The sequence below is a fragment of the Falco rusticolus genome, chromosome 4 (assembly GCF_015220075.1).
Source record: "Falco rusticolus isolate bFalRus1 chromosome 4, bFalRus1.pri, whole genome shotgun sequence".
Lineage (NCBI taxonomy): Eukaryota > Metazoa > Chordata > Aves > Falconiformes > Falconidae > Falco > Falco rusticolus.
This window is the reverse complement of record NC_051190.1, coordinates 106,748,482-106,892,660: the sequence shown is the minus strand read 5'-3', so window position 1 is coordinate 106,892,660 and position 144,179 is coordinate 106,748,482. Positions and strand designations below refer to the sequence as shown.

The window sequence follows — 144,179 nt, the reverse complement described above, 5'->3', positions numbered from 1 at the left end:
GGAATGCTCAATCCATTAGCTTTAATATTTGGAAAGACTAAAATGCTGTGGAGGTGGGATCGAGATAAGATCTTATCTGGCAATTATACTTCTGTGTTTTAGAGGATTAGAGAGGGTAACTAGCATGCCGGTGGGTCAAAACCAAGTGAATAGGAAGAAAGCAGGGTAGCATGCTATCTTCAACTATGTCTCTTAGAAATGCCTCTTTTTTAGGCCTTACATAAGTTATTGTTATGTAAGTGACCTGCACTCGGTGTTCCTTGGTTTGACCTCCTGTCCATTGCAGGCAGCTGGGAAGAAGGTAGAGGTGAGAATAAAGCAGGCTAAAAAAAAGGGAAAGAAGAGAGATTAACTATTTCCTGGACCCAAAGCAGACCTGAGAAGAGCTCCGAAGGTGAGGGCACCGTGCCAGCAGGGAGATTTCAGGAGAGGATTGACATGCCCAGAAGTGGCTGGTTGGGAGACAGTTTTCTGTGAGAGGCAGCGGGGAGCCTCCGCTGTAGGCACAGGGCGGTGTGTGTGCACCCTGCCTCCCCTGGCCTGCAGGACACCCCTTTGGCAAGGACCTCCTTGCCAGAGCTGGACAGCAGTGGGATTTAGGTTGTGTGTCAGTGCCCACTTAATTTACTTTTTCCTGTGATGACTGAGAGGTGGGAAAGGGAGGCAGAGTCATTGACCATCAGAGGTGAAGGCCAAATATTTCCAAAGTAGTTTTAAAGTGATGCATGCCACTGATAAGCAGGGTGTAACCCCTCTCCTCCAAAACACCCACACCAAAACCAAGATACAAGATATTTTATGGAAAGTGTTGACACACTAGAAACTACTCCATTGCTTTAATATAGAATTTCAGCCTTTCTGTTTCCAGGGATATTTTCATAAAGACGTGGTCTTTATTGCTTGAGAGATCATCTGCTCCTGCTGCTTATTCATCACTTGCAGCTATATAACACACAGTCCTCTGTGACATCATAATCATCTCCAGAGCAACTAATTATGATGCCACAATCACAGGAGTGACTTCAAGTGAGGAATAAGCAGCAGGAGCAAATGAACTTGCTAAGTAACAAATAGTCTGTTTTCAGGCAATTGTCCCTAGTAATAAAATAGGAGGAGGGGGGAAACCTACAGAAAACATGACACATGGCCAGAAATGTTCGTAAATAGAACATTTAACAAAGTTTTTCACATATGCCTCTTTGATGTCACATGCTGTATCTAGCTTCTCTGGGTCGAATTCTGCGAAACTGGAATAACTCCAAGGATCTGAGTCACTTGTATTGGCAAGGAAAGAAAATGCACCAGATTACTTCATATTTGCCCCAGCGCAACTGAACCTACTGAGGAAATAGAATTAAAGCAACATCACAAGGGGCTTCTACGTTCAGTTTTGGCAAGACAACAAAGTTGATCAGAATTGATAATTCTCAAACAGTGACTTGCAACTGATTTAGTTAGAATTTGACTTTGTAGAGTCAATGGTTATGTGTGCATAAACATGAAAGAGAAACCATCCTTTCACCTGTTTTACAAGGCTACCATAATCTTAAAAAGATGACCCTGAATAAGAAGGTTAAAATGGTAATGGTGACTGTGGCAAGAAAATACCATTACATATCTCAGGTTTCTTGTGGATCTGCTTGGTTTCAAATAAAGTGCAAAAAGAAAAGGGTAAGATTTTTTGGAAACTGAAGACTGGGTGAAGAAGTAGTGCAGCTCTTTTTTTTTTTTTTTTTTTTAATTTACAGAAAGTATACTCTATATTGAACAACAACAGATGTCCTAGGAGTGAATGCAGGGCCGTAATTCACTCTCAAGGCTCTGCTGCTGTTCATAAACTGCTCAGGCGCTGTCTGACATCGGCAGAGTCCTGCAAGTGAATTACAGTCCCCTACCCACACTGGGGCCATACATTATTGGATGCAACGGGCAGCCAAGACACACTTGGCTCATGTCACTAACTGGTTTGCAGGCAGACTGGTAGTGAAGGAAAAATTTTTATTAATCAGAGATATTTTTTCTAAACACCTTTGTTACTTAACGGGATACGTTCTGACGCTAGTGTTGGTATTGCAGGGTTGGCTGCATTAACTTTGGGATTAGCTGCTAGAGTAGAAGCAAGGAGCCCTGAGGAGCATGTTAAACCTCCAGGAGAACATGCTGTCTGACTTTCATTCATTTCTGCCTGTGCAACACCATGAGAATAGGAAAGGACATTAGTGCCCACAAAATGGTCTGGGGAACAGGTGTTACAGCCGATGGCAGGTTAAAATAGACCTGGAGGCTCCAAGAAATAGCCATTTCCCAACTACTAGAGAATAGCCCAGATGGTAGATACTCTGATATCAGTGAATCTTTAATACTATCTCATAAAGATTTAAAATGCAGTTCAATTTCAGCACAGTTATAAACTCACATCTTACAGTCATACCAAAAGCTCCCTTAATACAATATGGCTGCTTGCACTAAAAGCAACTTACACTAAGGATCACTAGTAAATCATTTGTTTTATGCTCAGTTTCTCCGAAAAAGTATTTCCCAGATGTAGTAACTTTGTTCTCAGCATTTTTATTTTGGGATTTAAGTAACCCACAATCCCTTCTCATTTTACTAGACACCTAAAATGCTACACATTGCAAGAAAATCGGGCCAGAATTCTTCACTTGAAAAGAATATTCGGTTTATTTTAGAATCCTCTAATAACTGCAGAAAACCTCCCCCACCCCCAGAAAAAGCCTTTACTACCATACTAGTCCTGTCCCCAAGTCCTGTTGCCACATCTCCCACAATTGCCAACCCCCAGAGGCTGATTTTGAAGCCATCTATCGGGAACAGGCACAGCTGAAAGGAGTGGGAGGACAGCAGTGACTCAGCACTACAGACTATAGTGCAATTTACTTTCTTTTTATTTCCACTTCAGCATTAAGAATTTATCCAGAAAGGTTAAAATGAGTAACACGGTAAAAGTGGGGGCAAAAGTCAGAGCTGTAAAGAAAATTAATGATTTTTTTTCATTTACTTATTTTGCTAGGGGTTTTCTTTTGCAAAGCATTGGAGAAGGACCGGACTACAGTAGCCTACCTTTTAGGTGAACCATTAACATTGCCCAGGTAGTTGCTAGGAATAAATTAGGGAAATCCTGTGATAGCTTTATCAATGTGTTGAAGAGTTATATTTTAACTACTTCTTTGTTTTCAACACAAAGGAGCTGGTGTTAGGCACCAAATTGGAAGAGGAAAGAAATAGTATGCTAATGTAATTCATGGTCAGATGATACAAAGTCAAAAGAAGTTGCAAATCTGAGTGAAGATAGAAAAATTACAATAGGCTATAGAGAGGCTAGAAGCATCGGCAAAAACAGCATAAAGGGATTCAGTGTGGGGAAAAACAGTAGCTCGGACAGAACAATAGAGACAAGTGATCCAGAACATTGAAATTCAATGGAAAGCAAAAATATGGAAAGCAATTGCTTTGTAAAAAAGGAAATGTTGTTACTGGGCAGTAATTAGATATGGGTTTGAATTGCAAATAAATCAGCCAAACAAAACAAAACAAAAAAAAAAAAAGGAGGACAAGTGCAATATCAGGCTGTGTATGTCAAAGTGCAATATGAGCAGAGACAGTGGTTCTTAAGAAACTGTGTCTGGGTTGACTTTTCCTTTCTGAATGTCACAGTAGCAAAGGAAAAAAAAAATCTAGCAAGTCATTAACTTCCTTGAGTCTTTTGTGAAGAACTTCAGATTTGTTTTATCTTTTAGCCTCCAATGACTTACATTCAGTGAGGGACTATTTCACTCTGATTTGAAAAATACTTTTGCCCAAATTGAGTCTAATAGAGGCAAATTTGTTGGACTGCCCCAAGGCTTGACTCTCCCCATCCACTGTGCAAGATCCAAGTGTTCTTCCAGGTATCTCTGTATTAAATACTCTCTCTGCTGACATCCCCATACAACCATAACTGCAGGGTTTTTTTCTGTCTTGAAGAATACACTAGTATCAAACCAGTCATCTGCATGTTAAGCTGTATTTAGAACAAATCATTTTAAAGCAAAACAACAACAAAAACAACAAAAGAGCCATGCTGATTTTTTTCTAGATTTTTGACAAAATGTTTGATGTTGTAGAGATTTCCAAACAATTAATGTGAAATTGGGGATTGTTGTTCCCATGATTTATTTACCATCTATAGAGAACTCAGCTGTGGTGCTGCTGCTATTGCTACTTTTCCCTCTGCATTTATAGTTGAAAACTGGTAAGCTCTTTATTGGGGCATGTTTCCATCAAATTAAAGTGTGCTGGAACTGCAAGGTTCAAGCTATAGCAGTGTGAGGCAGTTGTTTCAACAAAGCACATGCAGAGGAGGCTGGCTTGGGGGTCCTTTTTGCTTCTTTCTCTCCCTAAATGCATTGTGTAACCTTGGGAAGGCCTGAAGAGTCATGTTTCTAAACATGAGTTGCTTTTGCGGTAAGGACGGTAGTGCTGTTCCCACGTCAGGAACAGGCAGATCACCTGTATCCAAGGGCTGTTGCTTGGGGCCACTGTTCTCGCTGCCTGTTCAACACTTCCCACGTGCAGGTAAACTCATCCTCAAAGGTCATTTGCTTTCGTAGGCTTCATGCCCCACCCCCCCACCCCCCACCCCGAAAACTGCAAGTGTAAACTTGTGACATGCTCCATTTGTGTCTAAAAAGTGCAACACAAACAAAGCAACCAAATACTTGATTTTCTTCGGAGCACTGTGGGCTTGCTGTCAGAAATGGTGCCTTTCCACAGAGGAAGAAAATGTCCAAGTTGCAGCAGACACAAGGAATAACTTGCAGGGTGCCTTGGAATTTTCTTCCGTGTAGCTTAACAGAAAAAGAGTTGTGCCATCAATGATGCATTTAAAGTGAGCTTTAGTAGTGGGGAATATTTTCATGTCTCGCCTTAGCCGGATGGCTGTAATTTTGCTCCACCAAACCTGTCTCGGCATTGGAGGGTGGGAGGGAAGAAGGGTGGTTGCAAGATCCATTGCCGACCCTCCACCTTCACCTCCAGCAGATCCCTCTGGATCACTCCAGGCAGTAAATCTTTGTCCCAGCTTGAAAGACTTCTTTGGTTACTAGCTTCCTTACGACATGATTCATATGGAATGAGTAGTTCCCGTTGGGCTTTCTTTTTGAAAAGGCAGATCTCAGAGGGAAGAGGTAGCCACTGGGCCCCAGCTGCTTTCTGCTTGCTCCAGACGGAGTCAGGCCTTCCTTGTCCACATGCTTGATAAGCACCTAAATTACCAGATTTAGTTCCCCCTACACTTTGCCTGTCCCCAAGGGGAATCAGTTGACCGAATGGTATCTATCTATATATAGACAGAGGGAAGCAAAGCAGAGCAGAACTCAGGGAAAAGTATGATACTTTGTCTGTTCTTTCCTCAGCTAGAAAAATATTTTTATATTTTTTTGAACCACTGCTACCAAGAATCCTGTTTCCCTTGTCCCTTTTTTTAATACTGTAGGGCCGCCTTTAATGGTGGCGATGTAGCCAGAATTAGATCTAATACTAGCCATTGTATGGAGAATCCTAGATGCAGCACCACATAAATAAACCAGAGTGGGTATTCTACAAAATTGTAAAAATGAAATAAGGAAGGTGTGAAGTTAGGGGGTTGATTTATATGTGCAAAACTAGTGCCAAGAATATTGTTATGGGCCTGACTCCTAGAGGCAAGATTTGTTAGCAGAAACTGTCTCTAAATATTTATGCTGAGCTAAATAATTGCTAAATAATTCCGGTTCTCAGCTGGAAATTCAGGATCAGGCCTAGCCCGAATGGGTGGCTGAGTAGGATGGTATATTGGTATTTTATACAGCAGTCCTCTTACTCAATGACACTTGTAACTTTCAGGATATAATTAATCTCCTTTTATAAAGTGCTCTTCATGGTCTGTCATTGGAACACTTCTTTGAGAAGTATTTCTTTAAAATAAATGAAGCACTTAAAAGCAATATATTTGGTGTTATTTATTTGGGAATTAGTGGAGAAAGTTGTGCTTTTCTGCTCTGATTGTGTACTCTGCTTTACATGAACTCTTATTTTTGTCAGTTAACAACTTTGTGTGTGAGAGTGAGATTATGCTATTACTGTCATTATTTAGGCTTCCACAGCTTAGGGACAAGATTTTTTTTAATGTTCTTTTTACCATGTTGGCTAATACTTACTGTGCTCAAGATTAATGGTGGGCTCCCTGTAAGGAGTTTTTTATGGAGAGACTCTAGAAGAAATTACCTCTTATGAACATACAGGGAAGAGAGAGCCTCATCACTCAATGCAGCTGGGAGACAGACATCTACAGTACAATATTCTTGTATTTTCCTCATCTCAGAGCACTGTTACAGTGATGTGGCAAAGGGGACTATTTTGAGTTTATGATCATGAAACAAAGAAACATTTTAAAGGGACCTTGTCAAGATTGGGAATTCTGATATGGATACAGACCCACCAGTGGACTGGCTTTTGGTTACCTCTGTCCTCTCCCCCAGACCATCCTTACCTCCCCACAAGACCCTTTCTGTAAATCTGTTGAAGTAACCCACTGCTGGGATTTAGAAAAAAATACATGATTGCAGCAAAAGGGAGAAGAATTGCTTCTGGGCTGTTAGCATAGGACCAGCAGGGCCTGGGAAGGAGCAGCGGGCACCGCGGGCCATTCTACACATGCTGTGGGTTCTCAGAGCTAGGCATACCAAACAGTGTGCTCTTGAAATCAATGAGTCAATGGCTTAACGTTTCAAAAACTGAACTCCTATCCTAAGTGGTGAAATGTTGTTGATCTCTCTTGAAAATCAGATGCTAGGAAGAAGATATATTTTTCCCAAGCAGAGGCTTGTCCAGGCTTCCACGGGCTTTGATCTATACACCAGACTTTTGGACAAACCTGCCATGGGTTTGCCACAGTAGAACCAAAATCTTTCCTTGTGTTCCCTTCTCTCAAAACCCTTCTCTAAAGTGCTGGACTGCCAGGAGCTCTCCCTCTCCAAATGAGGGAGAGACAGTTCTGCAGTGTTAACAAAAGACTGGTCGAAAAATCCACCCTAAAAATTTAAGACTCTTAATCTTCTGGACTCTAAAACATTATTGGATTTATGGAAGATAAGATATCTTGTATCACTTAGTTGTACAAAGCAGCACCTATCTTCTAAACCAGATATATTTTGAATATTTATGCAGAAACTGCTCCTTTATGCATTTTCAAATGTTCCTGATCTAGTTTAATCAATTAGAACAACATTAAATGCATTTGAATATCTCAGCGCTTTCTCTTATCAATATAATTCTCAAATGTTTTCTTTTCAGAGCCCAAGGTGATGAAAAATAGATTCATTTACTCTATTACTTCTTATAATTGTGGCTCCAAGAGTTTTTTCCCCTAATTTTGAAGCCACAAGAAGACTTTATGTGGCTCTAAAACTGCTGTTGGTTTTCATACCACAATACTCAAGGGCATATCTCTCCTTCAGGCTGCTATTGTTTGCAATCTGGAGATAAAGGCACACTTGATAAAACTCTTTTAATGATGTTAATATTAATACTTTGGTGGGATACTTTATCCTCTAGTAATAGCTTTAAAGAGTTTGTTGAGATTTTGTCATCTCATACATTTTAATAGAAAATTAGGTTTGTGATTAACAAGAAAAATATATCTACCTGTTACTTTATTTTACTTACAGTGTCATGTAACTGCTGCCAGTGGAATAATGTATACCTTGCACCATATGTAGCTCAGCACTCATGGTGAATACTTGATGCTTCAGACAGAAAGCGAGGTGCAAACCAGTTATGAGCATTAGCACAGGCCATGCTGTTCAGTGTCAGTCCCTGGGGAAGCTCTGCACGGAGGTAACCTGCTCTGAGGGCAGGGTGTGAAGCACTTTTCTCTGAAGGAGGAGAAGCTCCCAGTCTCACAGGTAACACAGCTGCTCCGATACTCCCTTGACAGAGAGAAGGTCATTTTCTTATCTGTAAACCAGCAGCTCTGTGTAGGCTCTGGAGCTAAGCCAGGAACTCATAGTTTGTCCCTTGGAAAGTTTTGATGCTTGAGGAAGTGGGAATGGCAGCCTGAGAGCACTTAACTGCAGGGCCATGGTGAGGAGGGCAGAGGAGTCCCCAGCTGCAGAGGGCTTTGTCAGCTGGAAACTCCACCGGTACCTGTGTGTGCGCAGTTGCTGAAGCTTTGCAGTGCCCCCATGGAAGGAAACTCAGTTTAGTCCCAGGGCAGGGAGATCCCATGCTAGCTTCAGCTCCTGAGCAGCTCAGGCTGCAGAGCATGCAGCACAGCATGACATCTGGATCCTTGCAGTGGTGTCCACTCTCATAAAAGCCAGGATAAAGAAACGGTCTAGGGCTGCTCAGTGTTTAGGGACATGCCATGTCTAACAGCTATGATGCACACTCTGCTGACTCTTTTGGCTCCCATTTCTAATCCACTTTTGCCGTATTTTTCACGGATCTCCCGAGTCTCAGCCCACTCAGCCATCCTCTGGGCTGTAGGTTCAGGTAGTCACAGTCGCATTTCACTACACTGCCTGCTTTAAAGACAGAAATACTGATGACGTTAGCTATTGAATCTGCATCCAGCCCTACAGCAAGCATACAAGCAGGGTAAAGCAAAGGCTTCACCAAAGGAACTTAAGCCCCTACATGAGAAGTCCTCCTACGGGCTGTAGCACTGCTCATAACAGGGCTGCTTAAGAAATGTGGAAGCAGACTTGCTTAAGGGAAATCTTATCTGGACATAGTCAATGGTGTCCAGCGCTATTGCTGTCCAACAGGAGGGAGGCAGCATTTGCCAAATAGGCCAGATTTACTTGCATGCGGGAGAGCAGGGGACCAAGCTCCAGTCCCCTTGGCAGAGGGCAGTGCTACTCTGCCCGGCATGGGGCTGCATCACAGCGATGTGAGTGATATCACTATCCTTGCACGGGTCAATCACTTCAGATGCTATTGCATTCCCAGCTGCATAATTTATTGTGGCTGCCACGTGAGGGCTAGTGAAGACAGCCAGAATGAAGTGCTGTGCCAGTAACAGCCTTGGTAAATTAAGTAGCGATGGGCCTGAGCAGTAAGATTTTGATATGGATCTGAATTTTGAACAGCTCGAGTTCAAGGGAGCTGGGATCCTGGTTTTGGGCTCTTTCCCATTTAGAATTACAGCAAATGAACCCATCACCATTTTGAACCCAATGTTTCACACTGTGATAGTGGCTGTGGGAACACTTGATCAGCTGCTGTCAGTCAGAGCAATAAATTGGCCAGCTTTGTGTCAGCTGATGAAAATGCTGCAGGAAAAAGTACAGGCTTTAAATGTCCTTTGGTCTTTTTACTCCCAGGCCAAAACCCAAAAAATCTTTGTAATAATATAAATAAGAACAAATTCCCCAGATTCCCCTCTCTTTCAAGCTGGTAAAACAATCATCTTCTCTTCTTGCAGTGCTCATCAGAGCTCAATTCTTTGTGTTGCAGCCAAGTATAGCAAAGCCACTGCAAATCAGGGAAAATAAACATTCTCTTCTTGCTTGTCGTTTGAGGTTATCTTAACCTGATTCTAGCTGAATGCCATTTTGCAGGGCCTTATTACACAGCCTATTTCTTCACCTGAAGGAACTTGTCTTCTCCTGAAAAACTTCTCAGAGAGGAAGAAGTTTTCATCCTTCACATATGGAAGGGCTTTAATCTCGGTACTAGACAGTGTGCAGGATTCATGCTTCATAATGAGCTTCCACCACGAATCAGGATAGGGCTTTAAACCTGTTAGGGGTGGTGTAATGTGTCGATGGAGGATAATCCTGCTTGAAGTTCCCTATAATGACCCAACAACTGTTGGGCAACCCAGTAGGACTGACTGTGCTGGTAGTTCAGCAAGCTCAGCCTGTACAAGTCTTCAGGCTGTTCTGAGTGCATCTTTTTATCTTTCAGGTACATTATCCAGTGTGTAACTTCCAGGTGACACGTAAGTATATGTTTACTCTGAGAATAAAGCTTCATTGCAAAATTTAATGTATGTTGTTTACCTTGCAGAACCTGCAGAGAAACTGCCAGGGAAGTCGTGAGAGGAAGTCTTCAACTTGTGTTATGAAAACATGATATAGACTACATGGTAGCCCTATTTAGTGAAGAGCTGGACTGTTATTTCCACTAAGCTTGACAATCTTAAGTATTAACAGTCTCCTTGACCCGTGTTAGATGTCCTATACTTATGTGCATGAGTACCAGAAATACAGAGCTAGCAAAACTGAGTGATTTCTTGCTGAATGCCCTGTATTCATGACACCAACTTTTCCCTTTCTCTTTCTACTGCCCCAGAACTAATTAATACTAATTTCTAGCCTCTATGGCCAGCGAAACTATTTATCAGTTCATTTATTTTTTGATTTTGCTATTCTAAGTTTAATTGTTATTCCTAGGATTTTTTTCTTTGGTTTCAATTTTTCTTCCAGCATCATTTCTCCTCCAGATAGTTCACATTGCCCAATGTAACCTTGCTATCAAAGATAATGGACTTTCTGAAAGACTCTTTAAGTCTCTTCTTCTATGAATAATCCTAATTGCCTAAACAGCCCATATGGCTTCCATGAGATTACTTGTTTAACTAATGGTTTCTCTCTTTTGCCTTACTGTCTCTTTCAATCCATCTGGTAATCCAAGGTTATAATTGGTCACAAATACTTTGTTAATTTGTTTTTGTAATTCAAAATGAAAAAAAAAAATCACTGAATAAATTATTTTTCTTTTCTTACCTTGTAAGGCTATCACTCTTTGATAATTCAAAATCCTAATGCAAAGCTGCAACAAAATTTTGAAATATTTTTGTCTTCTCAGCTCTTCATTTTAAACTCCATTTTCCCCATTATAAATCTACTGTACTTACCTGATGTGTATGAACGACAGTAAGCCTGACAATATCAGACTAGGAATATGATTTAGTAAACACGGTTATTCTGAGAAGGGTATTTCTGTCTTGACAGTACCATCATGTATTGTGGTCCTTCACTGTCCTACAGTGCCTTCTAAGCAGTTGCCTTTTTCCAGTCTCAGGAGAACTTTTCGAGTGTGACGAGGTGATAATCTATAATAGGATTTCTGCCTACAGAGTACTCACAGGGTTTTGAAGCCAATAACTTCAACTAAAGATATTAAGCATTCTTGAAGGAAGCATACCCAAAGAAAGAGTAATCTCAATTCTGATGTAGAACAATAGATCACCAACTTAAAGGCTAACTGATGAGTGCAGATGTTCAGGGATCATGGCTAATTACATCACAAGCTGGCAACCACTGGATTCTAAGTACCATATGTTGTTTCTCAAAAATAAGTGATGCTGCTCCTATCTAAGAGGCTGCCACCACTGTCAAGCAGCTTATAAAAGAGTTTGGGGTCTCAGTGGATCTGCACTGGAGCCAACAACGTAAGTTGGAAACTGCCACTTTACAGGTACAGCCTAATGTTTGTGTGTCCGAGACCTAGACAGAGTGGTCGAGTCACAGGTGTGAGTTGCTTTCTGTTCCTGTTGACAACAATCTTACTTGCTAGTATTTGATGGGAAATTTGATACAGAAATAGAGGGCCTATGGCAACGCTAAAATGTTACAACATTATTACAGGCATTCTGCAAATACTTTAACAGTCCACTTTTTGTTCTGTGAATCATATCACCAATCAAACTTCGGAAGAGTTTTATCTGTTTATTCAGTTATGCACAAATATTCAGGATATAGTCTTCCTCCCACAGCAGCAGGGAGTGGATCAGCCCCGTTGAACTCTGTGCTCTTAGCTGTGCCTGTCTTCAGGAAGGAGCTGCTCCTCTGTGTAGTCTGACACAGTTATACCTGCCTAACTGCATGGTAACGGCCGATGTTCCAGCTCAGCCCGATTTTCTGTCCTGTCTAGGGGTGAGGTTTCCCCAGGCACAAGGGTGGCTTGTCTTAGCCAAGGAGTTAGACAGGTTGGTCAGGCAGAGGGTCTGAGCTGGAGCACAAAGCTGGCAGGGCAGTGTAGATATGTCCATGTTGGCTGAGTTCCCTTTTCTTTCAGTGACTCTTGGAATGGGCCCCTGGAGACCTGTGCAAACAGAGGCTTGTGGGTTTTAGCTGTGAAGGAAAGAAAATGTTCCACAGTAGTTTTACAGTACTTTTTCCAAGTAGCCCAGTTGCAATGATCTGTATTCTGAGAGAACGTTTGTGCAAGAAAAATTGCATCTTTGATATAAAACTGAGACCGTTTTTATTGTTGCTTAGATGTTCTGCTTATCCACACTCACCATTATTGCCTCTTACATCAAAAGCTGATCACAGAAATCAAACAACTAGCAACTGTAGTAAAAAATAAATTGCAAAAAGAAAGAGCAAGTGCTGAGAGCTCTGAAGTTTCAGTTGCTAAACACAAGACCTCATCTTCTGTTTCATTAAAGTAAATGGCAACTTGACCAGCAAGTGGGGTTTTAGCCAAGACCAGACATTGCAGAAGTAACTATACTTCAAGTAGGAGGAGCTCTAAAAGGGCAACACAGAAAGTTACCATAATAAATACAGTCACAAGGTTTCAACGAAAGAACATGGAATTTAGAACTTAAAAAGGCAAACTCTTTACCTGTTATAAATTGTGACAGTAATTTCTGGTTCATAACACCTCACATAGAGATTGCTATCAGGAAAATCTTCATTTGGAGTAAGAGCTGCCTCATCAGGTGTGCTGGAGCACTTGCTATACTTGCACCTTCCTGAAATTGCCTATAACCGTGACACTTACTATCCTGCTGTTTACTCACATTTAAGATTAAGAAATTATTCATTGTTTAATACAGCATGTAATGCCTCCCCTAGAAAACACCTCCTCTGTGCAAACATACCATGTATTTAATATGAATGAAACTCATTAATAAGTAGTGCAATCAATATTTGAGCTCTCGCAAATATCAAATGCTAGAGGTTGCCGTTTGGCTGCAATTCATCTTAATGTCAGGATTTGGAGAACAGGTTGTACTTCAGCAGAGGTATCAATTTCCATAAGTCAGAATCAGAAGTTGTGTCACCTGTCTTGCCATCTAGCTACTAAATCTTTCAACCGTCTCTTACACGCATGCACACATGCTGCAGTCACTAGTTATGGCTGCAGTACTTGCTGGTTTCACTTTTACAGTTTTCCCCACCGCTGTGTTTGTGCCAGAATCAGCAAGATCTTTTTCAAATGACTCCTCATTCAACCGCTTTCTACTCAAATTGGTTTCCTCGTTATTAACCAGACTGCCATTGCCATCCACACTTCATCACGTGTGAGGCGCTTCAGTTTAGTCCAACTCCCAAAAACTTAGAAAAAGTTGAAAATGTAAGTAGGACTGACAAAATTGACAGCATAAACCTCCGCGTAGTCTTCTGTTGGCTGTTTTTCTTGCTGTTTTTCTCTTAAGAATGCAGTGCATGTAGACTGCCTTGTATATCCAGACAAATCCAGACCTGATGAACAAGCAGGGCTGTAATGTGAGAGGTGAGTGAAGTGAGTATGAGTAAGTGACTAAATCTGTAGGAACTGAGAAATGTTCCCACTGGCTGAGCTACCAGCAAGGTGTGAGATTTAGCATCGTTGGAGAATGACTGCCTTTAAACTAGCTCAAGCCCTCTCTGAATGTGGCTGGAGGTCTCATAGAGAAGCAGCTCTGGGGGTCCACAGACCATACCTGGTCTTCGCAGGTCACTGCACAGATTTTGGTCCCGGACACGTGCCCTGCACCATAGGGTGAGCAGTTCCTGTGGTGCTACCTTCCCTGTCCTCTGTCCCTGCCTCATCCTGGCACAGACGCTCACTGCCCTGCTCTGCCACTGCCCCCTGCAAGAGCCCATCCTCCAGCGGGCTCACCACAAAGACCAAGTGCCTCCTCCAAAGAATTCTGCTGGGTTTTTTTTTTGTCTGGTGTAACCTTTCATGAAGAAATAGAAATACTCGCCGAAATGAATAAACTGTACACTTCACAGAATGTTTCTCAAGTACAGCTTTCTCTACTATGGCCAGAACAAGAAATACTGAATTCAATGCAAAATTAATTCAGCTGTTTTTCAGTCTTTCTTGCTTTTCTCCTAACAGGTCTTTGGACATTAAGTGATGTCCTTTTGGGACAGACCTTAGGAGATTCCTTCTTGTAACTTCTTCATAATCTTCATAAGCTCAAATTTCTTTTCTTGAACATGAAACTACACATATTCTGATCCTTTTTTTGTTCTTTACCCTTACATGAATTCTTTTAAAATGGCTATTCTACATCTCTTGTCTTCTTCTTTTCTGAGAAAAGAAAACACACTGCACCAAACCTTATTCTACATAAAGCTGGGCTGGAGCCATCCTACTATTTGTTAGGGCTGATCTGTTCAGATTATTTATTTTTTTTCAGTTTATGAGCAATGTAATACCTGACCCATTCACAGACAGACATCCAGGCATCAGGCTTCATAGCCTCACTACCAGTAAATATATAATACAGTAAAAACTAAGAATGTAGCAAGATCAAAAGTGTAAGCAGAGTTCATAGTGTCCAGCTGAGCTCATTAGTTGTATGAAGACAGATGCCCCAAACCATCACAGGAATATATATGCATGCAATTTAATTCTGTTACACAAATATTTTGAAATTTAATTGTGGCACTTCCTAAACTGAAATGTCAGTCATTCATTTTGGGGCTGTTAAGCAGTAAAATACCTGTGTGCTCCTATAGGAAACATAGGTACAGATTTCCTGGCTCATTTTCTGCTATAGATCTAGAAACCTTCCCTCCTCCTTATTTTTTCACATTTTTTTCTCTTTAGGTATGTAAGAAGCACATTTGCACAGCAGTCCAATACAGCCTGTGTAAATCAGCATCACTCCATCCAGACAAGCAGAGCTGCACTGATTTACACCAGATGAGGCACCAGCTGAAGATGGTCGTAAATTTTGCGGTGGTTTTTGACTTCAGACTTGCTCCTTTTTCAAGGATGTGTGTGATGAGATCTCTCATGTAGACCACGGACAACTGTACTATGTTGTTCCTTTTGAGAAGCTGTGTGTGTTTGTGCTACATATGGCTCCTAAAGATGTTTTTAACTGTCCTGGATAGTTCTACTAAGTTGGCAATTAAGCATAGCTCTGAAGAGACACAGTTTTCTTATTCTGACTCTAGTTTTCCATGCTTCTTTTTTTTGAGTATTGACAACCTTAATGTGTGACATGTTAATCAAATAAACACTACTTCAAGCAGTGCATAGCTGAACTTATTTTTTAAGGAAGAAAATTCTTCTCTCTTAAGCATCACTGAAAGCTTATGCACAGAAAAAAGGACAGTTATCTGCTGAACTATATCAGCATCCTCTGATATAGCCATCTTTAAAGCACTCCTTTGGGTAATAGTACTAATTAAATCCTGCAATGCTTATTCAGTCTTCTGTCCATAAAAACTCCCACTGATGGGATCTGAGAGTCCTCTGAAAAGCAGGGCTAACTTTATTTACGTGTGTAGATACGGGTGTGTAGATACGGATTCAAACGCCTAACGTCACAGTGTCTCTTGGAAAATGTTGGCCTCCATGCTCAAGTACTACAGAATAAGAAACTTCAGAGATGGACTAACAATCAAATGCAGTCTTTCTCGACCTTTTACCAGTATAAAGGTGCACAGTAAACTACAGCATATACTGCTGGGTAGAATTTCTTTCAAGGAAAAAAAAAAAAAAGCAGCATTGAAACAATAAAAAAGGGAATCAATAATGACTGATTCCACAATATAGAAGGAATTTGTGGGACATAAGTTCAAGGTAATGCACAATTACAAGGATAAACTATTTCAAATATTCATACATAATGCTCTGTTCCAAAACATTTGCAACTACTCTAGAGAAAAGCTGTACGCAAAGCCATCAATACCAGAAAAAGTGGTTTGTTGAAACATTGTTTTGATTTAAAAAAAACATGGAAAAATTAACTGTACAGTAACATGAGCTGGTCCTATTGTACATGGATAAGTACTTAAAACTTTGACACAGTTGGGTGAATGGCACATGACATAATGGAGTTTCTTCGATGACCTACAGTTAGATATCTAATGACCCGTCCTGTCCAGGTTTCTGTGATTTGAGCAGTAGGATTTTTTTTACCTTACCAAATTAGACCTTGTTAGGAAGGGGGTTATTATTTGCCTGGATCTTACCAGGTTTTGGGGGTGAGTTCTATATTCCCCATTGCTGTTTACATGCCAGTCATTGTCAATGTGACCTTCTTCAAAACATCTTCGCAATTCCACTTGACCTTGCCGGACCCTCGTACCTCTATTTTTGAAAGTCTAATGCAAAATCAGTGGGACTGTGGCTCCTAAGACACAGATCTTCAAAGCTGCCTGTTTACATTTTGATGATTTGGATTTCTAAGTCCCGAATGTTAAGCATCTAAATCCCTTTGGCCTTGCAAAGCTAAGAGGACTGAAGAGAAATGGGGATGGTTTCTGTATAGCACTTGGAAGAATATCAGGTAGTTTATTTTTGCCTGTTCATCCAGCTGCTCAGCCATTTACCATCCTAATAAGTCTAAGCAGGCAACCTTCTGTTTCCCTAAGGAGTCTAGATTGCCTGTGGCTACGTGGATTGGTCTCTAATAGACAAAATATCCTGTACGCAGAGGAGATTGTGCTGGTGCATTGACATTTGCTCTGCGAGAGGAATTTGCCATTGCTGTCCATCTCCTCAACTGTTTTGCAGGCCATTTTTGTCCCTTCTGCAAAGGCTGTGTATCCCATATGTTAGCCCCCCTCACCACCTGCAGAGGTAAGCCTTTCCGTCTTGCAGGTGTGTGAGCACTGTCATGTCCTGGGATGCAGGAACTCTGCACCGTGCCGTGGGATTGGGGCTGATGCAGCTCAGGCATTGCCCTGGAAAGCTGCTTGGCATGCAGTGTGCCTGCTGCGCTTGGCAGCCTGGTGTTTCATGGCTAATCAGCATGTGCTGGAGCACAGACAGCACAGTTTAGAGTGGAACTGACCCCCAAATGTCCCTTTTTGGAAAAAAAGCAAGGGTCAGATTAAAGTAAATCTCATGACCCATGTGTCTAGGCTGGAAGCTCTCTTTAGTCTTGCTCCCGACTCCAGGTGTCCCCTAGCATGGCAAAGGCCAGCTGGGAGACTGTGCAAAGAGAAGGGTGTCCCCTCCACGGCCATGCCACCCCTTTTCCACAGCCCTCCTGGGCTAGCTGGTGGGCTGGCAATCCCACAGGATAAACCATGCTCACCCCCTGGCCTGCCACAGCTTCATCTCTGGGGACAGCAGATGCTTATCTGATGTCAGCTATAGCAGTTTAACATTAATATCTCAGCAATTAGTATTTTTACAAATCAGTCATGAACTGCAGTTTTAAACTGATTTTAACAACCAGAGGACACTGCCACTTGGAAATGAAAGCGAGTTTTTCAACAGTAATATTTTAATGAATAGGAAAAAGAACCTGCTGTACCTGCTGCTGAGCACTTTGTGTCGTGTTTTCAAGAAAACAAGACTTTTGTTGCATTTTCTCCTTTTTCCCTTCTTAGTAGTAGAAGAACAATTTTTCTGACTGGACACAACACAGTAGAGAAACTCAGGCTTGTAATTCTCTTGAATAGACAGTGAGCTTGCAAAGCAATTATGGGCTTCTGTGGATTAGGATAAATAACCTCTCTGAACTACGGTGTTGTTACATACAAAACCAAAGTATATCCTACAGCAATCTCTGCTGTGCTTTGGTCTAGCTTGAACCTGCCAAAGACTAACTCGAGATGTGACTTTTTTATAAGCTTAGCAATAAGTAGACATATTTACAACATTTCCAAACATCTAAAGCAATGCTTGCTCTTCCTCACTCCTAAGGCACAAGGAAGGTCAGTGGTGGTGGTTTTTCCTGCCAGGGGGTCCAAGGAGACACTGTTTTAGCATGATGCTGTGTTCTCAGGAGTACCTAGAAGGAGCTGAAACTGTGTCTGGGAACGGCAGGAAACCAGCGAGAGGAAAGCAAGAGGACATGAAAAATTCCTTTTCCCATTGAAATTTTGAAGGAGTTTTAGGAAAAACAAACGCCATTCTCAATATTTCCAGGAAGATGCCAGGGCATGTGATTAACTGAAGGTCCGCTTGGATCTTGGTGATGGGTGGGTACCCAGATGTCATACCCTTGATTCCTCTTTACCCATCTGTCTATCATGACATTGCTTTTATTCCCTGGCACAGAAAGAGATGTGCCCGTATCCTCTTTCAGGCTTTTGGGGAATCTCAGTGGCAGGGGTAGGAGGAAGGAGCAGATCTCATGTTTCAGTAGTCTTCAGGGGCTCCTGGCCTCTAGACAATGAAAATAGGAAGTTGGAGAGTTAAAGGAGGTAGAGGATAGGCAGAAACAGAGTGCTCCTTCATGAGCAGCTTTTGTCCCAGGATCAGGCTCCAGCCTGCGGCTGCGGCTGCTAAGAGTGTGTGGGAATCCCACTGCCAGGCCAGGGTGCTTCATCTGAGCTCTTGTCCACTTACCATCATTAAAGAAACCACAATCTTTTAAACGAGACATGACTTAACCGTTACTTTCTGGTTATGTTCCAAATGAGTAATCATATTTTACACAGGTTGCACACTCTCCAGGGACGGTTTTTGATCTATACTTAGGATACTCACTATTAATAACATGGACCTTTGCAGAGGTAGGTGATAGCTCATTAACATTCTTCCCAGGACCTTCTATGTTTAGATGTTGTGTTGATAATGCTGTCTTCTGGTACAAGTGCTCAGAAATAAAACTCTAATATAATCGGCAAATTAGCTGCAGAATAATAAGCTTCATTACAGCTAGCCAGCTACTCCAGCCTTCTGCTTTTATCAATGAATTAAAAGCTCTTCATCTGCAGTTATTACTGTAACATGACACGGCAGCAATGCTGAACAGTTGAGAAGGCGATTTTGCTGCGATAAGCACGGTCCCCCACAGACCCTGTGGTTCTGTAGCATGCATCCCTAGCCATGGGTTTGTTCTCCATAATCAAAGATTTCATTTAAAAATAAAACTGTGCTACATCCAGCGCGCCTGTACAGGCAGCTTGTAAAATGGCCCTCCGGTGCAGGACAGAGTCGGGATGTCGGCGTGAGCCTGCGGGCAGGCAGGAGGTTACCAAGCCTCATTCGGTCACCGCAGTCCTCCACGTATTTTGTGCAGGGGACAATGAGAAGGGGCTCAGGTCCCTGCACAAATTGGAACCGTAGTAGTCGATGTTTAGAAAACCCCTAATTTCTCTTTGGACTTCTGGATTTCCCAGTGGCAATTTGTGGAGAATGGAGTCTTCACTGCCGTCAGTGTTTTTTCCTGGGATTTGTATTTGTCCTAGGTAAAGATTGTAACTTCCGATCCTTCTCCTTTCTGAGATTTAGAGATCTTTACGCTGACATTTTTTTTCTGTGATGTATTTCCTGTGATGTTTTCTAGAATCCCGTCTGGCCTCTTAGGGCTGGTATGACTGAACCAATGTACAATGAAAAACAGCTTGAAAAAGAATTTGAAAGAGAATTTAAAAGTAGTTGTCAGCTCAAAATCTGATTGGAAATCCCTACTGATTTCAGCAAGCGTTACCCCAGGCTTACGTCTCCCAGGTACCTAACTACAACTTTGCTCATTTTGAAAGGGGTCTTGTCACTCCCTGACTTTGGCGATAGCTTTGGCTACACTTTTCTAGGTGGAAAGTCCTTTGAATGGCGGTCACCAGGCACAAGGACACGAGGGCCTTGTGGGAGTGCTGGCAGATTGTTTGCCTCGGGTGCTTGATGCCCAGGCCTGAGAAGGTCTATTTGAAGCAAGAAGTCTGCAAGAAGTTTGCAGAAACTTCTACTACATTTCTTCTATAGAATGTCTTCCTGCATTTCTGCTGCTCTGAGCAACGGCAGCAGCAATATGGCATGTTGATGGCTATTAAGGTTGGGAACTGCTGTGAGAAATGGGAGGAGAAGGTAAGCCAAGAAGAAGATAAGGGAGAGGTGTTATGTTGAGGCTGGACTACAGTCACACTCTCCCCACTGAAACTTTTCTCAGGTGTAAAAAAAAAAATAAATCACTAGGTACTGTAATAGCACACTAAGGAAACGGGCGTACAAAACCTTTTTCTGAGGAGGAATTCTCTTAAAAACCTCATTCTCCCACTCTCTCTCCAATAAATCTAGTAACAATATTTTTGTTAGTCTTCTCCCCCTTCTTTCTTAAACTCAGAAAGTGTTCTTGCATGGTACATTAGCTGAGGCACTGGAAGCAGCCTGTATTATAGCTAAGGACAACTTAATACTCCCTGCTGGCACAAATGAAGGGTTGACATGAAGGTGCAAATGAATATCCAGCAGATGCTCTTTAGAATGCATTACAGTTCAGGAAAAGTTTTATGTAGTCATATGTTATGAATTTAAAACTGTGAAAAACCCATCTCTTCAACATCTACAAAGTCTTTTTTCCTTTTTGGAAGTTTCCAGCCTTTAAGCTTCTTGCTGTAAGGATAAGCATATGCGCTGAGTGCACCCTATGGAGTCAAGAACTTGGAAGATTTTTACAAAGACCCTAAATCTTTTTTAAAATGAAAAACCTGAAAGCAATCTCAGCCTGAGTCTCAGTGGCTTTTGAATGCTTTAGACACGACTACACAGTTCAGTATCTGGAAAGGAATAGCTGCTTTTTTTTTTTTTTTTTAAACTGAAAATTATATTTCTGAAATAAATGCTTTTGCTGAATTTGATTTTGTATCTGTGAGGAAAGCATCATTTTCCAATGAAAAAGTTCAGCTGTTATGCAAGAATGCCTAAAGAAAATAAATATTTTTTTTTAGTTTGCATGACTTTTGTGCATGCATTTTGAAATACCACTTCAAAATGAAATGTAATTTTGAATTTCTTCCAGACCTTTTTCTACTAAAACTTTTTTTCCACCGATTATTTTTTTTTTCATAAGAAAATGTATGGGATTTTTGTTGTGTTTTGTTTTGTTCTAATGAGCTTTAATAATGATTCATACCAGAAATCACTTTATACTGGATCTTTACTGGCACATGCCACAGATAGCATGTATATTATACGTTGGCTCCAAAAACAACCAGTCCAATCCAGATAACATTAGCCTTTGCAGGTGCTGGTGGAAGGTAGGAAGGAAACGTTTTGCTCCTTGGACAACTCGGCTGCTCATTGCCAAGGAGCTGCTGCAAAGGGGGCCTGGTGTCGCCAACTAGCCAAACTTCTCCTCAGCTGAATCACTAACCCTGCTGATATGCCAGCATTTGTGGGCTTCCAGGTTTCTGTGGCCTTCCTGGTCACTGATATCCTGCGCTGGATGAAGGCCAGCTACTTTCATCCGGGCCAGGGCAATAGTTTTCCAAGGGATGGTCCCTCCAAGAGCCAGTTAATATCTATTGTATTCAATCCTTCAAGGAATTTTTATTCGGCTTCACTGGGGCTGAGTGTTGGTTTGATTTCTGTTGCACATTCGTCTCTGTGTAAAGATGAGGCAGGACTATTTCTGCGCCAAGGAGAGGCCCATCATTGCAGGAGACAAGAGAACAAACATTCTCACAGTATAATCAATCTTATAGAGCAGATGGATACAGTAATTAGAGCAAAAACAATTTTGCCAAGAATATTAACATTTCAACAGTTTATCAGAAAGGGGGTGTTGACACCGGTCAATAATTTTCTGATTATTGCAAAAACATCTTAAGTTGTTGACTATTTTGTGCAAAATAGGATAGACTAATTTTGGCCTCCTGACCTTGTTTACAGCAATGGGAGGTAACATTGCTACCAAAATCTTTTTTAAAAAAACAAACAAACAAACATGTGTTTTTCCATGATTTGAAGGTATCATAGGCCATAAAGATGTATGGGGTTTCCAAAGAGCATATTTATTTATATTTTACTCAGTCTCATGATACTTGGGTGCATGTTGCAAACATTAAACAACTGTTGCCAACAGTTAGCACAAGTCAAGCCTACCCATTCCTCCCCCTCTTCCCATGAGTAGATGAGATAAACATCATGCCTATGAGCCCAAAAGGAAGACTAATAATAAAAGAGAAAAGAATCCAAGTCCATCAAAGTTTAAAACACTCTCTTCACTGGGGAGTAAATAGCTTCTATTTGATTTCTACCCCTGAGAGAAAACCTGGCAAATATTTGTGAGACATGGGAGGAGATACTGGAATAACGTGCGTATAGATGAAGGGTGGGACATTTTACTGCCATTAGTGTATCGTTCAGCTATCTATTTGTCTTTTATTTCCCTTTTTCCTTCCTCTCTTTATTGTTTCTTCCATTTTTTCAGTCTCCAGGCAATCCTTCCTGTTCACGTTTCCCCCCCGTGCTGTTCCTCACTTGTTTCTGATGCTGTTCTGGTGCACTGAAACAATTTCCTGCCCCCATAGGCAGCCCTATAGCTCGCAGTCAGGTGTTGTGAAAGGACTCGGGGTGCGGATATGAATTATCTTTGTGTTTTGCTTTCCCTCAATGAGCCAGGCTCTGGCAGAGGCCAGGAAGAAGAAATCAGCAGGAGGAGGGAATTTCCGTGATGTCGGGAATGGCCTCCAGCCTATTTGTGAGACCACAGTGCTGGAGAAGTGTATAAAAGACCACATAGACAGGCAGAAAACTGCAGTTACAGCTGCTCTTCTTGCATGTTGCATAGAACTTCTTACTAGCAGCAGCAGCAACACTTTGCAGCTATAACTTCATAGCCCTAAACTATGGCGGTACAGATGGTTTGCTACTGATGAGCAGTACTTGCAGCAAAACCAAAGAGTCGTGGCCTTAAATCAAGTACTTTTAGGCCCAGTCTCAGTATCTGGTGATTATAATGGCAGCTCCTACCATAAGTCAGAGCAACAAAGACTCTTTCAAGTTTTGCTTGGTGGCCTCTGACCTCTGTGGGGTCACAGCAGAATAGAGGGCTCTCATGGCTGAGCCAATGTTTTGGCCACACGTATTTTTTTGCCCAAACACAATCTTATCCTCGGGGAGTGAAGTGAAGAGGTACAGTCCAGTGGCCAAGAGTGCGTCTTAGAAAGGGTGAAAGTTGGTATCAAATCACTGGATCCTCCTCAGCAGGAAAATACTTATGACATTTGGCACATTTGCTCTTTTGTTTTTCTTCTTGACATTATTCCAGTGGGTTTGGTGAAGACACACCCCAAGGCAGCCAGCGAAGTTCAGGAGGCAGGTTTGAAAGAGCCTGCCATAGATCTTTGCTCAGCAGGTAAGTTGGAAGCCAGGAGCTGGAGGATCCCAAGTCTGAGACGGCTCCAGATATCTTTAGGTTGTAGGTATATCTGCCCCAATGCCTCTTTAATAACAAGCTGAGGTGTGAAAACTAAGAGGCAGAAAGACCATTCCTGTTGTGTCTCTGCCTTTTACTCATTTGCTGGCTGGGTGCAAGGTAGAGCTGCCCCAGGCTACTCTATCTCATGACCACACTGGGTGGGAGTTGCCTGTGGTGTTTCACTTCCTTTCTTAGAGCAGCCATGAGTTAAGGTTTTATACCGTGCTGTCTAGAAAAGAAAGTAGTTTTTCCTCTTGCCTTAGCAAAGTAGCCGGAGACTGTCAGGAGAGCGGCTCAGCAGCTGCAGTAGAAAAAGGGCAGCTGCTACTCAGAGCTCTCGCAGCTGCTCTGTGCTGGACCCGGTAGGTTTAAAAGTCTGGACTTAGAAGTCCTTGTGAGAATAATTGTCCCATCTACTAGCTTGTCTGGCAGCGGTTGTGATCAACAGCTGACGTATTGATTAAACAGGGGAGACAATGGGTAAGCAGATAGACTTATATATGCAAAAATAAGAGCAAGCAAAACTGAAGCTAAATCACTGGAAAGCTACCCCTTTGAATTTCTAAAGGTCAGGAGTGTGGATCAAAGATCAAGTAGTACAGGAAGTGGCAGGGGAATAAATGCCCTGAAGGGCCTGAAACAGCCTGAGTTTTGGCCTTCAAGGTTTGTGCAAAGCGTCTCCCAAAAGGAGGTGGAAAGGAGGAGGGCAATCTGAAGCCAAGCCCTAGGGCAGATGGTGGCAGATGCTGCACGCTGGAGCAGTGCTCCACGGGACACGATGCCAGCCCGAGGGTCTGCCTGCACAGGAATGATACATTGGATTAGGCTATTCACCCTGGCTTCAGGAATGAGCTGTATCAAACGTGAAATGCAATCACATTGCTTTGATCTGCTTACCCACGGTGCTTTTTTTGTCCAACAGTGTGCTCGCAAGCAGTGTCATGCTCATGTGCTATGTGGCACCTTGGGGTGGCATCCCCAGCTACAGTGACCGCCCCTCTGCTTGTGAGTCCCCTGAGTGTGTTGCAGAAAGCCCAGCGATAACTGCAGGAGACCTGGGATCAAACCAGCACATTCCTGTGACTCTTCTCCCAGCCATCCTGTAATGCACCCTAAAAAGCTTGGGAGTGATGTCTCATGAGGGGATGATGCAAATATATACATCCATATTTTTTTTTTTTTCCCAATCATCCTGGAAGCCCTCACATACCTTTCCCTGGTGTGAACCTTCCCAGTGGGCTTTTGAAGAAAAGACAGGAACAGGTCAGCTAAACCTGAAAGAAGTGGGATGTGCTCAGGGAACGCTGAAAGAAAGGTGGTACCACATGATAAAAAATGGCCCAGTTTTTAGGCAAACAGGGTCAAAGGAGCCTTACTTTACTCCTGCTGCAACCAGAGCATGGTCGTGAATAGTGCCTGCACTGGTACCATGGCAATGGCCAAAATGATTTGGGTATAAATTTTTATGTTGGCATGTGTGGGAGGGAATGTTTTGTAAATATGAAGTGACATACTCCTTAATGAAATTATTCAGATAAGTTGTTCTAAAATCTGGCTAAGATCAAGATAGGAATAAAGTACACAAATTGCATCTAGCATACCTGACCAGGAACACAGTACAAATTTCAGTCCACTCAAATTCGTCTCACTTGTGAATATGGACGACTCAAAGCAACCATGTCCCTGGCTGGATGCTGGACACTGTCCATATGGATACCATCATTGGGTCACAGCAAAAAACCAGTACAGTGTAATCTTCACATGCTGTCCGGCACTACCGAGTGGAAAGCAGGCCTTGGCCTCTTTAAAATGAGGTCAGATCAACCCTTTGCTTTCGCAAATTCTTTGAACCTTTTGTAAGCCGTTTGTGCTCTTGGTATGAAGGGGTGCGTACAGCAGTGAGTTCGGCAGTTGAATGTGCAGAAAACTGCTCCTTTTTGCTGTTTTTAATCCTGCTGGTTGATAATATCAAAGATTGCCTCTAGTTTTGTTAGAAATTTTGCATTTTCTTTCTCTACTCACCTTCCATGCACCACTTACAATTTTGCAGGTACTTGCTAAAGAAGCAAGCTGCCACTGCCTTTTTGCAAGCCTTCTATGTTTTGCAAGCCTTCTCTATTTAATCTTTCCTCTGAAATAACTCCGTTACTGTGTTTACTCCTGCATTTTTGCAGGACATCCAGTATGTGAACCACAAAAGTGCTCTTCACTTTGTTTTTCCTGGTGGCTAACTCAGATCCCCTTCAATTTAAACTAGTCTTGCACTTCTTTAGTCATCTCTAGGCTTAGCTACCCACAATAAGTTTTTATCTAGGTATTTCTTCTCACCTTTCCTCCTTTTCTGTCTCCTTCAGTCTCTCAGTTGATATTATTAGGCTGGGATATAGCATTTTGCCTACCAAGGCAAGCCAACAACAACACCTGTACTTATTTTGCAATCCAAGCTGTCATGCTGGTAATGATAAAGAATCACCTGTGAAAGGACATCCTGGTTTACCTTTCCCTGCCATGGTTTGTTCTGAGGTAAGTTATTTTCTAATTTGCTTTCCCCGGGTAAAAACCTTGTCTGTGGATGAAAGGCTGTGTTTAGGTTGAATGGCAGAGTAAAGAAGAGTTAAGCCATCTTGGGGCATGCTACGTGCAGGGGAGTCCCCTGAAGATGCAGCAAGAAGGGGTGAACAGCTGTGAGCATTGCTGCTAGTTACCAGGAGGTGTAACGTGGATGTGGAAGTGCAGCAGCATCTGTAAGGCTGGTCCTGCAAAGACTGTTTATTTTGTAATGTGAATAACGAAAGAGAGTGCTCTTTGCTTTAAATTCTGTTCTGGGACAAAGTCCCCTGCAAAGTTAGCAGGACTCTGCATGAATTTTTCTGGTCCCAACAATTTCAAGTAATTGCAACTGATGCTTTAAGATGATTATTGCAGTATGAAATCTCTCTCTGAAGCCTCTTGGGGCAACTTGCTCCAAAACTTCAGAACTGTGTGTGCTTATATAAGTCTATACACTCACAGAGGTCATGTTTTTCTGTTCTCTTGCACTATGATAAACATCTGGGCCATACAACACATTTGATTTTATTTGTTTGTAACTCCCATGGCCCATCTGGTCCAAGGAGGAGCAGGGCTGTAGGAGACAGCTCAGATAAGTAGGCTTGAGGCTGCAAACATACTGCTTGTGGTTGGATGTGATCCTTGAGGAAAATGAGAGGGTTTACAGCCTGGGTGTTGCTTTAGCACATTGTGTGGGTAAGCAAGTAAGCTGGAAAGAGAGTCTTAACTGCATCTGCCACAGTTGCTGTCAGTCTGCAGCTGATGGAAAGACTCCTGTGTGTCCTACACACAGGGGCAGCATCAGAGGACAAACTGCTAGCAAACCTCTTTTGCCACAGACACCTGAGGAGGCTCTTGTGTTACCCTAGAAAGTGCCTTCCAAGGCAAATCCCCTGACTGGAGACCATTGTGCACTTCAGGTCAGGAGCATTTTCCAAGGTAGTACCTTGAAGTATTTCTGGGTACCACTGTAGCATGGCTTGCAAAAAGAGCCCATTCCTCCATGCCAGGGTAGCTACTGTGGTTTTACTGACGCTCCACCTTTCTCTGCCACCTTCCTTTTCCCTTTTCCTGCTCTAATCTGAGATGCATGTCCCCTAGCCCCCTCTGCTCCGTCAGTTCAGAAACTTCTTGCCTGCCGGTGGATTTGCTGCAGTTGTCACTCCCTTTCCGATGCAAGTGGCCTATTCTAGCAACTCTGCAGGGCTCACAGCATGAGTGGTGATGATAAAGGGTAGGTGACATCAGATAGATACAGTCCTTGCTGTCTCGTATTAAACTGTGGCACACACACCTAAGTGGTGCTGGCATGTAACCAGGCATGTAACCAGGGCAGGTGACATTTGGGCACGATGACCCAGAGCAGGAAGGCGCCTAGGCCAGGCCAATGCAAAACAATGTGGTGTGGGGTAGTGGGAGGAGTGCCAGCAGCAGAGCAGGCAGGCAGGCTCCTGTATGAACCTGAAAGCAAACAAACTCGCTGCCAAGTAGAGCTACTCCTGCTCCAAGGAGGATCACTTATTGCAGTTTGAATTATTAGCTCATTTGTTGTAGTAAAAGACTGTGTGGACACAAGGCACTGTGAAGGGACCAAAAATAAAATTACATCTGTGTGCAAAAAAAGGCCTGGGAGGATATTTCTATCCCTGCTTCGCTATGGGACTGTTACTCAAAGCACGATATAAATTGTTATGTAAAAATCAAAATACCTTTGGTCTCTGCAATATACCTGACACCAAAGCACAAGTTCAGTAAGTTAAGCAGAACTGCTAATACTTGGTGCTCAAGCAGATCTTCTGTAGTATCTAATTTATACTGCTCAACATATGGGGCATTCGCTTTGGCAAACAAACTTAGCAATATTTGGTGCTTTCCCAGCACACAACTGAAGTACTGACTCAGTAAATCACTGAAACAAAATCACTGGTTTGGGGGAATTTTCCCTTCTTTCTTCATTTGCTGCACCTTCCCAACGTAAAGAAGAAAAACTGAGTGGAATAATTTACCTTAAAACCAGCACATTTTTTTTCTGCATCATCTGACCAATTTATAGTAGCTATACAGAACACAAATCTGAAATCCTGCATTGTAGGGAAGGGAGTCTTTATAATGATTAGCAACCTTTGTATGTGTGACTGGGGCTTGAGACTGTCCCCAAGCCATGGACTTCTTGGAATCTGGGGCCTCTTTGGTTTTCTTTCAGGCTTGAAAAACACACACTGGGGTCTCTAGCATATACACATAAATCTTGTCAGTTAAATATAGATTAATGGGAATCAGCAGGGAGTAAAAATACTCCACTTTTTATGGTAAACACCATAAAACACGGTAAATACTTCAGTTTTATAGCAAAAACTAAGTCCTGCCATTCCCAGTCAGCACTCGGTTCCCTCTTTTTTAGGCATTTGGCTTGCTTTGCAGCTTATATTTTATTCCTAGTAAGCAATATTCTTTCCCCATACTTCCCCACGTATAAACGAAATACTCATTTTAGACATGCTCAGTGAAGTCCTACTTGGTGAGTTTTACTAACAGCTTCCCAACTAATAGTGTTTGGGTGTCTGAATTTCTGTTCTTCATTACAGAAGTTCAGTCTGGTTTCTTAATCTTGGCAGAAATAGAAAAGGGGGGTTTTGGGCTGTTGTTTTATCTTATTTTATTTTATTTTTGTAGGATTACACCAGATGGTGAGAAACAGGAACAGAAAAGGACATAAGGTAATTTTCTAGGTAGCCTAGCCAGTCCATGAGTCAAGGTGGCATATGCTTGCAGTAGCTTAACTCCTAACAGTATAAATCACTCGCATCCACATAAAGTTGGGATCCTTAATACCCATAGCACCTTTGAAAATGCTGCTAAAGATTTAACAAAAGTGCTTTTGGTCACTTAGGCCAAGTTAAAAGACTGTACTCACAGCCCTCCCACTGGGACACAAAAATGCACTGATTCAACCCTCCGTGCAGGTAATATGTGACTACAGAGGCTGAACTACTTGGAAGATACCCTCAGCTATGCTAGGAGAAAGAAAAACCAAGATAATGGAAAAGAAACAGCTATAATAACCATCTGCAAGAGCACATGGCCTCTACTTCAGCACCCATAAAACTTAAAAGGATAAAAGAAAAGGAAATTGCTTTCAAAATGGAAAAGACAATTTTATAAACATTTCTTCTTATGCTTTTGTAGGGTGCTGGACTTGTTGCCCTGTTTCTGGTATTAGGAGTATTAGCTTTTAGCGCGGAGAGCTATATTCCAGAAAAATCTTTCCTTCACTTTCCTTTCTGCCCAGCATAGGTACACATATTAGTTTAAAAGTGTTTGGTTTTGGTTTTGTTTTTTTTTTCCTTAGGCAGTCCTATTGCAATGGTCACTTGGCACTGCAGCCACCCCAAGGGTGCCAGTGGCATTGTCCTACATCAAATCAGCGTGCATTGCCTGGGCTACATCTCATGCTGTCCCACGGCTGTGAATGGCTCCGAGCAGCTGTGTGGCTGTACAGAGCAACGATCCCATTTGAAATAAGTGCAGAAATCCAACGGTGACCACAGTGGCTTCCCTGGACTAGGCTTAGGTTTTTCCCTTTTGCAACCAGCATGGCTTTGGACTATCAATAGCTTTGTAGCTACTACGCATCCCTTATGCAAGGGTATAGTTTGACTGTTTTCCTTGGAATGCAACACCAAATTACACATCCCTGGTCCCTCCTAAGGCTCTTTTCTTTCAGCTGGACTGGATGCCAAGCCCAAATCATGGTGCAGCCCCAACAGTCCCTGGAGCAGCCAAAAGGTGCCACAGCTGGGAGCTGCTCAATGAACCCCAAGGGTGCTGAGGGAGGACCTAGGCAGCCTGCAGCAGTTTTGAATGTGTAGAATGAAAACCTGCTTCGGTGACCAAAATGTATTTTCCTAAAGAACTTAACGGACCTAAAATTAGAAATTGGCTGCAACCTGAGAGTCATTTGTGCCTTTGAAACTCATCTTGACTTTTGCAGACTTTTAGTCATTTTAGAAGAATCGAATCCCGAATCACACTGCGTGTAAGTTGTTTCTCCTCCAGGAGAAGAGAACAGTGTGCACTCCACAGCTTTCCACCGCAGACTTCTCTTTAGCCTAGAGATGAGCCCTGCATAAATTCAGACCTCACCAATTATTATGGCTTTATCAAGAACCTTATTAGTGATCATTAAAAATAATCTTGTTTAGAAGAGGACCGCTATGTGCAAAGCCCATCCTTCCTATTTACTTCATGATTATTAATGTTTTTTTTTTTAATGTTTATACATTAGTGCAAGGAATAGTGTTAGCATAATTCTAGTGTAAAATAAAACCAGCTGTATCCATTATAAGTGCATTACTGCCAGGAACTGTAAATATGTTTATGCCTGATAGCCTTTTGACTCAATAATAACCTGCTATCTCTGTTGGGCAGGCAAGTTTTTAAACCAAGAAAAGACAGGTTATGATTTTCATAACCAAACTGTGTTCCTTTTTGAAGTATGTTATCTAAATTCAAATTTTAAGACGGTCATTAAAAAAATCTGCCTGTGATTTTAAAGAAGAACAACTGAAATGTTGTCTTCAAAGTGGTGGCAAGAAGGTACAATGTGCACTAAGAACAAGTTATTCCTCCCAGATACACACACACGCAGACAAACCCTGCCATATCATACCATACAAACAATTTTAATTGTGTAGTTACAGTCAATAACCACTCCTAGTCAGAACATTTCTGCATAAAGAAAATTGTGATACACTTATAAAAACAGCCAGCTGTAACAAAATAACTGGTGTTTTCATAGCAATAAACTCATAAAAAAGAAATACACCTTTATACAGAAAATTTATACAGCTGTAGCTTTAAAATTGATTGTAAACCAAAGGAAGACACATTGCAAACATCAATTATTTTCACATTAATTGCATAAGTTTCTAAGGTGATCTATTAGTTTTATTTACCTAAGCTTATTTGCATGATAGTAAAAATTGCATACAACAATAAGAGTGAAGCTTATAGTATGAATTGCTTGGATAACATAGAGCACTTTTTATAGGCAACTGTGTAAAGCACATTTTCTCTATTTAAAACTTTTAAGACACTTTGTTTTACTGCCCATCAAAATACATTTATAAATAGAAAAAAAAATCAGTATGATAACAAGAGAAGCAATATTACATTTAACGGAAACTTCCAAAAAAATTAATTACAACATGATGCTGCAGGATCTACAAATAAATAATGAGGACTAAATTGTGTTTCACATTTTCTTTTTCATTTTCTTTAAAACCATGTAACAATGAGAATGGAAAAAAAAAATACAGTGACCTTTACTTCCAAAAGAAAACAAATCTGAATTACGGCAGTGCCATATAATACAAGGCATTTGTTGGCATATGTTATCTTTAAACTGCATTCCACAGTCTATAGTTCTTTTGTAACATACAATAGAACAAGAGTAACAAACTCTTTTTATTTTATTTTTTTAAATAAATGTGAGTTTCCAAAGATCAAGTGTGGAGTGCTACAGTAATAATTGAAAAACAAGAACAAAACAGAAACGAAAAACAGTAAATCACAAAAGTTGTAATGCTTGTCTGAAGGCTCCAGAATCAAAATCACTGGTATCATGCTTATTGGGTACACTCACAGTGTATCCAGTGAACACAAATTAATATCAAACAATCCTCAACGCTTCATCTGTTGCTGCGAAGCAGTTTGTAAAAGAGAGTAAAACATCTAGTGCAGTCTGCATTATCCTTTTTTCAACTTTTGTGCAAGTTTTGGAAGATTCATTGGCCAAACAATGAATAATAAAGGTTTTTGACAGAACACAAGATGGAATTTTCATTTCATTAGTAAATACCAGTGGCACTGTTGAAAGAAAATAATACTTTTAGATCAGTCTTTCAATTCAGCATTAATCTCTGTGTTCCCTTCTACCGATAACTCTTCTTCTAGTTTAACTGAAAAAAGCGTGTTTGCATTTTTGTCTTGGATGCTGTCTTCTAAATCCTTGAGCAACTCTTCTTCCTTATACTCTGCAACATCCACCTCCAAACCAGAATTGTCCTTCAGCTTCCCATGATGCTTGAGATAATATCGCTGGTTCTGAAAGAACTTGATAATGGTGTACTTGGGCAGGTCAAGCTGAGCGGAGAGAGTCTGGATTGCTTCTTCATCTGGATACAGGCCTACATCTTGTATGAAACTCTGTAGGATCCCTAGGGCTTCAACAGAAATCTTTGTTCGCGGTCGGGGTTTCTGACGATTTTCATCCTCAGATTCAGCTGGTGATGCTACTGTCGGTTGCCTTGGGGGTAGTCTGGGACCTGGTTGCTGTTGCTGTTGCTGCTGTTGTTGTTGCTGTTGCTGCTGCTGCAAGACAAAGCACAGCATTTTTTTTGTACGTGTATTCTTACTTACTTTTTGTGTTACCAAGAAAATCCGGGGGGCGGGGAGGGGAGGGAAATTGCAAAGCTATAAACAAAGGCTTAGTAAGTTTAAAGAACATAAAGAAAAAAAAAAAAGAGGGGGAAAAAAAAAGGCCCATTATTGCTGAACCAGAATTAAAATACGAGTTAGCAATTCTCCGTATACCTCATGTGTCTGCATGTGTGTGAGCAGAGATGGGGATAAAGGGATGGTGGGATACAGACCGAGAGGAAGAAGGAACACTCTGGCTTTGTTTGACTGAAAGCACCAATGACGTGACATCGGTGAGGTTTAGCTGACAAATTTTAATGAACATACTCCACGAGTCAAGTGCAGACAAGACAAAATGCTAAGTAGATGATATAGTATAGGATTAACTTGACCAGCTTAGCCAGAACTGTAGCAAGGGCAAAGTGAGAAAAGTGCCAGATGAGGGCAAACGCACAGGAGCTCTGCCAGCAGCAGCAGCTGCTGCCCAAAACCACGGGCTGCAAATCTCTAGCAATAGCTAGACTAAGGGACTGAGGGGATGGGGGAGAAGGAGAGCATTTTAGCTAAGTGCGGAAATATCCCACTGCTATCTGACCCTTAACATGCACTGAAGTCTTGTCAAACTTGTAAACGTTACGACAGAACGCATTAGCTGGAAGTGCCTAACGTCACGCTGCCAAACCCAGCCGTGGCAAGGACAAAGGGATCTGGAGGTAGGAGATCTGTACTTTCTCTTCTGGCTCTGACCCCTCTCGCCCGTGGTCTTGGAGAGGGCCTGTCTTGCCAGCGTTCCAGTATCCCAATGTATAAACGGGGAACAAACAAATTTACCTGCTTCTGTATTTGTGCTGGGTATTATTTACTTAATATTTATAAAGCACTAAGATGCAAAGCTCTAAATAAGTTCCACTATTATTATTAGAAGGGAACATGCTGCATTCCAAAAACTCAGGCAATAAAAATGAGCCAGTGTGCACATCAGAAGAATAAGATAAAGCAAATCATGATGTAAATTATTAACAAGAGCTTAAAATGAAGTTTTGCAAGCATGGATTCAGAAACATTCTTAAAAGGTGAGGCACTGAGCCCTAGGGACAGAAATGTTTTTCTCGGTTACCACCAGAGTACAGTACACTGTAAGATCATGTTTAAAATCAAAAGTAAATTTATCAGCTCCTGTTTTTGTTGACAAATCTTTTGCTTCACAGCACAGGAAGCACCGGTTAGTAAGATAGTTTGGATCAGCAAATTTCTTGTCATATGGTACAAACCACCAGTTATTATTAAAAAACCAGCAGCAGCAAAACAAGCAGTCGCTATCACTACATTTCATTTCCCTCTGCGAGCCTCCCCTCAACAGTTTGGGGTTTTTTTTTGTATTGGTAGTGCTTTCCAAGCTTCGAGTTGCAGCTCACATGCAGACCCTAAGAAGCACAAAATACTGTATGAATAGTATAAATATCGGAGGAATTACAATTCTGTCCACTTTGCCGTGCCAGTTGTGGTTGTGGAAGACTTTGCATAGGTCTCAATACCTGGTTTAGAAGCCACTGTTTGAAGTGATCTTCTTCTTGTAAGACCTGACACAAATACTAGTGGAGTTAGGGCGCTTGCCTCATCCCTATTCACATCCTTTTGTGTCCTGTGGTCAGTGAGCAGTCCCGTTCAAGGCTTCAGTCCCAAAGAGATTCAAGACTACTCCCAGCACATTAAACTGTTACAAGATTGGAGGCTTTGTATATACAGTGTGAAAACTTGGGTCTTAGCTACGTATTTATGCACCTACAACAATTACCACGTAGAAGAGCAGAGACAAAACTCAGGTCCAATCTCCCAATCCTTACTCTTACAAGTCATATTAAGAGATTACAATGCAACTGCTTATGTGAATAATATTTGTGAGATCAAACACACAACTTTTATCAACAAGGCAAGCAAATCTAAGTAAATGGCATAGTGGCTGAATGTTTATACTGTGCATAACCTTCTCCTTTTATCCCCTTAAGAAGTGATTTTATTAAAAACAATGTACGTTTTCAAACAAGTGCTGTTTTATTACTTAATATAGATCTTTCTCTCTCTTTTTGCTAAATCAAACAGCAAGTTTCCAGACTTTCACAATTATTTTAGTACTTGATATCCTAAGGGATTGTCTTATTCAGTTTGCTTTATCTTTAATATACACACGTGTTGTTTCTGGCTGCGAGATAACTCTATACTTCCTAGCTTTGTAAATATTTTTCTGTATAGGTAATACAAACGATACGCCGGGTCTCAGCTGAGGTTGGGAAAGCAGAGGGTAATAGCTGCCCTTTAAGAGGGAACAGTTAATGGGTTGACTTCAGGTCTTTCCTGAGAAAGGATCAGAGCCCCCAGCCCAGCGAGACGGCAGTCCGCACTGCTGACCTGAGCTGCAAGACTCAGCAAAGCAGCCAGCCGTGTGCGAGCCAAGGGGGGGTGCAGCCCCCCGGGGCTGCCCTGGAGCAGGGTGGCTGTTTCCAAGCCCCCAGGCGTGGGTCCTGCGTCCCCTCCTCTCTCTCCCTGACAGTGCCCTTGTGCCAGCTCACCTGCGGAGCAGCACCCAGCCAAGGTCCAGCGGTCAGCAGGCCTGGTAAGAAAGCGCCTCTATGCTCTCCTTTCCCAAGGGTGGTGGGAGAGGGGCTCTGAAGGAAAAACAAACAAACATTGACTCCCCCCAGTCTCAACTGGGGTTCAAGCGGGATGAGGAATCCCCTTCCCTTCATGCCTACCCGGGGCGAGCCGCTGCTGTTGGGGGTTTGAGCTTAGCTTTCCAGCAGCAGCACAAGGTCCTCCCGCTTCGCCGGTTAAGGCGTGTGACAACGGGTGCCAAATGCCTCTGCCTGTCGGTCCTGCTGCCCGCGGGGACGGCCGGCACAGCAGCTCACCCTGCCCGGCCCGCGGCCCAGCCTGTCCACGCACGTTTGTGAAAAAAACACCGAACCGAAACAAAACCCGTGGGTTGTCCCACGCTCTCCTTCGAACTCGGGCGGCGGATGGCAGCGCGCTCTTATCTCACACGGGGAGACCTGCGTTTAGCCTGGCCGGGAGGAAAGCAACACTAATTTCCTTTGCTACGTTTAAAGCTTTATTTACTTAGCGCTCTGCGGGATTGGCCAAGGTAAACTAACCTGAATCTGTTCTGCTGGCACATGGATAATGTGGGAAGGCCTGTCACCATGGTGATGAACTGCATTGCTTTCTTGTTCATAAATGGCATCGCGTTCAGGCTGAGGAAGACTGAGGAACCTTCGGATCATGGAGAGATTCTCCCAGAGGGTCCTGTTCTCTGGTGAGGGATCTTCTTTCCAACGTAACAGCTCACAGAGCCACCCCTTGAAGATAACACCAGCAAAACATTAGTTTTTTTCCTCACTTCACGAGGGGCAAAACGAGGGTGAAACGTGTACTTTAGAGGTGCTGCATTCTCTCACGCTCTCCCCCGGCAGTCAAGGGCTGTCGCTGTACAGGCTGGGCTTAAAGCACACCCTGACACGCCGGGAGGCTGCCGGGCAGTGTCACGGACCCTCGCTAACCCCGAGCGTTTCGGAAGGCACCTTCCCGTCGGTCCCGCACCACAGCACTGCCCTTTGCCTGCTTAGAAATGAGGCGGCTGATGAAGGCCGAATCCCTTAGACGCTCCCCTCTGCAGACGGGGGGGTCACTGACACCAGCATATTCTCTGTGCCGCCTGTTTGCTCTTACGCAAGGCTACACCCATCCGAGAGTATCGACACCGTGTTTCAGGAGCCAGCAGGTTGCTTGCTGAGCAGTTTTTAAAGTTTTGGTACTACCACTCAAACCAAGAAAGTACTTTGAATACCTGCCTTGAGTGTACGGCTGCCTAATGCAAATCATGGCAATTGAGGAGCTCCCTAATGTCCTTTCAAAAGACAGGAATCCTTTGACTAGACGCAGCCAAGTAACACCTCCTTCCTATCTGTTACAAGTAGAGCTGCCTCTGCAGGTGAACTTATTTCAAGTGATAGAGGATCATCTGTTTCAGGATTTTTCTCATCGACCCAGAAAAAAACAAACGCTCCGTTTTACCTACACTATTAGAGCTTGGGGGAAGTGTGGGGGGGTGGGGGTTGCAGCAAGATCCCCTCCAGCTTCGGATACACCCTTTATATACCATTTCCACGTCACAGGACAGCACGCTGCCTAAGAGCTTACCCACTCTAACGCAGACGTGGGTTTGGGATACATATTACAAAGTTGGCTACAGAATCCCCTGCGAGAACTGCAGCGGTTGCTAATCTGATTTTAAACGAGACATACAAGTTCATCTTGCAAATTTAACAATTGTTTTCTTACGTCTTCTTAAAATTTAATAGACAATTTTGTTCTTAATTGTGCACTGGTAGTTTTAAAAGAAGATGCAAACACTCTAGCTAAGCACAGTGTGTATCAGCAGCAATTTTTTGGTATATTAATATTTAGAAACAAAATATTACATGTATAAAACATGCACACTTCCTTTCTTTTAGCTTCAAGGATCTGTTTTCAAAACTAGGTCCATGCAATTTTATTTCTTAATGCTGTAGGAAAGATAATGTGACATTTTATTGAATCAACAAATAATATAAATGTACAGAAGCTTTTAGATCCTTTTTATATGTACTGGTAGTTGAAAATGGTTTATGCAGACTAGTTGACTAGTAGATACAATGGATACATAGATACAATATAGATATGTATTTTCTTGAAGACATTAATCTCTTTAGCTAACAGTTAATAAATGCAGTGTAAAAATATTACCACGATAGGAAGAGATGAAAGTAAACAAATAATCTTAATGCATTCATATTGTATATGAAAATATTTAGTGAGGTGTATATAAAAATTTGAAGTATATTCTCTTGGATCTAAGTGGAAAACTGAACAAATGACACAGGAGGAAATGCCCCTGAGAAACAGAAATAATCAAAATGACAAATGTTAGAGAGAAGGTGGTAGCAGAGCTGAGAAAGCAAAAATTTAACTGGTGCCAAAACCTGCCTGGTGCTCACTAGGTGTGCTAGGGAGCGAGGAGAGAGGGAAGAGAGTGGTGGCAGCAGAAGGGTCCTGCTGCATCCCAAGGATGGAGTACACCCCGTTCCTTGACCACATGCTAAGGGCGGATGCCCACTATTGCCCCAAGGTTTAGCAAGCTGACCGTGAAATGCAGCCAAACGTCTTCATATAGAGCACATAACATACAGCCTGTCCCAGCTGGAATCGTATGGCATGTTTTTAAAACAGTAACAAGGGTCTGTGGATCCTCCCTCCCCATCAGACAGTACCCTGGGATATGATAGCATACACAAACTCTCCCTGCCTGCCCCTAACAAATCAACGTGTTGCTCGTGGTTCTCTGCTGACATTGCTTCCATGGGGATACGTGCTGGATTAAGCTCAACAGCAGTATTAGTTTTCTGTGGTGAGTTAAAAAGAAGTGCAATCAGAAAGCATAGGTAGTTTGTTGGGGATGGAGGAGAGAAGATTAAGAAGAGAAATAAATCTAGATCTTTGAATTGAAAAGCAGTTATCAATCAAAAAAAAAAAAATCAAACAGCCCGCCCCTGAAGCATAAAAATTGTCCCTTGGTTGTCTGGAGTCTGCACTGCTTCACATCAAAACTGTTGGTCCTCTTTCTAATAGTGGTGAAACAGAGAGCAGAGATGGCTATCACGGCAATTTGGTGAAAGTAAAAAAAAAAAAAAAAGATAACCTGTCCCCTCCCATGACACCCCTCCAAGGTATAGAGACAGACTGGAAAAGAAACTGCACCATGCATTTAGAAGCTGCACACATTTTGCCTGGTGACCTGTCAATCACAGATTTTTTTTTGGAAAAAAAAAAAAAAAAGAGTAGAAACTCTTTTAAAATGTCCAGTAGTAAAAATAATTTCTAAGCAATTACATTTTATGCTGATTAAACATATTTCATAACAACAGGTTTTGTTAAGTTAGAAATTCCTTCTCCCCTTACTGTCTTTTCTGTTTGTATATTTACTAGATCAGATCTTATTTTTATTAATTACTGATGGCTAATATATTTCCAGTATTTTTCTATCAACTTTTGCACTGAAATAATACTTTTAACTCCTTACCTAAAACTGATTTGATAAATTGTAACCTGAAGCACGTCTCTGTTAGCCTTTCAGGGAAGCAGCAATTTTGAGATACTGAAATCAGATGCTTCTGACACAGCACACAGGACAAACTGCTGATCTACCAAAATGTCTCGTTTCCATTGGCTTCATCATATTTTTAAAGGAGTAGACATACTCTGATGAAACATATGATGGGCAACATGGGAAACAGCCGATAGAATTCTTCTCAAATTAAAGGGTCAGAAATAATTTTTTGGTCTTCATGGTTTATTTTTGAAAATATTTGTGAAAGTTGATCTCACAAATATTCTCAGATGACATAGTGAATGGGCAGTAACAGAGCCTGTAGGGGCTTACTTCGCTAAGAGACTAAAAGCTTTGTACCAATATGCTTTCTTTTTGGTTCAAAACAAGAAACAAACCCATAAGTATTTCATCTAGTTTCTGGTTCAGAATTCTGTATACGACATAAAGCTCATTCATAAAATTCAGCTAAATGAGAATGTATGAAATGTTTTTGTAAATTTTAGGAAAAGTAATCATACAGCCTTTACTAATAGTGAATTTTAAGTTCTGTAAAATTAGCAAGTTTGGGGTTTGTTTGATCTAAAGAAGTATGAATACTGTAGTTAATGCAGTTGAATTCACAAGCGAATGTACCAGAGTTGATTTATCTCCTCTTATACTCATTTGAGTCTAGAGCAATTTCTGTCTAATTCAAACAAATTATTCTGAAAGAGGGCTTGGGCCACTGGTATTTTTTTGTCTTTATAGTCTTACAGGAAGTGAAAAGGACCAGAAAACAACAAGGAAATATTTATAACTCAGATTAGATCACAATCGGTTTATACAGCACATATAGTATGTTGTTAAAAAAACCAGCCTGAAAATAATTAAGCTGATTTATCTATGCAGCAAGGCAAACTCCCCAAAACTCCACAATGACATTGGGAACAACCTTGATTTTAAAACAGTAAATTTGCCAGGCAACATTACACTGAATATAAAGAGAGTACAAAGCAAAATATAAACATTAGCCACATGTAAATATGTTTGGAGAACTTTCAGGATGTTACTACTTTTCAAACTGACAAAGTTTAATTTGACACCTTCTGTTCTAAAACCTTTGTTTCTATTCAAAATCACGCCTTTAGCTGCTATCAATCACTATGCTCTCCCTATTACTTAAAATACTGGCATGGGCCCTGGATAAGCTGAAAATGCCATGCAGATGAATTCTGAGATAATATGTTCAAACCTGTTATATACAACACAAATCCTGTAAAGTTATGTATTGTAAACCTACATTTATTGGGAACTAAAAGTCTTAAATCCATCTGCTACAAAGAAAATACTGTTATGCACTTTCAAGTAACCAACCACCATCTGCAAAGGTCTTGCTACAGTAAGCAAGAAAATGGCGAAAAAAAAAAAAGATGCTAAAACTAAGATATTTAAAATAAATAAGAGTCTTCTGTCTGGTTTTCTGAGACGGATTTAGTGAAGAAACATAAGACATTAGAGGAAAAAAACCTGTGAAAGCCGAACTGCCAAACCATTGCAGGAAAAGCGCAAAGAGGATAACTGCCAAACATTAGACTCTGCAAGACCCATGAACATGCTTGTTTTAAAGAAAGCATCTATGCATTTTATCTATGCATCCAAACGCTATTTTATTCAGTCTGACCTGTGCTGTGTCTAAATAAAATCTTCTGCTCTTTCACATACAGTTTCAAACAAACTATCCTTGCATGCGGGTATCTTTCTTATTTAAAAAAAAAAAAAAAAAAAAAAAAAGATATTTGAAATCTGCATTTAAGGTGTAAACACCAACCGTAACTAGATCAAAGAGGGCAGCATTACAATCATGAAAGATGTTCTCTGGGCAAAGCTTTCCAAATCGGCAACAAACACATCTCATCAGGGAAGAAAGGGCTTCAAGGTGAAGCAACTGAAATCTTTTGTTTGGTGAATTTGTTATAGTGATAATAATTTGCCACGTGATGAAGATTTCTCACAGAATAACTAACAAAGGCTCCAACATTTTTGAGAAGAGCTGTAATTTGAACCTAAGAAGGCAAAAAATTTCCCAGTACCAAGTAAGATTACGAAGAGGTTTTCTTTGGTATATCATATGTAAGATTATTTTGCATCATTCTCTGGGGCATACAGTATAATAAAAATATATGGTCTTAAAAGAAATCAGTCTAAATAGGGAGGTATTTGATACAAACATTTTAGCAGAAAGTGTGAATTGCATTTCAGCATCTACTGTGAACAAAGACTAAGTACATAATCCATTAAACAGTACTTCTAACTCAAAAAAATTGAGTATTGTAGACAAACTAAAGTAGGCATTTTGAATGAGCACATTTTCAGCAACTAACTATAAAGCTAGCAATTTATCATTCAGCAAATAATTTTCTACTTTTAAAAGAATCTGTAAGTGTTACTTATGCTAATGAAGACTGTTTTTAATCTGCCCACAAACATGCTAATAGAGGGCAATTTTTTTTTTATTTACAATGCTGAAGGCACTCCAGTTTACAGAACACAGATATAAAATTACACTTGGCAAAATGGGCTCTTAATTGTCTGAGCAACCCAAATCCCTCACCTTTAACACAAAAGCTTATACACAAAACAAAGGAAAAGAACTCACGGACTAAACTTTAAATATTGACTTTTTCCCCTTCAAAAGCCATCTAACTTGTTTCACAAATCTCGTTTTTGTTCCAAGTGCCTGCATTCATCATAGATATTTCCATTATTTTTTTTCAAAACAGAATCCATGTACAGAAGCAAAGAAAAAAGGCCGACATCACCACCACCGTATATGCATATAGTCTTAGTCTTGGGCATTAAACTTATAAGCTGCTCATTGCACAGAAAGGTTGCTTTTGGAAAAGTCATAATAGTTTGAATGAGATACATAATGGTAGCAAAGGAGTACTGAAAGCATTTTAAATTATTTACTAGGTTAAAAGGGTGAAATGGTACTTTAAATACATCAAATTTCATCATCTGGGCCATTTTTTGGTGGCAAAGTGGTATTGATCTTTCCAAATGCTTAAAATTAACTATTTCCAGAAGGTCATTATTTGATTAAAGGCATTAAAGTTGAGGGCAAGAAATGATGCACTTTGTCTTCTTTCCCATTCAAATAATCGTGTAATTTAATCAGAACTATCCCTTCATGTCCTGTAATAAAAATGTTTGTCTTAAGATATTGTTCTTTACCTAACATATTAACCTTTAAATGTTATGAAGTTCTTAAGAATAATCTCTGCTTAGAGAAGATTCTTCCATAATGCAATGAAAGGATCGCCAGCATTTAAATTGATAAGGCCAGATTTCCCCTACACATTGATTGGAAAACGCATTAAACCCTTCAACTGAGATTTCCCACAGTGTTCAACAGGATCGAAAATTCAGGGAGTTCTGAATCAGTAAGCTCATACATATAGCATTGAGAAGCAAAATAAACAAACGTCAGTTCAGCACAAACGAATATGACAAATAAGTAACAATGGACACTGCTTTAATTTATCTGGGAAATGTTGTTTGCATTACATTGTATTATCTGGAAAAATACAGCAGGGAACACCCACCACAGGGTAAGAACAGAGCATTTAATTCAAATTCACTTTCAGGCTGAGATTACTTAAATCTGCCTTCTTTCTGGGTGAAATACCTGTGGGTTCAGACATAGGAACAAGCCTAGATAACGACAGCGGTCCTTTTTAGCCTTAAATGTTCTTCTGGAATTTCCTGACTGCAGGAAAATTTATTCTGACTGCAGGCTTAGCTTTCCTAAAAAACATAAATTGTCCTGGTTATCGCCTATGCAAAGCTGAATACAGCTAAATGCTTCACAGAATTGAAGTCAATTAAAAGAAAGGCCACTGGATATTTTTATAAATTTTCAGGAAAACTAATAATGTACCGGACTTGGTGGATTATACTGACCAACACGTTTGCTAGTGAAAATCTTTCCAGCTTAGCTTACATTTGCAAATAATTTTAAGCATTCATTGACTTCTGTGAGGCACAAACTTTTGAGTAATTTTAAAAACTGCTGTGAATGTTCAGTACTTTGGGATTTTGTTATTTTTCTCACAGAACTTGTATCTTTAATTCAAGAAGCAAAAGCTGGTTTTCAGCCTGTTTCAGAAGATGAGTAGAGATACCAGAATATGAATGCCTCTTCTTGAGACATGGCCTAAAGTGATAAAATATGTCCCCAGAAAGATGGTTGCCTTAGTATTTTATTTACACTAATCAGCCTTAAGTTTCAGGCTTTGCCTTTGAGCATTCCCCTAAATCACAGGAAGTTTGAAACCTGAAGCTGTCCTTTATCTCCAGATATTTCTGGTTTATCTATTTTACGGGCTTTCATTCCTAGAACATTGAAAGTGGAAGCCAGATGTGAATTTTAAGTAAATCTGTATCTGCCATCATAATAGGTGGGATTTAGCAAAACAAACAAACCAAACCCCCCCCAACCTCACAGGGCTTTTCAGAAGAAAGGTAAACTTCACTGGCAGGAAAAACTTCCTTTGAAGAATACTGAAACAGATTATGCAGTTTCCTTAAATTTCTTATCCAACCTTATTCTATATCAAACCAATCTTATCCAGCTACACCATCTGCCTGTATGTTACCTCCACCTCTTCTCTGGGTTGTGAAAAACAAATGACCAAGCAGCTGGCAGTGGTACTGAGAGTGCTTCACCAGAACCTTTTGGTGGATATAAAATATCCACTATCTGGATATTTTAGGGGGAAAGGATTCTTAACATCTATTCTTTCCTCTGCCTTTTCTTCTCTCTTTTGTAACACTTGAAAATTAAATATATATTTCTATTCTTGTAAACTTCCAAACAAATAAATAAGAAAAGGAAACTTGCTAAAGCAACCTCTAAAATTCAGTGACAAGCAGCAAACGAGTACAGAACCAAAATGACCTGGAGAGCTACGGCCCTGCTCCCACAGCCTCGTCTGTTGTATTAGACCTCTCCTTCTACCTGGAGCCACAGCGAGTGGCTAAGAGGCGAAAAACATGACACATTAAGGTCCAAGGCTGTATCTAAACTGGTGGGTACTTCCTCGTGTTATAAGCACTTGAGATGTCCTAACGACTCATGGGAAAAAAACCCACCACCCTAACCCCTAACTCTAAAACTGACTAAAAACATTAAGCATCATTGCTTTTTAGTTGAGTACAGAGGGAATTAAAAAGATCTAAATGAAGAGCTTCTCCCAAGCTTGGCTTCTCTGCTTTCAGCCTCTTCCACCTTTCCTTTCCCTTGTTCAAATGTATCCTTTTTACAGTATTGCCTTCAATCACCTAGCAATGACAGACAGGCACAATCCCTAACCAAAAACATTAAAACGCATGTCTTTAAAAACCTTACATAAAATGCAACTACATTCATATGTAAAAAGAAGAGGGAAAAGTAACAGAAGCAAAAACCCCGCTGATGAAGCTTTATTCTTCTGCCTTGCTCTATTCCATGTCCTTTCACACACACTACTCAACTGGCATTGTAAACCTGAGATACATGTGACAAAAATGGACTTAAAAAAAAAAACAAAAAACAAAACAAACCAAAACCCACCACATCAAACCCCACCAACTAAACAAAAAACACCAACTGCTAATTAAGTAAGTCAGTCTTAGTCTGGTACATTGCTTTTTATAGTATAGGCATATAAAATGGGTCAGTGGGTTTCACAGAGGGTGACTGGTAATATATGGCCCTTTATCTGTTATTTAAGTAGAGAGAAGTACTGATTTCACTGTAATACCAATGTTTCCCTTGAAAGTAAATACAACTCTAAATCCAGCCACGATCCTTAATAGCCCATATTTATTTATTCTTAAACATGCAATCGATTTTTGTATGGCAGCTATATCTGCAGTTTAGTTAGAGAAGAGTCTTTAATAGAAAAAGCCTGGCAATTTTGAAAATCTTTTTACTACTATCAATTTACAAGTGAACAGCAAATGTTTATTATTACAATGCTTACAGAGATCTAACATTTGCTTTGGGGGAAAGACCTCCAGTAAAAAGGCCATAGGGCCAAAGTGTCACTTCCGTAATTACTTATATGTGTGTATATCAAGTTGTTAGATTTATTTTTTTAAAAAAAGATTATAATTTCCCAGAAGGAGTAATTTAAATCCATGGCTTCTTGTCATATGTTTTTTTTCTTTCCAGAATTCATTTTGAATCAGGGGAAGATCTACCACACACCGAGGAATCACAGGCTCGTAGATATTTGGACTTCATTGTAAATTCAGTTCAGCTGACAAGATGTTCCAACAAGCGAGATCATTCCAAAAAACACACAGCTCAAATCCGTTCTCAGACATCCCTTCACATTTTTATGGCCTAACTATATGTTTTCATATAGATTTGAATTAGACATTTAAACATTCTGAGACAAATTCTTTCAACTTGTCTCCTGCAGTTCAGCTGGCTTCTGTGGCTCTCAGCTTCATCCCGAAGAACGCTTAATGCTCTGATCATGCCAAGGGTGAAAGGCATCTTAAGGAAATTGGAAAGAAACTTCTCCCTGACTTTCCTCCAGATTTTGTTAACCACAGAAACGGTCAGAAAATGAATAATGCTCATTACCCAATGCAGTTTTAAAAAAATATTTTTAAAATCCACACCTGTGAAAGACCGGTGCCTCCTCACCCATGGGAAAATAAATGCAGTGAAGCCCTTGGAAAGCTAAAATGCCCTTACTTGTGGTATGGTTGCTTAGGGCATAGACTTAAAAGAACAGGAAAGCTGGATCAAATGGGAAGCTGGAGAGATCGGCCTTCTCCTTCCTGGGTGGGAACCAACACAAGACTGTTTTCAGGTAGTTTGCCGTCAGGATGGAACAATAAGGGAAAAGCTCCTAGAGAGGGCAGTTCTTACTGTTAGACTTCTCCTCACTGACCAAGAAAAGCACCAGCCCAGCTGAGCCCAAGCCAGGCAGCATCTTCAGCAGCAGCTCCTGCCCTTAAATCAGGCGCTGCATGGAGGCACGTTTCTTCCTGCCCTGATCCCTCCAGCCCATTGCCCAGGTGAAAAGGTTCAATGCCTTTAGTTAAACTCTCTCCTCCTGTTAAATAAGAGTAGCAAATGATTTCTCAGAGGTGAAGCAAACTGGCTGCCCCACAGCAAAAAGAAAAAGAATCTCATTTAAGCCCTTCATAGCTTTTTTAAAAAAAATAACTGTGTTTTATATAAACAGTGGAAAGCAGAGCTTTCTCTTGCATGTTACATATACTAGAGATGCTAAGCACCAGGCTCAGCATAATACCTAGTCACCTTAGTAAATCTATAGATGTATCTGATATGTTTGCAAATCTTGCTCAGTTGGGGTCCAAAACTTCAGGGAATTCTGCTACGGTCCACTCAGTCCAAACGCCTTTACTTTACAAAGATCCTGAAAACTATTTTCTTATGTTTCTCAAAAGCCATCCTGAAGTTAAGGGAACATGACACTGCACAGGAATAAAAATGAGATGACCACTGAATAACAATGTCTTTTGAGATAAAATCTGGCAGATTTGGAATTAGGTAAATAGTTGCAAACAGGAGTTTTCCCCCACTTAGCTAGCTGCGTGTTTGCCCTAGCCTGTTTGTTACATGCCAACAGTCTGGTGTAATTCCTAACCAAAAATCTGAAGTTTGACTTGGAGGTTAAATTTGCAGAAAATAAAAGAGATGGCCACAATGAGAAATTATCAGGAACGATGAAATTAAAAATGATGTGGAACAAAACAATGTATCTTTTCTCACCTAGCACCTAGAAATCCTGTAACATTCTTTCAGGAGTAATGTGTTTTAAATTCTCCAGTTTAACATTATGAGAGAAAACACGTATCTGTATTTCTTACTTCTTCCTTTGCCCAGCAACCCTTCACCTGAATCGCCATCGGTCACTCCTTTATCAAACTGCTTCTTGGACGGTTACTGTGTATTTGTGTTTGCCTAAGATGCCTTTAATCTTTGTGGCAACGTGTTTAGCAGCTCTGGGTTTTTCAGGAGGGGTTTTACTCTGTCATTTCCTGTTTATTTAGGGGTTCGGCTCACTGTTTGCTTGGTACCCTGCTTCCCCCCCACCCCCCTGCCGGGAACCCCGGGGCTGCTCACTGCCTCCTCAGCCTCCTCCTCCTTGGCTCTGCCACTACAGCTTTGTTTCCATTTCTGTACATCATTAACTCTCATACGGCTCACTCAAACTCCCCCACCACACCCCGCCACCCCTCCCCCCCTTTTTTTTTTTAAAATAGTGCTTTAGTTTCCATGTTAAAACACTGATATACTCAATCTTAAAAGCCTCCCAAACGGGCAATCTGTCCACAGCAGGCCCAAGCAACCTGAGAAACCAAGAACCCAGCTCTTCCCCCAGCTAAATCCATGTTGCCACGTGGGGAACGGAATGATATTCCACCCACGAAGCCGGCAGCGCTGGTGACCAGTGGTGACCAGCCCCTGGCTCCCCACCATGCAGCAAAGCCCCAGGGCACGGGGTGCCCACACTGCGCCCTCTTACCAAGGGTCACTTCTGCAAAGTGACCGTGTGCGGGGTGCACCCGGGGTGGCACTGGATGCCAGAAGGTGGGAGACAGCGGTAGGAGCGGAGAAAGAAGCAGGTGGAGAGAGTGGATGGTGTGTACAGGAGAGGAACAGGGTGGGGAAAAGTCAAAGGAAGGCTAAGAGGAGCACTGTAATGAGAGGGATTAGCAAAGGTGGCAAGAAGAAAACAAAACAGAAGGTGAGGATCCAGAAAGCGGGAAGAGAGATTAAGAAAATCCATCCTGCCAGAAACAGCACCTCTAGTCAGGCAGACAGCAGGTGCTGCCTGGGGAAGAGCTGATTCACGCATCTGGAGCAAAGGAATGAAAACACCTCTACCTAAGAAAGAAAACCTAAAAATAAAAGATTCGAAGGAGGTGGGAGAGGGTGCCATGCTTTTTTTTTATTTTGGCAACCCAGTGCTTCCTGACTATACGACATGTTTCAAATAGTTTTGCGAAGAGCTAGATTTCTGGACCCTTGCAAGAACCCTGACGGTCCATTTCAGCAATATCTCTTCCACCACGAGCCCTCCCTGCCCTGCTCTTCACCTTACTCCAGACTCGTTTTTGAGGTACCTGCAGCCATAGCACCTCCGGGGCTTCCGCTGCACCCTCAGGACGAGATTTCCCCTTTGCTCAAGGTCCATGAGGACCCCAGGGGAGTCAGTACAGAGGTGGCACTGCCGTGCCACAAGTGACACTAATGGCACACCTACGCCAACCTACTCCAGCCCAGCTCTGGGGGATTAGTAACGCAGTCAGTAACTGCTGGGGAAGTGGTATGAGCATCGCTCGTTAACCCTTTCTGCAGCAGTCTCTGGGGCCAAATTCAGCAGTCTGTAGCCAAATTTTCTCCTACAAGCTGTGCCTTCAGTGACTTTCAAAAACGATCTTACTTTCTTAGACTGACATTGAACATTGAGTCTTACAGTCTCCTGCGCTTTTGATATTGCTACTGCATCACAAATCACTGGCAATGGATAGAACAATCTCTTACTAAAGCTCCTTTTTTTTTAAAAAACCTCCTCTGGAAGCCTTATTACAGATTAGATTTGATGAATTTCTATCAGATGCACTGCACCACTCCTCTCGCCTGACAATACCTGCAACAGCTTTTGGGGAATCTGCTCAGTTGCATTCTCACACTTACATTTTTTTCCTTGCTGTAAGAATTGTTTTAGAACCTTATAATTAAAGCTTTCTATTAAAATTGCATTAATTTTTTCTCTGTGTAGGAAAAGTAGCCAACAGTGATCTACTAAAGAGTAGATGGTTTCAAAAAACCCCCTCACTAAGTATTGAAGGCTGCTTAATTAGGGAAAGCTGAACAATTTAACTAAAAAAAATGGAATTACAAAAAAAGCAAGACAATTTACAGACAACATTTAGTTTTCTGAAAACTAACAATAATCTGTTTTCATAAGAAATAATGGAATGGTTTAATAAAAAAATTATATTTTCCATTTGCCAAAATTCTAGACACTTTGAGGATTCTTTTCTAAAAAGAATCTTTTCCCTGAAGGAAGAAGTAGAGGGAAGAGTTAGCAGAGAGACAAAATCCGTGGTGAAAAACTTTGGCAGAAAATGTTATTTCTACTAAATCCAGGTAGCAGTGAAGACTACATTTTTGGTTAGAAGCTCTTCTTAAAGTGAGGTGTTTGCTGGCATGTTATTTTGAAAAACAGCACAGTAGGATGACTCCTTTAATAAGCGGGCATAAAACCCAGAGACTGGAAAGTCGCAGAGAGAGAGACAAAACCCCTGTGCGATATTGGATTTCTTTGCCAAAGCAAGGAAGGTTTTTAATAAAGGTCATGGAGAAATAAACTCCAAAGACGGTAGCGTCTCTTTCCCCCTATATGTTTACTCTTTCATTTCACTCTTTTACAGCGAAAGGCAGACCTTAACATGCGCACACACACATGCACACACAAAAGGAAACAACAACCAAAGAGGAGGGGGGGTGGAAAAAAAAAAAGCGCCTGAAATTTTAGTTACACCACATGTGGTTTTCATTTGTGAAAAATGAACAAGCTGTTTGTGGTTAAACTGTCTAATCTGCTGTTATCAATCTAGCGCTGCATTCAAGATTTACAGGATACATCAGCTTCTGTGCCACATTAGCTGTAAAAGGGAGAGGGGGTGGGAGGAAAAAGGAGGAGGAGAGAGTTTATCCTGAGGAATAATATTTCCAATGCAGCCACACTCACACTACATCTGGTTGTGCTGGTAGCGGCAGTTAAATTGAAATATTTCACAGCGTGTGTCAGAAACATGCAGAATGGTAATTATGACAGATCTGATTAAGCCTGAGTGCCACTAGCTCCCTGGCCAGCTCCGGTTGTGCAGGTGTGACCTTGTGCGTGCCTGCGTGTGTAAATAAAATTAATTACAAGCGAGAGGGCGAAGGCTTCGGTGACATCACAAAGCGGAGAAACTCCCAAGGGGGAGACCTAATGGAATATTTTCCCTCAGTCTAATAATACAGTTCATATTGACTTGAGGTAATTAGTGGGATCATTAAAGCAGTTTTCCCGGCGTATTTGGCTGCCTGATCAGATTAGTGAAAATGTTCTTCAGAACAAGCCCTGTGTGGTCTGCCAGAGAAGGAGGAAATAAAAAGCAACAAAGCATATTTTGGAATGATAAGCAGCACTGGACTTTTTGCACGGCATTTTGCAGGGCTGGTCTCAGGAGCCTGGGCGCCCAACTCTCCTGACCCATTCTACCTTTCATCCCAGGCGCACGTGCTCCTGCCGCGTGTCATCTAAGACTTTTTAATTTTTGTTCCTCTATCCTTCAAAACCACACCACCCCTACCCCTTGCTGCTTAAAAAAAAAAATAAATCAGGTAGAAGCCTTGTGGAAGTGCTAGCCTTAGAAGAACTACTTTAGAGTAACCGGGGGAAGGAAGAAGAATACCTATGTGATCAGCTCCCCCCCCACCTCTCCCCCAAATGCTAACAGAAGATTGAAGGCACCAGTTTGAGAATTAGTAACATTTTCATTCCCTAACAAGCTTACCCCAGGAAAAAAAAAAGGAGAAAAAAGAAAGAAAAAAGTTTAACTATGATATAAAGTCTTCCACGGTAACAGAACACAGAGCCCTAATCAAGAAATGGACCATTTGTTTAAAAACAGTCTATTGAGCATGCTCTACCTTGCAAATGGAATATGCCAAGCTCTGTCACAGATGGCAAGCTTTGACAGTTCCCATCCGTAGCGTCGATACTCGACAGTTCAGCACAAGATCAGTGACATTCTGTCTCATTAGAGCCACGCTAATTATCACAGCTAGTTTCAGGGGAAACCATGTGTTGCAATGGTCAATTTGAAGGAGTCTGTGCATCAACAAACTGGTAATAAGGATCAGACACCTTATTATATGACAGCATGCTGCCTATGATCTGATTTACTGAATCAGAGGTACTGAGGCAACACTGAAGCCTGATGGGTTATAGAATGCGTGTACACAATGCGTATCTGAAATAGGCTTTAAAAATAAAAAGGAGCTATATAGAAACAAAACAAATAAAAATTTTTAAATGGTGAAGTTATAACAAGGACTTTTTTAATTTGTCATTAAGATATGCAGAGATGTTCAAGATCTTGTCAGCCAGTTTTATCTTTAATCAAATCATATAAGATAAATAATTCAAAATGAAAACTGTAAAATTATGGATTATGCTAAATTATAATTCATTCCATACTCTGATTTTTCAGTTTCAATAACATGTACCAAACATTCCTTATGTTGAGCCGTCTTGCTGCTTTAACAGAATTTTGTATTTTGTAAAGAGCTTTCTCTACTTGGCTCTCTTTTTTCATTTGTACATTTAATGACTTAAACTTGTACTTCTCCTTGCTTCTCCCACACGCTCGTTCTCCTCCCAGCAGACAAAAATCATGCAACCAAGAACCCCCCTTTGCTGCTTCTGGCCACCTGCAGGGCTGCATCCTGCCAGGTGCTCAGCAGTCCCAGCCCCAGCACCTCTCCAAGACGCACAGCAGGCTGAGGCCATGAAGGCGTTAAGGATTAACTCCTGACCAACACAGGGCAGGTGTGCATCACATCCCTCCAGGGAAGCCCTCCTCAGGGCTCAAATATAGCGTTTTCTGAAGCTGCTACCAGTTCTTTTAACAGCCTCTATGCGGATTGTGAGCAGCATCTGAACCGCTCCTCTGCCACCCACCTGGCTGGGAACCTCAGGCTGGAGCCACCCTGACCCCATGCGAGAAGCATGCTCAGGAAGCACACTTTGTCATCAGCGTGTCAACAAATCCATCCTTTGCCTTACGTGTCGAAAGGGCTGCCTGGCCCCAAGGAGCTGTTTGAAGAGGTCAGTATAATCCTCTTACCACTTAAGGATTTTCCATTCTGTACCTTTTTCTTTGGCTTGAACTATTTCACGTTTTAATGCTTTTTTTTTTCCCCCCCTCTATGCAGATTTCCATGGGCAATTGCACAGATACGAACCACCTCAGAGATTTTAAGGTTTCTCTTCAGCGCATCTTTGTTGACTCAAGAAGTTGCTGTCTACTTTGTACTAGAGGGAACCCAAAACTCCCTGAAGTCAACCCACTCCACCAAGGTCATACTAATAATGTGGGATGTGGCCAGGATCAAGACCAGCCCTTCTCCAAGTCTACTCAGACTGAGCAATAAGTGAGATAACTGAACTCAATTTTTCTACCCCCTTTCTGAGAATTAATTTTAAAAACTTCCTAAGGAAATTTCCTGAGGTTTTAACCTTTACTTCTGAGAAGAGATATGATGAAAGAAATTAAGACATGGGGCAGAGGAAGGACCTGGAGCGCTCTGAGCATTCATTTTGTTCCTGCAATAAAAACCCAACATCTCTGCCTCTGCCCCGGGTGAGACAGAACACACTATGACTCTGCAACACAGTATTTTGTGAAAGAAACAGATCAGCTCTATCTGCCAAATTTCACAGTCTCACTGAATGACACGCCGCTTTATGGGGCCATTCTTGATCACACGCAAAGCCCGTCTTGCTTTCTCAGTTCACACTCTTCCTCTCCCATCCCCACTGACACCCGATCCCATCCTGACTCCTGCTGCTCATGGCACCTCTTCAACTGCCAGAGCAATCACCCCCGCGTAGTGGAGGGGGGAGGAAAAGAAAATAAAACAAGGTAAAATAAATAAATAAAAAATAAAGTAAAATAATAAAAAAGAGGCTGTTGTGTGGTGTACTTCTGCAGCTAATGTTTTCTAACTCCTGCATCTTGCCTTCCCACCAGGGCAAGGGGTATATTTCCAGGTTGACCTGTGCAACAACAGCAGACCTCAGAGCACGTTTCGTTTCCACCTCGTGTCTCCCGTGCAGTGTCCCTCCCCGCTCCACAGAGCATCCATTGTACACCAAAGGAGGGGGAACGAAGGTTTTGAAGCCAAGATTTAAACCCAGGAAGTGACTCAGCTGCTCTGGGAGACAAAGGCGGACAAAGACTTGACAGAGACGCAGGGTGACAGTTGAACAGTCGAGCCCCCTCCTGCCCCCCAGCCTGGACCCCGCTGGGGCAGCCTGAGGTGCAGCGCCCTGAGGAAACAGCTTTGGAAATGAATTTCAAGACCCCCCTCTTAAAGCCACATTGTTACCAGAGGGTTACTCCTGGTGATAAAAAGGTTTCTTTTCCCCCAGCTGGAAAAACAGTTGAATAGGTTGTTCTATATCTGCAGTAATGGCATGTAACATCTTCGTGCCAGATCCACAATACCGTGCTTGTTCAGTGTGGGAAGCTGTTTAAAAATGACTTTCCTAATAGAGTATATAGCTTAGTCTCTAGATGGAAAAAGCCAGATCAAAGATATAGCATTTATAAAACTGCTGGTTAAAAAGATAAAAGTGAGATAACAGACATCAATTTTTTACTATAAATCTCTGGGTTTACTACAACATTAAAATTTCCAGTAAAAGCAGGGTTTTATATACCTGAACTCTAATGGCCTATTCTGAAAATATTTATGTCAGGAAAAGCATGGTATTTGCATGCCAAAAGCAATTTTAGTGCCAATGTTTAGCATTCCCTTCCCATTTAACTCCTTCCCATCTACTCAGGAGCGGTAGATGCTCTGCCTCGTGCCTCCCCAGGCAGACTTTCGGAGGAGGACGCTCCAGGTGCATACTAAGGCATAAAGTCAAACACTTTCTAATAAAATACCAACTGCACAAAATACTTGCCTGATGGCTTCGGATGGAGTCTCGAGCATGGTCTAAAGCAGTGATTTTCACCTCCATGCTTTGCATGCGAAACTACTCATTTCCAAGGGGCTAAGTGCCTAACCAAAGTGAATGAACGGGACAAGGAGGACTGGAAACTAGGCAACACAATGCCACAGCTCAGAAGTAATGGGTCAAAACTCTCTGTAATTAGGTGAGGTTTCTGGAGGTATGGGCAGTACTTCATTAGTTTTATTCTAAAGTAAAAATCAGAGTATGATTCTGTGAGAGCCAAGTGTCTTGCCTTCAACGTACAGGCATTCGCATTCGGTGAGAAGGGAGGGTGTTCAGCACCTACCCGGTCACACACACAGCGGTTGGTGGGACTGATGCTGCAGAAAAGTATCAATTTTACCTATTTATTCTACTATAAACTTATTTAGGTATAACAATGCAGGCTAACAGCCTTACACTATAGTGCACGGGACTCTCAGAGGTACAGAAGTTGGTATTACTTCAGTGTTTGCAAACTCTAATTTCTTACATTTAAGAGAACTTTAGCAACGTAAGCTGATTTTCAGCAAAGTTTTGCTTTCTTCCCTGCTTCACACTAGCATGTGCAGGCCACAGCTTCTCAGGGTAAGCCGGTAACACAAATGTAACTCCTCAAAACAGAACAAACGTACAGATAACACTACAAGTCTCTACTTGCCTTATCTCTTGGGGCTCTTGAGTTTGGGGGATTTTTTGTTTGTTTGTTTGTCTTTTTTTATGGAATAAAATTAGATTTCAGCATCTGTCACCATCAAGAAAAAACCCCGTCCCTGGCTCCCACATGAAAACATTGTAACCAATGCACAGTTACTGAACCATGGTGCCTTAATGATCATTATACAAATCAACTTTTTTGTTGTTTGAAATAACAAAATTAAGAATGTGCTTTCGTAATTACTTGAATCGGACTGTCACGTTATAAATGTAATAAAACCCCAATATGATTAAAATGTAAAAGTAATGTATACCACAGAAATTTATAGATCTGTGGATTCTTTTCATTTTGACTTACTCAGGTGTGCTGATTGAATTTTAGTAAACAATATTGTTAGTATTGCCATTCTACGACTAAAAACCAACAACCTGGGAGCAGACACAAAGCACTTGGTAAACCTTTCTGTCTTCCTTTTGCACGCATTTTTCTAAAGCTGTCTTTTCAACATAATCTAACCAAAAAAAAATATGTAGGCCTATTAGGCAGACAACTTGCAATAAAACCATAAGATTTTAAATACTGACATTAGGTGTTTTGCCCATTACAGTTCTAAAACTCCCCAAAGATAAGATGTATTCAAGCAATTTGAATTAGAATATCTTCCTTAGCTCCTTAGTATAGCCATAGTAACTTTTAAAGTGTATATTTTGAATTTAACAGAATTTTAATTTATTCTGCAGATAATATATCGAACCTTTAAAAACACAGACACTTTAAGAACATACAGAATGCATACATTCTTTTACAGGGAAAGAATTCAGCATTTGAAGGTATCGTTTAACTAAGTCCCCAAACGCGTTCAAACCTCTGTACCAAACAGTCCCTTTTCTTCGGAAGAGCCAACAAGCCACCAGCAAAGTGCACCATTAAACTACAAGCCTGCAAATTGTCACTCACCTAAGGCAGAGCACGATCGCCCTAACATCACTGCAACCTCTTCCTGCTCCCATCACCCCTTCCTCGCCCTGCGCTATGACCTGCGCTGCACCCAGCCCCGGCAGCCAGCTGCTCTGTCCAGCACCAGCTCTGTATGAGGTCCTCCGCCCATCAGGTAACTCTTGCCAAAGGCACTAACACAGCCCAAGGGAAGATGCTCAGCTTTTTACCTCGACGCTACCTAAAGAGAAACTTGTGTACTGCATCGTTTAATAGCTCTTCTGTACAAAGTGCTCGAGTCAGCAGAACATTATCTGCAGTCTCCTGGCTCAGGCAAGCCCAGCCACCTTGCAGATGCTGGCTGCTTAGATACCCAATCTAATGTTGACCCAAATCAGATCCTTTAAAAAAAAAAAAATTTAAAAAAAAGTAACAAAAAGGCTCTCCAGCAAACAACTATTTTTGTCCACTGGCAGAGCTGTTTTAGGTCACACGCTGTTTTATACCATAACTCCAGATTACACTCAGGACTTAATCAAGTTTTTATACCCAAAATAAGATAAGAGCAGCAACGTTCAATTTTAGTGATTTGAAAACAAAACTGTTAACCAATGCATCACTTTCTAATATGCATCCTCCTAACTTTTCACTATAACTAGAAGTGATTATCCCAGGATTTCCAGTTCTGAGCAAGAAACCAATATCCCCACAATTTTTTTTAAAAAAAAACAACAACCAACAACGGACCTCTCTCAAGAGAGGTTCTCTTGAAGAGTATGTTTGAACAAACCTCTTTTTTATGCAAGGGAGACTTCTTTGCCCCAAGAAATATTTCTCTGTACCACTGACAAGCTCCAATGCAGAATTTTTTACAATACAGGCATCCCCTTTAATATACATGGCTTGGCTATATATTTAAATCTTACTAATCATCTGACTAGTCGTCTGGTTAAAGAAGACCCAACACATCCAATTTATCTAAGAGGTTACTTCTGTGAAGCAGCTGTCTACTACAAATGGCACTTTGGTTAACTACAGACCTGAAAACTTGCTTAACACATAAATCAACATTGCATTGCCTAAATTGAGGAGAAAAATAACTTCCCAGGTAACAGGCGTAATCTCCACAGTAACAGGGAAAAGAACCACGTTCGGTGGTGTTTGTTTTCTATACTTGGTAGCAAAGTTTGTAAAAGAATCTACATTTCATCCAAGACTCTAAAACAACTGCACCACATCCTCTGGAAGCTTTTGTGCTTCACTTTGATTACTTGTCCCTTTCAAAGTCAGCATTGGAAGAGCTGTCACACCTGGAAATTTTAAGACTACACACTAAAATAAACATACCATCACAGAAATCACATCAGATCAAAATTATGTGGACCAATAGATTGGCTTCATACCTTAGTTTTGCGGAGAACTGCAATGGGAAAGGGAAGCTGTAAAAAACGGACAGTTCTCTAACCCCAAGTCTTGACATGTAACTAAAGACATCTGAGGAGCACACAGGTTGGAAGCTGCTGTAACATTCTATCATAATTAGAAACGTTTTAAGAGCCCTGTAATTTCCAATCAAAATTACAGTAATTTCTGATATACAAGCCATGATTCATGACAGAATTTTTACATTCCATGGGAGATTATAGTGGCCTGATGTATGACACACTGAGTACAGCACTAACATAAACAATTCAGTTTAATGTTTAAACAGCACTTGGTGTTTAGAATCCCACAATAAAAGAAACATATTATTGTAGAAATTATCACTTTGACAGTGATTGAAGGGTAGGCAGGCATGTGGCCTATAAAGCTATAATTTTTACAGTCCACAGCTTGAGTTTAATCATTTTGATATAACATTTCCAAAATATCTCTTTAAATGCTCCTTACAGCATATAACTTAAGAAAAAACATCCTTTCTGTACAGTGAAGTGGAGTAAACTCCAAAACATGAGCAACGCAGAAGTCAAAAGTTAAAAAGAAAGCCAGCACTAAAATGCTGACAGCCCAAGAAACATTGATGTAGGTGATAGTTATCAGCTTCCACTGGAAGATGCTGTATTTTTCTATGAAGTAATTTTAGAAAAGTAAAGGAATAGTGATTAAGTGGATTTAACATTTAATCTAATGAGAAAATTCAACACTGCAAGCGTTGGTGCCTTTACCATTTCTTTAAGTGTTGGTATAATGGTGGTTCTAGCCTTTCCCATTTTTCTCTCAGTTTTTTCCCTTCCTTCTTGAGTGCCTTCCTATTTAAATCAATGCTTTTCTAAACTCTGGTGATCTTTCTCAGAAGACATGACACTTACAATAATCACACCCAACAAGTGCTTGCTGATTTCCCTCTCTCACCACTAAACTTGACAGAAATTCTTCCGTTGAAGAAAACAGAATAGGAAACCACAGAACAAGGGCTTAAAACTGAATACACGATGTATATGTATGCACACATGCAAGTAACCAAGCAGCCATCGTATTCCACAAAGATCACACGTGTTTTCTCAGCTGTAACTCAGTATAACTGTAATTTGTTGAGTATTTTTGGGGGGTTTGGCATGGACGATGCTGCCCCACCTGCCATGCACAGACTCACTGCAAAAAACACCACCAGCATTCCCTCTTACAGCTCATGTAATTGCAAGACACCAAAGCCTCGAGATTAATTCGGCATCGATACATAGCTCACCCACAGCTTTTGCCACATCCACGCCAGCTAAGAACTGATGACTGACGCTTTCTGAGCTGCGCAAGACCCACAGGTGCACAGCGAAGGCATCTCACTGGCGGGGAAGAGGGAAGGATGCATCTCGGGAAGCCGCTTCTCAACCCTGCCTGGTCAAGGGTACCCAGAGGGTTACCTTTGACTCAGGAAGGAGCTCTGAGGTGTGGTAACGGGCTAGTGTGCTAAGCCAGCTGCTCGTTATAACGCACACAGAAACAGAGCAAAACTGGGGGAGGACATCATCACACCGCACAGGGAGACCGCTGCGCCCGGAAACTTTACCTGGCTTTTGGTTGCCGCAACCTTTGCAAACAGTGCTTGAGACACCTTAGCTCTCTTCATTTCCTGCTGAATCTCGTCGTAAATGGAAGCATTAATGTTCATGGAATTACTTTCTGTTTTTCCATTCCTCTCTGTGGCGATAGTAGCAGTTTTGACCTAGAAAATATATTTTATGAGACATTTTTCATTATAAAAAAGTTATTTTCCTCCTTTCCCCTCCCCAAGTAGTTCCCTTTCCATTTTATTCCTTTTATTCAATCTTGCTTTGATATTCTTTCAGTTTTTCAGAGACTTAACATTATTATAAGTTATCCATGGTTCAGGCAACTGGGAAACAAGAAAATTCAGCATATTTTAACAGGTGAGTGCATCTGCAATAGGAGTTATCATTAACTGACCGCTGCGAATTCCAACAACATAAAACAAATCAGGTGGAAACCTGTCAAAGAGCCTTGTAGAGACTTGTGAACCTTTACACGATTTCTTTGCCCCACGCAAATTAAGTGAAAAATGTAAGCGCAGCATAAAAGAATCTCTAACGAAATAGAGACGTGACAGATATATCTTGATTCATGCCTTATGTCCAGTACTCTCAAATGCATGATAACATAGAAAAGTTGTGGCTTTAGATTTAACTTTTAAATATTATCTTATCAGTTTAATACTCAAGCTGTTTTTAAGAAAGCAATAATTTAGAATAATATGTATTTTAACCACTAGAATAATATGTATTTTAACCACTCAGTCATGAAATCAAGATAGGGCTTTCTTAAATCAATTCTAGTTGCATTTCACTTACGTAAATCTAGTATTTATTCCTCTTGCAGTCCAGGTTAAAAGAAGATAACATGAAAACGAAACAGAATGATTATACTACCACCTCCGTGCTGCATCTGCAGCATTAAGGAAAGCAACAAAAAATGCATCAGTAGTAACATGATATTCAGAAGACTATCCTTTCCTCCATCCTCTGAAAATGATGGAAGTAATGGGTTTTAGTGCAGTTTCTGCAATATCGGTTGAGAGGTACAAAAAATCAGCAAGTACTCAGCTTATCCTACAATATTCTCAATAGTTAAGGATAACGACTTTCTTTAGCAGCTACTCTTGTAAAGTTTGCCCAAGAACAGCGGACCTAATGGAGCACTAATCCTAAAGCGGACTAGAAGAAAAGACGGCCTGTATTTCTGCCAAGAACCTACAAGATGATGACGCAAAATCAAACCTTTAGATTCCAACTCAAACCTACTGGTTCATGCTAAGGCTGTTGAGAGCTGAATTTAGCCATTCAGAAGTTACATGTCTAGTCTGAAGTTAGTCATTCAGGCTACCCCTCAATTTAATGGACAGAGCCTGGCGCTTCCAGGGGTGATTCACCCTGCTCTTAAGGAGGCGCCTAAACCCACACTTTCACTATCAGTTTAATCCAGTGCAAGTCAGCATTTTCCTGTGCTCTGAAGTCCTTTGAGGTTCAAAGGGAAATCATGACAACATGATAACTCACTTGCCAATCTCACTCTCTATGAGCTTTCACATGTCACAGCTCTCACGATATGAGAGTCAAAGGTTTTGGATGAGACACGTACTTAGGCAAATCATCGGCCCATTTTTTCCTAGAAATGTCACACTCAATTTGTGTTAACTATCCTCCATACTGCTTTTAAGATAAAATAATTTAGCCCAGAAACTGGGAGTGCATGCCACTTTAGCTGAGCCTGGTTTGTCTATCAGGCTTTTTGGGAGTTGTGCTAGGACATGCCCATAGGCTGCAAGGGGCGAAACCCCAGCAAGGACAAGGCATCCACGTACACTTCCACCTGCCTCCTTCTGGCAGGCATTAGATTTCTGGTGCCTGAAAACAGGAGTCCTGAATAAAAAGGGAACTGAAGAAAATGTGGCACACAGTTTGCTGCGTGATTTGCTTTCATCTGAAAACAACTGGTACTTTGAAACCACAACCTGGAGAGTGAGGCATTTCCTTTTCTGCAGTGTGACATTTTACAGACAACGCCACAGCAAAGGATGGCCAAGCCGGGGCCAACAGCTGCTCCGAAACATTTGAGACACCTGGCAGCAGGCAGCGTGAGCAGCAGCACCATGAACCTCCCTTCTTCCCACTGCAGAGCAGGCAAACACATGCCTCACACTGGGCAAATCAGCATGGGGCCGCAAGAGCAGGTGCATCTCCTGAACATCATACAGTGAAATCATTTGAAAATTAGGAATTCCATGGCAATTTTATAACCTTAAAGGACTCACTAAAAGATAACTGACAACCAATGGGGATGTTAAATATACAACTGGAGACAGCCTCCTCTGCTTGCATCTAAAACTCAGGCTAAGCTAAATTAGAAAATGAAAATTGATGGCTTTGTCAACACACCTTCTTGGACCTCAGGTTTAAATTTTGGCAAAGTTATTTCAGTCCTTCCCAAAGAAATATTTCTAACTGGTAACTAATCTTTGAAGGCCCTGAGGGGAAGATGAGAAGATGAAGGTATTCAGCTAGCCTACACAAGTCCACGGTATCTTTTGGGAAGGAAACGCTTTGCTCTTGTGATCCTGATCTCAACATCTTTTTTTCTGTAAGCCTTTTTGATTGCTACTCAGCTTCACAAGACAGCTTCACACGGTAGCAGGACTTCATAGACCACTTAACTGACCTGTGAACACCCAGATCATCAAAACCCAAGACTCACACACCATGTTGGAGACATAATTCAAACTGTGCATTTTGGTCCACACTTTTCAATGCCCTATTTAATACAGAGATGCATTTAACCCAGTGGAATTACTGAAGATACTCATTCTGGTTGGCAAATCACGTCTATCTCTGTACGGGTACAACAAATTCAACCGCATCTAATACGTCACTGAAGTTAAAACAAACACACAAACTAAAAAATGTCTATTGCCTTCTGTTAATATTGAGTTAGGAAGCGAACAACAGAAAAAAATAACATCTGCATCAAAAAGCCATATTAGCGCAAAGAGCTTTGGGAGAATAAAAATCTTAAAACTATAAAATGATGAGTTTGGGGATTATTAAAGGTTGTTGTCCACAATCATACCCTCTCCCTTTCCAATTTACATCATTGGCCAAGTATAAAAATTCTTCCCCCACCTCTTAATAATTTCTTTTCAAAGATCAGGTATAGACTCTGGCTGGAGTCGATGGACCATTGGTCTGCTCTGGTCTGATGAATTCCATGCAATAATGCTAATTAACCTCTTGGAGAATATCCATACATAAAACTGTTTCATAATTTATACATAGCAAGCATCTAGCTTGTTGTGTTGAATTTAGAATTGAGTTCAAGACAGAGGCTGTTTGAAGCTGGGTTGAAAAAACACCCTCCTCCTCAAAAAAACCCAACAGAAAACAAAAAAGCCCTCAATGGTACAACTTCAGGACTTGGGAGAGGAGGTGGAAAAAGTATTCATTTTGGAGAGAAAAACAAAACAAAACATAATCTCTCATCTCATCCACACTTAAGCAGAACCTCCCACCCCACCCACGCTTACAGCCACATTTTCTGTTTAGGAACGAAACCACAGATCAGCTAAATTTTTTTACGGTAACCAGATTTTGCAAACATTAACTGAACAGGGGAGCATTATTCTACAAATGTAACACACTGAGAATGAGAAATTTGTTTGGCATCTTCCTATCACTGATCAATTTGGTCTTTTAAAAATATTTGAAAAAACCCAAACCACATCCATCCCCTCCCAACCTGCCCAGACATATATTCTCATCAAATAAGACTGATTACAGTAGCAAGAAGTTCTGGATTAATTCAATTTTCCAAAACAAAGGTTATAGAAGGAATAACTCATCTGAGGAGGTTTTCACAAACATGGAAGTTCGTTTCTTCCCCCTCAAAACTGAAACAAAAAAATCTTTTCTAACACATTCTCATAAGTACTGTTTTAGCTTGGGAACAAAAATCTTCTTTAATCCTGGTTTAGCTTTTAATATTACATTGTACATTAAAATTCATAAAGTAGTTCATTCCAGGCAAAACAAACTACTTTTCAGTTCTGCTCTGCAAATAGCACAGGAGGTACAATAAATGCTGTTGCTTTCAGAATAGCTTTTATCAGGACAAGGTTTACTACTCCATTATTACAGTGGCGCCTGGAAGTGCAGTTATAGTTAAGTGTCAGGGTTTCCATTAACTCTCCTCCATGGTGATTTTCACAGGGGGCTGAGAGGGTTGCGTTTATTATTTCGTTCAGTTTTACTTTCATTAGAATGCAACTTGGCACAAAGACTATCAACCTAAATCTCAAATTTTGAACACTTAAAATTAAAAATTTTGCTGGTGGTGACGTATGGTATGTGCATGTGGCTGAACTCCAGGGTTCCGCCGCCAGGTTTCGCGGCAGTTGGTGATATCCAGAGGTGCTTGCTATGGGGGGTCACTGGTCCTCAACCACCAGCAGAGCAGTGTTCTTCTCAAGCCCAGTCTTTCAATAGTGACAATCTCTGGGACCCAAGCTGAAATTATTTTACCACCACGGAACTGTAATTTATCTGTAGTCAGAGGGAGGCCAGGATTATATTTATGAAAATGAAGGTTTTTGTCAATTGATTACCCTGAACCATGACTCACGCAAGATTTATGGATACTTCTTAAAACACTGCCTTGTTAAAATTATATTCTCCTCTTGACGTGACACGTACTCTTTTTACACAGGATGATGATGGGCCCCAAGAGTTCGCACAAATTTTCTTTGGGAAATATGGGTAGCAAGAAGGATTTATTCCTAAGTTTTGCTGAAATAGAGACTACTTGCCCTGAGAAGGAAGGGTTCATGACTACAGGATGGCTAACAAGCTTTAACTAGAATATTTTGGAAAAGAAAATCTGTGACTTGGTCACCTGTCTCCATCTACCCTTCAAGCTGTATTAAGGAGGGCAGAGTCCTCTTTCCCCCACACCCCGAACTGCCCCAATGTGAGGAAGAGGCCATCCCTAGCACCTCCTTGGGAAATTCCATCCACCCTGAACATAGCTCCACACTCAGCATCCTCTAAAGTATCCCCACTTCCTCTCGCTCTCACACAACGTGTGACTGACTCATTCTCTGAACTTTACTTAGGGATACCCAGAAAGGACCTCTGGGGCGTGAGCTGCAACACGGAGGTGTTGAAGAGGGAAAAGAAAAAAAGTTAAAGGAAGGAAGAACAATAAAGGACCTTTTTTTCTTCCTTCTAGGTTGGAGAGGTTAAACTATGGCTCCACGAAGTACCTACCTGATGGATATGCTAACGTTTAGGAACTCCAGTGCCCCAGGGAAAAGCCTGACAGACAGGCTTCTGCCCCAGGAGATAGCAAGATGAACAAGGTCCAAGGAAAAATTCCTGCGTGCACTGTCTCCTCACGCTCAGTCTGCCAGTGTGGAAGATAGTAGCTGGCTTTTACAACTTGACCAGCGTAGAGGGCTATACATGTATCCCAAAAGCGTATGCGTTAGAGGCTAACGATTTCAATTTAAAAAAAAAAGTAAGATTTTGCTTTTTTGTTTTAAGTCAGAGAGAAAGGGAGAAGTAAGGGGGACAAAGAGCTTCTTAAAGGATTTCAAAAAAGAATTGGAAATAATCCAGATACATTAGCTCAAGTAGCAACTAGTAAGAATGCTGTAAAAATGAGATAAACTCAACACAGTTCCTTCTAACTCAGGCACCAGGGTTTATGCTTGGTGAGTTCTTACTATCCTCTCAGACCCCCAAGGTCCCGCTTTCTGTTTTTGCATGCAACAGTATGCAAAATTCACACAGAACAAGCTCAGCTGCTAAATGGTTAAGTCTGCTCTACTGTCTGGGCACCAGTTGGCAACACAAAAATGCAAAATAGATCCTTTTCAGGATGTTTATTTTCACATCCTTCCGAAACTGATAACTTGCAATTGCAAAATAAACCTTCATGTGTGGCATATTAGCTCCCATTTTTCATGGTTTCGTAGTTTAATTGTTTCGAATGTTACACTGGCCTAAAGATTTAACATTAAATATGTTGGCTCTTGTATAAATTCTGTTGTCAGGATAAACGGTCTGTTTTCCCTTTCAATAGTTATCCAAGAAGCTCACAGCTAAGCTAAAAAAAATATTATACTGTACTCCTGTATAGTGACCTTTAAATAATTGCTTGTAATAAATTTAGTAGTAAGGACACTAGTAGTTTTATTTCCTTAGTATCCAATATTGAATAAACTGTGGACATTTGACGGAGTATCAGAGTAGTAGTTTGCATTAATAATTTTGCAGTATCCTGACTATAATTTATTTCTGGTACAATTTTTCAAGTTATACTTGCCAGCTCAACATGTATAATAATTTCATCCTTATTTCTAGCATTAAGTATTGTGCTTCTGCTACACAGATATTTCCATTTTCAAACTTAGGGCCCTGAACACTTAGTAGCAGGTGGTAAGTACTTCATGTCTTTATATGTGGGAAATTCTAGCAATGTATAAAAAGGTCACACAGAATTCCAACTCAGAGGTTTCTACATCCTCAGTCCATCTACTAGGTAAAGTGCGTATCTTTTGATAAGTTACAGAGAATAACGTAACAACTAGAAAAATAACTGTTTTGTTCTGTAAACCTCAAGTATTAGTCTGTAAGGTTTCCTTATTAACCTGTTTTCCTTTTGAAAAGGATCAAAACAAAACCATATGCTGTTTCCACTTTGAACTGTCACAATTAGGTTAACTATACTCCTGACTCCCACTAAAAAAATGAAATGTGATTATGAACAAGACCACAGTAGAGACAGATAGATCCGCCCCGCCCCGACCCCTACATTTGGACTTACAGTACGTTTTGTCAGTTAAGAAAACCCCTAAGTCTCACTTTCATTCTGGCTGCAAGGGATTTATAGTTTAAAGTGTGAATTAAAACCAATACAAGGACTACCTCTGACTTGACATCCTTCAGGAAGGTCCTGTAATTAACTCTGTTCTTTAGCTGTGAAATTGCCCAAGACCACTTGAGACGGAGTGAGACATTACCTTGGCAGAACGAGGTAAGTTAAGAAGAAGGGTTAGCCTTTGCTCTGAATTACCTGGGCTGTGGGAGCAGGTACAGATATTAAAACAAACTCAAATGTTATTTTAAACACAGTTATCTATATTTAACTGTTACCCACTAAAGCATTACTATGTAAATAGATTCTCATCCTTTATCTTGAAGAGTATCTACAGAATATTTCACAGACTAAACTCAGCTGATAAAAAAACTAGACCATTAGCACAGTCTGTTCTTTCTGCTAAATTTTTTTTCTGTTCTTGTGAAAAGTACTGCATCAGGTCAAAGTGATCTTCTGCCCTCCCTTTTCCTACGATTTTGTTATTTCTTACTTTAGTGTGGTCTTTAGTATCCATTAGCTGTAAGAAAATCAGGAAAATAATCTCGAGGAATTTATAGGATTCAGAATGGGTGTGGCATATAGTCATAGGCACAAGCCTAAGCCTGGTTAGCAAAAACCTGTGTTTACATACTCAACCATCACAAAATTCCCGCAATCCCAAGACCTTGCTTTGTACAGCAAATCTGGACTGTGTATACAGCATGATTCCCACATACCTGCAGATCAGTTTGTTTTGTCCTTGCATAGGTACAACTTTGAGCTACACCAATGCAGAGTATTTCAGAAAAAGATAGTTTTCTGGAGTGTTTCGTTCACAAGTGTTTCTTCCTCATGGAAATCCTATGCATTCCTATGACTCACACCTGTATTCCTCGTGTACCCTAAAACTAGCATCAGTTTCCTCTGACAGACACATCACACAGATCCTTTCGGATCCCACTCTATCAAACTTTATAATTTTGGGAGAATGAAACCAGTAGTCCCACTAGATTTTACAGAAATCACCAGGAGTTTCATTTGAACAAATACAAAATGAAGCTTTAATGAACATATCCAAATCTTGCAGAGCGATGGATATAGCAAGTCTGTTATGTTATCCAGTTGTTAGTAGCTCAACTTGGTGAAAGTGTGCCCAGAATTTTGGGATGGAGTCTTCTTAACTCCATCCCTTTAGTTTTATCTGTTCATTTTCCGGAAGATAATTTTTAAGGCATTACGATGTACTCTTACTTCTGCTTTCATTCCCACTCAGTTTAGTCGTCCAAATCCTTCAAAATCCCTGTTTCAACCTCTAACACTAAAAACACCACCTGAGAATTACAGGGGGGGAAAACAGCTAAAAGCCAGCATCTTCCAGGCCCAGTAAAGCTCATATCTCGGTAAAATGAGCAAAAAAAAATAACCTCTGTAGGGGCCATAACGGATAGAATTTATCTTAAAACTAGAAAATCGGTAGTAATAAACTGCTACTATCATCCATTATATTTCCTAAATTTAATTTGCGATATGCACTGCAAACAACGATCCTGCGAGCGTTTAAAAAACGCAACAGTAAAAGCTTTCCTCTTTTTAAGAAAGGTATCACCCAGCAGGACAGTGAGAAAACGCAACAAGCAAATCTCAAAGACAGAAGAGTGGTTTACTTGTGGAGGCCGGCTAGGTGGTGTGCTTATGAGAGGTGCAGGGCCCATTGCAGAGGCTGCGTTCAAGCTCCTTTCCCTTTCGTCCTGGTAAATGCGATCTCGTTCAGCTTCTGGCAGCTGCAAGAAGTTCTGCATAGCCCGAAGGTTTACCAGTAAGGACTGCGAGGCAGTCTTGGGATCCTCTTCCTTTCGGAGGATTTCTGAGAGCAAGCCCTGTAGGGAGGGAAAGAAAAAATATGCTGGAGAGTTAGCGGAGGTGAGCGCCTGCGAAACTGTGGTCTGCAAAGCCACTGCCAACCAGTCCTCTTTCTTCTTTCCATTGGGCTGAGAACGAGAGCAGTAAATGCACCATCCACTCCACATAGGAATATATTAATGGCATTTTAGGTAGCAGAGAAGACAGCCTCAATTGTACCCTTAATTTTATTAAGCATCTGTTTTACATAAACTGAATCTGTCTAATAGGTCTCCTTCTTTTGACCGGCTTAACTTGCCATGAAATCTTTCACAGTCGACAGACAATCACAAGACGTTCAGAATAAGTGAAATACAGATAGTCCAGAGGCCTGACACTGGGGCGTTCTCAGACAAAATGCATAGCCAACCTAAAAAAATATGGCTTTCCACATTTCTAGCAACTTGAACAGCTCTTTGAAAGGAAGTGATATTTCACAACTAATCTGAGATGATAAACTTGTAACTTTCCTAAAGTAGTGCTTAACTAACTCCGGCCCATAATTTTTAGAAGTCAGCGTTTTGTTCTGAGAGTTGTATATTGGAGTTTAACAAGTGAGGAAACTCGGTGTTGGACACTCCCCCTCCTTCACCTTCCTCTTCCTCCCACCCTCCTCTTCTCACTAGCACAACCCTAATCCTCACCTAGTCCATCATCTGGGCTATTTATTTGAGCACCTGCTGTGCAGGTCCTGCTTCCTGCGTCCATTTACCTCTGTTGTCCTTTGACCGCTTTCAGAGTCCAGCAACCACAGATAAAAACAAGCACTGGGAAACGAGAGGGAAACAGCATAGAGGGCATCTGCAGCAGCAAGCCAGAGACGGGCAGGCTGCAGACGACAGCACACCGCCACAGCCTGCACAGACCACACCAGGCTTCCCACACAGTCATTTCACCTCAGACCTCAGCAATGGAGCGTGCCTGGCGGTCTGGGACACCTTATGAACCTGTGAGTGCAACTACAACTTTAATGTCAACAGGTTCTTGAAACCTCCCCGCTGCCAAATTCTCCTTTTAAATACGTCAGGCGTACAAAATGCTCTACTGTGCTGAAGTAACAAGGTGGTGATAAATTAACTTTTGCAAAACGAAATGCTAACTTCTTTCTGGAATAAATGCTGTTGCCATGCTGGGACAAGGAGAGGGCTGGTTTAAGAGGCTTTTATTGCTTCTGTAACAAGGGAACAAGGATGTGATTTTAAAGAAATAAGACAACCCGGTGTTTCTTTTCCTAAAGAACTGTTGCAAGTTATTTGGGATAATGGAGGGGTGAATGGAGGGAGGGAGACAGGCAATGAAAAAGCTAAAACTATGAGAGGCAATCCTGACTGAAGATACCATTCCTAAGGGAGTGCAACAGAAAGCTACAGCCCATGCATCAGCCTCTTCTGCAGGGAAGTCTGATGCTCACAGCACCTATAGGAGTTGTCACCTTTCTCAAAGGTCCTACCCTATCAGGCAAAAGCCCCTTACAAAGGTGCTGCAAAGCCACTGCTCTCAGGCAGCCACGCTTAGGCAGGGTCAGAGCCCACCCAGTACCGCTCTGATCTCTGCATTTGCCCTGTCGCCCCTCCATCCCTCCTGGGCAGTGAGAATGGAGGTGTCAGTCACCACACTGGGGCCACTGTGGTCCTCAAAGACCTCTCTGTGCCTGCCTAACTAAGAGGGAAATGAGATGGAAAACACAAACAGTCTTTCCAGCACTAAGCAGGAAAAATAATATGAAGAAGGATTAAAAAAATAAAATAATCCTGGGAGATACTTCCTTAGCGCTATTCTTCATCCCTCGTATTTTCTGGTATCCAGGCAGAAACTACTCAGAAGGTAAATAAACAAGTTACAGAAAAAGTGGCATCTGGGAGGAGTATAAGTTTTAAAATTTTTCTTAATGATTATTCTAATAGTAAATTCACTTATTAGCAAATATGGGAATCAAATTCTCGTCTACCATTTGCTTCCACTTCTAAGTACTCAAACCCACAGTTACCACTGTTTTGCCAGTGTTAGGGTTACACAACCCATCCTCCAAGGGAGGCAAGAAATGATTTTGTGCCATGGAGACAAGGCAAAGCTGTCTGCAAAGCACAGGATGTATACAGTAAATGGAACAGAATCGTTTAGGTTGGAACAGCCCTTTAAGGTGAGTCCAGCCGCTAACCCAGCACTGCCAAGTCCACCACTAAACCACGTCCTGAAGTGCCACATCAACACGTCTTGTAAATACCTCCAGAGATAGTGACTCAACCACTTCCCTGGGCAGCCTGTTCCAATCCTTGACAACCCTTTTCGGTGAAGAAATTTTTACTAATATCCAATTCAAACCTCTCCTGGCACAACTTGAGGCCGTTTCCTCTTGTCCTATCGCTTGTTATCTGGGAGAAGAGGCCCACACCCACCTCGCTAAAACCTCCTTTCAGGTAGTTGTAACACCTGATTTCTGACTGCTACTGTGCTGAAAAAAACATCATCAGGATGAAAAAGAAGAAAGAAAAACTAAACTCAGCTGGACTGATCATTGGCAGAAAAGGAGACACTTTACCAGCAGCCAGCCCACTGCCGGCCACAGTCAACGTCCTTGAAAAATACTTTAGCCCATAATAAAAAATATTTGCTCATATAAGCCTTTGCCACATAGCAGGCAGCTAAAAAAAGCAGAAAAGGCTGGTTTTCTTGTGTAACTTTCCCTGTCTCAGTGAAATAAGTAAACAAAGAAAAACGGGTTTTGTATTTTTCCAGCGTTTGTCAGTGTAACCATTGCTGCAGGACACCTCTTGGTGATTAAATGCCATTAAGTATTCATTCCCCTCTCCTTCCCCCATCACTTCCATGACTCTTTGCATGAGCTGGGAGCAGAGCACAGGAATGCAGAGCGAGGAGGGGAGATGAGAGAGCAGGGAGAAGGCAAGGAGGAGGTGTTTGCTTCTAGGAGCTTTGAAACTAAAGGTCAGAATACGTGAGGAAATAACATGAAAAATAAAGTGTTGTACCAGGTGCAGGCAAAGTCTTACAATACAGTTTGCCTGCTTCAGATATTACTCCATTGCTACTGCCTCAATTTTCTAAGCATAAAACTTCAGCTAAAGATCATTAGATGATGTAAAATGGGAAAATCCTAGAAAGAGAATATCAGCTCTTGCATCCTGTCCCATGCTGATGTGCAGAGATTCACCCTTTGTTTTACCAGTCTGGAACTGGTTTGCCAAGACGTAAGTCTTGGTGTGATCTCCCGATGTTGTACCTCAGGTCACATAGAAGTTAAATGCTGTTTTGCATAAATTATAAACACTGTTAGGCTCAGAGTCCTCCTCAGTGTTCCTCCCTTGTATTCTTTTTGCACTGGAAATATATTTTTTTAAAATGTTACCAGGTCCCATCAAAAAAAGGAAGTTTCCATGTCATCACAAGTATAATTCATTACTAACTACACAAAAATGTTCAATAAATATTATCAGGGCTTTCAAAAGCTAATTATGAATTCTTTAAAGATGGAGATAAATGAAAGTGTCTGCCAATATGAACAAAAACGCTGCTTGTCTGGCCCCCAGTTTGTCTCCTCTTTGAATGTAATCACCGATTCGAGTAGATTTTATCAGCCTGATAGATCTTCAAAGCTCCCAGAAGAAAAATGCAATTTGCCCCAAACTCTCTGAAACATGCAGAACATCCCTGAACACTATCCCTCTCCATCCCAGGGTGCTCCCATCCCATGTCCAGGTGGAAGATTATTCGCAAGCTCCACCCACAAGCCTGGATCCCTGCCAAGTAAGTTATAAGCAGACACATTTATCTATGTCGCTTAGTAGCAAGAGGAGAGCTGTCATGATAGTGTAATAGCACCTTTTTACCTTTTATTCAATAGTGATATGGATAGTGTGCTTTTTCTTAAATTACACTACGAAGAATTATATGAATACAGTGGCAATTTCTGTTATACTTAAGCAGGCAAATTTCTCTCTACCACATAATTTACAGAACTCAAATTCAATAAAACATTACATGATGGTCCATTACTGTTATCAATTTTGAATAATCCATCTTCATTTTTCATTTTACTGGAAAATAAAGTGTGCCAAAGACAAAGTGGAAGGAAAAAAAATAAAAGTGCCTGGGAAGGTGGTTTGTGTAAACTTAGATTTTGTTTTAAAATTGCATGGAGCTGTTTCTTGCATCCAAGCATTCTCCCTTGAAATAGCAATTGCCCTGAATTTGCACAAGCACAGTCCTAAATACACAGAAGTTTCCACATATGAGAAAAGGCATTATGCATGAACGGAAGGCAATGTATTCTGGCAGCTAATATTTTAAAGCAGCATGGGGGTGAAGTAGAAAGGAGGGGGAGAGAAAAGGTATCTGGCAGAAACACTGAGAAGTACTCAAAAACCTTGAGATGAAAAACTATCACAAGTGGGAAGAAGAAAAATTACAATAGTCAAAGATGGCAAAAGCAGCAAAAAGCACTCCCCCTCCTTTTGCGAAGATGGAGCTGAGAGGTCATCTCCATACGGCAGCACCCGAGTCCATGCAGCAAATGTTACGGTTGAAAGTGTACACAAACAACCAGGCAGCCCCGAGTTACGGTTCCAACCACAACCATGACTAACACGATTCCTCGCTCGCGCAGTACATACACGTCACCCTGCCCTGCGCCAGGTTAAGCTACACCTTCAAGTCAAATGTCAGCCTTGCGTGGGGGAAGCCAAAGCTTTGCGTTTCCTGACTCGTGTTTACATTGACAAACACAGGACAGAAATGGGTAGAGGAGTTTGTTTATTTGTTTAGGGCTCCGAAGGTGGTTCAGCTGCACAAAACACCAAAAGAAGAACAAAACAGAGTAGGCAACCTCCCAGTTTGACTGCAAATTTGCAGGGGCAGTCTGAGCCTGACTGCTGACGGGAGGCTGTGGCAGAGACAGTGGGGCACTGCGCCTTGGCGAGCTGCCCCCATGCATCCGTGCCATCACCTCGTGGCTGCGCCATCAGAAAAAATTTTTCTGCATTTTCTGCCCAGCAGAGTGCAGGGAAATACTGAACTTGCCATTTCAAGAAAGCAGAGGTGTCTGCACAGTGCACTGGCATCAGCTGGAAGAAATGTTTATTAATTTGGTCAAACGGCAGCTGAAACAAAAGCAGCTCAATTTACCAAAATTACCCTAGCAAACAAAGAGACTGAAAGACACATTTGGTAGCCATGCTTGAGGTGAAACTCAGACCTGCTAGTACAAATCCTGACTCGACAAACTTCCATGGTGCACTACTAAGAGGTGCTAACAGGATTCAATCTGCTTCTCTGCAGTCAGCAAGCTGTGAAATTTCACGTGTGGAGAGGTGCTCCACCCTCTGAAACTGCTTCTGCTCCCTACAACAACTGTTCTATTGTGTCTGTATATATGTTAATTTTCTTTCAAGTTAGAGCTATCTGGACCCTTCTTTGATTAAACTTTGCGAGGCACATTCCTGAGAACTACACATTTTTGAAACTACCTTTCTGAAGTTAAGGGTTGCTGTTGAAGTTATCCAAGAAGATATTAAAGACATCCTTTCAATTTTCTGAGGTGTGGCGGGGGGGGGGGGGGGGGTGTCTACCTCATAAATAGATGATAATTATTTAACAATAAAAGACACCTTAGTTTTCAGAAGTAATTTTACTAAATTCTTTCCTTTGAGCTAGGAAGAAGTAGAAATATTTCTAGTTGACATTTTTGCCCCCAAATCAAAAATTTTTGAAAATCAGAGCCAAGTGTTCAATTACCAAGTTGAACTACTACACTAAGCTGGTAGAACTCCCCTTCCCACACAAAAATTCCAGCAAATTCTGTATTCATACTGCAGAACACAAGTCTGTAAAAAAGAAGTGCCAACACCTTCAACCAATTACACCAAAGTCCATTTTTATTGCCAAAATATTAAGCTAGATTACTCTTATAGTTCACTTCCTTCCTTAACTTTTACACTGAAAGCGAATCTCTCCCCGCATCTGAGACCATATCTCAACATCAGGGGTTTTTTGCACAGAACTCCTAACCAATTTCAGTGAGATCTTCTGCCTTTAGAAACTGATGGCATGATATGCTCCCTGGACACGGCTCAAATATGCTTATGACAGTTTCAAAAATGTCAGTTGTAAGCCTGAGTTAGCTTTTCATCTCAGAAAACAGCAGATAAATTTAAACAAGCATTTTCACTTGCTCTAGACAAAAAAAAAAAAAAAAGATATTACATCAATATTAGAAAATAACATGTAAATAGCATTGGTTATTAAAGCACTGCCCTAGTTTTAGTTAAATGTGACATATCCTTAAATAAGCTGTGATGAATTCCAAAGTACAGCAAGCAGAACAAATGTAAATGTTTTCATATGAGAATCACAAGTATCTCTGCCTACGTTTATACTTGGACATTAGCTGCTACCATGGGTAAAATTAACAATTTTCAGTTCTGCAAAGGTGAAATGTGCCTACAACAAACTCTGGATTTCAGTGGGGCTTTGCTTCATATGAAAAGTATGCTGAGATATTTCTTGGCAACGCTGAGGCTAATATTGTCTAGGCTCCTAATATTTTTCCTTTCTGTTCCCTACGTTTGCCACAATATATAACAAATACTGGAAAATCTTATGTAGCTAACTGCAAATACTATTTGACTAGCTAAGACTATTTGTAGGATATAGGGATACTACCCTGTCTTTTTTCAAGTAGATCTGGTTGACAATTGCCAAAATATATTATAGGTATATGTCGCATCTCTTCAGGCGATTTGTTTTCAACGTTCATTTTGGGGTTTCCTCCCAGTTTTGGGTCACTTTGAACATGTTTTACCAAGCTGGTTAACCACAACATCTGTGGATGAATTGAACTTCAACCAAATATTTAGTAACATTTGTAGTAAGAAAAATATATAGTAAGCAAAAATCAGTATTTGCATTAGAAACCTGGTTCTATAGCTGCATTTATCACATCTCAAAAGCATCCTCTCATATTGCATCACATAAATTCAATGTCCAGTCAGAATCAATCATCCTTGTATTTCAGGTAACAAATACTGCTCATGCACAAATGATAGACCAAAAGTTGCATGCAAAACTAGCTGACAAAAACTGAACAAATTACTTTGGAGGGGGAAGAAAGTGCAGAGAAAACAAGGTGATTTTAGGCATATCTGAATAAGAACTAAATATATAGTAAACTATTTTCTGAATTATTTGCTTGGATTTTTGTCCAGGTAAGATGGCAGCTGCAAGCCATTGCAACTTGAAGCTACTACTATTACTTCAGTACTTTATAGTATCAACAGTTAAAATATTAAACATTGTATTAAACAAAACTCTATGTCACTTACTTGTAAATATTACAAATGGTACTGCCTGGACCTAACTTACTTAAGTAATCCTTGCATGAGTTCATGTATCCCAAGAAATTTGGTACGAAAGACCCAGATCTTGAAAACCTCCTCTGCTGTTAAAAGGAAAGACACAAACACACAGAGCTCTACAGAAAATTCAGACAATGACTTTACTTTCTTCTAGCTAGAGGAGGATGTAAAAAATTTTAAGGCAATAATAATTCAGAACAATTACAAATGACATGCTTATTCAAATCTGGCATCAATGCATTTGAACCAGAATTTGTATTTTCTAAGGTATGAAGGGAGAAACATCAACATTGCAAGAGAAGCCCAAATTATGATTTTTTTTACTATATTCTACCATGGACTAATACTTGTTCATTAGGTTTAAAAATGTGGAATCTAAAGCAAACTTAACAATGTCTTTGTAAAATATTTTCTATTTACAAAACTGCTATTTTATTTTCTGTTAAAACAGAATACAAAGATTTTGAGATCTTATTATTTGCATTGGATATACTGTAATTTCTTCCATAATTTCTGCTTGATTAAATTCCATGCAACATGGCATTAAGTTAAATTCATAGAGCAGAATAAATTATAACAGGGTTAGCTTCTAAAACAGGTGTAAAAAATAACACATTTTAGTGTTACTTATCAGCTTTGCTAGGGCTAGCTTTTTCTGCATTGAAGAGCTGAAGTATATGTTCTGACGTGGACATCAGCAATCTCAGCAACTACTGTTTTTTGCAACAAACTACAAAAATACATGAAAAGAGTAGATGATCTAAAAATAAAGCTTTTAATTTTTAATCTTTTCAGAAGCCCGAGAAGATGTTATTAAGACTTTCACTAGAAAATACTAAAAAGAAATGGAAACAAGAATAAAAGACCGTCTCCATACACCTGTGAAAGAAGACAGGTTGTTCAGTGCATGCATGTGGTCAATACGCGTATACCTTTGCAACACAAAAGGCAATCTGTTGGGTGACTTTGTGAATGGTTCTGCACAGAGCTGCTCATATCCTTTCCAGAGAAGACTCAGCTATTCATAAACCATCACAACTGGAGAGGAACGAAGGTGTCTGTAAGAACAGCAGGTATTTCCACAAACCAATCACTGAAGATTTCTGTACTGTATCAACATGGACACTGGTCCTGCAAGGAAACGCGGTTCCTTCACAGGAGCTAAGTGACAAGGCAGAAATGAGGAGAGAGACATAAAAGGTGATAATGACTAAATAGAGAGAGAAAGAAAGGGAATCTTGGATTCTGAAAAAGTAAGGAAAAAGATGACTGACCTGAGTTCGATTAAAAGCCACACGTGCAAATACTGCCTGTGAGATTCCTGCTCGTTTCAGTTCGTCACGGACCCACTGGTAGATTTCGGAAGACACCTCTGTGTTTGTTGAGACCTGCTGCTCCAACGGCTTGTTCATGGATCTACTGACAGGAGGAGGGTGGTTCAAGTACTGTTGGTTTAAGGACTGCTGGGCTAGAAGTCTGTTCACTGCATACTGCTGGTTCAGCAACTGGGCCATTACCAACTGCTGATTTACCAGCTGAGGGCTAATGGGAGTAGATACAAGTCCAGGGTGCAGGTTTGGAAGCGGGGTCCGGACTGATGGTTGACTACCATGAGAAAGCTGAACAGGGGATGGAGGCTGTTCGGCTGTGTTCCCTGGGACTGGCTGCTGACCAAAGTTGACATGGTTGGCACCTTGCTGGGATAGTTCAGAAAGGCTATCCATCTCAACTACGGTGGAAAAGAAACATCAAAAAAGCTAGCATAAGACTGAAAATCACAAACTTCACACTCCTTGCAAGACATTCTAATAAAAATAAACACATATCAAATGGCACACATTCGGGATCAAGCTTAGTGAACTTTCAGCCTAGATCAGCAGGCCCATAACATCACTGTTGCGGCTATTTGCCTTCAAAATTTACCTACAAATAATGGCGTAGTAAATATTTTCTTAACAAAAAAAAAAAACAAAAACAAAAAACCGAGTGCCCATCATCTTCACTGGGCCCTCGGAGGAACCAACAGAACATCAGAGGCAAAAGTCACATGCTGGAAGCCATGTACAGCAAAGGAGTAACTTCCCGTAAGCTTTGCCAAGGTGCAACGCAACCGAACGGCAAGCGCACGGCTGCAGAGCACATCCCTGCAGCAAGGGATGCAGGGACTTCAGACAAGGTGGTAAGCAACTAGAGAAGGGGCAAAGACATGACATGAGAAACCACTCTATGTGCTGCAGAAGATGCAGGTGAAAAGGCAAGTGCATCTGCACAAAGGGTAAGGAGGGCTGTTACGGGAAAGCACACCCTGACCAGAGAGAGAAGCCCCTGGTGACTGGTTTTGTTCCTCCCATGGTGTCCCTGCCATGACATCTGCAGTCCCCAGCCACTTGAAATCTGTAACAAGCAGGGTGGGGTGTGGACCTCCCCATGCTCTGCTAATTTCTAGATGCTGCATCAATTGTATGGGACTGCTAGGAACTAGTATAATTTATGTAAATTACACAGATGGGCTGCTTTATCTTGCAACCATGTATGCATGGTTTTTTTCAGTGACTTGCAACATGGTTGAATTTTTTTTCTTATATTAACTCATCTGCCTTGACACACCCTCCTTTTTAATTAACAACACAGTTTTTTAAACTACAAGAGTTTTTCCAGCTCCCCTCTTGTGCACGATAAGACAATATAAAATAACTCCAGGCTGATGTAAAGGAGTCTCCTTTTTATCAATGTATGTCACTTTTTCATTTTAAACAATCTCAGTTCTAGAGCTTTAGCAATGCTGGTCTGGAAATAGCCTTAAGAAAACATGGTTTATTTAAAAACCAAAACGCCAGTATCTTCACAAAAGTGTCGTAGCAATTTTTTTGTTATGCTAGTAAAGCGTAAAGCATATTTCTTAAAAAAAGGCAGTGTCTGAGCTTTTCATAGTAATTATGATCTCCACTAACAGTCATTCTGTGTAAAACCACCCTTTCCTCCACAGGAATGAGCGCTGGAAGAAGATATCGGCACCTGGATTCCCACCTGCAGCCCTGCCTTCCCCCTCACTCCTATCATGGGCAGAAATCTAAAAACCAAAAAGCAAGCCAGTAGTTCTGCACAGTGGTCTGGTGTCCGTAGCCTGGACCAGCCCCCCAGCAGAGCACCCGATGCTCCTCACCCACGTGGCATTGGGGGCAATGGTGCCTCTCCCGCCAAGCATTAGGATACACAGGAACAGACACACACACACACACACACGTATGTATGGTTCCTATGCATTGGCTTCATTGTCCCCTCATGAATGGATGGTGAACCTGTCCTGGCAGGTCATGTAAGGAAATTTTTGCAGGGGTTGCCCCATGCAGGAGCGCTGCTGCAATGGAGGTGGGAGAGGCTGCTGCGGAAAGGTTCACCCTCCCATGCAGGCACTCTGCTCCTCGCACAGGAACCACCCAAAACCAAGTGAAGCCTTACCACTGACCTCGGTGGTGTCAGAGGAAGGGTTTGGTGTTGCACAGAAGGTACAAAGCAGATAAGGAAAGAAGCTGCCTTTTTTTCACTAGCGGGAAGTAGAGATCAACCCAAGTGGGCCATTCACTTGGAATAGTAATTCAAGCAATTATCACAAAAGTGATGCATTGTCTTCATTACAGCCTTAAGCTATAAAAGGCAAGGAACCAGTTTTGGTAGATGAATGATTTTGCTTCAAATACGGAAAGCTAAGTCAAGCTCAAAATTCAATCCAAACTGAGGTACCATTTCTTCATTCTGTTGACAACTACATAGAAATTTTCTGACATAAAATGTTCAAAACTGTGTTAACAGGTTTAAGAAATAGTTTTAAAAACGGACAACGCAGAAAGACAAAAAGTATTACAGAATTAGTATGTCCCACTGATGGATTTTTTTTTCTCCATTATTTTCCTTGTGCTTACTACAACAAGCAAACAACTGTTACAACATCTATTTCTTAAAATGAATTGAAAATGGCCCCAAAGTTAGAGAAAGATAAGAATTTATAAAATTATAGCATTCTTCTTGGAAGGCAGTGATAGTTATAAAAGCCTGATTCTTTAAATATACATTAGCCAGCGCAAGAAAAAAATACACACATTAAAAAAAATCAGTCCATCACAGTTCCAGGAACAGGTTTTTTAAACAATTATTCTGGGTGGTAGAAGATCTCTAGATTTACAGAATGACAGCTTCACATCTCTGGCAACTCAAGTCAGTTTGGCTGTTTCAATAGCAAATATTTATTTAAATGAATTCTTTCACTATATATGTACTTTCTACATCTACTCATCAAAAGCATCCTAAACTCATCGTGAAGGGACCTGGCTTCTTATATGACTGTGACAGACCTCAACGTGACACATAATGGTATGTATCCACCATCACGGCTTTTTTTTCTTTTTCTTTTTTTTTTTTCTGCTTACCCATCATATCTTTTGCCTTCTTGAAATGTTTATACCACCTTCCAAATTCCTGACATTTTGCTGCTGAGACATTTGCATAGTAAGTGCTGTTCACAATGGAAGAAATCATACTCTGTGTGAAAAGGGGAGAAGAAAAAAAATCTGTAATACAGAGCAGTACAAGTCAAAGCACAAATTATTTCAATTGTTGAAACCATTATATTTTTAGAGTTTGAGAACCATATTGCATTTTTAATCCTATCGTCCAAAGCTTTTTAAAAAACTTTGAGCATAATTGAGCATAAACCCTAACCAAGGTATATTGTAAATGGGAGCAAAAAAAAAAAGCAGATGTACTAAGGGAAGAACAAAGTTATCGACCAAGAAATATCAGGCAATGGGATGGGCTCTGGATGGAAGACGCTAATCTTGAAAGTGCATTTTGTTTGTGCTATTTCTGCTTTTAAACTTGACTGACCTTTCACATACCCACACAAGTTTACAGGCATACAAATCCTGCACTGACTCCAAATATGAAAGCAATGCCCCAAGTTACCCGTGCCCATTCCCTTTGTGCCACCTATCACAGGGTGGACCCCAGAAAATCATAGGATGCATGTTAATCTGAACAAACTATTTGCAGGATAAAATAAGGGAGCTTATAGTAGAATAAAATATGTATGTATCAACCCAAAATGAACCCAGACTTGCTTTTCCTAAACAGGGTACTTTAAGTGATTCGCAGAAACAGGCTTATGAAAAGCACTTATTGTCAGGTCTAATTCTGTAACTGAGTATTAGCTGTAAAATAGACCAAAGGATGATAGAAACAATTTTTTCTCAAAGGTTCTCGAGATATCAAATAGCTACAGTGAGAAATTTACCTTCTGCTCAGTTTTGACCAATTTTAAAATAGTGGAATTTACAATGCATAAAACTTTCAGTTCCAGTACATTCTTTTACAAAATCAATTAAGACTAAGCCTTGCAAAAATGAGATAATGCTTCAACTTGAAAATTATACTCAGTATATGATGTATGAACAACAAAATTAGCAAATATAATTTCAATAGACTGAACTTTGCCACCCTTTCAATTTCTATGTGGAAAGTAGTCACTTTTAGCTTAACTACAGGAATTGTCCAGCGTATTGAGAAAACAATGACAGTCAAGAGGACAAAGCCCTGATTATTATGTTTCTTCACTATTCAGCATGTAACATTTAGCTATGTGCTGCTGTAAAATCGATGTATAGCATCAACCCTTTGTTACACAAACTGCAATAACCACTGGAAGAAAAAGTTGGGAATAAAAATGCAATAAATATTACTATAAGTCTTCTTTTATAAGGCTAGTTCAGCTTCTGAGTAAAAGTACCTGGATTATTGATCTTAGTGAAGCTCACTAAACCATTTTCTAACATATTACTCAGTAACAAGCTATTTGTGGAGGCTTAGAACTGCTAGAGTGAAGCAGTATTATTTATGTCAAACGTGGACACCCTCTACTCACCAAGCAGCTATTTTAATGTTTCTCTGAATCACCAAAATTCTTACCATTCCTTGGTATTAATCTGGCATTTCTGAAATTAGCTTGAAGCGTTTTGTCAGTGGTATAAAAGGAGAATGAAATCTTAATAGACTACTGCAACTCTAGCCTGAATGACCTGAACCAAGCTCAGCTGAACCCAATTTCAATTTCCAATATAACACCAGTATCATTAATGTCTAATACTTCCAAAATTATTGTTTAAGCCCTTTTAAAGATTAAACCATTTTAATGGCACATGTTACATAAGACATGATTTAAAAAGTCTCGTGAATCTGAACAGGTAAATTCTGTGAATGCACAGTTACTGTATATGCAAAACCTGCAGATCCGCATGTGCAAAATGGGGAACTGCACATGTAATGGGCCACCATCCCATATGAGCTTGTGCATATTTTGTGGACGTCATTTAGACTTCCAGGTGGTTTTCTCTATTTTTCTCTGCCCCTTTCAGGTGCCTTCTCCTGCCCAAATAACATTAGGAAGTATGAAAACATGTGTATTAGTAATAATTTTAGTAAATTACCTATTATTGATGAAGATGTTTCTCTAGGGTTTCCTAGTCCACTCTTCCATGTCATTTTACAAAGAAGATATGCCAATGACATGGCAGTTTGTGACATCCCCTGCTTCTTCAGGAATAAATTTAATGCAGTTACTTTATTTTACAACCAGATAGGGGACTGGTGTGTTTAAATAACACTGGTAGGAATTTTAGCTGCTTTGACACAACATGAACGTCAGGCTCTGATGGCTAAGATTGGGGTTTTACTCCAGCTCTTCAAAGTCGATAAAATAAACCCCACAGAAATTATCAACACATTTAAAAATGAAAATTATCCTGCTTTTTCTTCAAGAACACTTCATGCAAACATTCAAGTGATATTACCTACGCTAAGAATCCTCATCAGGAGGAATCAATGATTTATTTACTAATTCACTGAAGGCAAAATTTTACAAGCCAGATAAAATATTACTACCTTGTTAACTCAGAAAATAACATGACAACATTGAATTTCATTGTTTCTATGCTTTATTTATTGTCATCAAACCTGCAGTCACATCAGTGCAGCAAGATGCACTTTGCTATAGAAATTCCTATGAAATTCCTATTGCTGTAGAATTCCTATATGTTTTAACGGCAATCTACATATATGAATGCCCACTATGTTTAGGGCCTAAAACTGAAGATCAACCCTGTGAGTTAGTGGTCTCAGAGAACCACGATCTAGACTGGAGGCATATTAAAGTTTTTCTTATTTCCCGGGTCATTACATGTGAGGAGCTCCCCATGTCTTGGCTTATACTTATCAATAATCAAAACGAAAATTATTATATTTGAGGCACATCATATTCAGGTACTACTGTACATAGGCATTCCTTATCTGTAAGGCACAGAGGCAGACGCTTTCCATGGACAAGGATGATGAATATCGATATATCATACAAATACTCAAATGCATCACATTCATCACTCATAATCTGATTTCTTTTTCACACGTCGCAAAGAAAATTGATAGAAGGCAAAAACTGGTCACAGATCTGCAGTCATAACGTATCTCCTAGAAGTTTATCCTTGAAAGCTGTGAGATTTCCAGATCCCAAATTTCCCTCTTTACCCCCTCTCCATCCCCACCCCCGCAACCACATCACCTTGTAGTCCTGTTCTGAAAACCAGGAGATCTCATCTGAAATGGTGCCACCTTCACAGAAATCCCACTATTCTGGAATGATACCATCTGCTGCAGCCCAAGTGCTCTTTTTTTAGCCAAATAAGTTAATTATAATTAGGCATCCAAAAACTGTGTGGAGGTAGGGGTAGAATTCGTTCTGAAGTTCAGCTGAGGTTCACCCAGCATAGTTTGAACCAAATCCCAGTCTCTCAGCAAGACTGAATACCCGAGATTTGAAAATCAGACACCATCATCTCTCAAAGAAGTTGGGGAACTCCCTGGGGAAATACCTTAAACCTTAACCAGAACTCTTTTCACGTGCCCATCAAATAAACCCCACTAAAATGGCAGCACCCTTCACATTGCAGCAGAATCTAATGCAAGGTGCATCCTGCAAGACACGGGCAGGACCGAGCCTTTCGTGCCGGCTGGTCGCTGCAGCCACCGCTGCAGGTGCTACAAGGGAGGCATTTCTGAGTCATTGCCTCTAACACTGCTCTCCAACCAGGTGAAGTATTGTTCGATCATCGCTAAAAGTATACTGTTGTCCTTTTTGCAAAACAACAAAAACAATGTTAATCAGGTTAATTCAATCATCTAAACCAAAACTGTTCATGCTTTTCTGCCAAATCAACCAACCACAGCAAAATCTGTTATCAGTGATTGCTCAGCTTCCAGTCAAAAAAGCTTTTAACCCCCACAGTCCCAAAACTTCCCCTAAATAACCTTAAAATTATTTTCATATGGGCAGAATGAGGTTGTTTTCATGCCTCATGAAGGGGTAGTTGGGCTGCAGTATTTACACAGAACAAATACGTGCTAGCAGACTTAGCAGAGAGTAACAGACACAGCAGCTTCCTAAAACAACTCGGCTGAATTAGATATCGGGGATTCCTCTGCAAATGAAATATTTCCTTCAAAAGGAGCATTGTAACCAAAACTTCTTTAGGCCTTCCAGGTTGTTTAACTAGGAAAAAAAAAATCCGAGCTTTTTTGCAGCTCATTCATCGGTGTTTAAAGCTTCAAGCCTGCTCAGTGGAAGGGGCAAGGGCTGCAACAACTTATTTACACAATTATCTAAATACGATTAAACAGCTGATGGACAAATATTAAACTGGAAAATGTATAGTCATTTCAGCTTAATGTAATCCTCTTTCTGTAAACACCCAAGATGATTTTTTTTCAACCAGAACAGTCCTGACATCTCATAAGCCTAAGGGTGAATAGCAAGAGATTGTTTTTGATAGTTATAAATATTCAAAAGACATGCAGACCATCTGCTTTCATAATACAGGTAAAGCAAGACTGAAATGGTGACTGCTGTATAAAAATGGTTCTTTTAACAAAGTCTTCCTCTCCTCGAAAACTATAAAGACAGATGTCAAAAACTGTTTACACAGGGTAATCAGGAGCGTGCAAAATGTAATATTCCTTTTATACACAGTGCTTGCTAAAGAGATTTTTTTTTTCTTTTTCTTCCCATCTGTGTGTTGCAACACATTTCTACAAGTTAAAAACATTTTTTCAAACAGAGATCTCATGAATACCCAAAAACATGCTATCTGGTTTCTGAATGCTAATTAATTTCAACTAAGGAATCTGATTTTTTTTCTGTAGGAAGGAATGCATGCTTTTGAAATGGAGTACTTCAACAATAACAGACACTGAAAACAGAACACCCCACAAGTTTAATTTTGCACTAGTTTGACACTGGCTATTTTCACAACTGTTTTACATTCAAACCCGCATCTGCTAAATCTGGCTATAAGACAGACAGCAACTATTCTCCAGCTTTTCAAATGAGATTTTATTTATGTTTTACTATTTGTCAAGTTTTTCAGTATAAAGCCTTGTAACAACATAATGGTTTTGTCAAGTGGTAAGTAGAAGACACCTCATCTTCCAAGCAGAGTATGAACAGTGCTGCCCATAAACCCTACAGTCAATTTTCAGAGCTGAAACACTAATCTTGACAGTAACCTTTTAATGTATTATATTAATGGCACAGAGGCTTTAAGCACCTTTTTTATAATTCTCAATAAAATGAACATTTACTGAACAATCTGTCAAACTACTGGCTCCATTTTTTAAGGCCAAACTTTTAAGGCTCTATTCTATTTTCTCTTTCATAAATCCTCTACTTTACATCCCTAGACATCAACAGGGTAGCATGTTCCAATGCTGCAACCCTTAAGGAAAAGGAAAAAAAAAAAATAAAAAAGAAGAGAGACAAGCTACGAGGCTTTTGTCCCCAGACCTAGTTTGAATAGTGATAAAGTTGCAGAACAGAACAGAACTTAAAGATTGGGCAAGGGGGGGAGGGATCTTTTCACAAAGGACAGAGGAACTTTGTTTCCCCTATCCTAGCCACTATCACTGGCTTTTGTTTGCGTGGAAATCACAAGCATCAGTTTTAATACAAGCTGAACACTTAGGAGCGCTTATTTCTCAGGAGGTTCTGCGTTAACATTTTTCAAATGAGAAGGGAACATTCAAGCCCCAACCGGATAACACAAGATTATCCCCAAATCAAAAGATTTTAGCCTGTCGGAGCCTACACCAGCCCACGTACTGCAAAAACCCAACCAGGGCAGAATGTTGTTCCTAGTGTTCTGGTATGGCAGAGAATTATCATCTGCCACTCCGAATAAAAGCAGACCAAACATACCCAGCCACTAGCTGTTTTTTGGATAAGGAATCACGAAATGGACAGTTTAATTGAGTATGAAGAATTATGTTAAATTCCTTGGTCTATTACCTTGAACTATAGCAAGTAATGCAAGGGAATTTGTTGTCATATGCCCTATAAACACGTAGGAAAGGGAAAAACCCACAGAGGAACAGAGAGGAAAAAAATTTTTATGCCTTTGGCATTGCACTTGGATGGTTATCTGACCTCCATACTGCTGCCAGAGTCAGGCAAAGTAAGGTTCTGCATGGCAAATGCTGGTCATTTAAGTTAAAATCACCTAAAGGCAGATTTAAAATGATGGCACAAGCTTTTCTTCCAATACACAAGCATGTCTTTCCTCCTTTCTCCTAACCTTGTAAAGCCTAAATTATCTCCTCCTCCTTTTCTGCCTTATGTTGTCTTTAAGTATTATAAATGTATGTATTAATGTAAACAAAGATACATTGAATGTAATGCGGGAAGATATAAAACCAAAAGAACCCAGATAAAATATACATCTATGAACATTTATTTATATTCGTACAGAAATATACCCACACACAAGAAGATTTTGAAAACCAGAAATGAGGATTCAGCATCTGAAGGAACTGATTCTTGCACTGATTATTTTTACCATTTTGTAATGTAAATTCCCGGTTGCTGCATGACAGAGCAGCATTCTCCCAATGTTTTCCAAGCATCTCCCACTGACAGATATAAATAAAGCTCAAGTAAGCTGCTTCCCAAGATACTAGTCTTATATCTACAAAGGTTAAAAGTCTAAAAGAGAGAAAGATAGGTAGGAGGGAAATGTTAATACAGATTTAAAGAACTTCATAACTGCTTTACAAGCTTTATGGCATAGTGCCTTAGACTTAAAAAAAAAAAAAAAAAGAAATCACAACCTCAACCTATGTAAGATAAGGACACGTAACACATTTTTGTCTTCATTGGCAGGTGTCCGACATGGATCTTTTTAAAAATCCTGATTTTTATTGCATGCTATTTGTAAATGGCAGGTACTTAGTACTAAAAGTCCTGGCTAAATCCTTCCTAAAATCAACCTGGATGAAATATAAACTGCAAAATAATCAGTATTTAGTAAGTTAATTCTTGGTTTACTTTATGGAATTAAAATGGTCCTATATTTTGAGGGGTGAATTACTGCACTCTAAGATTTTGATTCTGCAAGTGCCTTTGCCAGAAGAGCTCCGAAACCTTAGAGCTCCATGGGTAAGGAAAGCACTATCCATTTCGGCAGGAATCTGCTTGAAGAAAACTTGTGAAGTAGATTGCTTTGAACTGCTCTTTTAGCTTGAATTAGGAATGCACATTTTCGAGGGCTCTCCCCATTGCTCCTACTTCGGTGCCCATCACAAAGCTATCTTGGGGCGTACAGGCAGAATTTCTGCTAGACGAAGCCAAACCCAGAAGCTGCGCTCCAACCATGGCTGGACTTCAAGTCCACAGGGTAAGTTCCATCACTCCTTCTCACTGCCATAATGTGGAGACAGGGTCCTCAGCCCCTTGCCAGGTTGTTGCTGTTCCTATTCATGTGGCAATGCCACATGAAGCCTGCGTGCCTACATTCACCTCCTCTCCTTAGGACGCAGGGAACGTGAGTATGGGAAGCTGGAGCCCAGAAGGACAATCCAGATCATGCGCAATGGACGCGTACAGGGCAAACCAGCATTTCATGTACAAGAATGGGGTAGGTGGGGCCTTGGAGATCTCACAGACTGATCCAGTAAAAATCCAGAGTAAGAGGTACTTCAGCCTTCCTCTTGGGTGGATTGCTTTTATTTCCAACTACTCTGTTCCAGCCAGGTCAGAGTGCTTCTGACTTGTTTCCTATCTGGAAACACTAATCCTAATGCACGTGCTTCCAAATGCTATCCTAATGCAAATGTTGTGTGTGATAAGGGGACATTTTAGCTCTATTAATGCATTACATTCAGCTGTAGGCACAGAAACCTCTTCCAAAAAAATGAAGTATATACATTCTGCTGATGGAGATGTTGATAATTGTTCTATCTTTAACCAGCCGCAATGGTTGTTTTAACTACAGTTTCTGTTAAAGACTCTTCAAAATTGCTTAGCATTATCCACCACGTTAAAGAAGACTTCCTTGCTGGGAAATAGGACATGATTTTCAGCATGTCTCTTCTCGGATTCCACTGTTCTGCTAGGCAAAGCATCAGATGTCTGGCATCAAGTTGAGCCCTAAGGCACAATGTCCAGACAAGAAGTCATCAGACTCAGTAGCACTAACAGTTGTCTTGCAGAATTTCTTTTGGCGTTCAGGATAAGCCTTTTTTTTGATCTCTTTTCCTTTTTCTACACAAGTTTTTGCAGATTTTTAAAGCCAAATGGGACCATTTTGAGCATCTGTTTGGACTCTATATAAAAGAGACCCTAGAAGCTTATCTAGGAATTTCTAAATTTGGCCAAGTTACCTGTGGCTGAGATAGAGCAAACATCTGATATTGATCTGAAGATTTCTTGTGCTGGATCTTTCACCACATCCCATGGTAACCTCTTTCACTAGATAGGTACCTTTTTTATTTTATTTTATTTTTTCATGTATGACTAGTTTTTAGTTTGAACTTCATTGATTTCTGCTCCTAGACAGTACATCTCTCAGGCCTCTGATTGCTTGCTTAAATACCCCTCTAGTGCCAAATGTAACAACCCTTGCCTATCCTTTGTTTAAATGGTTAAGTGTCAGATTTATTGTTCCAGGCCATGTGCCTCTTTATGAGCCACCTGTACATCTGATTATTCTTAACCACATAGACCCAAATGCTGTGAGGATATTTATGCTGCTAAAAGCACACAAACAAACTACATTCTGTCCCGAGAAAAACGTAAAAATTTGTCAGGAGAAAAATGAGTTACACTATGAAATTTGCTATGGATTCTTAACTTCTGCTAAGTAAAATCTTATGAAAGTGACATTTTAAGCAGCTATGTTAGCCAAGATACTAGTTTCACCTCTGTGTTGCTGCCTTTCACTGACAAGAGTTTGTCAAAAGTATAGATGCTCTGAAGAATTCATAAAAAGATGCAAGTCTCTATGAAATTATCACAGAACAGAAATATTCCTGCTAGCTTTTCATGAGGAATACGCACAGGCACTTTCAGGGTCTATTTATTAATTTTTTTTCTTAGTTACCCCTTATATTGAAATATAATAAATCTAAAAAATGTAGCTCGATCAGGTCTAGTACACAAAGCTCCTTCTTACAAAAAGTTCAGAATAAGGAACAGAGCTTTAAGAGCTTGGGGACATACTAGCTGGCAAGTATATATATATGTGTGTGTGTGTATACATACAACCCCCCACAATGCTGAAAAAGTCTAGATATACTGATTCAAATACAAACACACTACATAAACTTAGGGAACTGAAATCCCTTCCTCAACTCTAGAAAGGCCATTGACACTTAGGCCCTTCGCGTGTGCTTCAGTTTTTCATCATTATGAAACCCACCCTTCTCCATGAGTTCACTAAAAAGTATCAAATCCTTTGGAAAGGTGGCACAGTCAGGCACAGGTTATGCTTTAGTGCAGTTTTCCCCCTCTTCTGGCACAAGCTTACAAAAGAACTGCAACTCTCAGTGTAGGAAGTCTTAGTACTTCAAAAATAAAAATAATTAAGAGACCGGTGTACATGAGGAGAACCTTTCATCTGTTCCCACCCCTGGGGAACAGAACTTTCCCTTTTGAGCAGTTTGTTCCACGGCTTGCAGTAAGGCAGGTCTGAGGTTGCTGCTGTCCTGAAAAACCTGTCCTCTGATCGCTGCTGCAAGGCACCAGGGGAATCTGATAGTATTTGTACTGTTCTTAAAGAAGTGTCCGAGGAAAGACAGACAAAGCTCACCCTCACGTTAGGTTCTCTTACCATGTTTCTTGGAAATAAAAAGGAAGAATCTAATTGTTAATTAAAAAAGAAGGGGAAAAAAAAAAGCATTGGGGAGGGAACAAGCTCTGAGAGTTTTGCTCAGAGCCTGTTTAAAAAACACATCTCCTAAGTTATGATTAGAGTGAAGACACGCAATGAGTCTGGTCTGACAAGGCGAGGGTTGCTGCTCTCTTAGCATTGCCTCTCAATAAGTGGGTCCTGCTTTGCTTTCATTCCCGTCAGGTAAAAAATTATTACCAATTCAAGTAATTTTCTCCCAACACATCTTCAAGCCTACACCCTTGCATCCCCTAACACAGGCGTACCTCAGCTTTAAGTCTGCTGACAGTGACGCTACTGCACCTACAGCATTTGCTCAGCTTTTGGTAGGTTTTATAACCATGCTGATCTCCGTGCCTCCCACCACCGCTAGCAATAAATGAACCAGTCAGGGAAGGTCTCTGCAAACCAGTCGCAGCAGTGATTAAGATGTAGACATACATATCTCCTCGCCCTTTAAATAGAAGGCTTAATTGGCGATGTGGATAGCAGCTTCCTAATGGACAGAAATTAAACTCCATTTAATTCCTGAGCAGACACTTCCAATGCACAAGGTTTACCACACATTTGGAGTGAGGAGGGAGGGGGGAAGGAAGGAGCCGCACGCACAAGTCTCTCTACCTCTGACAATCACTGAGGAAAAGCAACATGAGGACCAGAATGGCATAAGTGTGGCAGGTGTGAATTGACCTGCACTGGCAAAGCTGTGAGCTGGGAAACTTGCAAATCACATGATTGTGCAATACTTGGCTCCAGTCAGTGCTATCATGTTCTTTATAAAAGAAAAAAAAAATATCTTAAAGACATGTACATCAAGTTAAGGGATTAACTGTCAAGTGACATTACTGAAACAGAGACAATATATTTCTTTATTGTTAATGAAATTCAGTTAAAAGTGAAGGAAGTGATAAAGAAAGTACTGTTTTGTAATGTATTTTACATAAGAACGTAATATAGAAAGGGAAGTGCAATTAAATCTTAATGTGGACTTTTTTATTTTTAGTTTATCATCTGGTTTACATTTTGAGCCCCTTTGCAGCAGTAAATTATGCTGGCATTTCGTAGGGAATAACTGCCATGTTAATTTAGTTTAATAAAATAACTGACAGAAAAGGGGAAAAAGCAGCAAGAAGAGACAGTACCCCCACACACACGCACTCCTTATCTTTAGCTAAGTATTCAAATGCTTTCTCTATGAATTGTCCGTGGTCCAACTCCAGCACCATGTAATAATACAATACATTACAACACAGTACAATACAATCTTGGGTTTCTGTAGCGCCCTTCGTGCAAGCATCCCAGGGTGCTTTACAATCATTATGAGTTAAAATTAAAACTGAAGCACATACAATTCCTAATAGAATCATTTTAAAAATGCTAAACAGAACAAATAACTTTTAAGTCTAGATTTAAAAGTCCCAACAGCCAGAGCTTTCCTTACTTCAATTGGCAATGAGATCCAAAGCTAGGGAGCAAAGCGACTAAAGGCTCTCTCATGTTATGTTAAAGGATCTCTCATGTTGTTTATACTTGTGCAGTACTCTACAGCCAACAATTTGCCAATAAGAAGGGGAAAGAAAAAAAAATAAAAAAGAGACTTATTCGCAATCTTGCTTTAAAGGACACTGGAGGAGTGGCTTGTTAACCCTCTAATAAAGTTATGGGGAAAAAAAAATAAAAAAAAAAAAAATCAGTGTTTGCACTTGGCCATGATTGCGTTAAGAAGTATGCAAGAAACATGAATGAATGAATACAGATTTCTGTAGCAGTGCATTACTTGACTGTTTCTTAACCCACTGAACGTAAAAATAAAAAAAAGCAGCGCATAGGTTTTTATATATATATATATATATAAAGCAGAACATCATCACAAATATTTAAAAAGCAAGTTATTCTATAGAACATTCTCAGGACCACTGAGTCGAGTAGGGCTCAGTTCTACAACACGTGCACATTTCAGAAGCAAAATGTATCAGAAGATAATGTGCCCTGTTCCTTTTTTGTTCCATCACTTCCCTAAAACTCGAAGTCCATATGATGCAGATAATCATTCACATGACACAGTTCTCAAAATTGCTGAGATAACCCCAAGTGGTTAGCACACAAAGTGGGGAGCACAGTTCCAAAAATGTTACTCTCTTAGAAACACATGAATTTTGTACTTTGTTCACAGGACAGCCTGGCAGAAGACAGCTACTTACATCCTCATACAGCTGACTTCAGGAGTGTAAAAGAAAAAAAAAAAAAAACCCCAACAAAAAACACTACTAGCACAACCCCTCTATTGGACTCCTCACTTTTTCAGAAGCAGAAACAAGGCCTCATGCAGCGCGGATACTACGGAACACACTGATGCTGCAGAGTCCTCTGAAGTCAGAAACTGCATTTATTTGAGAAACAAGGTATATTCCCCTTCTCCCCACAGCAAGTCCAGGCCCCATAAGTGGGGCACCCTCATTATAGTTAATTCTAATGAAGAGGCAGAAGAAAATAGCTATGTTTTTTCTCTTTTAACAGGGCACTGCTCAGATAAAACAGCTGCAGACAGACAGATAGAGCTTTAACACAGAGAGTTTAGGTCATCTAAGGAACATAAATCAATGATCAAAAGATCAAGTGATTGAAAGGCCGAGTATCCTGCCAATGTCCTCACACCACTCTACCAACACACGTATTTCATCTTCCCTGTCCCATCAACAATAGGCTCAGTACTGCCCATTCTATCTGGATGGCTAAAAAACATAGGCACAAATTTTAATAGTCAATTAAAAATGTTTTACAAATCCAGATACACGTCAGCTTGAAGAGACATCAGAGTGAATCCTCTCAAGCAACTGAGGGGTGGGTTGAAAGGCCCTACCTGCCAAAACCTGAGCCCAGGCCCTCAAGGATTTACTTCCTTGAAATAATTAATGACAACTTTAAAATCTGAGGTACAGTAACTTCTAAAGTAGAAAAGGAGCTGCATTCCTTGCTTAGGTTATTAATTATTGGGGGAGGGGAGGAGGAGAAGAGGAGAGAAGAGAATGACAAGGAACAAAGAAATCCAAGGGACTTGATCTCAGGTCTGGGCAGGTAAGGTTGAAAGGGGAGGGCAAAAAACACCTTTCATTTTTGTAAATCATCGGTTAAAAATGGCTCATAAAAAGCATGTATTTTGGCAACTCTTAATAGCTCATTCCTTGGTTATTTATAGGTCTGGAAATTTTAATTTTAGCAAATGCAACTTTTTTTGTTTGGGTTTCGAAGGGGGGTGGGTGGGTCAGAAGAGCAGCGAGGAGGCGCGTGCGGATTTCTGTTGCACTGCTTATTTGCTATGACGGCCAGGTGCCTTCGGATCAGGTGAACTGAGAAACACTGATGTTCTGAGCAGGCTTTCTGTCTGGTGTCTCTGCCAGATCACATAAAGTCTGCACAACATCTGCATAAAACAGCACGCAAACTCAGGGCAGGTTATCTGAAGAAAAAGGGAAGTATATGATCTATAGCATGCCCATGTCAGACACAGGCAATTATTCACTACGGCACAGAAGTTTGATCAAAATGCAGTCAGGATGGCTATATTTATCACAAGTGCAAAACTATTCAGACTTCGGTATCATACCAGCGCTTGTTTCTGTGCGTGCATACATCTCATGGAATGCAAGCGTATATCCCTCTAACTGAGAAAACACCATTCCCTCATCATCAAGAGCGAAATTATGTAAAAGACATTAAAGACATGGGGGGGTGGGGGTGCACACAAATATCTTCAAAAAAATTAAAACAGTAATGCGATATCTGTAAATGACTGTGCAAGTATCGCATCCTTTGGATATATTTCACAGAAATCTTGCATGTCCCCTACAAAATATTTTAAAAAATAATAAATCATGAGATTTGAGATTCTACTATACATCAAGGCCTGGAATTTCTCATCTGTAACGCACTGACTATTGGTTGCCCTGACAGTCAGGCTAGACACAAGCAGTTTCAAAGGATGACCAAAGGAAAAAAAACCCTAAATTCCACAAACAACAAGAAAAAAAAACCACAGCAAAAAACCACCTTCGCATTCCAGGATACTAGGAGAGAAGCAAAAGGATCCCTTGCTTCAGAAGTGCTTTTGCAGTGTTTTGATAAAGTGCCTGTTTGTGAACACTAATGACAATCGTTCAGAGAATCTTTTTGTAGAAAAAAAATAAAAATCAGGTGAGATAATACTAGTAGAAGAGTCAATGTCATTTGATCACTGCCATATTTTCAAAGCAGCGCCCAGATACTAATTAATCTGTACGATCTCTTCGTTTCGTAGGTGACTTCTTATCTTCCTTTCAAGGAAAAGGTTACAGGAACTCAAGATAAGGGGTACATCTAAATGTTCAAAAGCACACAGTGAGTTTGCTCCAGAATTATCAAAAGAATTTCCAGCCTTTTCTCAGGCCAATAGCCCATGCTGCTCTCCTCTCCCTCATAACAACTTATCTAACTATATTTATATATATACAGAGAGAGAATAATACAATAGGGACAAAACAAAACAAAAACTATTCATATCAGCATAAACACTGTCAGTAGTATTTCAGTTATTTCAACTGTGGAAGTAATAAGAGACTTCTGTGCTAAAAAAGAAAACAGAACACAACTATGGAAGTGAAGTATGAAAATGCTAGGACTAAGGTCAAGTAGAGGCATGAAAGAACTAACATTACACAAATAAATGCAACAGGCCAGCCTGCCTGCCTGATCACTTTAGAGCAGCTCCCAACAGACTGGAGTAGAGTAGAGCTTCCGTGCAAGGGGTTGGAAATAAGCATTGATGGTAGAACAATTTCTTCACAACCCTTTGGAGACTGAAGAGCCAAAACAGGAGGGAAATGAGATCTAGGCCACTCGCAAGATGCACCAATTTAATGGAATGCACAAGATTGCCCAAAATTGAGCCTCAGATTAAATTCCAAGTTGCCTTCCCCATCAAAAGAGGTCTGGAGAGGAAGCAGAAATTAAGCGAGTCATGCGAATCAAATGCAAAAAGTCTTTCACCTGGCATCTGCGTATGCTGCTAGTCTCTAGCAATAAAATCTGCAAACCCAAGGTAAAGAATGAAAATACATACTGCAGCGCATAATTCAGAACAGGCTTGGCTTGTCCATACAAAGTTTGCAGCGTCCTTTTACCTTGCCTGCTTGTTAGCAAAAATGTGAGACTAAACCTCTAGACAGATGCCTGCAATTCCATGGCAATTCAGAGCCATGTATTTGATCCAGTCTGTGCCGAGCACTCCAAGTCATGTTGACAGGGATTCCCTGTGATGCAGGCTCATACACTGAGCAATAAACCTGGCCTTCAGGGGTGGCCACAGAAGTCACGGAGCAAGACAATTACAGTAGCTTCAAAAGAGACTATGTATTCAACTCTCCTAATGAAAGCAAGATTCACAGTGGTGCTTTAGCAAGGGAAGGCATGAAGAGTTTAATCCTGTACACTTCCAAGGTTTTAGTTCGACAAGAAAGCAAATGGTAAAAAAAACTATGACCAAAAAAAAAAAAAAAAACCTTCGGTAGATGATGCTGTTAAGTTTTCCAGACTCTATAGTAAAGACAAACTGGATCTCAAAGTTTGTTTGCTCACATATTTTCAAGCTATTAAATATATCTGCACTACAAAAAATAGTTTGCTTGGGGTTTTTTTGCAGTACATAGAATGTCAGTATTCTGAATAAACCTGAGTAATTTTTTAATACACAAAATGCAAGACTAATTATGAAAATACAGTAAATTTTAAGGATGATGATTCTCAGTTTTCTGTGCTTAGACGGGGCTTCAGAGATGCCATGCATTGAGCACAGCAACTTGAATACTTTGTAACAAATCCTTCCATATCTACACCAAATAGAGTACCGCTAACGACAGTGACAGAAAACGATAACTACTCTCATTCTCAATTTGAGTCATCTCATCATGTGGTTAATAAATGATATCCATAACAGTGTTAATAAGTTATGGTACGGTGTCATTGCATTAGTTTGCATTCGTGATGAAGCACTTCACATGGCATTACCTATGCCCATGAAGTACATAACAGGAGACACCACTTCTCTCTCTCAGAAGACTCTCCCATGCTGGCATTTTGATGGACCTTCAAAGGAAGCATTGCCTCCTGACCTCTGCCTTGCCCTTACTTCTCACCTCTGTCACTGCAGCACGCCACTGCGGGGCAATTCACAAACTTTAATACATTTAATAGAACGCAGACACTCTTAAATCGGTGTCCCTTCCATAGGAGAAATATACGATGAGTTATTTAGGCAAATACGGGAAGCATGCAGATCAGTTTAGTCATGTGAAAAGGACACAGTCAGATCAACACGTCCTCCCTCAAGCTCCCGGAGGGAAATGGAAAGATTTAGACTGATGGGCTCTCGATCAACCGCTGTAACAGCTTGTTCTTCTAAAAGTTAAGAATAAATAAATGTATTTTAAGCTTAATGTGATTTGGTCTTTAAAGAAAGAAGAAAAGCAGAAGCTATTTACATTCTTGCAACCCAACTACTGCAGTGCCAGTGGAGACAGAGGTGACAAAAGTAATAAGCATGCTTTTAACAACAGAAAGAAGCTCACAGCTTTAAATATATAGTTTTACAAATAACAAAGTGCAAAACAGTAAATAAACAGCCCCAAATGAGAGTTCTGTAATCTGGGGTTTTGGTCATCTCAAGTGCTAACTTCAAGAGCTGTGATTAGGCAAGATGCTTTCTGTCCATTAAAATTATTATATAAAGATGCAGTATAGTTTAAAAATCAACTTTTTAAAAGAGTGTAATTATTGAATTGTCTCCGGTACCATAATACTGTCTCTAGTGAAGTATTCCTTTTAAAAACTTTTTTCTGCTTTACCACTGCATCACCTACATATATACAGAAGCTGCTACATGAAAAAAAATGTCCAAATAGAAATTAAATATCCCATCTCGATAGAATTTACTTGCTTTCTATCAGTATCAATTAAAACACAGCACTATTAGATTAAAACGGAGAAAAATCCCAAATTACCTGCAGCCTCCATAAGCCAGCAGTGCAAAACCTCACATGCTTTTATAGTAGGTATGTACAAGATAACTTTGCAGACCTATTACTGGAATGGTTTGCAACCAGTGAAGATAATTTTGATTATTTCCACTTCAAAACTTCCTATATTGGAGCCACATCACTGAAAACAGTCTAACCATAAGGGGAAAAAAAAGTGATGGGAAAACAACCTGCTAATATATCCACTGGAAAGACAAAGAGAGTAGTCCTCTATAGATTAACTGAAGTCTTTCAGAGACAAAGACTCCAATATTCTGAGCAAACAAAATAAAATTCCCATAAAAATCCCATGACTTCCTTAATTTCCTTTTCCCCCTCCCTGCAACTAGCATAATTTATTTGTATACTGGATTTGTCTCCACTGCACCACAACAAAACGCATTTTAAAATTTAAAAGGTAAAAATAAATATGATGTTCCCACCACAGCCATCACTGGACACAGTACTGCATAGAAAAAACAAGTTGCACCTTCACAGTTATTTCACAAAAGAATGACAAAAAGAACGGCAAAAAAGAACAATAAAACTAGGACTCGAGGAAAGCATCAGTTCAATTTTTAGCAATGCATAAATTGATGTTTCATTTTTGTTTAGGTATATTTTGATTAGAACTAATAAATGACTGATTTTCCTTTGGTTGTTTGCAACAACAGCACATCATCCAAAGAGCTTTATTCTTTATTCCCTGCTCATATAGCATGCCGAAGACTGTCTCATTTTATGAATTAGCATTTAAAACTACTGTAGGTTATCTAACAAGCATTCAGACTCAATAGTACTTTTGACAGCAGTAAGTAAAGAGCCTTTTAACATCTTGAACACATGTGCTTGAAAAAAGTAGTTGCATCAAAGCAGTTCAAAGACTGAAGACAAAAACCAGTTAAAATCCAGTTTGCTGTGAGACAATTTTAGTGTGGTGTAAACAACCTTTCACGACTCCCCATGGGAAACATTGTAAGACTACGTTCAAAATGAATCAGGCATATTTATAAAGATCACAAAGTGGTCAAATGAATTTGCATTTTTGGCAGATTCACTCCACGGGTACTACTTGCTACAGTCTGTAGAAATCTCAAATCTCACATCAGCGTTGCCTATAGTGCTTTATTATTTATTACATGTTATGCTAAGTACCTGTGAAAGGGGACATTCCTTGGCCAATGAACTCTGGTTCATATCCTTCAGTAAGTCCTTCAGAGCATTTCTTACTGTTGTGTGAGACCATTGTTCAGGAGGCAAGTCTTCTAGTTTAGGGCAACTATTTGAAACACAGATTAGAAAAGGGATTATTACAAGATTGCATCCTGCTGCAGAACATTCCTTTAAGACAGACAGATTTCATTTTGCGCATCAAGCAGATGCATCTGGAGATTGCTCTCGGTCTCCTGATTGTTCCGATTAGTTAATTACTTTATACAACACATCTGCTGTATTGATGCATGAATTATACATCAGCTGCATGTGGCGACTATTTTTTCATGTTACTTCTACCTTCCTGCTCTGATGCGCTTGGTAAAACAATTTAAGGTGTAATGCTTTCTCACGACTGATCATGAAAAGCATTAATATATTAACCATTTTTTTCTTTTTTGTTACCATGAAATTTAAGAACCTAGATGGCAACAATAAGTGTGAGCAAGTCATTCTTTTACAAAATGCACACAGATGGTACTGTTCATGATATGCAAAAATATTTTTCTCTTAAGTAAACTTTATGTAAAATGCCTTCTTGTAATGCATCATTTAATTGACTAAAATGCAATATAGTTTTAATGAGATATCCAAAGAAAATCTATGTATCAGAGCTATAAAAGTTTTCTGCAATAGTATACTGTAAGTTAAAGAAGAATTAGAGTAACTAAAAAGGAATTTAGATAAGCCTTTGTGCTTTGAGCAGACAGCACAGTGGGAATTAAATACAAGCAATATTAACAGTAAGAGCAGACAAGTAACAGTTCACGTCCCAGAACTGGTATGCAGCTTACCTGTGTAACTGGATTTTCAGTGTGACCACATGATACACATCTTGCAGCATGTCTGCTACTGTAGCATCAGGGGCATCTGTCACATAGGAGAGTGGAACTGGATTCCACTTCCCAACCTGGATAAGCCCTGTGGGATTTTTGTTTTTTGACGGGAGGGGGAGTGGGCAAGAAAGACAGGAAAAATTGAAAAAAGTAATTTACCTGTTAATTCCTAGGGGCAAAAGAAATCTCTGACTTTAACAAGATCACCACCTTTGTTTCTAGCCTCTTAAATCCGGCAAAACAAAAGACCACCACCACCCAAAACCCCCACCCACACACTGCCAAGGATATGTGTTATCTATATTATGAAATTATACAAATGCACTACAGTAGAGATTTTTTTTAATATGTATATAAGTGTATTTTCCTAAGTTCCCATGAATTCAACAGGACATGATATAATAGTTAGCATCCCTCTTAATAAATTAGAAAGGATTTTGCAATGTAAGGACTGTGTACATAAAAACCCCACAACTTTGCAGTCTATAAAATCATCAGGAACAAAATACAAGAAACAGAGCTAGATATTCAGTCATAAATGCAAGTTGACTCTCAACAGTCCATCTGCTCAAATATGCTTTACACTTCCTTGTGGATCCTCAGTGGAGCAGATTATTAAGGTCAATAAGCATACTAATGATTCAGTCAAAGTCTTTTTTTTTCTTTAAACAAAAACACAAAAAAAACCCCACCAAAAAAAACACCCAACCAAAGAAAAAGAATTTACCTCCACATTCCCCATGAACAAAACATGTACTAACTAAACAAAATACATTAAGGAAAAAAGAAATCAGAGATAGAATCTGCAAGAAGTTTAAGTAGTAAAACCTGCATCACATTCCTGAAGGAAATCCTGCCCCTCCCCCAAGACCGCACAAAAAACATAATTCATCGTACAATTTCATAATCTTATTTACCTTTTGCTTGGGCAGCAGAGCTGTGAGAATATCCAAGTGATAGCAATGCCATTTCAATCAGTTGGTTGAAAAGCATATCCTTCCTCACCAACACAAATTCTGCATGCTCCTCCTTTGAATCATATTCAATGGCATTTTCATAATGTTCCACTACACAGAAAACTGGAAGCATACTTCCTATAAAAAAAAATTAAATTTAACGTATTAAACTTGAGTTATAGTAGAGTAGGTGGGTCTATACAGCATTATGTAAATAAAACCTGTACGAACAGGCACAGGAAGCATCAAGAATCATCACAAATATTTGATAAACATATTCCCCGAGTCCTTTCCCCTCACCCTCCCTAAAAAACAGAAAGTTCTACAAAACATACATCTCTGAAAAGCAGAAATGCCAATTTATCTCGCTTGATCAGATAGAGATTTAAAGAATTACCTTCTATAGAAATAACAAGGTTGACTGAAGAGAAGTTGATTCTCTCTGTCCTGCCTGATTTGTTGTGAGTAGCAGGCAGCATGAGAACCTAAATACATACTGCAGATGTCTTCACTGTAAGCCATTTTAGTACCAGCTACATAATTTTGTGCGTTAACATTAAAACTTTCTTAGCCCTGCCAAAAATATTTAATTGCCTTCAACATCAACAACAAATCACCTTGTGTGTCATACATTCACTCTGAAAAGAGTACACAAGGAAACAAGGCAAAAGTTAACACTAATTCGTGCTTCATTCACTGAGTGCACTTGAGCACTACTTTCACTCGCATCTTTAAGAATCAAATCATGATTTCAATGCCATTTTAAGAAGCGTACCTGCAGTTCACGCTTTTTTTGTTGTTGTTGTTGCTGCTGCTGTTGTTGCCTCCTGCCCTTTACATTCCACTTTCTGGTATCCACTGCTATTTTGATATGCCTGAAAGTAATTACTAATTTCCAGTTTTGTAGCATCACACGACAAACCCTTCCCTATGTTGCACAGAATATTAAGCAAATAACCTTTTTCCTTTCCTTTTGCCTTTTTTTTTTTTGTTGTTGTTTTCATTTTTTTCCCCTCCCTTTTGACAACAGACAGAGAAGTAACAAATGACTTGAGTTGTTTTGGGGACAAAGTCTCTCCCAGCAATCAGATTCCTAGACCTTGTGAAAACCCCTCCCAGCCTCCCAGCCGGACACCGATGACACGATGACCTCGGACCCGCCGTTTTAGGCCCCGGTCCTGTCTCACTGGCTCCAGCAGCACAGGTTAGGATCTCTTAATGATGGAAAGCAAAAGGGTTAAAAGCAGATGTACAGAACTGTCTTATGGCAGCCTGCCAGAGGGGTATCATCTTTAGCATAAATGATGACAAGGGTTATTTTAACAGGGCACCCAGGAACTCCAATTAGTCCTACAATGTTAATGCCTCTATAACCACTGCCCTCTGGACTTACGGAAACCTCCTAACCTGCTAAGGTGCACCAGACGTGCTGTAGTCTGAAAAGAAGATTTACTCTTGACAACAGATAAATGCTTTAAGACCGAGACTGTTGACTTGTGCTCTAATGTATAGCGAAAAATCACGATAAAAAAAGATACCTCTTAAGCACGTATATTTAAACTACATCTGTTCACCAGAGAGTCAATCCCTGGCAAACAAACCCCTTCAGGCTTGCTTGGAAAAGCTCACAAACTCACTCCAGTTTGCCCAATAGGCTCAGCATGAAAGACAAGACTAAAAGCTTGCCAATATTTATGTAGTGCAGGAAGGAGCTTTTTTTTTTTTTTGTCCTGTTTTTTCAAAACCTAAGTGAGCCTGGTCAGGAAGGGAGAGAAGACCAAAGCAAAAACAGTACATGCAAATTGGCGATTTCTTCATTGGTTTTAATTAAGCTGTGGAGAGCTTTCTAAAGCACACACACGCTTCATCTGCAAAAAGGTGGTGCGGGTGTTCCCCCCCCCCCCCCTTCCAGGCTCTCACAATTGATGTTTGACCTACTACCATCTGACTCAGAGTAAGGGTTCAAAATTCTTAAGTAGTTTCACAGTTAATACCCGAAGATGAAGTGTAAACAAAGCTTCATTTTAACAAACAGTGCAGATACACTCAAAAACAGCTAAAGCTTATTTGTTTTTCCCCTTATCAGTTCCTACAAATTAAGCCATGATCAGACACAAAACTAGCAACGCACAGGTACTTAGCTGCATATCAGCACACTTTTTGCCAGGGACACAGTCTCTTGAGTTGCAGCATTCTGGAAAATGTGGTACTTTAAACAACACGGGAGAACCTTCTGGCCAAATTGTGATGTACAGCGTAGATTATCAGAGGTGGATCCTGGTAGTGCGACACAGGTATCATCTGACTACAAATCAAGCCACTAAATCTTTTAGCAAACTGTCACTAGTGTCCTTCTGTTAATGTGAAAAATGTTATACAGGAGAGCACAATCTCAGCTGGCTGATCACTCCTGCTAGTACTTGGCAAGACTTCCAAGTGCAGCAACTTCATAACCTTCTAGTATTAAAGGGGAGAGCATTGGTCAGTGCTTGCTGCTAAAAATACAGAATGATTTAAACCTGAAGGCAGTGTTAGAGCTTTTGCTGAAGGTTTACGAGTCTGTGTAAACAGCACGTCTGCCATAAGGAGCAGTGAAGTCTGTAGAATCCTTGTCTAAAACTGTCCTGGCATTAAAGTTTGCTGTGCAAATATCACATAATACCAGAGACAGCTGAAATCTCCTATTTAGGAATTTATGGAACTTATATGTTTGCAGGCGTCAGAAAGTCCTTTTTATATAGCCCCACTGCTTCACTGTACAATGTTAATGCACTCTGCTTGAAAAGCCATAATAAATTATATTTTTAATGCTCTTACCCTGGCTTTCTTAAGATGCATACATTCTTGGCAAACAATCAATAAATAGGGTAATCATGAGCAGAGGCCAAAGAATTTGCTGAAGTGCTGTTTTTCCATTTTTAATAGATAAAGATCTAACAATACGGACTGCTGTGTCTGTTCATTTCAGGATCAATATATTCTTTGTTTTCACCAAACCAAGGAAAAAATAAATGATTGTACGATAAATGTTATGCATCAGACACAATGAAATTCCACTGCCTTCTAACTTTGTGCATTTAATAGTCTTGGTTGCATTTTGCACTTTGCTTAGCAAATGCAAGAAAAATCTGGACTATAAACATACACCGATTATACTAAGGAAAGTAGAGGCTGTTTTAAAACAAATGCCAAATTACTTGCAGCGTATTTTGATTTAAATTAGCAAGCCTGCAGGACATGGTCAAAAAGACTTACACATTTTGAGAAGCAAAATTTATAGATAATCGTCCATTAAAAGTATTTTCAGTGCAAACAAAAGCCATCCATATATAAACATCAATGATTCTAAATGTGCCTTTTCCTTGTGTAAATGTCTAATTACAGCAAACCAGCCACTGAAAAATATGACACCCAAGTTGTTCATTGTTCAATAATGAATTGTACTTAAGAAAATAAACTGCAAAGATTGACATCATAAATGACTTTTCCAATGTGATACCTAAAGATTTACACTCCCTCCTTTAAACCAACTTGCAACTGTTATGGAAATACTGCTGCCCTTCCAAGCTTGGACCATCATTAAGAGGGAAGGCAAAATTTGTTTTGGGGGTTCGGTATTTACTCTTAGATATTTTTGCGTTTCCTAGCCCAACACCTACTCAAAGAATTAATGCATTACATTACTTCTATTTCAATGTAGGAATTTGCTTTAATCAGGGCAGCTAGCCTTTACCTTAACAAAAATCAGACTCCACCCTGTAAAGCAAGATGCTCCACCCAAGCATGAAGCTTACATTTCCCAAATGTGATTTATATCAGAGTTGGGAATATATAGTATTTTAGAATGGAGATTTAATCCTGAAATATAAATGAAGTAGAGTCTGCAAAAGTATGCTTTCCCCAAAAAATATTATCATCCATATTTCTCCAATGCAGAATTATCAAAAGTGTTACCTTTTCTAATATTAGTTTTCATCAGGTGTCCAGAGTGTTTTAAAGGCACTCCTTGCATTTTAGTTCCTGTACTTCCAAGTCTTCCTCTTCCTAATGGGCTCCCATTCTGTTCCAAGCGCGCAATTTTGGCTGGTGGACCCTTCGGATCGCTTACATTGTTAGACATTTCTGAATGTTCTTTCCCCTGAGTTGCCTCGTTCAAATGATCCATACTCAGTCCCGCCTCTAAAGATCACCTGCCATGATTCAAAAAAAAAAAAAAATATATGTTGTACACGTGTGCGCATATGTATACGTATACAGCCTGCACATGTACAGAGATATATATGTATCATAAGCTCACAAAGAAGAATAAATAACTATTTTAACTGGAAAGAAGATGCCTTTTTTAAAAGAAACAAACTTACTCTCCAAAAATGACCTCATACCCCAGTTTACAGAGAGATCGCATCATAATCGGGTGGAATTATTTCTTAAAAGCCAACCAGAGTACCCTTCAAAAAAAAAATAATCTTCAGAGATATTCTATTAAATCTGAGAGAGACTAAGACTCATCTAAACAATGATGATTGTCAAGGTATGTGCTCCAACACAGCTATTGTTACAAATCTCACAGAAAGGTCTGTTATTAATCCCGGGTGTTTTTAATATGTTAAGAGGAAGAGAGAGAAAGAAAAAGATTCTAGTGAGATATTTCTCAATCTATTTGATTAAAAAAAAATGGATGCACAACAATAGAGAGACTGTTAAAACTTTAGTTGAGGGAGCAACAGATTTATCAGAGATGTAGGAAATTGTTCATTTACAATTCCTTCCCCCCCCCCCCCCCCCCCCCCCCTTAAAAATAGAAGTTAGAGGATAATTTAACTTCGGAAACCAGTGGCGGGATATGGTTGCTTTTGAGTTTCCTAACCAATGCTATACGAAGAGTTTATCAACTTTGCAAAGTTCAAAATATGTCTATGAAATTTTTCAGATGTTAAGCTTTAAGTGTTAAATGGAGTAATTTATTGAATTAAAAAAAATAATTGAGAAGAGCAGAGAGCATCTCACAAAACATAATGCTGGGAAAAACCCCACAATTTCTACAGCACTTTTGAAGCCCTTAAATATATTTTAAAAAAAAATACCAACCAAACCTGGGGGATGATAGCTTACGTGTTGGCACAGCTATTTGAAACCAAAACTCAGCAGTATTTTCAATAGCAAATTAAGGAAAGCTATATGTTAGCATGCTTATATTACCCTTTTTATAAACTTTTTAAACCTCCGTCCACGAATAACGATTCCAGTTAAATCACTAAAAATCTCCCAAGCCTAGAACGTAATGGATTAAGTTTAGAGGATTTTTGTCTCTCATCAGAATCTGTTTTGCTAATTATACTAAAAAACCCAAACAAACAAACACCACCACCACCACCCCCCAAAAAAAAAATAAAATCTGTTGCTGAGAACTGAGACGTCTTTCTGGTTATGATTTCATTCCTCAATACTGTTGTGATTGTTAGGTGTTTCACCCTACTTTCTCTAACTGCGAAAGGTGTGACTACACTGGCAATTATGTTATGTATATAATATAATGACTAAGGACAGGTGACTAGACATAAGTTTATGAACTAATATTTACATTAGCAAGTAAAAATACTAATACTGGGGAAGTCACATTTAGAAAGACTGGTGTGAATCTGCTAATTGCTACTTTCTTTCAGTTGCCTAGTAATTCAATACATTTTCTGACATTTCATAGCAAAGCTATTAAAGCCTACACATCTTAGGATTTTTTTTAATATATTTCTCTGTCATCGGTATATATGCCAATGACAATTCTGTAAACTATTTTTTTCTTGTTTGAAAATCATGCTGCTTTTCCCCGATATGGTGAAGAAAGAGGTAATATATTAATCCGAACATTTACAAGCAACCTCAAGAATGCCACTGAATAGCTGAAGTTCAGAAAATCATTTTCCCTTATGCTGTAAGGTGACAGGCTAAGGTTTACCATTCATCTTGATCCCACCTGTTTTAGGTTGTGTGTCTCATTAACAGTAAACGTGCCTATTTTAGCCACTTTTCGAAAAGATTTTTTTTTTCGTTGTTTAGTGTGTTAACTGCAGCCTAAGCAAAGAATTGCAGATTCAAATCATTAACATCTTCCGATGTTTCTGATGATGCTAACACGCTATAAAGCTGCTTTTCCGAGACTGGTCTCTCTCAAGAATAAGAATGTTAACAAAAAAGAGGAAAAAAGGGGGAGCGGGGGGAAGAGTAAAACCAAACCAAACAAAAATGCCTCAAACAAGAAAATCCTTGTCACTTTTGGCAACTTCAGAAGTACTCTAAGGCACTGAGATTCTTTGCTACAAAAAGTATCTAGTCATCATGAGTCAGAATCGCACTACATCATGTACAGTGAATAAAAGTGATAGAACGCAGTTAAGTTAATGCACTGACTACAACCAAAACATCAAATGGGTCATTTTTGCTTGGCCTGAGAATACCCACCCATCGGCATCCTTTCACCGCTTAGTCATCTTGTAAAAAGCTTTATGTTACAAAGCAAAATTACATGCACATAAAACACCTAATTTACTCATTTAAACTCCATGCCCAAGGCTAAAGTTCACTGAAACCTCAGTTTGGAATAGTGATGAGCAACAACCAGCGTGGCCTGCCCAGGGAGAGGGTTGCAGAGAGGAACTATCACCTCCGCCGGTTCCAGGCCAAGAGTTTCCCTGGGTTTCGCGTTTAGGCATCTCTCACAACTACAAGTTTTCATCACAGGCATTGAGAGAAGAGCACAATTTCAAGGCACAGTTTCCCAGAGACAGCGTACACACGTACGGGCACACCGCGCAATTTCTGAATGAGAGTCGGTGCGGTATCTCCTTTTGTCGCGACGTAACGCCACCGGTATTATATTATTTCTTTCTCTCCTCCTGAATCAGCCCCCTCCCCATGCCTTTCCCCTCCTCTTCCCTCCCTCCCTCCCCCATAAAAACCCATAATCACATTTGAGAGAGGCTCCGCACTTATCCGTTCCATATGGCTCTCACAATCCAGGCCAAGCTTTCCCTGTGACCTTTTAAAGAGACAAAGAAGCAAAGTACTTATCTAGAAACAGAAACACTGCAGTTTTCTGAGTGAAATTAGCAAAACCGACCCGAAACTCACCACTTCAAAACTTGACAGCATATAAATAACAAAAACAAAGGAGGTTTCCTTTGCAGCCCGGGTTCTTGAAGAGGAAGAAGTTCAAGACTGATGTTTTCTAGGTCCCCCCCTTTTTGGAGGGGGGGAGAGGGGGGGCAGCAGACCTGAGGACTACTTCCCCTAATATTCCCTTATTTTTTTCTTTTTTTTCTTGTTGCTATTTTCCTCTAGGCGGGGAGGGGCAAAAATAGATAGCGAGAAACAGAGTAGCCATGAGCAAAACCGGCAATGGACAAAAAATACAGATTAAATGTCTTTTGAGAAAGCCAGTTTTCGAGGTTTAGCAACGGAAGGAGCTGAAGATCAAATTGATCAGACAAGTGTAACGCTCAAAACAAGGAATTCATAACAATAATAAATAATAATAATAAAATAAAGTAGCAGGTTTAAATGGAGGTGGAGGGTGAATTAAGTCTAGCTATCCTTTCAAAAATAAAACCAATGCGTACAAAAGCAAGTGAGAAAGGGGGGTATTAAGAAAAAAAAAATAAAAAGAAAAAAAAAAAGGCAGCTTTTCTATCCAGTGTGAAGAGCAGAAAGTCTACTTCTAGGTTGTCACTTACACTATTATTCTCCAATAGGCACCCAGAGGAGCTGCACACACAGAAGGCGCCCGCTCCCCTCCCCCTCCGCAAAAATACACACCGTAACAGCCCCCAAACTTTCTGCGGAAACCTCAGCCCCAGAGATCGCTACTGAAGATTAAAAAAAAAAAAAAAAAAAAAAAAAAGTGCAGAGAAAACTGCAGGAAAAGGCACTAAAATGCCACTTTTAATCTCGCCTTTGCGGTCCGGGGAGGGGGGGGGGGGGGGGGAGGGGGGGAAAAAAAGGCAGAGAGGACCTGTCTCCTCTCATTTACCGGGGGCTGTTGTGCGAGTGAGGGGGGAGAAAGGGAGCGAGAGAGGAGGGGAGAGAGAAAAAGAACAGAGGGGAGGAAGGAAACACACACAACAAGGCACAGCACCACCACTACAAAAAGTGACGAGGTTTCACTCCCTCCGAGTCCAAAACCGGGAGAAATTATAATTAAAAAAAAAAAAAAAATATCCCAAACCTCTCTATTCAAAAACAAAAAAACCCAAACAAATAAAAAAACCCACCAAAACACAAAAAACTGGTTCTGCTTCTGCAAAGAAGAAAAAAAAAAAAAAAAAAAAAAAAAAAAAAAGGAAAATCTGGGAACTCCGAGAAGAGTTGCTCACAAGAAGGGGTAAAAAATACAAAATAGAAAGGTTGCAAAAAGCCAACAACAACAAAAACCAAGCCAGCAAAAACCCAATAATAATTGAAAAAGAATAATAATGGTAGGCTTTGTTTTTTTGTCTTTTTTTTTTTTTTTTTTTAATTCTCGTTTCCCCTGGCTGGCCGAGTATGGTTGTTATTTAGGCCGGTTTGGTGGTTGTTGCTGGATGTTACATGGATATACGTGTGTGTGTGTGTGTGTGTGTGTGTGTGTGCGTGTGTGTGTCCCCGGACGGAGCTGCCTTGCTCTGCTCTCTCCCCCCCTCCTCTCGCTCTCTCCCTCTCTCTCTGTTTCTGTCCCCATTAAATTATTACTTGACTCATCACTACTCCTCCTCCTCCTGCTGCTGCCGCCGCCGTCCCCTGCTCACAGCCTCCTCTCCTCCTCTCCGCTACCGCTCGCTGCCGCTGCTGCCGCTGCCGCTGCTTCTTCTTCCTCCTCCTCATTTTAATACAAAATAACACCGAGGCCACCGGCTTTTTTTTTTTTTTTTTTTTTTTTTTTTTTTTTTTTTTTACAGCCCGAGACGGGAGGAGGACGCAGCCTCCCTGCTGCTGCCCGGAGCCCTTCCCCGGCGGCCCCGGATCATCCGACGCGTCCTGGGAGAGAGAGAGAAAGTGGCAGTGGAGGAGGAGGAGGAGGAGGAGGAGGAGGAGGTGGTGAAGGAGAGAGGCGGGGGGGGGAGGGGAGGTCGGCGGAGGGGGGGGGTGGGAAGCGGGGGGGTCGGGAGAGGAGAGGTGGCAAGGGGGACCGCAAGAAGGCGCGGGGAGGGGGCGCCGGGCCGGGGGGGCGGCCGCCGCCGGTAGGTGCGCGGGGGGGCCGGGGGAAGAGGGCGTGCGGCTTCCGGGCGCGCACGAATTTGCAGCCAGCTGGGTGCGGGTGAGGCGGCCCTGGCTGCGCCGCGCACAATGCCCGCCGCCCCGCGCGCCCCGCGCCGGCCGCGCGCCCCCTGCGCGCACGCACGCACATGGCAGATGGGGCCTGCGGCGGAGGGGGCGAGCCGGCGGCAGCGCGGAGTGAGGGGGACCGGGGGGGTGGCGAGGGGAAAGGGGGAGGGGGGGGGAGGAGGAGGAGGAGGGGCGGGGGTGAAGGCTGAACAATATCCTGCCGGCGCGCCGAGCGCGCCGCGCCCGCGCAACCCCCGCCCCTCGGCGCAGAGACTGCGCGGGCCGCGCCGCGGCGGGCAGGTGCACGGCGGAGGCGGCGCGTTGCCCGGCCGGTGTCCGCGCCGGGGCCGGCGGGGGGGCCCGGGCCGCTCGGCCCCGCGCTGCCGCAGGTGGGGGCGCGGCGCGCCGCGGGGGCAGCCCCGGGCCGCCTGGGGGGCGAGGGCCGCCCGCCCCTGGCAGCGCGGAGGGGAAGGCGCAGCACAGGGCGCGCTGCCGGGCGGCGGCGGGGGCCGGGAGGCGCAGCCCCCGTTCCGCGCAGGGCACCGGCCGCCAGCCCCGGCGGGGTGAGGCGGGGGGCGCCGGGGCTGGCCACGTCGTGCGGCCGCGCACCCCGCGGTGGGCGCAGTAAGTCGCTCCGTGCTCCTGCGGTGAGGTGCTGCGGGCCGCCGCGCCGCGGGACGCTACGGAGCGGCCCCCGTGTCGCCTCTGCGGAGCGGGACCGACAGCCGCCTCTGGAAGGGGAACGCTGGAAGGTGCAAACGTATTGACAGAATAAATAAGTGCCAGACAGACATGACTTTTTCCCGTCATGCACTTGGGGGGGGGGGGGGAAAGTAACCCAACTAGACAAACTTGAAAGCAACAAGTTTGTACAAGCTACGAGATAAGCAAAAAATTAAACTTCTTTATTGATAAAATGAACAGTGTTTGAATATGCTACGTCGAAAAGGAAAGTTGCGTCAGCGACCAAAGGAAACGTGAATTATTGCACAGATAGGTAACGAAAATATTTGGGATAGTAACTTTTTAAAAAAACAAACAAACCACCAACAAAACCCAAATACACGCACACCCCTCATACCGAACTACACACACAAACTTGAAGCAGCAGCAAGAGTAGGCAAGTGAGGAGGCTAATACTGGTTCTTTAATACACAAAACAGCATGGCCTCTGAACAAAGAAAAGGTGAATCAATAAATCTATGAAGAGCAAAATCATCGCTACACGCATATTACTATAAAAGAAGAGGATTGCATTGAGACTAGGTAAAGAAACAAGCTGACGTTTACCAAAACGAGCACAAACAGCGTACAGGGCATGCAGGAAACAGAAAATGGTAATAGGGTGAAATACATGAAATATTTATCATATTCAGCAATGCACAAAATAGATTATAATCTCAGAAGCAAAGAAATGCGGCGCTTGAAAATGAATGTGTTACATAATGCTATTATTCACAGCGGAGCAAGTGGAGGTGGCGCACAGAGGAAACGTGAAAAGTTGTGCCTGGGTGGCATGTCCTGAGAAAGGTTACTAATACTGTTACCGAGAGTGAGGAGAAGGAAAAAAGAAAACCAACCAAGAAACATGTTTCACAAAGAAAAACAAGGGAAAATGTAGATGACATCTTCCATAACATATGATGAAGGGATAACTGTCTGGTGGGTTGTTTATTTAGAAACCAATCTTTTTTCCAACAAGACTGATTATTATTCAGTCCCTCTAAAGGGGGGGTGGGGGGTGCGCGCGGAAAAAGAGAGAATTATTATTTCCCAATACGTTCGAATACTTGGAGGAAAAACGGTGTTAAATTACTTGAATTCAAACTTTGCGGGCACAATGGAAAACACCAACATTGTATCCCTTGCCGTCCTTCTCTGGAAAGGGTGACACAGTGAACCTGAGCAGTGAGCAAGGCTGACCACTAAAAAGACTCGTGAAGGGTGAGCGTTTCAGCTGGCAGTATGCTGCCTGCAGTGTGATGGGAGAAAAGGACGTTCAAGATAATTTGAGAAATGCAGAGCTGATTAGAATTAGAGCAGATATTTAGAAATATGATTTGGAACAAGATTTGGGACTAAACCACCCGCGATTACAGGGTATGGCAATAACAAAAAAAACCAGAACAACAACAACAAAAGATTAAAATCTGTTCTAAAATAACTCGCTTTGGTGTTCATAAACCATTCCCTTCATGGTCAAAAAAAGCCCTTAAAATGTCCAGATTAAAACAAAGTGATTAATCTAAAAAGCAGAGACAGTGAATTAAAGGAGCAGGGAGATAACAATCTGATAATACAGGAGCACAGAAGGCCTAATAATGATATTATTACGCACACTAACCAAACACTGACAAACAAATATTCTGTTAATTATATAATCATGCATATGCTTCCTATGCTTGAGATAAATGATAATGGAATATAACTCTCTTCTTGAAACTGCATGTATGTACTAAACCCTATAAACTCCCTACAACATGGATTAATCTAATTCCCATATATCACTTATGCCTGGCAAAGTATTTACTACAGACTTGGAAGGCTCAGCGTGGAACCCTTGCTTTGACTAGAAAGTATGAATTACTGAAGGCTGCTACGTCTTGACGTATAGACAACCATCAGATATCTCTTATCAATACCAAACTACTTGGAATCAATTCAAGATACAGATATCTGGTTTTACATTTGTCCTATTCCAATTTGCACTTCACTGTGTCAACTTTGATATTAAAATGTTCCACTAGAATAAAGAGATTTATAATAAAAACATATATAAAGAACAGAAGATGAATAGATATTGTCATGGATACATACGCAGGCAATCATTTAAACACGCAGCAATAGTAACATCACATTTTTCATAGCTTCTAGTCAACATACAGCAGACAAATATACGCTTAATAAAGCTTATTAATCCTTAATAAAGTTGTTGCACTGTGTTTATGATACGAACATGCATTTTGCACCAGGTTGTGTTGAAATAAGACAAATACTTAAAAAGTTGGACTGTGTTTTTTCAACCCCCTGGTGAATTAACTCCTGAGTAGCAGTCTCAGTAGCTGAAAAACAAAACAAATTCTCCAGTGTGGCAGGCCGGCCGCCTCGGTGCTTCCTAAGGTCTCTATTCCAATCTTTTCTTGTTCAAAATAAATTAGGAAATACGGGCCCAAATCTTGAGGCTTGGCTTTTGTGCAATGCAAACAGAAATGACCTGGCAGCAAAGCAAAACCAGCATGGCTGTGTATTCTCTTTTATCAGATTTCTTGGGGGAGATCAGGCTGATTGGGTTTTATACATACGTACTTCTGACAACTCTGTGGCCATTCGGGCAACTTGTAAGCACCAGCCCATGCTGGAGGGGATGCAGAGCTGTGCAGCGGCAGCAGGACTGCTGGGAAACTCACTTCAGTGGGGATTTGAATGCATTTTCCCCACTGCGAGGGGCGATGCGTGCACGTTTATGGCTAATGGTAACTGCTGGACAGCAAAGCAATGAAAATACCAACCCACGGCTTCCTGAAGGTAAACACCTACGGCTAAAAGGTGGATGGCTTCCCGATGGGCTTGCGCCTAATTGCCACATGGGTTAGACAGAAGTGTGTGTGAAGGGGCATGCACCCTACTGCGCAAGCCTCAGCGTAGTCACCGCTGCAGTGCGGATGCAGTCCCCTGGCCCTACAAGTTCTGCACCTCTGAAGTTGTTTTTCATTCGCCTCTGACTGACTTCCCCTCCATTTTTCCCTGAACAATAGTTGCCTCACACCACTCAAACCCTGTGACCAACCTGCCTATGGCAATCTCAGCCTATGTACGACCCGAGAATCCGATGCACACTGATGCGAACTGCAGCATTCTGTGACATCCCCCACGCTGAACTCAAAAGTTGCATACCAACCTAGATTTTTTTGACTGCAACCTGCCCTAGCCTGGATAGGATGCCTGTCAAAAAGCAAAAGTGCTATGAAATGAAATTCATAGCACTGAAAGGCATCGCACACAAGCTGTCGTCCCCTCTCACATTTTGCATGAGCAATTTCTGCTCGTTTGTGTTCTCTCACACACGATGTCCTGAAACAGTTACGTAAAATGAATATTTAACTTACGATAGTCAGCTGTATTGAACTGCACTTAATTGCTTATGAAGTGAAGTAAATTATCCTTACCATATTCGTCAGAGGTGAAAAACCTACATATATGGCTACATGTAGTGCATTCATTAGTTTACAGACCCCAAATCCCTTGGAAAGTATCAGGTACCTACACAGTGTCCCATGGTGCAGCATTTTGTAGTTGGATGTCTCAGCTAGCTTGCAGATATGTAAAATCATATACAAACAGACATCTCCCTATTGATTGCCTCTGTGACGAGGCTCGTTTACTCCTGCAAACGTTTTCTGCAGTGTATTTCAATCATGGAATCTTTTTAAAAATAGAGTTGAATCAGAATATGCAAAATGTGGTTTTGGATAAAACAAGTTACTTTTAGCAAACCACTGCACCATTTTACACAAGTCCCTTTCATAGCTCTATGTCTATTTTGACTAAGATGCTTGTACAACCGAAGGAAATACATACATTTGCTGATATGGCCCCAACAGCCATTTCAGTTTGCCCCTTCGTGCCAAATGAGTCACGGAGCGGCAAAATGCTGGAAGAAAAATATGAAGTAAAACTCAACAAAACTGTTTGGCACGATGAAGTGAAGGGTGAACATGACTGCTAATGAGAATAGAGAGTCTTTCATCTCTGGCTGCCATGAGAAATCCTAGCTGGTTGAAATTCTAATAGACAGGTGTCCACTTTCCCACAAAAGACCACACCAATGAATATTAATGGTTAATCACATAAATTTTACTCTGTACTTAGCTGCACAGGCTCTGCCTGGTACGTGAACACTCTGAATTCACTTCCTAAATGAACATGCATTGCAACTTCCACAAACATTATCTACACATTATTTAATATAAACCAATATTTTTGACGACTATGGATTTCAGAACTACTTCAAATAAAAAGCTTCAACTTCCAAAAAAGTGTTTTGTGGACTGTATCCTCTTCCATCCATAACAGCAGACTAGATCCTTGATGAGTCATGCTTGTAATTTCCATGTGGTAGCTACAGCCAACTGCTTCCACAAAAAAGACCAAATAAAGAAAACGCAATAGAACTTTATATAATAATATTTAATGCAATTAGGCAGCTGGAAGAAAGGAGGAAAGTGGCATTTTAGGATGAGCCAAGTTACCTGTGTCATAAGTGTATGTTCAGCAGCTCACTAATTTCACGGCTTTCTCCCCAGAGGTATAATTTTTAGGCCTATCGTGTGAAGATGTTTAATGTGGAACACTGGACATGGGACATGGGGGAGGTGAAAAAAAGAATGGTTCCTGTTAAACCCCTGATCGCTACAGTGCTAGGTAACTCCTAGTCATGAAATGGACATACAATTGTTACCTAAAGGAAGAGTTAGTGATAAGCAGTTATTTTAGCAATGTGTCTGAATAGAAACTCTATTAATTGAATAGCATGTGAGCCATGATCCCCAGACACATAAATCTGTAGTTTCATTTTTTTTAACTTGTTAAAAGCAATGTTACACCAAGTTATCTCTAAAGTGGTTGCAACCTTGTTGACTAATTCCGCTTCTCTTTCCTTTCCCAAATCCTCTTCCATCACATCCAACAACTGCATTTCTTTCCCGGTCAAGAAAAAAAAAAAAAAGGATGCTTTTAGGAATACGGAAGTTTCATCCAGCAGTTCTGGGTGAGGATGAATTTCACACAGCCCAAGCAAAGCTGTCCATTATGGTAGAAAACAGTCCGAACCCCTGTGGTTAGCACTACAGAGGATTATTCAAGCATTATTAGCTAGAGCTTAGATGCTCATGCTGTCAAGCTGAAACCACAGTGACTTGTTACATAGAAATACCTAATCAACGGGGACAACCACCTTTTTCTTTTACTTGATAGTATGAAAAAAATCTACTGATAAAAATTGAAAACATGGAAGAATTCTAGTCTGAGGAAATGGTTAGAACTGATTGATGACTTGAACTATGTCAAACTTTCATTATGAAACCCAAAACCACATGAAATGTCCTGTTTCCAGTTTCACTGTTAACTCAGAACTCTGCCCAGGTTCTACTACACTTTTTCTAAGGTTCAAAACCTTTTAAATAACACTGTGCATCTAATTACAGCCAAACTTGACAGAAGTCAATATGCATTGTACATAAAATACATGCAAAATGTGTGGTTTTGGTGTAAAACAAATTGAAAGTTGGTGGTTTAGGCCGAATTTGCTTTTTCTTCTAGGGCTGGTTCCAATCTCAAACTCAGATGATTCCACAATAAGGAAGACTGAATGCACGAGTTTTTCACAGTTCTTTTCAGGAAGAAGTACCTGTTAATACACAGGCACTAACATAAAAAAAGGTTTAGCATATACAATGTCACTAACCTTGAAGGTCACTTACACATGCGTCAGGGAATGCTTTCTTTAAATGCAAACACCAGGCAAAAACAAGTCACTCCAAAATGTTACTCTAAGTACCCCATAAATGTTCAATATTAAAAAAAAAAAAACAACCAACAAAAACAAAGAACAGGAAAAAAAAACCCAAAACCAAAAGGGGGGCAAGGGGGGATTAACGAAAATGTATTCAAGTATTTAACGTATCTATTTGCTAAAACAACTACATTTCTAGATATCCTGCTAAGTAGCTCTAACGGAAACAAACTGAGATGGAGAACAGCAGTTGGGAACCCGCTAGATTACAATATTTTTAGGGCAAAATGAGGTTAATATTTATGATAGTTCATTTATACTCATGCAAGCACTAGAAGGGAATGCCTGAGTAAGTGTGTAAAAATTAGTTCCTGTTTTAAACACAAAAACTGGGGGGGAACGTTTGTATTTTACATGAACGTAAGAATAGCTGAGTAAGAAGAAACTGAGGCACGCACATGAAGTTACCTAGCAGAGCTTCAGCTGTGAAAGAAGAAATAACATTCGAAACTAATTATTTTCACAGCATCTGTGTTCATTTCCTTAGGATCTCTTCTATATAATTTGTTTCTGGCAGGTTACACAACAAACTCCTTCCTGTATTAGATTTTTTTTCTTCTTCACAAATGTTAATAAGATGCTCACGAGAAATTTTGAAATATTCTGCTCATGAAAAAGATGCGGTGCGTTCTCTCAACTCATTTTTCTTTATAGGTATACAGATGGAAAATCTCTCTGCACCACATAGGAAAATGTGCTGCTTCAAAGGTGGGTGGAGCCAGGTGAAGATATGCTCCAAATGATCGCAGTCATAGAAAAGTAATGTCCAAATCAAGTTACCCCTGTGTTTCTGAAACACGAGACACCTTCAAATACAAGAATCCCTCAACACGCTGGCATGAATGAACTACACAAAAAAACCTGTCAGCTCACACCTAAGCCTGTGCTTAAACCCCTTTTAAATATTCCTGTGTAAAAAGAGGAAGAAAACACATTTAGCTTTTCTTAATACCAACCGATTGATGCTGTGGGCATATCACAAAGGGTTATTGTATTTTTAGCTTGATTGTGGTCTGGGAAAATCTTTCCATGACCAAAAGAAATATTATGCCCAGTCCATACTGAACTTTTTAATAAAAAGCAATCTGCTTCGTTGTCAAATGATTGAAAGAAATTGAATTAATGCCTTTGGAGGGAACGCCTATATTAAGTATCACAATCACAAGAATGCGTGTATATGCACATATGAATATATATACAGTCACAGTCTACCCTGTTGCTTTAATGTCATAACACTATAGGCCATAAGCAGCTGAAGGCAGAAGTGAACTCACACAATTTAAAATATCATGCTGACACAATTCTAAGGTTAAACGATGTTGTGTAACTTACTGGAAGATTAAATGCTGGCTTCATCATAGGACAGTTTAGCCCTAGAAAAGGAAGGCAGTATAGAAATGCTAGCAGACAAACAAATTAAAAATAGTAAGTTATAAACAGGGGAAAATGAGTTTATGCCACACCAACAAAACCAAAAAGAAACAAAAAATCCCAAACCCAAAAAGCAAAAAAACACAAAGATGCTTGAAAAGCAGTATGCTATGTTAGATGTTTATCTATACATAAGAGACAGGTGTCACAAAAACAAAACAAAAAAATCACGAAGCTAAAGAGAAACTTTAACTCACCAGTTTCCATCTGTTATATCTGAATTCATGCATAATTGATTATCCATGACTGGTAAGTTCTTTTTTTTCACTAGCCTAACAGAGTTTTCTAAACATTATGTGTTAAATCACCACCAAAGTAAAGGGTGTTTGAGAAACCGTAAGGGCAGAATAAAATTTTTTTAATGAAAAATAACATGTCAGTTAATAATAGAGCTGACCTATGTTTAAGAGAGAAATTTTAATCATGTGCATATTAAATATTAATAACCTATTCTGTTATTGTTATAATAAGGTTAAGTAAGCTTCTCCATGCTTAAGGAAAGAGAAAAAGTAGGAATATGTAACAGTGAAAAAAACCACTGAGAAGCAGAGACATAAGGAAAATGTGTCAACAATAAACAAGAGGAAATGAGAAAGAAGGAAAAGATGAAGGTGGAAACTAATCTGTGTGTGTCATTATGACTGCCAGAGTACTGGCAAAGAAGCAGCATCCTTTTATTTCAATTTTAATCATTTCTGAATTTTAATACCCTGCTCCTTTTGTAATTCTCCTGGCATTCCCTATATGCATCCATCCCAGCCAAAACACCAGTGTAAATTAAATGGCACGCAACCACACCACTGATGTAGTTCTCCCAGCAGAACCAACTGAGTGACCAAAAAGCAGAGAAGGTATGACGACTTTGTGTCCCCGTAGACCACTGGCCAATTAAGTGACTTAATGTTCTTCAATTCCTTTAATTTTGAAAAGAAGGGCAGTGGTTAGGTAACCCAGCAATATAGAGCCATTAAAAAAAAATAAAGCAAGCCAGTAGTAATACAATAATCAGTGACCATCAGGGCCTGGAAAAATGAGTTTGCTCTCACTGGCACTAAGGAGCATCACATGATTATTTAATTACAGCTCTAATTTTTGTCTCGTGGATGGCAACATATCAACAATTAATAGGGCAAATAGAGGAGACTGCATTTTTAAAGAGACAGAACCTATATGAAATACAGCTTGGAAATGCAATTTATCAGACAGTATAATGTTTCTTAAGGCATATCTGTCATCATGCTACACATACAAAAAAAATGCTACTGGTTCAATTTTCTTGCACGGTATCTATAAAATTCTTCTGGAATGCTTAGAAAATAAAAACTACATCTATGAGTATCCTAACTGTCGTTTTAAGTGGCAATGCAGAAGTCAGTCTCTCACAGGACATGCAGTTCCAATAAAGTAAGCAGTGGAATCACAAGTTTTGAATATAAAAATATTATTATGAAATTATTACATCCTTATCTTAAAAATATCATTAAAAAATTCTTCAGGAATGGACAAAAGGTTATGGTATTCAGTGAGTCAAGTGAAGAAAAGAAAAAAAGAAAAAGTCAATAAAATACAGTCAATGGGACAGAGATTGATTTTGATTGATTGATTTTACTGTGAGATTTTCTTACAAAGCATACTGAAACTAAGGGCTCAACACCAATGTTGTACCATTCCTGCACGCTACTGCTAGTTAAGAAGTGAAAACCAGAACCCGCAAGAGGACATAAATATGATCGATCGAAAATCTCTGCTCTGAAATGGTTGGATGCGGTTCCATTGTGCCTCGTCCTGCAACGACCGCAGTGCAAAACACGGGGAACTGTGGGAAGTTCAGTATGTGGAGGAGCACTTCTCGCAAGCTGCACAATTATAGGAATCTGCAAATGTATCAAAAGAAAACCTCTATTTTATGCACCTGATCTTTCTTGCAAATGTACTCTCTTTTCCGCAGCAATGTGTGGACCAAGTTACAAACCCCATAAATTTACATTATCCAGAATGTGATTCTGACAATATTCAATATGTGACATGGCAAGCTCCAAATTTCCTCTAAGCACTAAGCTGTACATGTGAATAACCTACCAAACTACTCTTAGATTTTTTTAATCTTACTTCTCAATATAGAACTTAAACGTGTTTTTTTTCATTTGGTATTCTAAAATCTATCCTTTGAACAAGCAAAGAAGCACTGAGTTTGGGCCCTTGCACAGAAAAAAACCCAAACCTCAACAACCCTGCTAAAAGCCAGTTTCAGTATTATTGCAAAAAGAAGTGTAGCAGAAGAAACACTATTACATTGTGCCCCATTCCTCCCCAAAATTCTGTAAAATTAAGTTGTTTTCATTGAAGACATGAACATTCTGGATTGGAGATCTTAATCTATAATCTTAAAAAGAAAGCTGGCAAGCAAGAGCTTGTATGTAAAATTATATATCATTCTTTTTATGCACTGGTTACTATACAGATAACATGTCTCACAAAGACTGTAATTAAATGTCTAGTGCAGAACTAACACCAAAAAGCATACAGTATTATTATATTACAATGAACTCTTAGAAGCTAAAACTGTCATTTTTTAAGTTTTAAGATGCCTTTAATTATTCTTGAGACTTCTTACATTTATCAAGGAGGCCCACCTATGATGAGACGTGTTAATGATTTAAAAATCTTTCTAATATGGCTCTCCACAAAAATATTAATTTAATCTTTGATTATAAACATTTTAAAACTCACTCTGCAATTTCTCTCCACTTTGTTTTTTGCCTTTGGTCTTTCTGTGAGTTTGTGCACACACAGACTCTCTCTCCCCTCCTCTCTGTCTGTCTTTTATTCAATGCATTGCAATTGGGAATACAGGGCATGTATGATATTTAGAATTTTTCTCCTGCTCATTGAAAACGTTTTTGATTACTTGGCTGTTACAAACAGAGATATATTCTAAGCGCAGTAACTGAAAAGGAAATATCTTTGCTGTACCTTTGCATGTGGGTTTGAGTTTAGAGCAGCAATGCTTTGCACTTGTGCTGTACCATGCTTTCTGCTTTAGGACTGAGTTACAAATATAAAGAAATATTTAATCCTTCGGTGTTCTATGAAACATATATATATATATTAGTAATTTTATATGTGGATAAATAAGCCAGGGGCATATTGAGGCTGCATTTATAGAGGGACTGTGTGCTGCAGCTTCCTTTTCTTTCATATGAAGTTGTGAGTGCTAGGTATTTTCAAAATCAGGGTTACGGCATTAAGGATTGCAAATGTGGCGCGGTCAGTTTTTTACCCAAGATCACACATTTTTGTCAGGGCTCAACCAGAACCAAGAGTCCAGACACCAGAAAAGATTACGAGACAATCCTCCAGGCATACACGATCTGAGTGCACCACCACTTCTTCTAGTGAGCAGCAAGTGGGACGACACACAAATGATTGCTGCTGGCCAAATAAATCCTGTCAGAGCAGGATCCTGGGAAGATGAGATGCACTCGAGGTTTAAAGCACCTCCCTCATCTCCTCAGGTCATATCATGTCACACTGTGCCAAGGGAAAGAGATAGAGCAGATAGTCGCTGGGAGTTACGCAAGGCCAACACAGCCGATAGACAGACGTGGCCCATCCTGATGTTCTGCGCCCAGGTGCAGCTGGGGTGACTGAGGTCCATCGGCAGGCGAGCAGATGCTTCTTGCCGATCCAACCCGCAGTTCACGACAGAAAAGCACAAGCTGGCGAGAGTTAACTCCTGGGAACCTACAGCTGTGGAGACCTGTTTTCAGTGATGCCTTACCACAGCTCAGAGAACCTAGCTCAGGCTCTGGTGAAAGGGAGCCTCCTTACAGCCTGTCCTAATCCCAGCATACACAAATGCACACAGTCTCACAGGAAAATTGAGCTCCGAAGAGATCGCTGCGTACTGGTGTCCTAAATAAATGCTGAAAGGCGACCTTGGCATAAACAGAGTGGTAGCGTGTCCCTCCGCCTGTCTGAACACCTAACGCTCATCCCTTACAAGAACTGTAAAAACGAAGGTCTACCAACCTCGGCAGAGATACACCAGTGTGCATGGGAGGAAAGTCAGGCCCAGCAAGTTTAAAAGGAGATATTTACAATTCAGATGGTCCCTGAGGTGTGTTACTATGCTCTACTCCTGTACTCTACTATTACTATGCCGTTCCTACTACACTGCACCAGATTACGCAGATTGAGTAGATTACAGCTGGTGCAGGGCACAAGGACCAGAGCAGAACACATGACCAAGATCAGTACCGGTAAATCTCTTTAAAATTAATCTCTGTCATGACTTACACCTACTGAGAGCAATGCAGTGCAGAAACCATTAGGAAGTCGACATTTGCAGAGCATCAAAATGGACATCAATTAAGTAATGAAGCGTTGGTGATAACTGTGGTAAACGTAGATGCCACAGGATGGCAAATGTTGGAAAATACCTGCATTTTTTAAGGGAACATGATAGTATACCCTTTTTGAAGTGACACAAGTTGTGATGAGGGCTGTTGAGAGTTCATGATGCTGCTCACATGGAAACTGACATACAAGCTAACTTAATGTTAAGTATAATAATTTCAGAATCTGAGGAAAAAATGGGCCTCCCAGGTAGAGGTTATTAATGGAATCTTCCGACGGAGAATTTAGGGAAGCTTTCTGCAAACTGTAGGCTATTCTGACTGCAGCTATCTTCAGTTCAAAAGCCAGCTACTTAGATGCATTAGTCCAAGATTACAAGTAACATCAATAGCGTTTTCTGACACAGACTTTTATAAAGTTGCAAAATTTCCGTAAAACAAGCAATAAGAACTGGAAGTTACTCTTTAACCATCAAACTGTTTTACTTTTTTTTTTTTTTTTTTTTTTTTTTTAGAATCAGTAGCAACTTTGTGACAACCAAAGTTTAAAAAATGCACTTGATTGCATAGTGACAGATTTGCAGAACATTTTTCATCACACACACATATGTGCTTTCAGTTATTAATAAAATGCTTCTGCCCTTAATCTGCCATTGCCTGAATATACAATTTCAGTGACTTGGATAGACAAATACTGTTAAGGAATTCTGTTTTCCCTGTTTGAGATGCAATTCAAATACACCAAGTAAAACTGAATGCTATGTCTTTAAAACTGGCTTCTGCATGCCACAGAAAGGAATACCGAATCACTTTTCTATTAGGTTCCTCTTGGAGTGGAATGATAACAAAACTTTCTCTTCTTCTCACCCCCCCATTCCTTTTTTCCTCATTTTAAACAGGGAAGAGCCAGCTGCCCTGGATAACACCACAGGTAGATATTAAAATGGAGACAGTCATTATTTAGTGGCGACAGGAATACAAATACATGCACTAACCTATAAACTGGTGTTTACTTCAGGAAAGTAAGTCATATTTTTCCTCTGATTGCCGTGCTGTCAGTTTAATGCAGCGTAAATAAACAGTAGGTGCATGATAGCTTTAAGTAGAAAGTGTTCATTCCACAAGAGGAACAGATTACTGAATCCTGATGCTTATAATGGCAAAAGCAGAACTTCCATTTTACCTGAAAATATAGCCCCCCACGTGAAGAGACTTGTGGCTTTTCTATTAAATTAATTTGTCAGAATTCTATGAAAAATACTACGTACTCAAAGAACTTTACCAAAAACATTCATTTTTGCAGCCCTCCACTTGAACCATTTGAAAAAAAAACAAAAGCCAATCACTCCTCTGTAATTTCATCATCCCATCGCTCTAAATGAAAGCTTTATATAATCAACCTAATATAACAGAAAATAAAATGATATATAGAATTGCCTATACTTTGAGTTATTTTGTTCTTATAAATATATTCCCTGACTGAAAGTAAAAAAAATCCCCTTTGGAAAAAGCAATGATTTCAGAGAAGATTGTATATACACTCTACATCTATTAACATAAATTATAAGAAAGTAAAATGTTCCAGATGTGTTTAAACTGTTGTAGAAGGAAAGTTTGTGGCTTCACTGGATATATATTAAATATACCTAGAGAGAGCAATGGCAGTTATATACAAGAAGGCAATATAATGCTTCAGTAGTATCTATGGTAAAATAGCGTAGTTCCTAGAAATATGACTGAAACGTTTCAGAAATCCTATTTCCTACATTTCTAATCCAGAAATCTACTTTTAACATATTTCTTCTATATATTGTAAAGTATTTTATTAATAAAATAATCTCCTATATTTTTCCCCCCAAAATACAGCTGGAAACCTTAAGAAGGACTTCAAATTCATCTGATGATGTCTAGAGTAAAAAAACAGGTGACAATAAAAACAGGTGACAATACTTCCAAAAACTGAGTGGTTGATACAATTAAAAGATTTGGAGGTTTTTTTCCCTAAGAACACCAGACTTCAGCTGTCTGGGCAGTCACACACATTTAAACCCTTCCCTGTCCCAAACCCGAAACGTGGGATGAGTTAGTGCTTATTCAGGACTTTCCTACCCTGCAGAGGTTTTTGCACGGGAGGGGTGGCCGTGCCCGCAGTGCGGGCAGGACTGAGGGTGGCGGTGGCCGTGGGATGCTGGCAGGGCTGCAGGCAGGGCTGCAGGCAGGGCTGCAGGCAGGGCTGCAGGCAGGGCTGGTGCTGCCTGCCCTGCCTTGGGAGGCTCGGCGAGAGGGCAGGTGCTCATCAGCTGACCTGCTGGGCCTAGGCTGCAAACCCCAAAGGTGCCCTGCTCGTGCACAAGCTCGGGCTGTCGTGACAGACCCTCTGCGTCTCATCCTGCCAAAGCACCGTGTCCCAGCAGCGAGTCAGAGATGGACTTGCCTGCCTTCACAGTGCTTTCTCAGGAGTGTGCAGCAGTAGGTTGGGACTCACGTGTATCACTAAAATAACAGGAGAGGAGAAACTGCGAGAGCTACTTTCCTATTTGAAGTATTAAGAACAAAGAATATAAAAAGGAAACGGCCAGTTTTTCAAAGTGTACGCACAACCAGCATTCCATTTAAATGTTTTTTGTTCCAGTCAACTCTTTTGCATACAAAGGGCTTATTTATTACATATTTGAACTTGTGGGAAAAGGGAAGGAACGCACTGATTCCTGAAATAACTCTACAGTCTTTTTGGAGACTTCACTCTTCTGTGCTCTTGTCCTACTCAGAAGAGTTTTATTCCAGGGATGCAGGAATTCCTTGGAGTCAGTTGTTTCTTTTCCACTAGCTGTTTGCATTCAAGTGTGGGCACACATAGCATACTAGCCAGTGTTTTTAATTTCTCCTCTGTTACCTTATTATGTGTGTGTGTGCTATCTGCTCAGACGCATGCTTATACATGAACACATTGCACTTGCTGCCTGCTTGTTTTGTTACCTACTCCACGTTATTACACATTTCTGTGCAAACCATTGCTTCGACTTGAAAAGCAAGGTAATACCAGTAACAATCTCACAGAGAAAATGAATGAGAAAATGAGCGTAGTACAAAATTGCTAAAGAGCATATAGGAATACGGGATTGAGAAGAGCACTCTCAAATTCTACAAACAGCGCTGCACAGTAATTAGAAGATAGAAATTGCAGAGAACATCCTACATTCACGTCTTTACGCTTACTGTTTCAAGTTGTTTTTGAATAGTGCGCCTGATTTGACACATTTCTATCTGGTGATTGTGTTAAATGCTTGAAGAGATAGTGAAATATCCAAGCATTCCTTGTGCTAACTACAGCTGAAATTTTACACTTATTGTAACCTTTTCTAACAATGTGAGAAAAACAGAGTAAATATATTAAATTTGTTTCACAACAGATGCTTAGGTTGTTAATATTTAAGATGCCTATTCATGCTATTCCTGTCTGCACATTTGTCAAAAATGTAAGCTTGAATGCTAATGTTTGCCAGCAGACTACAGCAGACAAATATATGAATGCACTGTGCCGAAATAATATAAAGTAGAAGTAAGGGACGGCCGCTAACTCCCACCCAAGTAGCAGGGACCGGAGGGAAAGGGGCACTACGGGCTCGTACGCCCGGGAGTCTCTGCGTCTGAATTTGTGAATTCTTCTCACAGAAGCGCTGCGCTCGGTGGGACCGGCGGCAGCCCGCGGAGAGCCTGCCTCAGCTTAAACTCATCGCAGCTCAGGAGCTGGTGCGAAGTGTCGCATCCAACTTGGTTTTAGCGAAGTTTCTCTCGCGGTCCGGGAAGCCCGAGGCTGGCGGAGGGAAACTCCGGCCCGGGCAGGTGCCCGTCAGGAGCGCTCCCCCGGGCAGCCGGCGCAGCCGGCGACAAAAGGACGGCGGTTTGAGGAAAACCTCGGGCGGCGGGTGTGGAGACGGAGCGGAAAAATCAAAAATAAAATCCCGGAGCACAGAGGCGAGTTCCTGGCACCGCTCCCCGCGGCAGCGGCGGGTCGTGCCGCGGGCGGCCGGGGGGGACGTGCCACCCACCGCCATGGGCGCGCCCCCGGCGGGGCGATCCGCGCCCGCCCGCGCAGCCCCCGCGCCCCCCGCCGCGGAAGCGCCACCCCGCGACCCCCTTCCCGCACCCGCCCCGAGCCGCCGCTTCGCCCCGCGCCCCCCGCCGTCGGGGGTGCTGCCGCCCCGCCGCCCCGCGCCCGCCGCTGCCGGGAGGCGCGCGGGGCCGGGGAAGAAGTTTGCCAAACTTTCCGGGGTTTCGGCTCTCCCCCGGCCCCCGCTCCCCCCGCTCCCCCCCGCGTCGGCGGCGGGCGAGGCGGCGGCGGGCAGGGGAGCGGAGCGGGCCCGGCGGCCGCCCGCGGCGCGGCGGCAGGTGTGAGCCCGTGGCGGCCGGGAGGCTCCGGCAGCGGCAGCGCCAAGCGGAGCCCCCCGCCCCGCGCCTCCCCCCCGCCCGCCCGGGTCGGCACCGCCGGCCGCGGTAAATCACGGCGGCGGGTGCCCCCGGCACGGCCCCGTCCCCCCCCGTCCCCGAGGAGCGACGCCGAAGGAGCGGGACCGACTCACTCATGGGAGCGCGGCGGGCGAGGCCGGCGACACCTCCGGCTTCCGAGGCGCCGGCGAAGTTAATTGCACTGAAGTTCAAGTTGTCTTTTCACCCATCAGGAGTGGGCGTTTAAAGGAAGGAGAGCGAGGAGGAGGAGGGGGAGGGGGAGGGGGGAGAGTCTCTCTCGCTCTCGCTAGCTCTCGCACACACACACAGACACACACAGACACACACACACCCGCCCGCTCGGCTCCGCTCCCGAGCTGCCTCAGCAAGGAGGAGCCCGGACGGAAAACACCCGGGCAGCAAGGTACCGGCGTGGGGCAGCCCTGCCGCTGGCTGGCCGTGTGCGTGTGCGTGTGCGTGTGCCTGTGTGTGTGTGCGCGTGTGTGCGCGGGTGTGTGTCTGCGCCCCCCCCGCCCGCTGCCGCGTACGGCCCTTTCGGGCGGGGAGGTGCGCGCTGCCCCCGGGGAGGGGGCGGCGGTGCCGTCGGGGCAGCGCGGCGGCGGAGGCCGCGGGGGGGCCGGGGGGGGGGGGCGCCGCCGCCTGCTCCGCGCCTGCTGCCTCCCGCCTGCGCGGCGGCGGGGGGCTGCGGGACACACGCACACGCACACGCACACACACACAGACACACACCCCGAGCGGCGGCTGCGTGTGCGCCTGTGTGTGTGCGTGTGTGTGTGCGCGCGTGTGTGCGCGTCGTCCCCGCCCGCTGCCGGCCCCCGGCCCCGCGTGGCGGTGGGGCTGACTTGGTGGCACTGCCGGGGTGGGGGTGTGTGCGTGTGCGCGCCCCCCCTGCCGCCCCCCCTGCCCTGCGAGAGGGGCCTGAGCCCTCCTCCGCCCTCGCGTTTCATTCCCCGCGCACGGCGCGCCCGGCCCCCTCCCCGCTGCCCCGCGGGCCCCCTCCCCGCATCCTTCCCCCGCTCCTTTATGTCCACACCTGCCCCCCGCCCCCGCCGCTGCTCCCCGCGCCCCGGCGCGGGCCCCGCTCGGGCGGGCAGCGCCCCGCGGCCGCCGGCCATTAGAGGCGGCTGAGGCCGAAGCTCCGCGACCGCGCCGGCGGCCTCGGCGGGACGGGGATGCCCGGGGCGAGGGCGGCATCCCCGGGTGTCGCCGCCCGCCGCTGCCCCGGCGGGGCCGTGTCCCACCGCGCATCACCGGCGGCTCGCGCGCCGGTGGCACCACGTGCTCCGCAGTAACGCGGGCTGAGAATTGCCTTTATTCGTGTTAACTTCTCCTTGGGGAGGGACTTGTTCTCTCCTCTTTTGTTTTTAAGCCCTTTCCCATCCTCGCCGGTACAGGGTATGGAAGTGCAGTTCCCGGAGAGTGAACCTGGCGATGGAGCGCAGCTCTCCCCGAAACCTGAGGCTGTTTCGCTCCCTAGGAGACTGAGAAGAGGGGACCCTGGATGTCAGCCCAATCTCCGGGTTTTGTTTGCCTTGATTTGAGGCAGATTTCCTCATTCAGCTCTGGGAACTGACAGGTACTATTCCTGCAGGTGCTTTTGCATGTCTGGGAAACAAGACCAAGACCTTGAGGTCCATACCTCAGTGCTTTTCCTAGTTAACCAGTGGTACGCCCTTCCACTAATTGCTTTTAGAAAGTGCAACCTTGTAGCACAGTTATTGAATAATCATTAATCCGTGGAGGATACACAAGCCCAAAGGTTAATAATAGGAATAACAATTAATAATATTGACCTTGCCAGTGGGGAGAGTATTTTTGTTATAGTTATTAACAGGCACTCCTATTTATACTATATACGGTGGTGTAAATTTGGACCCCATATGCTGAGTGCCGAATTACTGCAGCAACACCAGAAATTAATTTACCCCATTATCTCCATGTTATCAGGCCTCTGACTTTTTCTCCCTTTAAAATGTATCATCCACTACTCTCATTTTAAATAGAAATGCTAAGTCTTTAATCAATTGTGACATTTCCACTAGAAAATAACATCGAGCTCTCTTATACAGATAAAAAATTATTTGCCTGCAGATGATTTGTTGTAGCGCTTTGGACCGGTTCATTTCTCAGAGAGGACTTAGCTTTTTATGGTCTTTAGGTACCACAGGGCAATAAACAGAAAGTCAGTACAAACGGGGCATTCTCACTTTTATAGGTCCAACTGTCCGCACCCTAGAGCTGCCTCCTCACATAGCTACTGAGACTGACTGACTGACTCACCAGCATCCTTCTGTTGTCAAAGACCCATCTCCTTTATTTGTATCTTCTGACTAGCTGGTCAGTAAGTCCTAATAATAATCATGTTTCACGTCTCAGAAATCTAATAATCAAGTTACTCATTCTCATAAATTGCAGCTAAGCTATTTGTGTTAGTCACATTTTATTCCCACTTTAAAGGCAGGGAAACTGAAACAGGAAAATTAACACATTTGCCTGAGGCCACACATGGATTTAAGAGTAGATCCAGGACTGGAACTGAATTTAGACCAAGCTCCCTCTTAAAGATGCTCAAGTTCAATATGGAAAAGGCTTCTTAAAAAAAAAAAAAAAAGTAACATAAACCTTACTTTTTGTCAGTTTTGTATATTAGTCAAAATACACATCCCTTTTTTTAGATCACATTTCCTTTCCTAAAGATGAGATTTATCCAGCTTTTTTAAAAGTGTGGTGATACCTTTCAACTACATAGGGCCGTTTACTCTGGAAACAAGAAACATTTAATATGAGATTGTGAGCTGTAACAGGAACAGAATTGCTCATTATTAGGTTACTGTAAACAGTGTTTGCTGGATGTTATGTAGTTCCAGGCCAACAAAATATAATGAGCAGTCCATCATTAGTATAGATAAGGTGCTGTTGCTTACTTCGTGTGCTTCTGTTTTCACCATCATGCTCCTTCAGTGCTTTTGGTATCAAAATACTTAGCATAGGTCTAAACACTGAAAAACGTACGGGGCAACCACATACTGCTGCTGAGAGTTATGATTGATACCATTAAGCAGAGAGTTTTACCAAGCTGTGTCACTCAGATCAATGAAACAAGATGTATATTGCTGGACTTGTAGCTGTGGCATGTCATCAAAGCGATGTTATGGTATGACTGAGCGCAGGTGGCATGCCTAAAAAGCAGGTGTACAATATAAATTTCCTATTACTGACACGTAGATACTTCCTCTTCCGCAATGTCCACCCCCAGATGCTTGCTTGCCCAACCTTCTACAGGAACTACAGAAAGTCCTGCTCATCCTGCTCATCCCTGATGGCTGGAATTGTACAGTCAAAACCCTATACAGAATAAATGTTCACATATTTTTTTATGTATTTATGCTGACAGCTCCATTTTGAGCATTTTTAGAGTCCTGATTTGAGGGAAGTGGGTGCAAATCTTATTCAAATAGTCATTCTCCAATACCATTAGCATTACCTGCCAAAAATGAAAGTGCCATATGAATCACAGTGAGCCACTCATGAATTTGTGGATTAGAGCCTGCCAAGGAGCACCAGAAATCCACATGATTTCAAAGTGCTATGAGTTTTAGGGATTTGCACAACTTGTAAAAGTACATTTATCCAGGAACCATCTTATGGATGACCCATCCTATAAGGACTACAGACATAGCCAATTCAAGTGAACGACAATATTAACTGAAAATACTTCTGTTCAAATCTTTCTCTTTCAAGTGAGGTAGTGAAAGTTGTGGTTCTGCTAATTGAAACTGTCAGAGGCCCTTCCTGAGGTGCCCCTTACTGAAGTGCTGCTGTGACATAGAGATGTGGAAATACGCCTTTGTGTGAGAAGAGCTATCAGATCCTCTGGGAAATATCACAGATGCTTTCCAGTTCCTTTCAGACATGTAAATATCTTTATCTTTAGACAGGAGTAGAGAGGGGTGGGAAGTGCAGCGAGGAGTGGAGTGGGGTTAAAAGCACCCACATAAATCCAGGAACCAGATAAATACCTGTGGGGTTTTTTTTCTGTATCTGATATTAGCTGGGGCTTGAAATGAAATGTTCATTATTAAGAAGAAATGCTGCATGGACGTGTGCATACTTGAGAGTTATGTTGACCCATGGTTGATAGAGAAGGCCATCTTCTGCCTGAAATTACAGATGGCCAGCAGAGCTTTCAGTAACGCTCAGAACGCTTAGGTCATTCTCCAGTAATATGTATCTAACCAAGTATGGTTTATTTCCAGCTTGTATATGGCTAATGCTGTAGCAGTGAAAAACACTACATGTTTCTTCTTATGATTGCTTGCCTTCTTCATGGTTTGCTTTAAGCTAAGCACATCAGAAACTGAAAATAACATTTGCGTCTTTTTTTCCCTCTTAACATATAAAAACAGCAGCCTAAGTTTTGTAATCTATTTTTATGTTAGTACTTGTGAAACATAGCAAAAAAACCTGCTTACCAGCACGGGCTACACAGAGCTGTCTCAGCACCTTGATGAAATGTTAAGACTTGGTTTGAATAACTATATTCCAACAGGTATTAGTGTTATCTGTCAGATGAAAATGACGCTGAACGACTACAACGAGGCTGGAGTGGCTTTCTGTGCATGTTTTAAATGCAAGTGGCCATTACCACAGTGGTACCATAATGGTGGCTCAGTGGAAGACACTCGGATAACTTTTTCGGAATGTGGCTGCTACTTTCACTGCATTTCTGTAGTCTTTTGATTATTCTACTCTTTGTTGGTTAGACACCAATCTCCTGAGCTTAGGCCTATGCCACCTCACTACCTGAATGTTTTTCCTGAAAATGTGTTGACTGAAACGTGCATCATGTCAATAGTAACGAATTCATCTGTCTGTCTCCACACTGGCTTAAGTTTCTTCCAGTCATTCATTAAAGGTTCATGTTTACAGGCCCTGATGCTACACAGTACCTCAGTCCATTCAGCTTCTCTCCAAGGTGACAACTATTTTCTGCTCCACATCTCTGTTACAGGGCATCTTTTGATTACCTAAAATTGTAAGCTGCACCCTGTACGTTTCCTTAAAACATCTGCTTTATGGAAGAGAAGATCAACTTGTTGCAGGTTCATCAGTGACATCAGGCTCACTTCTCTTTTGCCTGACTGCCCTCTCCATCTTCTTTCAGTCTAAATTCATAACTTTTGAAAGGATTGAAGGAGTTGTTTTATTATTTGTGTGAACCACTTTTCCTGCACATTGTCTGTTCTGCTTTTCTCCTTCCTCTGGGTGTCTGGTTCGCCTTGGCTGCTTTTAAAAATTCTGTTGCCTCTAGTGAGGGACTGCCAGATTAAACCAGTGAAGAGAAACCAGGTGACTGTCTACTTTCACAAATATAGGTTGTGTATAATAAATTCAGGTTTTACATCTATGCAAATTAAAATCATCATATGATTCTGACTACATGCATTTTTTATCAAATATGGCATATATTTCACAAATTATATTTAACTTATAGTCATGTTGCTATTCTGAATACCTAACTAGGAGTTACAAGGTGTGCCACTAGATCTTAGTAAATGGGCTTATGTAAACAAGAAATAAGAGAAAATCACCTTTTTTTCTTGTATTCCTGCTAAGTGCGGTGGAAAGGCTTTTCCTGCTATTACATATAGAGAGAATATAAGCACCTCACCACTGAGTTGCTTACAGACACAAGTACCTCTTGTTATTAGAAGTGTAGAGATTTTGTAAAAGCCTCTGCAGAACATGCCCAGAATAAGGAAGTTTTAAAGCAATGTGTCTTTGGTCTGTAGTCTACCATATCTAGTTAGTAAGGCCTTCCACTAATGCTTCTGTATGGAGTGCAAGACATTAGTCACAATGTCAAACCAAACATTTTACTTACGCAAAATTATATCTTCACCTTAGGAATATTGTGAAGTGAGAACAGGATTTAGCACAATTCTTCCTTCGGGGTTTATTGACAGACAGGGCAGTTTTAGTTTAAAGCCCTAAGCCCTGCAATATGATTCCCAGCCATAGGTGCACCACACTTCGAATAATCAATCTGTCAGCTGAGCTATGACAAGGATTATGCTGTGAAGGTAACAACTCAATATTTTCAACGTTAAGTGTCCTCACTAACTGCTGCTGGTTGGCCGGGTTTTTTTTTCATAAATAAAAATAAATTTTGGTGAGCGCAAAGATGTCTCTGTCAGTACTTGCATTTTGGTCAATAAGAGGGTCTGGATGGTGTGAAGAGTGGGGCTTGGGTAGAATTCAAGCATGTGAAAAAACAGGTGTGATTCCGAAAACCTCTGCCGAGCAGTTGCCTAAACCTCAAAGAACTACGTTTGCCTCTCATGATTCATGCCTTGGATTAATTCCTTTTCCACCTGGGACTCCTGAGCTCATGCGCAAGTCCTCTGGACCCCAGGACTGTGACATTCCTCCACCCAAGTGTCCCGGTTGGCTTGACCTCCTGGCCGTTCCTGGAGCATGCCACAGACTGGTTCCTTGACAAAGTGCAGCAGGGTCACAATGGGAATGATGGCACCTACTCCCAGGACATTTTTGAGGGGGGTGTTGTGTGTATTCTGCAACAATTTAACAGAGCGAAGACAGAAATAATCCCAAGAAAACTCGGTGTGTGCCCCAGCCCTGGGAATAACCTAAACATTAGATTATGATCTAAGGAATCTTGAATTTGTTTGTGCTCAAGGGCACTGTTTCAGCAGAAGGGTCGAGACAGCCTTTTCTAAAATAACCATCAGCCTGATGGTCAGAGCCCTCCCTGGGGTGAGAGGAGTTGTGAATTGGGGCCTTTCAGGGCATGAGAGATGAATCCCATGATTGCCTGAGTGCTCTAATCACAGAGTCGTTATATTGAGGGAGATGGGAAGCTGGCTTCTCCTCCAGCTATGTTTTAATAAAACATAAGTTTTGAAGGAAAGATCACAGGAACCTATTTTCATAAAAAGAATCAGGGTGTAGATGCTGAGTGGATGGAGGCATCTCTCAGGACAGCCCTGGATAGAGCCCTGTCTTTAGAGGTAACCCTCAGGTAAAGCCCTGGCTTTAAAGGGAGGCAGGATTTTAGGTATGGGATAAACCTCATTTTTTCCCTGGTTAATTCCAGTCATCTTATGTCGAGGTCAAGGCATGCTGTCCAGGCCACCCAGGTGCCTCCATGTACAACGCAGGAAGTCGCGCTTGTAAAACATGATGCTGAATACCTGGTGGGGGACCATGGGCCAAAAAGTTCAATGTTGGAGCACCAAAGGTTTTTGGAGTGCCAGAATCCTTTATAGGATTAGGCCATAAAGCATATAAATCAGTATCTTTATTCATAACAGGTGATTTCATATTAACACCAATACTTAGCATCTGCTCACAACTGCTCTTTTCAGTAGAGTTTCTAGTCCATTTTTATTTTGTATCACAAAGGACAGCACAGGAAAACTGTTGGATTGCATATTATTTATAATGAAAATTCTCAGTGTGTTTCCCACTAGAAGCTGTAATGGTAGCATGGCTAGACACTTATATTGATTTGAGTCCTGTGAGATACAAGGTTGGAATTATATTTTTATGGAATTTAACTAAATTAAAATTAAAATACATACTAAAATTTTGACCTGTTTTAGGAAAAGTATAGTGATATTCAAAGATGCTTATTTCTCCTTTAAAATTAAATTCATTTTACCTACTTGTAGACTTCCAAAATCAAGGGACAATGTATTCCTCCGAAAAGGTAACAACGTGCCAGCAGTCCAGTGCAGAGATTTCCCCTGCCGTGGTGTGACTGACTGCTTTTGCCACATGCAGGATGCATGGGCACAGTTCAGACAGACTGTCCCATGGATGTTTCCTTCCCCAAACCTGCTTGATACAACTGAAGAGGAGGTTACAAAGCTGCCCTGGAACCCTTCCACTTGTGATCTGCATCCTACAATAAGGAATATTCTAAATATCATGGGCTTTCCCTAGCTAACAAGCTGGTTATTCTGGCTATGCATGAAGATACAGATTTGGGTCTTAATTAACATCTGTAGTTTAATCAAACCATTTACGATCCTGAGAAATCTGAACTGTAGACTTTCTGGTTTTTCTGATGACAGACAAATACCATAAACAAAAAGGGACTAAAATAATGGTTTAGTACGTAAACTGCTTGCACCAGCTATGGCTGTGGTAGCTTTTGTGGAAAACTGGCAATTCCAAAGACCGTCCTTCCCGGTGTTTGACAAAGATTTCAAAGATAATAGGCATGAGAATAATACATTAGGGTCCTCACAAAAGTTTTTGGTATTTAAGTTTAAACAGCATTCTACTTAATTTTACAGGGCCTAACTCTCCTGCAGTGACAATGCCGTAAATCTCCAGCTAGGCCCAGTTTTACTACAAAAGAAGCTGGCCCAAAAGAGAAAATCTGGAATAAATTGCCATGAAAGTGGATTGGCCTGTTTAGTCTGGTGACCTAGTGAAACAGTGCAGGACTTTATAATCTTCAATGCAGACAGGTCTTCATTCTTGAAGGAAGCAGGAAGTGTAAAGAGGGCTGTAATTGCATATTCTTTAATAAGAAATATAATTGTTGCTTTCTCCAAACAGATCTCAGACAGATTTTAATAGTGAGCACACATTGAAAAGCCTCTGAAACACACCCTTCTACCCTAATTTGTTCATATACATTGATATATTCTAATGTATTTGTAACTTCTAAAAATGTAGTCCGTGTAGAGCATTTCTGATGTGCAGCATTCCTTACTCTTTTTTTCCCTTTAGACTGATTATGATGTAGAGAAATATAATGGAGCAAGATTCAGTAAGAGGAAAAAAAGGTCCAGTAGATGTGTTTCTTCCGATACATTGAAGTTTCTGTCTTAAAATAAGGGCTTAGCATTGCCATGATTACAGAGGTCAGTCTTTACTGCCACGTCAGGACTATGCCATCATTCATATTTATTGAAACAGTTCCAGTTGTGCCGCATGTTTAAAAAAAACACCCAGAAACCCAGTATTGCTTTTTGGTTTAGGAAACTTCAAATTAGGAAAGTAGATTTGTGAAGTAGTATAATTTTCTTTTCTGAATTTGAAGGGATCACATCTTTTGTTAAACTAATATCAATATAAATCTTGGTCAGTATGAGGAAAAGTGGTGTTGTGCAAAGCCTACTGTAACTGGTGAATATGAAGTTCAGCAAAAGCAGACATGAGCTTCTCCTAACACAGCATTATCTTTGGTGGCTGAAATTCGGGGGTTTTTATTTCTTCATGTTCTCGACTCTTGATCTAGCCATAACAAAACAAATGATCTTTTTAACTGGCATTAGGTGTACGGCTTCCCATGAACCATGGTAACTGAGGCTTAGGATTTATGAATGATTGTTCAGTTTTCATCAAACTCCCTCAATCTGTAGATCTAAGAAAAATCATGCCATATGTTGGAAATTATTTCAGTAGGGACTGTCCTTCAGCAGCTGTGCTAAATTTGTATTGTTCTGCAGCGCCATGGACAGCTTTTTTCAGGACAACTGAGATCACAGGTATATATTAAATTATTTTTTATTCCCATTGAGTAACATATTCTAAAAGCCTTCAGTTCTCCTTCCTGTCAAATATGAAGTTAGGAAAACAGAAAACACTAGCTTTTCACCCCAGGAAACTCATGCCTACAGTTTATTTGCAGAAAAGGTACACCATGGGTAGTGGACTTGCAAGATTCTCCATGGTGACCTGAATTTAGAATATAATAGAATAAAATAGTTCAAAAAATTAAGAAGGCTCAAAAATGTTAAAGATTTCAGGCTTTGTACCCATAAAGCTCAGGATTTTTTTGTTTTACTACAAAAAAAAAAAAAAAAAGCTGCATTCCCTTGAAATCTGATATTGGTTTTAAGAGTATAAAGGCTCATCCGATAGTAACTGATGTGAGTTCATCAACTTCTTGTATTATGTTCCACTAATCAGTCACACCCTGATAAAAGCTTCCATGACTCAGGTGACCTATGTGTGAAGTATCCCACTTCAGTCCTTGAGGGGTACTCCGTATCATCTACCTGATCAAGGAAGAGTAGGACAGTCTGCAGTATCTACTGATGAGATTTTAACAAAAGGGGTTTAGAAAAAGATTTTATTAAAAAGGGTATCTGCAGAAGAAAGAAAAGGAACACTACTGCTTGTCCTAGTTCATATGATTTGTCTTTTTTAAAACCGCATGTTATGGTAAGTTGTATCCATGCAAGCAGGAAAATGAAATCGTGGTTTGCTACTGCTTGGAAATATTCATGCACTGAGTCAAGTCAACAATACTGAGGTTGAGAAGAACACAAACCAAGGAGGTTGCCCATGCAAATGGTACATCCTGGTTGCTTCCTCATGAACTCTTCCATGAAATCTTGCTGCACCCATCTTGATTGCATATGCTAATCATGGCTTCTTAATTGACTCATAACAGATTTATCTGGATTTCCAACTTCCTCTTCTCTTTAGAATGTTAATTAAAAGAAAAACGATTACACTTAAGATATTCATGACAATAACAGAGTTTTCTGCTAGAGGTGTTCAGAGCCAAATCTTGCTTTTATTTATATGGGACTATTTAAAATCAATGAGCTTGAGTCTGTTTTGCGCTAGGGACCTTTTGATACCCACACAATAAAAAATGGCCTGAGCAGGAATGGAAGACAGTTCATAGAGTATATTTTCTAAATTTTACCTAATAGAGTAAAATTGAGGAAAAGCCCCCAGCTTTTAGAATAAAATATATATAACTAGTCAAAAGCCAGTTTGTTTGGATGAAAATGAGCACAGAAGTGCTCATGCAGACTTGTATATTCTCCCTCTCTTCTCCTAAATCAGTCACTGTCACTATTAGGCCAGCAGAACTAGGGAAAAGAGGGTTTCAATATTTTCTGCATGGAATATAGAGATTTTGAGTCATGTCCCTAGCATAAACAGATAGTTGTCCTTTGTTATTTCTTAAGCCAGATGTGGAGCTTGTTTATTTTTATTCAGGATTTAGGAACTCTTTAAATAATAGTTATGATTTTTGTCATATGGACAAAATGAGATTTAATTGAAGAAGGAGAAGTAGAATGCGAATGCTCTTTCTTCTTTTTTTTTAAAAAAAAACTTCATTCCTACTGTGGACTTGTACAGGGCTTTTTTTGTGGTTTTGTGTTTGTTTTTCCTTAGCAAGGCACTTTGTAGTCATACTTTTGCTTGGTACCCCACCACATTGTTGTTGGTGATTTTTTTTTTTAGTATTAAGTAGATTAAATCATACTATCCTATTTGGGATCTTCCCACCATTACAGCTTTTGCCACCCATAACCTTATTTTATGATCAAAGGAGAAATAAAGGGAAAGCAGTAATGATAATAGGCTTTCCCATGCAGTCTCTCTGGGAATGGTCTTTTTATAAGTGTCTTGAACTTGACCTCTTCAGAAGGCCCAAAGGTCCAACACACATTTTTAAAGTTGCATTTAAATTTTAATATTTTTATTCTGTGAAGCCATTTAAAACCTGGCCCTCAAAACACAAAGCATAAATCTTTCAGGACAGTCATACAGTAAAATTGATGTGTGCGGAAGAGAAGATCCGGAAAACCCCTGAAGCTCTGTTGCTTTGCTTTTCATGTTGTTTTATAGATACATTCCCTACAACACTACCAAATAATCAAACAAAATCCAATGAATAATATTGTGATTTCATCACTCTGGCATTTGAACTTGCAAATACAATTTAGCAATGAATTAGGAGAGGAAAAGTTTTGCATTGCCCCACCCTCATTATAAAAATGTTCTTCAGAGCCAAACATTTAAGGCATTAGAAAGATTTACAGTAATAATATAAGTAGCTATAATGAACTTGGGAACAAGGGAGTCTTGTAAGAGATTCTCAGAATGAGAGAGGTTTTGTAAGCAATTCTATCAACACTAAATAAATATTTAGGAAGATTTCTTCTCTTAGTGAGTCTGTATAATAATTGTAGTGCTAATAGGAAGTATATGATTTGGATATGAGAAGATACGTATCTCTGAGTCCATACAACTTGTTTGTGTGGGTGAATCTAGTTCTCATTAAAGGTACTGGTTTGACTGTCCTGATTGCTGCAGTCTTCTTTCCATGAAAATAAGTCAGCTTTGTCACCAGCTGTGCAAGGTTTCCAGCCATCCCTCAGTTCATCTGAGGGCAATCTCTTTTGTCTGCAGTCTCTGGTTTTGGGATGGTCAGCAAGGCAGCCAGATGTGACAGGTCAATTTGATAAGATACTTGGAAAGGAAAAGAGCACGTGTTAGATGATTGAACTTGACCTGTATGTGGGGGTCATGCCATTGCCCATCGCTGTAATGTCAGTGGGCACTCCCCAAGCTTGGTAACACACACAGCTCCCATTTAATTTTCCTTTCTTTACTTGTGCAACCTTCCTAGCGCCAACTACTAAACCCAAATCCCTGACTACACCAGTAAACAGAGAAAAGTGGGCAACAGGGAAAGGCAGGGAATGAAGGAGGCAGGTGAGACAGGCTACTGTTCACCTCTGGCTCGTCTGCCCTGACACCTCGGTTCAGTGTCCTGCTGCAGAGGGAGCGGCTGGGATGGAGCATGACCTCTTGCTCCGACACTCGCCCTGGCTCCCTGTGTGCAAGGCTGAGCCGAGGATGTGGGCACAGAAACAGGGAATCCCGTTCAAATTGCTGGAAAAAAACTCTCATTAACTTAATGAGATTTGGAACATTACAAGGGAACTCCAGCTGGAACCAGATCTGAACCTGAGTGCGAAACATTCCTGAATATACTACCACAAACTTGTTTCAAGGAGAATATGTGCTCAGACATACAAATGGCTAGATTCTGATCTCAGTAACGCCAGCGTGAGTCTCTTGACTCATATAAACTGCACTCAGAGGACTATCCCTGAAGTCTATAAAAAGAAGACGCACACATGCCACAGGAGACCGTGAAAGGAGGGTGGAGCCGTGACGATGTAGCCACACACCTTGCTGGAACACCTTAAGACAGGTAGACCTGGCAGCAGTTGGCTGAGACGGGACTTTCATCCTGCATAATCACTACTTTCCATAATTAAGTGCAGAGTCTGACTGGGTTCACACTTCATTGTGCTGCAGTCTAGCTATGCTCAGACTCTCAATACCAGACTTCTTGCCCAGCTCTCTAACAAACACACTTCACTTCCATTTGTTTAAGATAAGTGGCTGAGCTGCCATGATGGTTGGGCTTCTCGGTGGGCAGAGGACTGTCTTGTGAATATCAAAAAGAGAGACGGAGGAGAGAAGAAACAGATTCTCTCTTCAGCATAATGCAATAAGGCAGCAGGCTGGGCTCAAAATAGGCAAAGGAAGTGCTGAGTGACCCAAGTGATGACAGGCTTGGTGGCATTCTCCTGTGTGTATAGAAGACACTTGTTTTGTCCATATGTCTCCATCCTGTAGCTGAGAAACAACTGTGGTTCTCCTGGAGTGATATTCAGACCACGAGTTTAATCTGAAGGGGAAGCCAGTCTGTTTCCATTGAAAAATGTCAGTAGAATAAAGATCTCTACATTAACTAGTCTGTATACTTTTCCATCTGTGGAAGTACCAAAAGCTCTCACTTTGATCAAAGTTAATATGAGTTTTCCTGGAATAAGAATCGGCCCTTGATAGAGCTTTGACTTGTCACCTATTTAAGAGTGTTTTCATTATTTTCTGATTACTTACCCAGCGTTGCCAAATTTAACTTTTCTTTATTAAGTAATTTAATACTCAGAGCTCACAGAAAACTTAACTTGTCATCCATCTCTTTCATTTTAACTGATTCAAAGCAAACTCCGTTTCTTAAAGTAGATGCTTTTTTTTTTCACATTGCACATCTGAACTTGCAATGAGAGAGACTAATACAACACAAATAAAAACTTTCTTTTTTGAAACTTTTGAACAAGTTAAAACACATCCAAAACTCTATTCGCAGTAATTGATACTAATTAAAATGCTGAAGCTGCATTAACAAGAAATGAAAAGGAGTATTTTGGGTCTTATCTTCTGCAACGTGAATGTTTTTCATGCTCAGCTTTTCATAAATGCGGAAATATTATACCTTGTATTATTTCCGTGGAAAATGCTATTGCTGTTTGGCATTTTATGGGGTGTGGTTTATAATTTTATTAACACCATCTGTTGTTTAAAAGATAATATAGAACATTTAAATATTACCAAAAATGCTGGTGTACACAGAATCAGGAGCAGCATTTGCAGTTTGCTCTTTGCCTGGCAATTTATCTGCACATAAAACTGATTCATATTGAAGCCAGTTGAATTTAACTCCTTATCGTTCATGTGATGCTTTAAATATCTGCACTGGACTATGCATTAAACACTATTAGTATCATGAACACATTCTTTATCTGAAACAGCCTTTGCTGCCAGAACTTCTTTAAAAAGCTAAAGGGTAAGGAGGGAAATGAAAGGGCATATTATGAAAGGACTGAGGACCCTGAAGATCACCTTCAAACGGAATTACATGTCTTTATAAGGGAAAGGAGAGCCAGCAAGATAAATGAGAAATGGATTTGTTTGCGTGACTTATGTTTCTGCTAGAAATGCTTAGACACATCTAAGGGCAAAAAAGAGTTTTTAATTATTGAATAAACCTTTTTTCCTGAAGCTGAATGGAAACACAGCATCATGGGCAGGTGGTTTTACACATTTCACTCCACCCACAGCCTGAGAGCAGAGCCAGTTAAAATACAAAGGCAGGAGAGGTCATAAATACAGGAGGTAAGGGATGCTTGAGTGAACTTGGAGAAAGATCAGTGATAAAAGACCAGGAGAGATGCCTGTGGTTGGCCCGTGTCTTGGCCAGGTGGAGAGCTATTTCAGCTTTGCTTAACAGGAAAACCATCATGGTCTTCTCTGATCTTTGTCTATTACCTAACTGCTTAAAATAAATAGCCAGCTGCATTTAGGGAGAAAGGAGAGACAAAACACTATTAGATCAGAGTTTGCTACTCACGATTTGACTCTTCCGGATTTATGGGGCAGAGACAATTGCTCTCTTTTGCTAGAGATGTATAAAAAAGAAGATATTTTCCAGTGTGATCCCACAAAATAAAATTTGCAACACTTTGGCTTCCAGCTATGGATTTTCTATCTGAAGAATATGCTGAGGAAGTCAAGTCCCCTGTTACCAAGGAACAGAAAAACCATGTCAAGGAAAGGCCCACCAGCTTGCTACTGGCTGCCAACACAAATATTTTGGACTGAGAAAAACTGCACTTCAAACTAACAAGAATCCAGGTGACAGACATTTTCTTTAACTCGATACCATAACTTCATCTATAAGGAAAAATGGCCTAACATAGCTGTTCCAGGGGAAAAAAAGTATGTTCCGGCTATTCTCCTACAGTATTCATAATCTGGGGTAAAAAACCCAAACCCCAAACAAACAGACAAAAACTCCTGCATGGGTGTATACACTTTATCTGGAAATTAGACTGATTTTTATTCTAGAATAATTATTCCACTCACAATGCAGAGTAATTATTCCCAAATAAAGTCTTTTTTTTTATTGCAATGAAGTGTCCACAGGGAGCTATCACAGAGTAGTTATCCCAGAATTGCTATGCTGCTTAACTTCCCCTGTGTAGACAAGCCTTAAGAAATCGTATCCAAAAGATTGAGGAGGAAAAAAAAAATGATGTGTCTGTGCATGTGTTACAGCATAAAGTGTGAGTGCTAAAAGTTATACATTGTAATGTAGATGCTGTAAACCACACATTTATCCCAGGAAGGTACACCGCAATAGCAGCAGAAAAGGCTTTTGTGGAAACGTGTAATAAGAATTCACATCTTTTCATTTAAAAGTTACGTTCAAATATTTCAAATTGAGCTTTTGTCTTTATTCAATGCAGATGTACTGTTTACTAAACAATTTTATGGTATTCCCTCTCTGGATCTGCTGGGAAGCTGTGATGAACAGTGATGTTCAGTCTTTTGGAATACAGTAGCCCTGGTACAGTGCTGGGTCATAACTCCTTAAATGAGCTGAAATGCTCAACCTTTGGCGTGTGCCTCAACAGCAAATAAGACTCTAGGGTGAGAATAAGGAATGTTTTATTGGTTGAGCTGGTACACCTCCTATTCTATTATTACTTTACTGAGATGCATAGCACAGTCCACTCTCTCTCTTGCTTCAGCTTGAGTGATGTATAGTTGTAACTGTATTAATTATATTCAGGTCATGTTTTCATGCTCTTGGAACTTGTGGGGAAAAAAAACCCACAAAAACTATATGTAAGTCACAAGACTCCTGGAGTTTGTACTCTTGGCCAGGAGTTTGACTATCCTGCCACTTTATGTCACTCTCAAGGCTTTCTTAACTATGGGTGACCCAGAGGGGATCACCTCCTCTGACTCCTCTCATATCTTCATGAGAGAGGTGCCCTTATGGTATCCCTCGAGTATCCCAATCTCGTCCCTGGGCATACAGTGTGATGTGCTATTGGACTTGTCCCCACTTCCACAGTCACTGTGGTATCCCTGGCAAAGCCCATCTAACACTTGGTCCCATTGCGTGGGTCCCAACAATATGCACACGTGTTGCAGTATGTGGCCACTCACACGGCTGGAGCAGGCAGGGCGGAGGAACATAACGTTCAAGCATGAGGTAGAAAGTGCTAGTTCTGTTGGGAGCATCAAAAGCAGCTGACCAGGTGCTGTATCTACCGGCCAAGGCCCCTTCACAAGCACCGATGTTACCTCCATGCCTGTTGTGCAGCACCTTGCTGGTGAGAGCTGCCACCTCCAAGCCCAGGTCTGACGTTTCGTTGCTGCTCTGGTTACATATCACAAGCCAAATGATGCTGTAGTGGCCTCCCAGGCAGGGAACAATCGTCCCTGCGCCTGTAATTTTGGGATAGCTGGAGGAGCAGCACTGTTTTTTGTTTTGCCTTTTCATTTTTTTGCCTGGAGCAGGCAGGTCACCCATCCCAGGGCAAAGGCTGGTGGGTACTGTCTTCTGGAAGGTCACCAGGTAGCCCTCCCCAGATCGGGGGAGAGCAGCTTGTCATTTGCAAACCCACTGGCCTTCCAAATTGAAGCAACTGCAGGGGGAGAGGGGATTCTGTAAGGTCTCTGCCATGCCTTGCCATGACCTTAGGTGCTGCCTCAGTGGACACGGCTCCGGCAAGGGGAGAGCCATGTGCAGTGCCATCTGGGCCCACGCTGGCGAGGTGACCCTCCCTCCGGCACTCCGGCTGTGGACACCTGTGCCTCTGTCTGCCTCCAGAGCCCCAGCCCCTGCTCCTCTCTCAGATCTCGCCCTGGGAACTGCTCAGACACCTCCCTCTGTCTCTCCTCTCTGCGGGCAATGGTGACGAGCCACTGTCCGTCCACCCCAGCTAGTCCAGGGCTCAGCAACATGCACAGTCAGGATTTGAATCTCCACGGTTCCTGTACCAGGATGGCAGAGATGCCTGTGCAAGCTCCTGGGACCCTCCCTCACCCCTGCAGCCACCACCAGGGACTGGCTTCTCTCCTGCCAGCACAGGCTCTTACAGCTCCCCACAGCAGCCCCAGAAAACTGAAAAACAGAAAAACAGAAAAACAGAAAAACAGAAAAAAAGGGGCGGAAGTTTGCCTTAATGCACCTTTGATTTGAGTCAGTTTGAGAGAACACCCTCAGCAAGTAGGAATAAATAACATTCTAATGAGCAGTATTGAGAAGAATCTCTCACATTTTGTAAGGATAATTTCCTCAGTATGTGAACACTCTTCCTAATCTCTTGTTTGGGGGAATGCAGAAAAAACAATCCACCAAAAAAAATAGGGTTGAGAGGGGTTGTTTGTTTTTGTGAGTCTTCTAGCTCTTGTTGTGTTTTCATCTTCCTCAGCAGGACTGCCAGACCTTTCCCTTCACTTTTGATACTTCTTCTTTGTGATCTGGATGCAAACAGTAATTGCAGAAGCATTTGAATTTTTTAAAAACATTACTGAACTTTTCTTTAAAGAATTGTCAGTAAAGTTTGGGCTCAAATTTGAGAGCTGGCTTATGAATCCCATGCTGGAGTGATATTACTCCTATTTTTTTTTGGCACCAGTTACTTGTTCCTATTGCTTTCAACTATTTTCAGTCAGAAAAACAAAATATTTGTGCCGATTCTGATAATCAGCCTGTTATTGCACACCTTCTTAACTGTCATCTTGCTAAGGGTAATCTTGTTGCCCCTTCAAGCACCACGAGAGGATGTCACAGTTAATGACTTTGCAATAAATGGGGCAGTCTGTCCACAAACCGTGGAGGTATTCCCATACTGGCTTGCACTTGCTTTATGTTTTTCATAGTTTTTCTTCCTGCAGTCCTGATCTTTAACATTAGGAACATGAGACATGCTACAATCCAGGCTAATTGCCATGTTTTTACACATTTTAAGTAAGAGTAGTGCTGTTAAAACCATGTCAGCGGGTCACACGCTGATGGGACTATAACTTATCTTTTTCCTCTGTAATGCTTATATTACTGTCCACCCAACCCCTCCTCTGTCGTGTCCTATATATCTCACATTATTAAGAAGAGCATCAGCTGTTGTGACTCTAGTAGTAAGAATGTTAATTATTTAGCCATGGCTTCCCTGGTCTTGTTTTCCCTTAACTTTAGGGTTTCTCTGCCAATCTAAAACCTCAGAAAAAAAGTTGAACACATGTTTTTCTTTCTTTTAAAGCTTGTTTCTTTTTGTTCTGCTATAGGTAAGGGAAGTGTATCGTTCTGACACCTGAAAAGCCCAGGTAGTGCACAGACCTGCAAGATAATATGTGCTGTGGTTTTGCCTTGCATGACTGAAGGAAGGGTCTTTTTCTTCCAGCATATTCCCCACATTTCTGTAGGGCGTTCATTTTGCGAATGCAACTTCTGTTGGGATTCATGTCCACAACATTCATTTGCAGAGACGTGTAAAGCAATCAGCCTGACATCTCTGGCTCTCCAGTTGCATCGAGGGGATAGGGGTTGACGTATATGGAACGATCTTGGCCTCCTGAAGAGCAATGTAAGAATTGCAACTGAGACTGTATCACTTGTTTTTTTATTCTTTCAGAGGACCTTGTTGGTCTGAATCCTGTTTTGATCCTGAGATGAAACAGGTTAAGAAAACTTGGCCTGCATTTTCAAAGTGGGGAATGACTGGAGTGAAATAGGTGGGCAGGAATCCCATGGTGATGGGTTTCACACTGTTCATGTCAGTTCTTAAGTTCTTCTTGTCACTTGAATTAAAAAAAAACCAAACCAAACAAAACCAAAACCAACCGACTTTAATTATAAACTCTGATGTTTTTCCAAAAGAATGTGGTGACATGTAAATCTACGAGCCCGATGACAATTACACAGGCCACCTGTGTAACATAGCTGTGTGGAGACACCACAGTCCCTATGGACTGTCAGCCATGGAGCTAAAAATGAGCTTAACACTAGCATGGCATCTCATGTACAATAAAATATATTTGCTTTGGTGGAATGCCTGTGACAACCTTTATTCCTTATTACTCTTGATGTTTCACCTCCTGATACCGAGGTGTATCAGAGTATAAAAATAAGTCTCTTTTGTGCACTGGATATAAAGACAATCAATTTAAATGTGCCATTTCACTCTCACAGACCCAACAAAAAGTCTCTCAGCATTTAGGTTCATCAAGTGTGTGAACTTTACTCAAGACCCATGGTGCTGATATCTCTGTAACGTTCGGTTTACACATCAGCATGAGCCTCAAGAAGTACAGTTTAGACGTGGCTTGAAATATAGGACAGAAATTGAATG

The 144,179-nt window shown here is 41.0% G+C and overlaps 1 protein-coding gene across 5 annotated transcripts; it reads right to left on the bottom strand.

Annotated features, from left to right (window-relative positions):
* Window positions 1-30,540: 30,540 nt before the first annotated feature.
* On the bottom strand, window positions 30,541-124,554 carry SATB1 (SATB homeobox 1). Of its 5 annotated transcripts, XM_037385467.1 has the most exons (13): window positions 105,391-106,139; window positions 105,229-105,298; window positions 102,220-102,455; window positions 98,227-98,403; window positions 97,268-97,394; window positions 96,417-96,540; window positions 78,382-78,493; window positions 75,232-75,686; window positions 66,356-66,568; window positions 57,835-57,990; window positions 35,449-35,652; window positions 34,867-34,962; window positions 31,775-32,251 (listed from the first exon to the last, which is right to left on the bottom strand). In XM_037385467.1, exons 3-13 carry the CDS (start codon window positions 102,428-102,430, stop codon window positions 31,775-31,777), a joined length of 2,352 nt encoding a protein of 783 aa, XP_037241364.1. In that variant the 5' UTR covers window positions 102,431-102,455; window positions 105,229-105,298; window positions 105,391-106,139. The 5 variants fall into 5 exon arrangements, with proteins under 5 accessions (XP_037241363.1, XP_037241368.1, XP_037241364.1 ...); XM_037385466.1 differs by lacking the exon at window positions 105,229-105,298 and having other exon boundaries at window positions 30,541-32,251; XM_037385469.1 differs by lacking the exons at window positions 105,229-105,298; window positions 105,391-106,139 and adding an exon at window positions 124,500-124,554.
* Window positions 124,555-144,179: the final 19,625 nt, after the last annotated feature.

Coding starts and splice junctions, on each gene's coding strand:
- SATB1 (XM_037385469.1), bottom strand. CDS start 102,430: ATGGATCATTTGAACGAGGCAACTCAGGGGAAAGAACATTCAGAAATG. Junction 97,395..98,226: donor CTCTGCTGCCCAAGCAAAAG/GTAAATAAGATT, acceptor AAAATCCCACAG/GGCTTATCCAGGTTGGGAAG. Junction 35,653..57,834: donor TTGCGGCAACCAAAAGCCAG/GTAAAGTTTCCG, acceptor GTTATCTTCAAG/GGGTGGCTCTGTGAGCTGTT.